At 38.0% G+C, this 144,179-nt stretch overlaps 5 protein-coding genes, 1 long non-coding RNA gene, 2 other non-coding genes and 5 pseudogenes across 8 annotated transcripts; all 13 read right to left on the bottom strand.

Annotated features, from left to right (window-relative positions):
- Positions 1–19,350: 19,350 nt before the first annotated feature.
- Positions 19,351–20,885, bottom strand: LOC113273811 (annotated as a pseudogene).
- Positions 20,886–51,986: 31,101 nt separating this feature from the next.
- Positions 51,987–54,099, bottom strand: LOC113275331 (SEC14 cytosolic factor-like). Its single transcript, XM_026524810.1, has 6 exons — positions 53,853–54,099; positions 53,502–53,766; positions 53,160–53,196; positions 52,888–53,008; positions 52,501–52,611; positions 51,987–52,383 (listed from the first exon to the last, which is right to left on the bottom strand). The coding sequence occupies exons 1-6, from the start codon at positions 53,922–53,924 to the stop codon at positions 52,234–52,236; spliced, it is 756 nt and encodes a 251-aa protein (XP_026380595.1). The 5' UTR covers positions 53,925–54,099; the 3' UTR covers positions 51,987–52,233.
- Positions 54,100–61,573: 7,474 nt separating this feature from the next.
- On the bottom strand, positions 61,574–63,485 carry LOC113275329 (SEC14 cytosolic factor-like). Its single transcript, XM_026524809.1, has 6 exons — positions 63,257–63,485; positions 62,906–63,170; positions 62,564–62,600; positions 62,292–62,412; positions 61,905–62,015; positions 61,574–61,787 (listed from the first exon to the last, which is right to left on the bottom strand). Exons 1-6 carry the CDS (start codon positions 63,326–63,328, stop codon positions 61,638–61,640), a joined length of 756 nt encoding a protein of 251 aa, XP_026380594.1. The 5' UTR covers positions 63,329–63,485; the 3' UTR covers positions 61,574–61,637.
- Positions 63,486–68,412: 4,927 nt separating this feature from the next.
- On the bottom strand, positions 68,413–74,743 carry LOC113275326 (DNA-directed RNA polymerase subunit alpha-like; the record flags this gene model as incomplete). Its single annotated transcript, XM_026524808.1, has 3 exons — positions 74,078–74,743; positions 69,164–69,228; positions 68,413–69,080 (listed from the first exon to the last, which is right to left on the bottom strand). Coding segments are annotated over exons 1-3 (1,077 nt in total), but the record flags the coding sequence as incomplete, so codon positions are not given.
- Positions 70,839–73,478, bottom strand: LOC113275327 (annotated as a pseudogene).
- Positions 74,744–75,688: 945 nt separating the features above from the next.
- On the bottom strand, positions 75,689–80,228 carry LOC113275328 (annotated as a pseudogene).
- Positions 80,229–85,629: 5,401 nt separating this feature from the next.
- Positions 85,630–87,880, bottom strand: LOC113275325 (SEC14 cytosolic factor-like). The gene is made up of 6 exons (XM_026524807.1): positions 87,391–87,880; positions 87,040–87,304; positions 86,699–86,735; positions 86,427–86,547; positions 86,040–86,150; positions 85,630–85,922 (listed from the first exon to the last, which is right to left on the bottom strand). Exons 1-6 carry the CDS (start codon positions 87,460–87,462, stop codon positions 85,773–85,775), a joined length of 756 nt encoding a protein of 251 aa, XP_026380592.1. The 5' UTR covers positions 87,463–87,880; the 3' UTR covers positions 85,630–85,772.
- A 3,422-nt stretch (positions 87,881–91,302) lies between these two features.
- LOC113272437 lies at positions 91,303–92,847 on the bottom strand (annotated as a pseudogene).
- Positions 92,848–99,568: 6,721 nt separating this feature from the next.
- On the bottom strand, positions 99,569–99,642 carry TRNAM-CAU. Its single transcript has one exon. It is a non-coding gene; the product is annotated as a tRNA-Met (tRNA).
- A 2,159-nt stretch (positions 99,643–101,801) lies between these two features.
- Positions 101,802–103,894, bottom strand: LOC113275322 (SEC14 cytosolic factor-like). The gene is made up of 6 exons (XM_026524805.1): positions 103,663–103,894; positions 103,312–103,576; positions 102,971–103,007; positions 102,703–102,823; positions 102,316–102,426; positions 101,802–102,198 (listed from the first exon to the last, which is right to left on the bottom strand). Exons 1-6 carry the CDS (start codon positions 103,732–103,734, stop codon positions 102,049–102,051), a joined length of 756 nt encoding a protein of 251 aa, XP_026380590.1. The 5' UTR covers positions 103,735–103,894; the 3' UTR covers positions 101,802–102,048.
- Positions 103,895–108,796: 4,902 nt separating this feature from the next.
- Positions 108,797–110,668, bottom strand: LOC113275324 (annotated as a pseudogene).
- A 6,100-nt stretch (positions 110,669–116,768) lies between these two features.
- Positions 116,769–116,842, bottom strand: TRNAM-CAU. The gene has a single exon. It is a non-coding gene; the product is annotated as a tRNA-Met (tRNA).
- A 2,735-nt stretch (positions 116,843–119,577) lies between these two features.
- LOC113273810 lies at positions 119,578–120,993 on the bottom strand. Its single transcript, XR_003322622.1, has 4 exons — positions 120,857–120,993; positions 120,507–120,770; positions 119,899–120,019; positions 119,578–119,622 (listed from the first exon to the last, which is right to left on the bottom strand). It is a non-coding gene; the product is annotated as an uncharacterized LOC113273810 (long non-coding RNA).
- Positions 120,994–144,179: the final 23,186 nt, after the last annotated feature.

Here is a 144,179-nt window from a genome sequence, read left to right as displayed (position 1 = left end):
TTGTAATAATTTTAGTTTTATTTTTTTTGTGGGTTTGTAATAATTAGTTTTATTTTTATTTCTTTCTTTATTTGGGCTTGTAATTTAGTTGTTTGTTAGGCTTGTAGTTTCTTAATAGTGGGCTTGCTCTAGACTTAACTTTTTGGATTTTGGGCTTGCCTCTTTTGTGAACCAAACTTAACTAAATTTTGGGCTAAAAAAAAAAAAAATTTGCTCCTTATTTCAAAAACCAAAATTTTTCTCCCTCTTTAAAAACCAAAATTTTATCCCAAGCACAAATTTTCTTTTCAAAACCCTTTCAAACCAAATTTTCAAAACCCATTAAAACCAAATTTTTTTTTTGAAAAAATGGGCGAGTGTGTGAATAAACTCCGTAGTCTCCATGAATACATGTACCCTAACATAATAAGTCAGTTATCATGTATCGTCTTACCCCAGACTGATGGCCCATTTGAACTAAACACAAGCATGATACAAATACTCCTATATTTCGAGGGTTTGATTCTGAGAATCCCTATAACCATGTAAGAGAGTTTGAACAAATTGTCCGGGCTTTACAACCTGACCATATATCCGAAGACTCTTTGAAATTGCGCTTGTTTACATTTTCTTTAAAGGAAAGGGCTAAAACATGGTTTTACAATCTGAGACCGCAGTCCATCACCACTTGGGACCAACTCACAAATCAATTTGTCGGAAAGTTCTTTCCACATCATAGGACCATCTCTATTCGTCGAAGTATTAATTGTTTTGTCCAGTTAGATGGAGAAACACTTTTTCATTATTTTGAACGATTTAATGATTTGTTGTTTGAGTGTCCTCATCATGGCCTCGAGAAGTGGAGACTGGTCGCCATTCTTTATGAGGGACTAGACTTTAAGTCTCGAGCCTTGGTTGAATCTATGTGTAATGGTGAATTCATTGATAAAACTGTGGACGATGCATGGTTATTTCTAGCTGAAGTTGCAGAGAAAACCCATCAGTGGGAAACCTATAGGGAAACTAGGACCATGCCACATGATATGGGTAATCACCATGAGTTAGATGTTGATTTTCCCAATGAGCTTAATTCTGGATATAGTGTTTCATACCCTATTGCTGAAAATGTCAATCCATATTCACCTATTTTAGAGGCAGATGTATGGACGAAAAACACTAATGGTCTTGACAAAGTAGAATCTTCATGTATTTGTGATGATGATGATTATGATGATGTTATATTAGAAGAACATGTCTATGCTGAAAATGTTATGGAACCTTTGGGTTCAAATACATTAGGCTTTTATGCCCCGACCTTCATGAATGATGTTTCTTCTAGTATTCCATATACATGTGATGAGGCTACTGATTTAGATATTGTGCAGTTATCCTGTGAAGAGCATGACTTAGGTAATGTTGAATCTTCTGTTGACACTAATGATCCTATGCATGAAAATATAGTTGATGTGTCTGATTCCATACTTAAGCCACAATATATTGCTTCTTTTGATGTTAATTTGGATATTTCGGATAACCATGATTCTGAATTTGGACTTGTGAAATTGTGTTGTGATGATGAGCATGCTACACAACTTGATTATGATTTAGAAAATGCTGATGTGGCTGATAATATTGGTACTTTTGATCTCATGCATGTGAGAAACTTAGATGTCACCTTCTTGCCTAAGTCACAGATTGAGATCATTCCACCCAACCTAGATTTGGTTTGTAACAAAAATTTTAAACCAACTTTTCTGAAGATTCCCAACCTAGGATTGGAACTGTGTGCCTCTCAAGTCCTCTTGGACTATTTTGCATCTAAATACAATACTTTTAAGGAGCCACAGTTGGAATATGCATGTTTGTCCATCCCAAACAAAGTCCATTTTCAGTTAGACCTTGTGAATCCTGCACCCCTAAAATGGAATTTTGTGCTTAAAAGTAAACCTGCTGAAAATTAGGTTTGGGGTGATTCATCCGGTTTTTCACTCTCGCTCTCATTTCAGTCCAATTTTAGTGTTTTGAAACTGTCTATGTTTCAACACTTTGTCTTTTGGGTTGATCCTCAACTCTTTAGACTTTATGTATATAGTGAATTTTTTGTATATAACTGGTAGGTAGTTTTTAGTGAAATTTTATTTTCTTTATATTTTGCTACTCCATGGTGATCGCGGCTGAAATATGTTGGATTCTAACCATGAACAATGGAGTTCGGTTCTTTCTTTCGTCAAATCGGGTAATCTCTTTCCTTTCTCTCAAAACTCAACATGTTCTTCTGATTTGTCCAAGTTATGAATATGTTTATCATTAGAAACATTGAGGACAATGTTTAGTTTAGGTTTGGGGGTATAGAGTAGATACCACGATAACATGTTATAATTGAAAACAGAACTCCCCTTTTTGAAAAAATTTAAAAAATTCCAAAAAAATTAAAAAATGAAAAAAAAAAAATAAAAATGGAGCTCATTTACCTTGAAATGTTGACTCTTGTGCAAATATGTAATTTTATAGTCTTAGTCTAGATATTTAGGCACCCTGATTCTAGCACAATTCACATGTGATAAGAAACTTGCACGCGCACGATCTACCAATACATGTATAGCCTCGATCTTCAAGGTGTTTGATAGGAAGTTAGATTGCCAATCACTTTAGAATACTGAATGAGACTTGACTAGCTTGTTCTTTGGTTGGCTGGGATAGAAGTTGGAGGATACGTTAAGAAAAGCAACCATAGAATTTGACCGGATGCATTCGATAAGGGCCACCTCTTGCTAAGAGTCATGTAATTATGTTTTTCTTTTTGTTCATGTATCAAAAGTGTCACTATGTTGTAAAGATCAAAGTTATTTCTTACAAAAAAAAAAAAAAAAAAAAAAAATCAAAAAAAAATCAAAAAAAAAAAAAAAAAAAATCAAGTATTTATTTATTCCATGTTTTGTCATGTTAAAGACAATAGTTCTCTCTTGTTCCAAAAATAAAAGAGAGTAATCAATGTAAATAAGAGTCATGTAAAGAGTCATCTTTTTGTTGTAAATAGTCTTGTAATAAGCAAGGAGGGTGCAGCCATCGATGTATAACGCGGGTAAACTGAAATATCACCAACTCATTGGGTGAACATTCACAATTCTCGTAAAGCCGGACAGCTAGCTTGGCTTAGAATTCGGTTCTTAGCCTAAAAACTATCTCTTGGTGATTAGTAGTCATAACTTCAGGTCATTCTAGAAACATGTGTAGATACACTTTACACTCTTATCACGTCTTTTTTGTTATCAGTGCTAGGATTGTGCCTTGATAGCTAGATTGACATCTCCATTTTGCTGTGAGCTTAAACTGACTTGCACATGTCACATTTGATGGAATCTGAGCTTATATTTTGACCTAGAACTTTGTAGGTACGTTCTAAGCAAACCTTCACGAGACTTCACTCGTCCACTAGGGACACTTAGTGGTTTAAAAGGCTTAGTGCATACTAAATGCATTCGAGAGACCAGCGACAGTGGTATAGGTAGGATTTCCTTAGTTTTGTTTTACTTGAGGACAAGTAAAATTCAGGTTTGGGGGTATTTGATGAGTGCTAAAAAGTGCATATTTCTATATATTTTTTGGCATTTAACTCATCTTTTGTGCATTAATTCTACATTTTATCCCATATTCTGTATTTTCTTTGTTTTCAAGAATAAATATTTTTATTAATTAATTTTGCATTTTTAGGTAAATAAAGTTTGGATGAATAGCGGAGCGAAAAGAGCAGAAAAGTGAAAAGCCGGGAGGAATTACACAAGGAAGCCGCGAAGAATGTTGTGCACAAGACCAAAAGGCTAGAAGTGGGCTTGAAGAGGAAGAATTGTTCTTAAAGAAGATATGGGCTTGGCATACCCAAGGCCCAAAACCCTCACCCAAATCCATTTCATATATCCATACCCGTTTCCCTTTCTAGCCGTCAGATTGGATCATCTCAGCATCTACGGTCGCAGCATCGCCAGTCATCAAAGTCTGAAGCTCCTGTCTAACACTACAACACCTAACTCCATCTTGAGCCGTCAGTTTCGTTGTATCAGAAATCCGACGGTCGATACCAGTCTCTTCACTTGTAGCCGTTAGATCAATCTATCATTTCCGCATCCCACGGCTCATCTTTGCGAATCATCGAGACTTGATGAAACCGCTCAACACACTAGTACCCTATACCTATACCCTAACCAAACGCCCCCTCCTTCTTCTCCATCGACTTCTTCTCTTCCCCTCCTCTCTGCAACAGAACCACCTTCTCCATCATCACCACTACCCACTCCACTGCCACCGCCACCAACTCCTCTACCACCACCACACCTCCACCATCATCACCCCTACCTTCCTACAGCTATTACCCATCTTTATAGCCCCCTAATTCGTCAATTTCTCCCCTGCCGAAACCCTAGGTGAGTGGTTGACGAATTAGTGAAGCTAGAAAAGCAATTGAAGGCATGGGAATGGAGCTGGTGAACGAGGAGAGGAATGGGTTGAAGAGGGAAGCGTCAAATCGCAGGTTTGGTAAGAAAAATCCCTAACCCTAATTTTTCTGTCCATTTAGGGTTTGTTTGAGAAAACCCTAATTACTGCTAGGGAGAGCATGAGGAAGAACAGTGGTGATGAGTGCCAAATAATGTATATATTTATCCCTTTTTGTTGGCATTTAACTCATCTTTTGTGCATTAATTCTACATTTTATCCCATATTCTGTATTTTCATTGTTTTCAAGAATAAATATTTTTCTTACTTAATTTTGCATTTTTAGGTAATAAATAAAGTCTGGATGAATTGCGAAGCGGAATAGAGCAGAAAAGTAGTGAAAAGCCGGGAGGAATCACGCAAGGAAGCCGCGAAGAATGGTGCGCACAAGACCAAAAAGCTAGGAATGGGCTCAAGAAGGAAGAATTGTTCTTAAAGAAGATATGGGCTTGGCATACCCAAGGCCCAAAACCCTTACCCAAACCCATTTTCTATATCCAAGCCCGTCTCGGATTTCAGCCGTCAGATCGAAGCATTTCAGCATCCTACGGTCGCTCCATCATCGCACATCAAACTCTGAAGCCCCCGCTTTACATCGCAACGCCCATCTCCATCTTGGATCGTCCGTTTTGCTACATCCCTTCATCCGACGGTCGCTCCACGCTTACCTCCGTATCGCCATTGGATCCACCTACCATCTTCCCATCCATCGGTCCAGCTTCGCGAAACATCAAAATCCTCTACACCTGCTCAACACCCTAGTACCTAATACCTATACCCATTGCCAAACACACCCTTCCTCAAACCCCATCGACACCATCTTTCCCCCCCCCCCCCCTCTCTGCAACAGTACCACCATGTCCGTCTCCATCACCACCATCTTCTCCCCAAATCACTCCACCATCTACGCCACCAAATCACTCTACTCTACCTATAACCAAAAAGCCATCATCACTATCACGTTTTACCTCTTTTTCATCAACTAATCTCCTCAATTTCTCATCTCTCATCACTGAAACCCTAGGTGAGAAATTGAAGATATAAGTTGATGTTAGAGCAGCAATTGGAGCAGGAGATGAACGAGAAGAAGTAATTGGAGAGTGGGTCGACGAGATGGAGTGAGTATCTCATCAAAATTAGGTAAACCAAATTTACCTAATTTTCTGTTTTTGGGGAAAAGGGGCTGTGAACCCTAAACTGATATTTGGGGGGTATCAATTGGTATTATGTGGTGTGTGTGAAGGACACTGTGTATCTCTCTGGACTAGCCAGTAGAGAATTAAACCAAAATATTATGCAATTCCAATTTCAGTCTTCTTATGCAGTTAACAGTTGATTGTTGTGTGTATGTTATGTTTGAATTATTTTGCATGATGAATGTTGATGCTGTTAACATGTTTTTCATGAGCTAAATTACTGCAGCTAAGGCTCAGATGAAGCCTTAGTGCATTGTTGGATGATGAATTGCTAGGTTAGAGTCTTAATGCCCTGTTTTGCTTGAGCATTGGGAAGAAAGCAGTGCTATGATTGCCTGTGATTGATTGTGCTGTCAAAAGACAGTCAATACTAGGGGTATTTCTGTTAGCAAGCTGTTTTTCTTTCCTTTCTATTGTATGCATAGGACTCACTTCAACCTAGGAATATGTTATTTGATTAGGACACAAGATGGAACCTAAGCCTTAGCTTAGCCACAATTCTTTTTTTTTTTTCAGTCACTCAAGTTCAGTTCTGTGTGCTTTCAGTTCAGTTTATTTTCTTGCCTTTTTTCTTGCATTTTGAAGCCTTTTGTGCACTGAAGTCAGTGCACAAACTCACCTCTTCCCTTGGCTTCCAAGCCTTGGTTCTTAGCTGCTTTACCTTGCTGTTTTCTTAGCTGTTTTCTTTGCTTTACCTTGCAGCCTTGGTTCATGCCATTTGCCTTCTTTGTTTCACTGCCACTATAACATTGTGAAATTGTATCTTGTTTTACATCATTTGTTAGCTTAGGAAAACTTCTTGTATGCTCCCACTCCCTGTGGACTTTCCCCTGCTTTCCTTCCATTCTATAACTTGACCTTGTATACTTGCAAGCTTCTGTGTGTTTTCCATTGGCACACCAAGTTTTTGGCGCCGCTGCCGGGGAGTGGTGCTGCCATCTGCTGATTTCCTTTGCTGTCTTTCATCTACCACTGCATACTCTGCTGAAAGTGCATCTTACCTTGCTGTGCTTGAAGCTGTCTCCTGATATCATTGCACTCTTGTTCACTTGCAGGTGCCACTGAGTTGCTGCTGCTGTTGCTGCTGCTGTTGCTGCAGAGCTGTGCTGCTAAGCCAAAGCCTGCTGCTGCTGTTGCTGCTGCTACTGCTGTTGTTGCTGCTGCTGCTGCCAAGCTGTGCTGTGCTGTTGCTGCCAAGCCAAAGCCTGCTGCTGCCAACTGAAGCTGTCAACTGGGCTGCCAACTGAAGCTGTCAACTGGGCTTGTGCACCCTCTGCTGCTGGGCTCTGATCCAACCTTTGCTGCTGGGCTTGAACCAACTGAGCTGGGCTTAGTAACCTCATTCTCTACTGGGCTTCGCTGCAGATTCTGCTGGGCTTGAGCGTGAGCTTAGGACGATCATAAAGCCCAACTGGGCTGTGCAACTAAAAGGGGACTAAAAGCCTATTTTTGGGCTTCCCTCCAAAAAACAAGTAAGCCTAACCCATGAGTTAACCCACTTGGGCCTCATTTAAATTCAAATTCGGGCTTGTAATAATTAATTTAATTATTTATTTGGGATTGTAATAATTTTTATTTTTATTTTCTTTTTCTTTTTTTTTATATTTGGGACTGTAATTATTTTTTTTGTTTTTTTTGTTTTTCTTTATTTTTCTTTTTTCTTTTATGGGTTTGTTTTAATTATTATTATTGTTTTTTGTTTTTTTTATTTTTCTTTTATGAGTTGTGCTAATTTATGCTAGGTTAAGTTCAAAAAAAAATTTCAAAGCCCAATTTTAAACCAAAAAAAAAAAAAAACAAAAACAAAATCCCTTGTTAGTCCAACACCTATTCAAAACCAAAATCTTCATAACCCTTGTGGGCCAAATTGTTTCTGATTGCTCTGTCTGACCAACATGTTAGTTAAGGTACCTACTAGGACATGATTGTGACCTACAGAGACCAGACAAACAGACTTGTTAGAATTAACCCAGACGAACCTATCGAAATTCTAAGTTCTGAGGTAGACAGTCCAGATCAACCAGAAACAATGGGAGAACCCCGTACCCTCAAGGATTATATGTACCCAACTAGAGCCAGTCAACCTTCTTGTATTTTGCTGCCCGAGGCTAATGGCCATTATGAGCTGAAATCAAGCACAATACAGATGCTTCCTATTTTTAGAGGTGTTGAGAATGAAAACCCGTACCACCACGTGAGAGAATTCGAGGAAATTTGTGGAACTCTGCGTTTCACTCAAATGTCCGACGAAACCCTAAAGTTAAGGCTTTTTCCTTTCTCCCTGAAAGATAAGGCAAAGGCCTGGCTTTATGCTTTACAGCCTCAATCCATCATGACATGGGATGACCTCATAAAGGAATTTTTCAAAAAGTTTTTCCCGAACCACAAGACTGCGACAATTCGTCAAAGTCTGAATAGCTTTGTGCAATTAGAAGGTGAGACCTTAGCTAGATACTTGGAGAGATTCAATGAATTATTGCTCCAATGTCCCCATCATGGTTTTGAAAATGGAGACTTGTGCAAATTTTGTATGAAGGTCTAGATGTGTCCACCCGAACAACGGTTGAGTCGATGTGTAATGGTCTATTCGTAGATAAAACTGCTGACGCGTCTTGGGACTTCTTGATTGAAGTAGCTGAAAAGACGCAACAGTGGGAATCCATCCGTGAAACCAGAAAGACTACATCCGAAGCAAAGGCTTTTAGGATTGAAGCGGATTTCGAGGGAAGAGCAAACATGGCATCAATAGTTAGGAGATTAGAAGAGTTAGAACTACATAAAAATTCAAAACCTTCCACCACTACTCTCCGAGAACATGTCGCTTCGTCTGTTTGTGCTGCTTGTAACGACCCCAACCATCAATTCCAAAATTGTCCCGATTTGCTTGCAGTCCAGGAATCTAGGCTTGAACAGGCACATGCCATGTTTCAAAAACCAGAGCATAACCCTTATTCACAGACCTACAATCCAGGATGGAGAAACCACCCTAACTTTTCATGGTCAAAAGGACCCACTCAGGGAGGACCATCTCAACCCAATCAGAGCTATCAAAACAATCAGGGATATCAGAACAATCAAGGTTATCAACACCCGAGAAACCCTCAACAACAATCAAACTCTCAACAACAATCATATCCTCAACACAATACCGACAAGAGATTATCCTCCCTAGAGGAAATGTTTCAGAGTTTGATGCAAAGTCAGAAAAATCTAGATCAAAAGATGGATCAAATGTGTGAGAGAGAAAAGGGTAAACTTCCGAGCCAACCCCAACAAAATCCAAAGAGGATATTTCAAACAGGCACAACATCCTGCACTGAAACCTCACCCGATCAAATCCATGCCATTACCACCCTCCGAAGTGGTAAAGTCATCGAGAACAACGTGGGCGAACCTAATGAATCTGATACAAATTCCACGCTGTCTCCACAACCCCAGAAAACCAAAGAACCTGAGCAAGTTGGAAAATCTGACAATTCTACTGCTGTGAATGTCCCGTTGCCAACTCATTCTCCTGTTGCCCCATTTCCTCAAAGATTGATCTATCAACAGAAAAGTACCCATTACAATGAGATGTTAGATCTGTTCAAGAGAGTCAACATCAACATTCCTTTTCTTGAAGCAATCAAGCAAATCCCTGCTTATGCCAAATTCCTCAAAGACTTGTGTACTCAAAAGCGCAAGCTCAATGTGCAAAAACGTGCTTTCTTAGCTGAGCAGGTGAGTTCCATCATTCTGAACAAAACTCCACCCAAGTTTAGGGATCCAGGATGTCCAACAATTTCTTGCACTATAGGAGAACACACGGTCAATAAAGCGTTATTAGACCTAGGTGCAAGTGTTAACCTACTGCCATATTCTGTTTATGAGCAGTTAGGTCTTGGGGAGTTGAAACCAACATCTATCACTCTACAACTGGCAGACCGATCTGTCAAGATTCCTCGTGGAGTGGTCGAAGACGTTTTGATCAAGGTTGACAAATTCTATTTTCCCGTAGACTTCATTGTCTTAGACACTCAACCTGTACAAAACCCAGACTGTCACATTCCTGTCATCTTAGGACGTCCTTTCTTGGCTACGTCCAACGCGATCATTAATTGTCGAATGGAGTGTTGAAACTGTCTTTTGGTAACATGACGGTAGAATTGAATGTGTTCGATATTAGTCAACAACCTGTGAATCTTGATGATGATGATGTGCATGAAGTTAATATGATTGAAGGATTAATGCAAGATTCGTTGACTAACATTCTATCCGTCGACCCCTTTCAAGCATGTATGGAGAACTTTAACCCAGATTCCTATGATGATGCATACTGTAGTGACGTCCTATCTCTGCTCGAATCTGTACCTCAAATGGACGTCACTGAAAGGAAATATGAAGTGGAACCACCCTACTCTCTGATTCCAAGCTTATTCCATCCATTGTTGAGCCACCCAAGCTTGAATTGAAAACATTGCCTAGTACGTTGAAGTACGCATTCCTAGGTTCTTCTGATACTTTACCTGTCATTATTTCATCATGTTTAGACACGGAACAGGAAAGTAAGCTTTTAGAAGTACTTAAGGAACACAAAGAGGCCTTAGGATGGACCATCTCAGATCTCAAAGGAATTAGTCCCACCATTTGCATGCACCACATTAACCTTGAAGAGAATGCCAAACCATCTAGGGAAATGCAAAGGAGACTTAATCCTAACATGAGAGATGTAGTCAAAGGAGAGATCCTGAAACTACTTGATGCGGGTATCATATACCCAATTCCCGATAGCAAATGGGTTAGTCCCATTCAAGTTGTGCCTAAGAAGTCAGGCATTACTGTAGTTCAGAACGACAAGAATGAATTAGTCCCTACTCGTACAACCACAGGATGGCGAGTATGCATCGACTACAGGAAGTTGAACACAGTAACAAGGAAGGATCACTTCCCGCTCCCTTTCATTGACCAAATGCTAGAACGTGTGTCTGGACACAGTCACTACTGTTTTCTAGATGGCTTTTCCGGTTATAACCAAATTCACATTGCTCCGGAAGATCAGGAAAAAACTACATTCACGTGTCCATTTGGGACGTTTGCTTATAGACGTATGCCCTTCGGGTTGTGTAATGCACCTGCTACTTTTCAGCGTTGCATGATGAGCATTTTTTCTGACATGATAGATAGTTTTCTCGAGATCTTTATGGATGATTTCTCTGTTTTTGGTTCCTCGTTTGACGAATGTTTGAAGCATCTTGCCCTCGTGATATCCAGATGTAAAGAAAAGAACCTTGTTCTAAATTGGGAAAAATGCCATTTTATGGTGAATTCAGGAATAGTTCTAGGACACATCATCTCAGAAAAAGGAATTGAAGTGGATAAAGCTAAAGTTGACCTCATTCAACATCTACCACAACCTTGCTCTGTGAAGGAGATCAGATCATTTCTAGGTCATGCTGGTTTTTACCGGCGATTCATCAAAGATTTCAGCAAAATCTCCAGACCTCTGTGCAGTCTTCTCTCCAAAGATGTTGCCTTCAATTTCGATGCTGCTTGTGTGAAGGCATGGGAGGAATTAAAAACCCTTCTCACCACCGCTCCTATAGTCCGACCACCCGATTGGAAGCTTCCGTTCGAACTTATGTGTGATGCCTCTGATTATGCTGTTGGTGCTGTTTTAGGACAGCGAGTTGATAGACTACCATATGTGATATACTATGCTAGCAAAACCCTTAATGATGCCCAACTCAATTATTCAACTACCGAGAAGGAATTGCTTGCCGTCGTTTTCGCATTAGACAAGTTTAGATCTTATCTGATAGGGTCTAAGATCATCATATACACAGACCATGCGGCTTTGAAGTATCTTCTTTCCAAGAAGGATGCTAAAGCTCGCCTTATTCGATGGATACTCTTATTACAGGAATTCGATCTCGAAATCCGTGATAAGAAAGGTTGTGAGAATGTGGTTGCTGATCATTTGTCTAGATTAACTTTAGAGTCTATTGATGAATGTGAGCTGATTAGAGAATCATTCCCAGAACAGCTGATGTCTATCTCAGACCTTCCTTGGTTTGCTGATATTGTTAACTACCTCGCTACAGGTAGGATGCCCTCACGTTGGTCGAGACAAGACCGCTCTAAATTCCTGGCTGAAGTCAAACATTTCCTTTGGGATGACCCATATTTGTTTAAGTACTGCCCAGACCAAATCATTAGGAGATGTGTCCCCAACACTGAACAGAAAGATGTGATATCTTTCTGTCATGACCAAGCATGTGGAGGCCATTTCAGTGCCAAGAAAACCGCTGCAAAGATCTTGCAGTGTGGATTCTATTGGCCATCATTGTTCAAGGATTGCCATGATTATTGTGTTGCTTGTGAACGCTGTCAAAAGCTAGGAAGCATTTCGAGGAGAAACATGATGCCATTGAACCCCATTTTGATTGTGGAGATTTTTGATGTTTGGGGGATAGACTTCATGGGTCCATTTCCCATGTCTGACAGCAAGTTGTACATCCTAGTCGCAGTTGATTACGTTTCTAAGTGGGTAGAAGCCATAGCAACCAGAACAAATGACCACAAGGTGGTACTTTCATTTCTAAAGGAAAACATATTTGCACGTTTTGGTACCCCTAGAGCTATCATCAGTGACGGCGGTTCACATTTTCGTAACAAGTACTTTGAGTCTTTAGTACGCAAGTATGGCATAACTCACAAGGTTGCTACTCCGTACCACCCTCAGACTAGTGGACAAGTGGAAGTGTCTAATAGGGAAATTAAGCACATTCTGGAGAAGACGGTCAACCCGTCCAGGAAAGATTGGTCATTGAGATTGAATGATGCTTTGTGGGCCTATAGAACAGCTTATAAGACACCAATTGGCATGTCCCCCTATCGTCTAGTGTATGGAAAGCCGTGCCATCTACCTGTGGAATTAGAACATCGTGCCTACTGGGCAATCAAAGAGCTGAACTTTTCTCTGGACGAAGCTGGAATTCAAAGGAAACTTCAACTCAACGAGTTGGAAGAATTGAGAAATGAGGCTTATGACAGTGCCAAGTTATAAGCAGAAGATGAAGATTTCATGACAAGCGTATTCTGCGCAAATCCTTCACTCCTGGTCAGAAAGTCTTGCTGTATGACTCCCGATTACATCTTTTTCCAGGAAAACTGCGTTCCAGATGGAAGGGTCCGTACCTAGTACGCACAGTTTTTCCTCATGGAGCTGTAGAGCTGGAGGATGTCTCCAACAAGAACGTTTTCAAAGTCAACGGGCAGAGATTAAAGCCATTCCTTGAGCCATTTCCACCCGACATTGAAACAACCAACCTGGAGGACCCAGTCTATGTGGACTAAACTGGTCCACTCTTTCCCTAAATAACCAAAAAGTTTTCCAAATCTTTCCCTAAAAACCAAAATTTTTCGTTTTCCCATCAAAACCAAATTTTCCCACAAAACCAAATTTTTTCCAAAAAGTCCAATCCCATTAAAAACCAAATTTTCTTGTAGATAATGTGTTAGTTAAATTTCCTTTTGTATATATTTTGTGCTCATCCATTGTGACTCCTAATATGATGGATTTTTGCCTTGAATAACGGAGTTTTAATCGAGCTTCGCCGTACAATCGGGTATTCTCTCTCCTTTTACTCTACTCAGCATGTTCCTCTTCATATATTGTTTTATAATTCTTTCCATATTTTGAAACATTGAGGACAATGTTTAGTTTAGGTTTGGGGGTAGAGTAGATACCATGATAATGTGCTATAATTGAAAACGAACTCCTTCTTCTTTTGAAAAATCAAAATTAAAAAATTAAAAATCATAAAAAAATGGAGCTCATTTACCTTGAAATGTTGACTCTTGTGCAAATATGTAATTTTAGGAGTCTTAGTCTAGATATTTAGGCACCCTGATTCTAGCACAATTCACATAGTGATAAGAAATTTGCACGCGCACGATCTACCAATACATGTATGGCCTCGATCTTCAAGGTGTTTGATAGGAAGTTACGATTGCCAATCACTTTAGAATACTGAACGAAACTTGACTAGCTTGTTCTTTGGTTGGTTGGGATAGAAGGTGGAGGTTACATTAAGAAAGACAACCATCGAATTTAACTGGGTGCATCAAAAAGGGCTACCTCTTGCAAAGTGTCATGTAATTTTTGTTTCCTTTTTATATGTATCAAAAGTGTTTCCTTGTTCAAAAAAAAAAAAAAAAAAAAAAAAAATGTAATATTCAGAAAAAAAAAAAAAAAAAAAAAAAAATCAGAAAAAACAAAAAATCAAGTATTTATCAATTCCATCTCTCTTGTTCCAAAAATAAAAGAGAGTAGTCAATGTAAATAAGAGTCATGTAAAGAGTCATTTTGTTGTTTCATTGTAATAAGCAAGGAGGGTGTATGCCATTGATGTACAACGCGAGTAATTGTGAAATACCTCCAACTCATTCACAATTCTCGTAAAGTCCGGACAGCTAGCTAGATTTCGACCTTGGTTCTTAGCCTGAGAAACTATCTCTTGGTGATTAGTAGTCATAACTTCAGATCTTTCTTTACACATGTGTAGATACACTTTACACTCTTATCACATGTCTTTTTTTGTTATCAGTGCTAGGATTGTGCCTTGATAGCTAGATTGACATCTCCATTTTGCTGTGAGCTTAAACTGTTTTGCACATGTCACATTTGATGGAATCTGAGCTTATATTTTGACCTAGAACTTTGTAGGTACGTTCTAAGCAAACCTTCACGAGACTTCAACTCGTCCACTAGGGACACTTAGTGGTTTAAAAGGCTTAGTGCATACGCTAAATGCATTCGAGAGACCAGCGACAGTGGTATAGTTAGGATTTCCTTAGTTTTGTTTTACTTGAGGACAAGTAAAATTCAGGTTTGGGGGTATTTGATGAGTGCCAAATATGTATATATTTATCCCTTTTTGTTGGCATTTAACTCATCTTTGTGCATTAATTCTACATTTTATCCCATATTCTGTATTTTCATTGTTTTCAAGAATAAATATTTTTCTTACTTAATTTTGCATTTTTAGGTAATAAATAAAGTCTGGATGAATTGCGGAGCGGAAAGAGCAGAAAAGTAGTGAAAAGCCGGGAGGAATCGCAAGGAAGCCGCGAAGAATGGTGCGCACAAGACCAAAAAGCTAGGAATGGGCTCAAGAAGGAAGAATTGTTCTTAAAGAAGATATGGGCTTGGCATACCCAAGGCCCAAAACCCTTACCCAAACCCATTTTCTATATCCAAGCCCGTCTCGGATTTCAGCCGTCAGATCGAAGCATTTCAGCATCCTACGGTCGCTCGCATCAAACTCCGAAGCCCCCTTTACATCGCAACGCCCATCTCCATCTTGGGTCGTCCGTTTTGCTACATCCCTTCATCCGACGGTCGCTCCACGCTTACCTCCGTATCGCCATTGGATCCACCTACCATCTTCCCATCCATCGGTCCAGCTTCGCGAAACATCAAAATCCTCTACACTGCGCAACCCCTAGTACCTAATACCTATACCCAGCCAAACACACTTCCTCAAACCCCATCGACACCATCTTCCCCCCCCCCCCCCCTCTCTGCAACAGTACCACCATGTCCGTCTCCATCACCACCACTTCTCCCCAAATCACTCCACCATCTACACCACCAAATCACTCTACTCTACCTATAACCAAAACCCATCATCACTATCACGTTTTACCTCTTTTTCATCAACTAATCTCCTCAATTTCTCATCTCTCATCATGAAACCCTAGGTGAGAAATTGAATATAAGTTGATGTTAGAGCAGCAATTGGAGCAGGAGATGAACGAGAAGAAGTAATTGGAGAGTGGGTCGACGAGATGGAGTGAGTATCTCAACAAAATTAGGTAAACCAAATTTACCTAATTTTCTGTTTTTGGGGAAAAGGGGCTGTGAACCCTAAACTGATATTTGGGGGGTATAAATTGGTATTATGTGGTGTGTGTGAAGGACACTGTGTATCTCTCTGGACTAGCCAGTAGAGAATTAAACCAAAATATTATGCAATTCCAATTTCAGTCTTCTTATGCAGTTAACAGTTGATTGTTGTGTGTATGTTATGTTTGAATTATTTTTCATGATGAATGTTGATGCTGTTAACATGTTTTTCATGAGCTAAATTACTGCAGCTAAGGCTCAGATGAAGCCTTAGTGCATTGTTGGATGATGAATTGCTAGGTTAGAGTCTTAATGCCCTGTTTTGCTTGAGCATTGGGAAGAAAGCAGTGCTATGATTGCCTGTGATTGATTGTGCTGTCAAAAGACAGTCAATACTAGGGGTATTTCTGTTAGCAAGCTGTTTTTCTTTCCTTTCTATTGTATGCATAGGACTCACTTCAACCTAGGAATATGTTATTTGATTAGGACACAAGATGGAATCTAAGCCTTAGCTTAGCCACAATTCCTTTTTTTTTTCAGTCACTCAAGTTCAGTTCTGTGTGCTTTCAGTTCAGTTTATTTTCTTGCCTTTTTTCTTGCATTTTGAAGCCTTTTGTGCACTGAAGTCAGTGCACAAACTCACCTCTGCCCTTGGCTTCCAAGCCTTGGTTCTTAGCTGCTTTACCTTGCTGTTTTCTTAGCTGTTTTCTTTGCTTTACCTTGCAGCCTTGGTTCATGCCATTTGCCTTCTTTGTTTCACTGCCACTATAACATTGTGAAATTGTATCTTGTTTTACATCATTTGTTAGCTTAGGAAAACTTCTTGTATGCTCCCACTCCCTGTGGACTTTCCCCTGCTTTCCTTCCATTCTATAACTTGACCTTGTATACTTGCAAGCTTCTGTGTGTTTTCCATTGGCACACCAAGTGGCAACATGGGTATGATTAAATTAGTCGAATTAGGTGAGAAACCCTAATTTTGTCACTGTTCAATTTGGGGATTTGGGGGAATTTTTTTTGTAAACCCTAATTTGGGTGTCTGGGTATAAAAATGGGACTGTGGTGTGTGTAATGGGTATGCCTGGATTAGCCAGAGCACCACCTCAGAGGCCTGGACTAGCCAGTGCCCTCAATTATCCATGTTCTGTGAATTTCAATTATAGTTCTTAATTCAGTTAATTTCAATTTCAAATGTTAATTATGTTCATCATGTTTTTAATTACTGTCAACATGTTCTAGTTCTTCAGTTAGGGCTCAGATGAAGCCTAGTGCACTGTTGAATGATGTATTGCTAGGATAGTTATCTTGATGCCTGTTTTGCTTGTGCAATGGGAAGAAATCAGTGCTCTGGTATGCCTGTGATTGACTGTGCTGTCAAAAGACAGTCAATACTAGGGGCATATCAGTGAGCAAGCTGATTTTCCTCCCATTCTAATGTATGCATAGGATGTTCAACTCAACCTAGAAATATGTTGTTTGATTAGGACTCAAGGTGGATTCTAAGCCTTGTCTTAACCACAAATCCTTTACAATCACTTATAATTTCAGTTCTATTTTGTTCCCTGCTAAATTTACTTTCCTTCACTGTTTTTTGTGTGCAATTTACAGCTTGCTGTGCACTGAAATCAGTGCACAAACTCTCCCCTGCCCTTGGCTTACAGCCTTGGTTCTTAACTGTACTGCCATAGTGCTTTGCACCCATTGATAGCTTAGGATAATTTCTTGTATGCTCCCACTCCCTGTGGACTGATCCCATTCTTACTTTCTATACTAAAACTTGACCTTGTATACTTGCAAGTCTTTTGTGTGTCGTTCCCAACCACACCACCCCGTTTCTGAAACAAACATTGTGAAAATGTTCTGCTAAAAATATGTGTCCGACATGTGTTGATCGCGCATAACATTTGGTACCATATGAAAAACATAGGCTTTGTATATAGCTAAATCCTCTTCTTCAGTAAATTTAGGACTACGAATTTTAGGAGACATTTTTTTGAGAATTTTTTATTCAGAAGTTTGAGAATAAAATATTAAGATAGAGAAGGTGTGGTTTTGGAGTTGAACTCGTTTGAATTTTATAGGGAGTGGAATAAGAGTCGTTGGATTAAACTAGCCGTTGTCGGCTCAACCAAGGCCGATCGGCTAAATGTGAGACGAGATAACTACTTTATTATGACGGTCATATTTTTTTTATATAAATGATACATTATAACTAATATTTTCCAAACAGAACCAAAATTATTATCAACTGAAAATGTTCTCGACCAACAACACCATGTTTTCTAAAAGCAAAGGAAAATAAATACTATGTGTGAAAGCAAAAGAGGTTTGTCCATTATGTTTCGTGGATGATCATAGTCTGATGCAATGTCCTTGGATGTATTCTAAATGTCCACAATTTGGTTATTCAGCTAACAGAATGGTCATTGAATCACAACCAGAAAAGCTCAGGTATTTGCAATGTCAATATCCTAACTATCGTGAAGAACTACAAATGTTAGATGATGTTATGAAGGAGTAAGGAGATAAAAAAGGTAGCAGAATCGTGGGAAAACTAGAAACTTAAAGCCAGGTTGAAAAAGCCATAGTACGACCACTGCGGAGAGGCAACATCATGGAAAAACTTGAAGATTAAATTTAGGTTGAAGAAGACACAACCCGGCCACTGTGGAAAAGTGGAGTTTATAATAAAACAGATGATTAGTGAATGCTTGAGCCCTGATTGTAAAAAATTTATGCATTTGTACACTTCTACAGAAGAAGACACATATGGAAAACACTTCTGGGAATATCCTTCATGTTTTAAGTTGGAGTGGACTGATTAAGTGTTGAACTAATTCCACCATCCTTATATTGTCATTAGTTTAATTAATGAAAATATCTTTGTATTTGCATGACTCTTATGTTTATATCGAACAACATTATATTCCATTAAACGATACATTAGTTTCACACTAAGATTTCATTAAACATTACATTAGACTTAATTAGTACTAAATCATAGAAACAAGATAATAAAACATAGCCGTTCATGGAGCGGCTGGTGGAGCATCTAGAAGGAAGAAGGTATTGAATCTGTGAAGTTATCTAAGAATGTTGAAACAAGCTAAAAATTGAAAAGGTCTCCCGTTATTTTGCTGCTATATCCCTGCAACTCTTTGAATCACTTCAGCTTCAGACTCACCGTTAAATAAATTTCGGTTACTTTGCATTATTATCCAAGAAGTCGGTTGACATCATGATTGATTGATTGAAAACGACGCAACAATCCATGAGCATCACGGTTTCTCAGGTTTACCATTTATGTAACGAACTATACAAAGACTTGTTGCCAGAAAGTCGTTTGCGCAAAATTCGTAACATTGTGGATATTATCTTTTGAAAGGTATAAATTGTGCAAATTGCTAAATCTTCTTCTATAGAACACCTAGGACCACGAACTCTGATAGCTATTTTTTTGAGATTGAAAGATGAAGTTTGAAAAATTTGGAGAAGATGTGAATTTGGAGTTGAAATCAATTCAATTTATAGCGAGGGATTGATAGACTTTGGATGGACTAGTCATTGTCTAATCAGTATGCACCGGCCAGGTGAACATAGGACGATCATCGTCTTTTTTTTATACCGAGCCTCGACTCAATATCAGTCGGCCGTCTCAGGTTGATTTGTTCAACTCAACCGGAGACGGATAAAAGGATTTGTCCATCCATTTTACTTGTTTGTCCGTCCCATTGTAGGTGTATAATGGGCGAATCTGGTTGTTTTCCCATCTCATTGTTGTTGCTCTAAGTATTCGATATTATTGACAATTTACACATGATCTTGCTAGTAGGAGAATTATATAAACATTAATGTATAGCAAATGACTATTTTGGCTCTCATCAGGTAAGTTTGAGAACAAATGTTCGTTAATTATTATCGATTACAGACTTTGACTCATTTCACGCTGGGAAATAATTTACCGTAACGTCTTGAATAGGTACAAGCTTTCCTCGACCACCATAATCCACTGTCAACGTATCCTCCCCGATTTGCTGAACAAAATCTTTACGTTGTTCCTCATTGCTCACAATAATAACCTGCATTCACAAAAACAATAAAACTTCATTTCCGATTTTTTGTCAAAGCTCTTAGTGCCTCCATAAGTTCTGGATTTGCATCCCATAGTGCTTATGTTGCAAAGATACACACATACCTTTTCTAGAGTAGCTTTCTCCAAGAAGTAAGAAATCATCTTCCAAACACGTACGAAGAACCATGGCATGTTTAACATGTATAATTTTGCTAGTCTTTCTGGATAGTATGCCTGCATTGTAAGAAAGATTTCATCATTAAAACCTTGAGACTCTTTTTGTGCATTTTTTTTTTTGTGTTGAAATGAATCAAATGATTAGTCCCATTTTCGGTTGATATTTAGTCAAATATGCAGCTGTTCTGAGCTAGACAAAAATCAACTAACATTGTACCTGGAGAAACTGAAAGCCAATAATCAGGCCACGAGCATCAACATTCTTATAACTTAGTTTCTGCAAGCCATGAACATATAGAAAACATGAGCTACAAAAACTTAATTCGGTCAACTAATTAACTCAAACAGGAAAACAAAAATCAAAAAGATTTGATCATCTTGTAAGGACAAACTATTTGGTTAGATTGTGCGTACCTCGCAATAGTTTTATCTAAAAGATGCACTACAAACTCTGCAAAGTTGAAATTCATGTGAATGCCATAAGAAAGAGTTCCAAAATTATAAGTATGATGATAGCTAACAATGACTTTGCTTGACTTATAGTTGTACCTAAAACAAATGTACAGCAACAGTATGAAAGATTGAGGAAAAGAAAATTACTCTTAAATTGAAGTTGATCCTTGGAAGGGAAATGTTTGTTAGCTTTGATCACCATGACCGGGTGTGGACCAATTCTTGACAAACCTTGCAAATAAATCTTTTCATCACCCAATTCATCTGGTACTTCACTGTCCGGTATGAATCCTAATGGTACAAATTCATCTCTCCAACTTCCACTCAACAAACATTTTTGTTGCTTTTTCGATATCTAATGATCTTGCTATCAAGAATCTTAAAAGTGTAGCATCATTATGATTCTGCCATAACCAAAAATATAAAATAGAATGAGTTTATGATTATAATTAAGCTGCAAATTAACAAGATGTTAGTTGCACCCATACCTGAGTCGATAATCCGAGTTTCTCAAGTGATTTCCTCATCTGGGTTATTGCCATTTCATGATCCTTTTTCCATTGCAGAGGAGAGAATTGGAACTTGGAAGAAGCTGAAGAAGAAAAATGTTGAGTCTGTTGTTAATATGAGCCACTTATTATATAAAGAATTTTCTTTGGTGGGTCTTAATATGCCAAAAGTCTTTCCCAATGAATATTTCAGCTCTTGCACTAGAGCATCATTTTTAAGAAAATTATTTTGTATACAGTGCCCGAGAGATTTGGGAGATTTTTGCACATGCCATGAGTGGTGAGGCTTGAAAGTCAGAATAGGCTTCCAATGGCGTATAGAAACGTGCACTTACTTGCTAGCTGCTTTTTTTTTTTTCTGAAGCATTCTTGCTAGCTGCTGGCAGATCTTAATATAGACATTTCTTAATTTAATGTTCTTTTGGTTAGTACGGAAGTTAGTTGATAGATGCTTTGTTTATTGATGGCACAAAGACATGTACTGTATTATCTTTGAAACTAAGCAATTAAATCTAGGATCATGTTTTTTTTTACGAATCCTATTATTGGGACTTTAAATGGGTGTGGTTTTTTTTTGAGTTGTATAGGGTTATGGAATAGTAATCCATAGAACTTTTTATCCTAATATTTTACGTAATACCTAATCTATCTTTAATTTGATTAGTGTTAATTAAAATTATTAAGCTAATTAATCAGTATTAGTGAATGGATTATACTAGTCAAATGATCAATCTTTTGCAAATCAAAACTTGATTTTCCTTAATTCCGAAGAAGTAAAAAGGGTGATTTTGGTGAAATTTTTTTGAAAAACTTTGAAGAAAAATGATGAAACCCTTCGTCGCAATACTTAGGAAAACCTTATAATCAACTCCCAATAGCAATTTTATCAATTCAAATCCGTTAAAAATCAGAGCAAAATCTGAGTTTTTTAGGAGTTACAGCTGGGATAATGTGTCGAACCAGCCGTAAAAAGGAAAAAGGCAACTAAGGAACTTCCAACTGGGACCTAGTCCAGAACTTGAGCACCACACTGTATTAAGTCGCTACAGACACTAGCATATTATCAGACTTCAGATTGGAATGTGGTTGAGACCAAACTGACCCTACGAGCAATTCTGCTTCAGTTGTGCTCATTTACGTCTCTTGGATCTCGCAAGACCCTGCACAAAATGATTCCCCAATCTAACGTCCTTTACCCTATGAGTTGCTTCAACCTAAGTAAAGACTTTTACGACTATTCTGCCTCTAGCAGAAAGCCTATTTAATTTCTTCCAGAAAGATACTCAATCAAGGTATGAAAATCTGTATGCCATGAGGAATCTTCAAAAAAAGAAGATACCAAGCAAACTCAAGATTGGGTTGAACTTATTCTCAAAGTTACATATGTTGTTAGAGCACTGCTCGGTCGAACTCGCAAGCGTTGCTATCTCAATCTTGTTTGTCAAGTTTAGTTGTCAAAAGTATAAGTCTTCCTAGTCTACTTATAGCTAAGTTTCGGATTATGATAGAATGTGTAGTTGAGCTTTAGACTTCACGGCATTCATAGATTGAAGAAAAAGAACTACTAAGGGGAGCTTGTGGAACTTCATCAAAAAAAGGTATGTGGAGACTTCAACACATCTATCACTCAAAAGTCTATTTCTGCTCCATCTCATATTTGAAACAAAAGTCGTATAGCTATATAGACTTCGATTATACACATTTGATATTTCGAGCTGAGTTTAGCTCGCTTACATATTTCTCGAAATATGTATCGGTAAGATTTCGATTTAACCAAGTTCATCTTATATTCTTCACAAAGTCAAAAGATGATCATGTGAAAATCGTCTGGTAACATCTTATATGATTTGTGTGAGACAGTCATTTGGTGTAGACTCGGAATGTTTCGTATTGATCATTTGATCACTTGAAAATTGCTTTGAAGATAATAGTTTGTGTGAGACAACTATTGCGTCTTCTAAGAATGTTCCAATGATTGAAATAGGAGTTTAGAACAATTAACCATTAATTGGATATATCACAATATGCGTACTTGTATGCTAACTGTTGCAAGTTATTCCAAGTCTAGGAACCATAGTATGCATACTCGTATGCATACTGATTTGATAGTTGAAGTCCAGGAACTTAGTATGCATACTCGTATGCGTACCGACGTAAGTTCAAGTCCGGGAATTGAACTGAGTTTGGTGGTGTACGAAAGTATGCGTACACGTTTGCATACTGGCGAACCCAGACCAAGTCCGGCTACTTAGTATGCGTACTCGTTTGCATACTTGAGTGGGTTATGTTCTAAAATCGGTTTGTTCATGAACTAATACATTTATAAAATAAGGAATGAAATCTTTTGAAAACCGTGGATATAATGGCCATGAATTGATTCGAGTGACTCAAAATCGATTTTGCTTCAATTGTGTCTTGTATACTTCTATGAGAATATAAACAATTGAACAACTTTATAACTAGTTTCATTTGAGTCATTTAAACTAGTTGTGTTAAGATGAACAAAGTTGATATTAAAGTGTTCATATGGCTAACTTCGGTTAACTATTGTTGAACCAACCAAGTGTACACGTTTAGGTACGGTTACCCATATCTAAATGAAGTAACTTTTCATTTGTGTGCAACAAGCTAAGTTCGATCTAACGGTTGAAAGATATTAGCTTGATTCTAATCAGGTTTTCATCTAACAGTGAATATTGAATGCTTTGTTACCAAGGTAACATTGATTGCAAACCCTGAATTGAAGTTATATAATGTAGAACTCTAGCAACTAGGAAACCTAATCCCCACACCTCCTATGTGATACTAGTTACGACTAGAGTCGATTCTCCTTTAACCTAGGTTTTTCCTAAAACCATTATAGGTTAACAACTTAAAGACTTCATTGGGATTGTGAAGCCAAACCCAACTATTTTCTCTGTAGTTCCATGTTCTGATCTTACTTTGTTCTATCGTATTGAGTACTATCTTCTCTAAGATTTGCCCGATATTTAATCTCCAATAGGTAAGATAAAAAGTAGTCACAAACATCTTCGTCTCTTCGTTTGTGATTCCACAATATCTTGTTTCGTTACCATACGATTAAGATTATTGTGAGGTGATTGATATTATTAGGTTGTTCTTCGGGAATATAAGTCCGGTATATAAATTGGTTCCTGTTCACCTTGATTTATCAAAAGATGGAACAAAACTCATAGATATTTCCGTGGGAGACAAATTTATCTATTCAATAGACTTTTCTGTGTGAGACGAATTTGTTTATCGAGTATTCGACTTTGGGTCGTAGCAACTCTTAGTTGTGGGTGAGATCAGCTAAGGGAATCAAGTGCCTAGATTCCTGCTGGGATTCAAAGGCGTAAGGAACGCAACTGTACCTTGATTAGTGTGAGATTGGTTAGGGCTCAACTACATTCCAGTCCGAAGTTAACTTGTTTTAGGCTAGTGTCTGTAGGCTTAATACAGTATGGTGTTCAAATATGAACTAGGTCCCGGGGTTTTTCTGCATTTGCGGTTTCCTCGTTAACAAAAATTCTGGTGTCTAAGTTATTTGTTTTCCGCATTATATTTGTTTATATAATTGAAATATCACAGATTGTGCGTAGTTCAATCAATTAGATAATCCAACCTTTGGTTGTTGATATAAATTGATTGACACTTGAAGATTGGTCTTTGGTACCGTTCAAGTTCTTTCTCATAATAATCAGGCTTACGGATTCTATCTGTCCGATTTTTTGATTACATTGAGATACAGAGATACAACTCTTAGATATATTTCCATTAATTGAGTTTGTATATCTAGTTGATTCTCTTGGAATTATATTGGAGTTTTTCCATACAGATTTTCTAAACGAAATATTGGGTGTGGTTGTTAGACCCTCGCTTTTTCAGACGTGCCTAATGAAATCTACCTCATAAGAACAATCTAAACAAATCAAATAAGAAGTGATTTAGATATCTATCTTATGGAATCACAAAGTCTGAGACAAAGAGTACTTTGTGATTTCTATCAATCAAGTTCTTGATCCAAAGTTTCGAGAACTTAGAAAATAAGAATAAAATCTGGATAACAAGAACTATCAAAAGTAGAAAATAATCTGACCAGGCTTCAAGAATCCCTTAGTGAAGTCTTTCAAAGTAGCAACCTAATTATGTTTCTTAGAGGAAGCCTAGGTTTTTAGGGGAGACTCTAATATGCAATTAGGATACAGAAGTTCCATAATTAAGTTAGTGTGCAGGGAGTCCTTTATTTATATTGATGAAAAACCTTGGTAGCTTACAAACAAGCTAAGTTCGTGAATTATTGCCTTGTATAGAACTCCGAAGTAAGCAAAACTTCTCTATACATATTATTTATGAAAGCAAAGTTTTCTTTGAATTACAAAGAAGATGTATTCCACTAGAATGCACCATATGGTTTGTCGGAGAGCTACTTTTAAGTGGTTCTGAAACCGACAAGCTTAATTTGAATAAGTTCGTGAAAACAATTTGTGAACTAAAAATTCGTCTCGTAACTTTGGAGTTTTTATATTGACAAGTTCATGCACCTGGAAAATTTTTTTGTGTACTTGAGCATAAAAAGTGTACATGAAACATAAAAAATTAACTATAGTTCAAGAACTGAGTAATCATCTCGCTATACTAAAATATATAGTATCCTGTATTATCTAAAAATCGAGTAGTTCACGAGCTGAGCAATTCAGTTCGTGTACGCGAGTTAATTGAGATATTAAAAATCAAATTTTATATTTACAAGTTCAAGTTCGTGAACTTTAAGAACTATAACTTGAATACTTCTTCTATCTTAAAGTAATATGACATGTCTCAGTAGATAACATGGTAGATAATTTGAGTAAATAGGATAGTCAGTCTTCATATACCTTTGTTGATGAAGTTTCTGTTGACGCCGTCTTCAATTCGTCAAGGTCGATTGGTGATTTTTGATGCTCAAGTATCATGATTTAATCCTTGCCCGAGACCGATTTTAGTAGACTATAAATCGATACTTGGTTTTGATTAACTAAAATTGACAACAATCTTGACATACCAAAACTCGTGAGTTTGACCGAGCGATTCTCTAACACCTAAAATCAGTATAACATTGTTACGAGTCAATGCCATCTCTCCAAATGGCAATTGGAAGGAATCGACTTCACCATAAAAACTTTCACAGAATGACAAAATCGTGACCCTATCATATGCAATCACGGAAATATGTACGAAAGGGTACAAACCAGATTTTATATAAACTCTCTAACTCTTGGACATTCTACTTTTAGTTGCCAGTAATCTATTATCACATACGAAAACTGATGTCTAAAAAGAAAAACGTGCGACATTCCTATGATCCCACAAAATAGAGAGAAAAAAAAATATATAATCAAAAACAAGTTTATAACAACTAATCAAAAATTGGGATTATTATGATGGTCTCATATATTGTACGATCCCACGAGTAGGGATATCCAAACAGAACTTTGCCTTCATCTTATGGTGACCCTCTAGGTTTCCCATTTCTAAGACGCTTTAACATCAAGTGGGTTGCTGGAATGTGCGTAGCAGGGAGTTTATTTGGGACTTCTTCGCTTCCCTTGTTCTCTTTGGATTTTTCTTCATTGTTTTCCACCTCCACCTCCTCCTCCTCCTCTTTCACCTGCTCGTCCTCGACCTCCTCCTCATCATCATCGTTATCACTATTACCATCACTTTCGTCACCATCTTCTTATTTTCACCCCCTGAATCCCCTCATTCATTACAACCACCACCTTTTGGTGCGAGATCTTCCTCTTCCGTACTATTTTCATCGTCATCTCAATTCATTAATTAGATGGAATAGAAGAGAAGAACGATATGAATCGGGTGGGTCATTACCTTGTTGTATGGTATCAAAGATAACAAATTCTATCTTTTTCAAATGTTTTCCATGATTTGGACCAGTCGCCAAGAACAGGTTTTGAAGAAGGAGTGGGCATATGTTGTTCTCCTATACAATAAAACATACAAAAAAAAATCAAAAGTAACATTCATAGTCTGGTCCACCAAGAATTTCTGGTTGTGGAGAGGTTTTGAAGGAAGGGTGGGCATATATTGCTTTCCTTGCTTGATCTCTTTAAGCCTATACAATAAAACATACAAAAAAAATAAATCAAACGTAACATTCATAGTCTCAATTAAAGCGGTAGTCATGGTCTAAATTGTTGACCGTAATGACCATCAATTATACCATGAAGACTTTATACGTATACCATGTTCTTGGAAAATTTGGGACATAATAGTTCTTTTTCTTTTTTCTTTTTATTTTGCTTTAGAGTCGTCATGATTTGTTCCAGGGTCATTTCGATTCTACCACAACGACTTTAAATATCCTTGCTAAATTGGGGCGTATGCCACTTAATTGGGGCATATAACTACATGACAAAATAGACTCATTAAGAAGTAATTTATAGAAGCCCCTTATCCAGTATTTATATTAATATCGAATGTGTCCTTATTAAATTAGTGCTGATTAATTAAGTTAATGTTTATTAGATGAATAAGTGTTTGAATGGGATTATAATGTTTGGATTAGAGTAGAAATTCATTTTTCTTTTTAAAGGTTCGGAGTGAAAGAAGTAGAGGGAAAAAAGGAAAAACTAGGGTTTGTGATTTTCTTAGCAAAAATGAAAGAATATACTGATGATGAAGACTCTAGCAGTGATGAAGAGGGGGGTGCATCAGATTATCATGATTTCGGTTCTACCGAATTGGATAATTTGTTGAATGAAGAAGAGAAAGTGAACCAAAGAATGCTTGAGGATATTATTCAAGCACAAGAACAATTTCGTCGGGAGGAAGAAGATGATAATGCTTTTAATAAACATGTATGAGTTGTAACGATCTACAAACATGTATTTGCATGTCCCAATTGCCGAATAAGGGAAAAAAATTCAAAAATTTAACCTAGAATTGGTTTATTCGAAAGCATGCTATAAACCGATTCTGGGTAAAATACCCAAATTGGGTACAAGAATCGGTCTTTGTTCATCACCAAATAAACCGATTGTAGTAAATTTTTGGCGCGATGGGTACGTGACGAGAATCGGTTTTTGTTGGTTATGTGCATAATCCGATTTCTTCCCTTGAAAAATCTCGTAGAATACACAAAGTTGACAATAGGTTTATTTTCGTTCATATGTAATCCGATTTTGGAGTTCCAGGAGAAATGTGAACCAAAATCGGATTATATGACAACAAACGTGAACCAATTGTAGACTCTGATAATTTTCCAACAATTCTTTAATCAGTCTTTATAGTGGCACATATAAACCGATTATTTATAATCGATTTAATCGATTGTAATTATAAACCGATTTTGAATCCTCAAATTTTTGATATTTGCTGTAGATTTTTGTGGCGTTTGAAGAAGATCAACCCGAAGCCGTATCTCTGTTGGGTCCTGATACCTCTGCCCACTATTTCACCGATTTGGAATGGTAAGATAGAGACGATGCAAAGCAATGGTTTATAAACAAGGGAATAGAGATTAAATGCGCGTTAGTTTTAGGCCGTCATTCAAGTAAATATTGTTTGGAATTTGTTTGTGAGAGAGGTGGAAAGAAAGAAAGTCACTGGGCAAAGGACAGACTATACGTGAAGAAGACGACAAGGGAATACATTACTAAATCAAAGAAGTATGATTGCCCGTTTAAGCTTATAGTTAATACACGCAAGAAACCGATGATAGTAAGGTATACAATCTCTCTAAAGTGTTGAATGGTTGTCATAATCATGATGATCCGGAATCTCTTGTTGGACACGCGGCCGTTTGTGGGTTGAAACCACATCAATGGGAAACGGTAAGGTCGATGAAAGTGTGTAAACCAAGTGATATCCTTAGGAATATTAAGGAGGATGATAAGGATAACTTGTCCACTTTGAGGCAAATATACACGGCAAGAGAAGCCTTTAGGAGGAGGTCATGGGATGGTAGAGCGGTCATGGAACAATCTCAATGGTTAGCCGATCAACATGGATACACAATGAGGAAGCAAGTATAGGAAGGCAAAATGACTCGTATTTCTTGGCACATCCGGAGATGATCAAGTTGGCACAATGTTTCTATCAAATTTTGTTAATAGATTGTACATACAAGACCAACAAGTACAATATGCCGTTGTTAAACATTGCTTGTCATACTTCCGACAAGCAAACTTTTACCGTAGCATGGGGGTTTATGGATCGGGAGAATGATGTGAGTTTTACTTGTATGCTAGAGACCTTGAAGGAGATATACCGTGGCAATCAAACTCCGAGGATCATAGTAACGGATAAGGACCAATCACTAATGAATGCCATTCGAGTGTATTTTCCGGATGCTAAGCATTTTCTTTGCACATGGCACATACAATGCAATATTAGAAGTAATTGTAGGGGTCATATCCAAAAGCCAAAGCCACAAAAAGTTACCGCTCGTGAAAAGGCCGAAGATGAGTGTCTTCAAAAACTAACTGCGGAACAAAGAGAGGAGGACAAGAAGAAAAGGAAATCGGAGTATGAAGCGAATGGGATACTATGGAAGGCTTTTCAACATCATTGGGATTTAATTGTACACTCAATGTCCGTGCCCGAGTTTGAATGCCACTTGGAGAGTTTTATTGGGCTATGGAAGAAAGATTACGAGAAATGTGTGGTTTATTGCTTAAAGGAATTGTTGGATCCGTACAAGAAAAATTTGTGTTTGCTTACACGTACCAACACATGCATTAAGTTTGAAAAGCTTGCTCCGAGGGATCCAAAACACCGTGGTTACATTACAAGAATCCATCCATGAATACACCAAGGCCGATATCATCAAGATAACCACTCAAATGGAAGAGAGTAGGATGAAAATCATCACAAGCTACAAGGAACACCATTGGTTGACTAGAAATTTAAATTATAGGGTGTCTCACTGGGAAATATTTTTCATGATGAAGGATTACAAATATTATGTGGAAAGGAGATGGGGAGAAGAAGAATTGAATGTAAATGTATGACGATGACGTCCTTCGGATTTACGTGTCGTTACATGATCGCCAAGTACCAACGAGGAATTCCTTTTGAAATCATTGATCCGTTTTGGAAGCAGCTTACTTTCAAACCACACCCAACCGAGGAACCACTCGAATCCTTTGTGGACACGGATATTGGAAGAGAAATCATCGAGAAATTCGCAAAAAAGGATGGCTTGGGAAGAAAAGTTTTGTTGTGCGACTTAAAACTAGCCGCGAACCCCCATATGGTACCGGTCGGATAACCAACGGTGCTACAACCGACGGGTAGACCACCTTCCAACATGGATATTGGTAGGCTTCTAAAAGGTCCTACAAATTATAACCGCAAGTGCACGGTGTCGAGGTGTAGAACAATGCAAATACGGGTCGATCCACAGAGACAAGGTGTGTGTGAGTTGAAGTTTCCTAGATAGTTCTGAGCTAGTGACAGTGAAGCAAAGGGACAAAGGCAATGAGCCTAAGGCAGTGAAGTAAAGAGCCAAAGAAACAAAGTAAAACAGTTGCAGTGAGGCAGTGAGGGAAAGAAACAGTGACTTTAGGCTTAATCACTAAGGCTTTTGATTCCACCTCTAACCTATGCTAAGTCAATTTTCAATGCTAACTCATGTTCTTGCCCCTTGTTTAGATATTAGTGAGATTCTAGCCTCAGCTAACTATCTAGATAGCAGTGGAGGTTCGAGCCTGCTGCTTATCAAAGAGGTGGTTTTAAGAGAAGGATTTAGGGTCACTAAGTTAAGTCTAGTCCTTGTAGTAATTGGGGCTCTCACACTGCAACTACCCGCAGATAAGCCACTTAGATGATTAAACCTTCCTAAAGGATAATCTAATTACAGCTAAAATGTTCTTCCATAGCACTAACTGTCTGATTAGAGCACAACTAGTCTAAGGTTTGAACAATAAACATTAATCATGAGCTGCAGCACCATCAATCACAGGGTTATCCTAACTACAATGTATGCTTGACATACAATGTGAGAGCAATGTGATGAAATGCTTAAATTATAACTGTCCTACATAGTTTCAGAACACAAGAACATTGTCTACACATTAACCAACTAGCATGAGCATGGAAGCTTCATCTCAACCTTAGCAAGTGATAAATTAAAACATGATGAATATGTGAAAATAAAACTGAATTTGAAAGTGAAACAAAAACAGAACATGAACAATTGAGGAACTGGCTAGTCCAGTCTTCTTGGTGGTGCACTGGCTAGTCCAGGCATCCTTACAACACACCCCCACATCCCATATTTATACCCAAATTAATCAATTAGGGTTTACAGAGAAAATCCCCAAATTAAACAGTTGAAATTAGGGTTTTTACAAAAAGCAAAATTGACATACCTAACTCTCTGAAATCACTCAATCTTCTTCGACCCATGCCTTTATTCCTTCTCCTGCGTCTACCCATGCTCTAATTACAACTCTATTTCAACCTATTCTACCAATTTCACATCTAGGGTTCATGAGATTGGTGAGGCGTGAAATTGGTGGAATAGAAGTCTATAGAGTTGGTGAAAGTGGTAGTGATGATGGGTTTTAGGGTTGGTGTGTTATGATGAAGGATGGTGGTGGTTGAGAGGCTGCAGACGGAGTTGGTGGTATTGGAAGCGACGACATGGGAGGGAATGGGTGAAGAAGATGGAAGAAGAAAGTTTGGATCGATAGTTTTAGGGTTAAGGCATGTTTGGCTAATGGGTATAGAATGGGGTATTAGGGTGTTGAGCGGTTTCATCAAGTCTCGATGATTCGCAAAGCTGAGCCGTGGGATGCGAAAATGATAGATTGATATAACGGCTACAAGTGAAGAGACTGGTATCGACCGTCGGATTTCTGATACAACGAAACTGACGGCTCAAGATGGAGTTAGGTGTTGTAGTGTTAGACAGGAGCTTCAGACTTTGATGTACTGGCGATGTTGCGACCGTAGGATACTGAGATGATCCAATCTGACGGCTAGAAAGGGAAACGGGTATGGATATATGAAATGGACTTGGGTGAGGGTTTTGGGCCTTGGGTATGCCAAGCCCATATCTTTTTTAAGAACAATTCTTCCTCTTCAAGCCCACTTCTAGTTTATCCGGCTCTTGAAAACATAATTCTTCGCTGCCTTCCTGCGGGAGTCTTGACCGTTTCTTTGCTCTTTTCGATCAACAATTCATCCAAGCTTTATTTAGTACCTAAAAATACAAAATTAATTAATAAAAATATTTATTCTTGAAAACAATGAAAATACAGAATATGGGATAAAATGTAGAATTAATGCACAAAAGATGAGTTAAATGCCAAGAAAAATATATAGAAATATGCACTTTTTAGCACTCATCAGATAGGAAGCAATAAAGGTACGAGTTTAAGGTTGCAATGAGTACCGGAAAACACCCGTTGTTGAGTCATAAAAGAATCCTTTGTTGATATGAGAAGGAAAATGCTAAATATGAAGATGCAAAGGTTCCAAAGAAAAGGGGTCGACCGAAGATGGGGGAAAGAGGGACAAGTAGCGCACAAGACAAGAAAAATGCTTCAAACGTGAGGACAAGGGGTCGACCAAAGAAGGGAGAAAGCGGGGAAAGTAGCGCACAAGAGAAGACGAATGTTTCAAACGTTCCTTCACACATTAAGAATGAAGAGGCACCAGCTAAAAGGAAAAGGGGTAGACCAAAGAAGGGAGAAAGCGGGACAAACGCTCCTTCGCAACATGAGGATCCAATCGCTCATTCGCAACACGAATATCCAAACGCTCCTTCTCAAGAGAGTCAAGCGCCAAACAATCTAATCGTTCCTTCTCAAGAGAGTCAAGCGAGTACAACACGACTATCAAGGTTACATGCATGGAAGGGAGAATCAAGACAAAAGCGTTCTATGGTGACTCTAAGGGCCGCTCTTGGTGATGGAAGCACGCCTAGGGATGAATGAGGTAGACCCCATCGAATGTGTTACACCATATTCGAGGAGTATTACTATAAACTTCCTGAAATCATCAAGCCCTATGTGTTATCCACCGACGACGTGGATGCGGATGGGAATTGTGGTTATCACGTTGCGTTAGAACAAATAGGTCATATAAGTTTGGCGGACGATGAGAACCTAACCCAATGTCAATACTTTAGAAAGATGATGGCCTTGCGCCTACAAGAAGACAAGGATTTTTACATATCGATGATGAAAGAAGAATAAACAAGACAAGACAAAGAAGTGATTTTTGAAAAAATGGTTGCTAGAGTACAATGGCCAAAGGGGAATGGACCAATTACCCGAGAGCATTGGATGCAGATGCCTCTATGTGGTCATCTCTTGGAGGAAACGTGGAGTTGCGTTGTTCATCTATTTGGTAAGGTATCATGTTATACATACGCACCAAAATACACCATTTAGGATGAATCGCTTAAGGATCGGAGAATTGTTTTATTCAACCATAACAACATACATTATATCGGTCTTAGAGTACGTGATGATTGTCCATTACTACCGGTAGATAAGTTTAACAAGGTCACTGAGGTCACCAAGGAGTGGCTAAAAAAATACGATGCCAACATGAGGCGATGGTAGGAATTGATCAATACGGATCAATTCGATGGTCTCCATTTGTTGGAATGAGTATTTTCCTTATGTTAAAAACTTGATCTATCGAATGCCTATATTTTGTCGCTTTATTATATTGTATTTTGCAAACTTGAACCAAGCTTAATGAATGAAAGTGGTTTTCTTTTTTGGGTAACTTGGTGTTTGAGGGTGAAAACGGTTTCTGCTGATTTCGGTAATTTCGGGTGTGTGGGTGAGAAACGAGTCTAAACCCTAAACAATGTACTGCAAGGGAGTACTTTAGATTCAAGAGATCAATTTGTACAAATCCGGCCTAAACCAAGAAATGGCCGTTCCAGACTTGCTTCGGTCACAAAAAGGAGGACAAGGGTTGGTTTTGGGGAGGGAAGTGAAGAGAGTGTTGAGACCAGAATATTTGATCCTGGAAGAGTAGTTCTTTTGTGACTTGTATCAGAAAGTGGGAAGCTAACAGATGGGAAAGCTAGCAAACGTTTTCTGAGTGTTGTATGCTCCTGACCAGAACTTGTTGTTCGGTAGAAATAGGTAAGACCTATTTATACAAGTCGAAGTGAAACGTACTATGGTCTCGTAAGAAATGGAAAACGGGTGAGTAAATGGGAGGAGATGGTAACCGGTAGCGCCTGGAATTGATGTTCCATAAAAGAAAACGTTTTACCATTACCCCATGTATTTACTAACCGCCTCATCCTTATGACACTGTCTTGTAGCGGGAGTAGTGTATGTTGCACGATGTAAATTTCTAAACCAATACCTAATGAGCATCCCCCAGTTTGTGACATGTGTTGATGTCTCGAGTGTTTTCGTGGAAAACATGTAGCATGTTGTTGTTGTTTGGAAAGTTGAGATTGGGAGACTTGTCGGCTCGGTGGTGACCTTCGACGGTCGATATTTTGCATCTTGAGAGGAAGGGTAGCCGTTGATTATTGCAACCCTTCGTTTAGTATCCAGTGTCATGAAAGCATGGCCGGCATGGCTTTAATATGAGCTAGTTTAGGCGTGGACAAAAGCTAGGGTTTTGGCATTGTTTGGGAGCGACCAAAACTAGGGCTTGGCGTCGAGCCAAAAGGTTGCCCTACGTTAGCTGGTAACCTTGGACGGCTAAGTTCTGCGTCTTAGATGGAAATGTGGTCGTCGATTGTTGCAAGCCTTCGTTTTGGAAGCCGTGAAGGGAGGGCCGGCATGGTATGGTTTTGGCGCAGCAAGGTGGTTGGCACGGCATGCCATTGGCACATGTGACATGGTCGGCGTGCCTTTGCGAGGTTTAGGTCTGGCCAAAACTAGGGTTTTGGCGTTGGGCCAAAGGTTACCATGCTTTGGTTGGTGACCTTGGACGGCTAAGATTTTCATCTAAGATGGAAGGGTGGTCGTTGATTGTCGCACGCCTTCGTTTTGGCAGTCGTGAGGGGAAGGCCGGTATGGTATGGTTTAGGCGCGGCAAGGTGGCTGGCACGGCATGCCATTGGCACATGTGGCATGGTCGGCATGCCTTGGCGCGGTTTAGGCATTGACAAAACTAGGGTTTTGGCGTTGGGCCAAAGGTTACCATGCGTTGGTTGGTGACCTTGGACGGTTAAGATTTGCATCTAAGATGGAAGGGTGGCCGTTGATTGTCGCACGCCTTCGTTTTGGCAGTCGTGAGGGGAAGGCCGACATGGTATGGTTTAGGCGTGGCAAGGTGTCTGGCACGGCATGCCATTGGAACATGTGGCATGGTTGGAATGCCTTGGCGCGGTTTAGGCGTGGCCAAAACTAGGGTTTTGGAGTTGAGCCAAATTACCATGCGTTGGCTGGCGACCTTGGATGGATAAGATCTGCATCTCAGATGGAAGGGTGGCCGTTGATTGTTGCAATCCTTCGTTTTGGCAGTCAGCGGCATGTAACGGGGCCGGCATGGCTTTGGCATGGAATCGTGGATGGAATGGTTTGCCATTGGCACGGTGGCGCGGGTGGCATGGTTGGCATGCCTTGGCACGGAGGTGTGGCTGGCACGACATGCCATTGGCACATGTGGTACGGATGTCATGGTTGGCATGCCTTGGCGCAGAGACGTGGCTGGCATGGTGGCGCGGCTGGCATGGTTGGCATGCTTTGGCGCGGAGACGTGGCTGGCATGGTTTTCCATTGGCACGGTGGTGCGGCTGGCATGTTTGGCATGCCTTGGCGCGAAGACGTGGCATTCATGGTTTTTCATTGGCACGGTGGTGCGGCTGGCATGGTTGACATGCCTTGGCACGGAGATGTGGCTGGCACGGTGGCGCGCCTGGCATGGTTGGCATGCTTTGGCGCGGAGACGTGGCTGGCATGGTTTTCCATTGGCACGGTGGTGCGGCTGGCATGGTTGGAATGCCTTGGCGCGGTGATGTGGATGGCACGGCATGCCGTTGGCACATGCTTCTGGCATGGTTGGCATGCCTTGGCGCGGAGACGTGGCTGGCATGGTTTTCCATTGGCACGGTGGTGCGGATGGCATGGTTGGCATGCCTTGGTGCGGAGATGTGGCTGGCATGGTTTTCCATTGGCACGGTGGTGTAAGAATTTAGGGTTTGGTGTACGAAGGTGATGTCGGTCAATACTAAGGGTTCTACCGTGGAACATGGCACATATATATGTAAAAAAAATAGGTACCCTGGTAATTCTTACGTAGGCGTGTTGAATGATTCAATAAATGCGCTAGTGGTCCTAGTGACGTCATGTCAGATGTAAGGTTTTACTATTTTAACCGTAATATAAAAACCACCATCAACATTAAGTCCCTTGCTTAGCTCGGAACATGAGCATTGTTGCGAGGTAAGCATAAGATGGTGACAGGCGAGGACAAAATCGAAATGACAAGTCGTGAAAAGATGGTCAAGAAGACCCGACTAACTTTTTCGAGAGGTAAGAAGAGTTCGTGATTCTCTTGTTGGCGGCCTTGCATAGATTCTACTTGCGGTGTTGCTGGCTAGACCGTGAAGTGGTGAGATGTAGATTGTCGGCTTGGAATGGGGGCCGCAGGCGTTGGTCGGCTTGGAATGGGGGCCACAGGCGTTGGTCGGCTTGGAATAGAGGAAACTGGCTTCGGTCAGCGGAATGGTGGAAACTGTCTTCAGTCCGCAGAATGGTGTAAATTGGTTTTAGAACTTAGGCTACCAAACGATGGTGATGACGCTGGAACTTCGGTTATCAAATGGTAGTGATGGCGCCTGGCAACTTTGTCGAAATCAGGGTTTGGGATGCCGAAACCCTAATTAGCGCTCTTTAATAAAATCGTTGTAGAATTCTCGTACGAACTCGGATTTTGATGGTCCGCCCCTCCATATGACCGGAAGAGAATTTACTATCGCTTTACGCGGGAATATTTAGGTTTTGAGCTCGTTTAGGAGGTGAAAACGGCCTGACAGTGAAACTCAGGAAGAATTCATGAGGGATGTTGCGGGCCCGCGGTAGCATAGTCGCGCCGAGTCATCTGTTCCCGTTCATGGAGCAAGAAGGGAACTTTATTTTGTGCAAAAATATAGAAACTTCGTCTGTATGAAAAGAGGTATTGACCTTCTTCTGTTTTTTGTTGCTCGTTTGTATCCGCGCTTTCATCTGCAGTGTCTCTCCAGTGGATTCCAAAATTTACCAAACTCCATTGCATTCTTGGGACGGATGGATGGAATATATGCTCGGCAACGATCTTGCCAGGGTTAATCTTGGAGATTGTGGTTTCGGTGTCGGTCCATCCTCGGCTTTAGGTTGTTCAGTGCCTGGACCTTCTGATCGTGATGATGATGTGATGTGAATGCTTGTATGGTCGAAAACTTCTGGCGCTCCCGGATGAAATAGTGAGAAGTTTCGTTGCCGATGTGATGCTATCAAGTCTTCCAGGACTTTTTTCCAATCGACATCCTTCGAACCATCTTCTGAATCTTGGACTATCGTATGGAATGAGATGTAGTAAGAAGTCCCCATTTATACTTCAGTTTGATCCGATGGCATGGATGAATATGTGAATGTATCTTTGTGGCGTGCTCTTGAAGTCTTCGGTGTACATGTACGGCTTCGTGTTGAGAAATTCTTGCGGCTCGTGAAACTTCGACAGTGATGATGTTGAAATCAGAAATAACCCGGTTGCGGGGAGTGAAAGCGTCTCATGCTGGTAGTCCCCATGTGTATCCTATTTTCATTGCATCGCCTTGAATCCACGTCCACGTGATTTGATACAAGCTTATCGTACTCTTCTGGATGTGACGCTGGGATGCTCAGGATATCGCATGGACGAAATATTCTGGATAGCGAAGATGTAGGAATGAGAGAGTTATGTTGTTTATCATGGATGCCTTTGTTTCTTCAAGAAAAATTTTCAGCCGCGTCTCTGGAGTTATCTCATGAGTCTTTGATGGTCGTCGATGGGTTGTGAAGAGAAGTCCCCAGTCGCATCTTTCTTCAGTTTCTGAAGTTGTTTTCCTCTGAGCAGGATTGGGATCCTCCGCGGCATCGTAAAGTGTTGAAGGCGTCTTCTATACAAAGAGGTGATGATATTCTTGCGCTGCACCCTTTAAGAGTAGATGACCTTGTTGCGGCTATGGCCTTTTGGTTGACTGTGTCTTCTAAGCTTTGACAGTGAAGGGATTCCGTGTATATCCTCAGTCCTCAAGTATGGTTTACATGTTTCCATCTTTGTAGTGATTGCTGCTGTGGTGAAGCTCTGGCTGGTATCAAAAAATGAGCGGCAACAATTCTTGGTAGCATATGTAATCAAAAGAGACTACATTATCGTGGTAACAAAGTAGGTTGGATGGAATTGTATGGGCATCCGTGGAAGTAAAAGGATTGGATGGAGTTGTACGGGCATCCGTGGAAGTAAAAGGATTGGCTGGATGCGTAAGCGAGCAAATTGTCCATGACTACGAAGATTGGTTGGATGTGATCATGATCTTTGATATGGGGAGCGTGGTGGTACGACCCTCTGCAGAAAGAAGCATCGTTGAAGCAGATTCGGTTCTTGGAGAAGATGTTGAAACTTAAGAAGCCAAACGCTGAAGCCTCGTCTTCAGATCCTGGAAAATCTTATGGAGAGAACGCTGAAACGGAGCGGCTGCTGGAACGAGCGTTGAAGCGGAGCGGCTGTCAGAGTGATCGTTGAAGCGGAGTCACTGCTGGAGGATGTTGAAGCGAAGTGGCTGCGTTAATCAGTGTGCTGCAAAACTGGACACCCTTCAAGCGAACAATGGTTAGAAATCCCTAGTTCCATCTATCAATCGTGGTTTCCAGGAGAGGTTGGGGTTTGGGAATGGATTCTCTGGTTGGAAACATCTGCTTCCCTGATGTAGTGCGGTTGAGGGTTGCAAATATTCCTTGACGTTGCGCCTTGGGGAAATATAGAATCTCACATAAATGTTTCATCATAGACTGCACGATATTACGGGAGAAGTCCCCAGAAATCATGCATCTCCTGACAGGGAAAAGAGTCTTTGTGAACCCAGGGGGTTGCTGATTTTCCTTTGCTTCGATATTGGAGAAGTCATTCCTGATCTTTTCGTGTAATGAAATTAGATTGTTGATTCCCTTCTAATGGGCGTTCAAGAGAAACGCTGGAAGGATGCAAGCTGCTGGCGCAGGAAAGATGCAAGCTGCTTGCGCAGGAAAGATGCAAGCTGCTAGCGCTGGAAAGGATGCAAGCTGCTGGCGCTGGAAAGATGCAAGCTGCTGTAAAGATGCAAGTTTTTAGCGTTAGAAGGATGCAAGCTGCTGGCGCTGGAAAGATGCAAGTTGTTATGCTGGATCGGCTTGGAATGAGCGCTGGCTTGGCGTGGACGCTGGCTTGGCATGGACGCTGGATTGGATTTGGTATGGCGCGGACTGTTGGCTTGGCACGGTGCTGGCTTGGCGTGGCGCGGACTTGTTCTTGCGGGCCCATTTGCCTCTTTCCATATGTAGCTCAAATAGGAAATCATTTCCTTATTCAAATTCCAAAAGTGTTATGCGTATGAAAGGGGTTGGCTCTCCTTTTTATCTCGTATCTTTGTTCTCACGTCCTGGTGTTAGCGGTAGCAATAAAGTGGGCAAGCATATTCCAGCTATATACTCCAGTGTTTCTCTTTCAATTTGTTTTCTTGTTTTCTTGTGTTGGTGCAAACCTTAGCCATAGGTATGCCTTCCATAAATTTGTAGAAATATTGTTCTTCTGAACTGGTGTAAACCCTAGCCGTGGGTATGCCTTTCATGAACTTGTAGAAACACTTCGTCATAAACAATTCCTCTTCGAATATCACCGTAGTAACGTCGGCTACCTCATGAATAGTGACGGGTAATCATTATTATGCAAAGTAGGTACGTACGGGTAGGTGACTTTTTTTTTTGAAAGGCAAACCAAGCGCTTGGTTTATGGTTTTGATTTTCTGGATTTTTGGGTTGATAGACAAGTATTACCCCTGAGGGTTTTGGATTATTATTTGGAATGAACTGTTTTAGAATATTGATGTTTTTGGTTATGAATATAAGTGGCATGATTACCCCATGGAAGTCATGGAATTGTGAATGTTGTGCGACAGTAGAAAGCATGAAACACGGAAAAATATGGCTATCGGTTTTTATCTCCCCTGTGAAGATTTGAAGTAGTAGACCGTGTATTTTGTCTAGCAAGACATATTCGGTTTTTCGGATCTCCTGACGAAAAGGAATCTCCCGGGTGTAAGACCGAGTTTTGTGGGAAGAACCGCCGTGACTGTGGAAAGTCCCCAGTCATCCCTTGTCGTGTCATGACTGGTAATCGGGCAGTCTGGTAACTGAGCCGTCGATCCCTGGGCGGGTCGTTTGGATTCTACCGTCCTAACGTCTGGGTCGAAATATGAGATCTAGGATTTAAAGTTGACATTGTAACCGAAAGATCAATCTCCCACTGTGGTCGCCAATTGTTTGAGGGTGAAAACTGTTTCTGCTGATTTCGGTAATTTCGGGTGTGTGGGTGAGAAATGAGTCTAAACCCTAAATAATCTACTGCAAGGGAGTACTTTAGATTCAAGATATCAATCTGTAAAAATCCGGCCTAAACCAAGAAATGGTCGTTCCAGACTTGCTTCAGTCACAAAGAGGAGGAGAAGCATTGGTTTTGGGGAGGGAAGCGAAGAGAGTGTTGAGACCAGAATATTTGATCCTGGAAGAGTAGTTGTTTTGTGACTTGCATCAGAAAGTGGGAAGCTAACATATGGGAAAGCTAACAAACGTTTTCTCAGTGTTGTATGCTTCTGACCATAACTTTTTGTTCGGTGGAAATAGTTAAAACCTATTTATACAAGTCGAAGTGAAACGTACTATGGTCCCGTAAGAAATGGAAAACAGATGAGTAAATGTGAGGAGGTGGTAACCGGTAACGCCTGGAATTGATGTTCCATAAAAGAAAGCGTTTTACCATTACTCCGTGTATTTACTAACCGCCTCATCCTTTTGACACTGTCTTGTAACGGGCGTAGTGTACGCCGCACGCTGTAAACCTCCAAAACAATACCCAATGAGCATCCCCCAGTTTGTGACATGTGTTGATGTATCGAGTGTTTTCGTGGAAAACATGTAGCATGTTGTTGTTGTTTGGCAAGTTGAGCTTGGGAGACTTGCCGGCTCGGTGGTGACCTTCGACGGTCGAGATTTTGCATCTTGAGAGGAAGGGTGGCGGTTGATTATTGCAACCCTTCGTTTGGTAGCAAGTGGCATGAAAGCATGGCCGGCGTGGATTTAATATGACCTAGTTTAGGCGTGCCCAAAATCTAGGGTTTTGGCATTGTTTGGGCGCGACCAAAACTAGGGCTTGGCGTCGAGCCAAAAGGTTGCCCTGCGTTAGCTGGTAACCTTGGACGGCTAAGATCTGCGTCTAAGATGAAAATGTGGTCGTCGATTGTTGCAAGCCTTCGTTTTGGAAGCCGTGAAGGGAGGGACGGCATGGTATGGTTTAGGCGCAACAAGGTGGATGGCACGGCATGCCATTGGCACATGTGGCATGGTCGGCATGCCTTGGCGCGGTTTAGGCGTGGCCAAAACTAGGGTTTTGGCGTTGGGCCAAAGGTTACCATGCGTTGGTTGGTGACCTTGGACAGCTAAGATTTGCATCTAAGATGGAAGGGTGGTCGTTGATTGTCGCACGCCTTCGTTTTGGCAGCCGTGAGGGGAAGGCCGGTATGGTATGGTTTGGGCGCGGAAGGTGGCTGGCACGGCATGCCATTGGCACATGTGGCATGGTCGGCATGCCTTGGCGTGGTTTAGGCGTGGCCAAAACTAGGATTTTGGCGTTGGGACAAAGGTTACCATGTGTTGGTTGGTGACCTTGGACGGTTAAGATTTGCATCTAAGATGGAAGGGTGGCCATTGATTGTCACACGCCTTCGTTTTGGCAGCCGTGAGGGGAAGGCCCGCATTGTATGGTTTAGGCACGGCAAGGTGGATGGCACGGCATGCCATTGGCACATGTGACATGGTCGGCATGCCTTGGCGTGGTTTAGGCGTGGCCAAAACTAGGGTTTTGGCGTTGGGCCAAAGGTTACCATGCGTTGGTTGGTGACCTTGGACGGCTAAGATTTTCATCTAAGATGGAAGGGTGGTCGTTCATTGTCGCACACCTTCGTTTTGGCAGCCGTGAGGGGAAGGCCGGCATGGTAAGGTTTAGGCGCGGCATGGTGGATGGCATGGCATGCCATTGGCACATGTGTCATGGTCGGCATGCCTTGGCGCGGTTTAGGCTTGGCCAAAACTAGGGTTTAGGCGTTGGGTCAAAGGTTACCATGCGTTGGTTGGTGACCTTGGACGGTTAAGATTTGCATCTAAGATGAAGATGGAAGGGTGGTCGTTGATTATCACACGCCTTCGTTTTGGCAGCCGTGAGGAGAAGGCCGGCATGGTATGGTTTAGGCACGACAAGGTGGCTTGCACGGCATGCCATTGGCACATGTGGCATGGTCGGCATGCCTTGGCGTGGTTTAGGCGTGGCCAAAACTAGGGTTTTGGCGTTGGGCCAAATTACCATGCGTTGGCTGGCGACCTTTGACGGATAAGATCTGCATGTCAGATGGAAGGGTGTCCGTTGATTGTTGCAACCCTTCGTTTTGGCATCCAGCGGCATGTAGCGAGGCTGGCATGGCTTTGGCATGAAATCGTGGATAGCATGGTTGGCATGCCTTGGCGCGGAGGTGTGGCTGGCACGGCATGCCATTGGTACATGTGGTGCGGCTGGCACGGTTGGCATGCCTTGGCACGAAGACGTGGCTGGCATGGTTTGCCATTGGCACGGTGCCGCTGCTGGCATGGTTGGCATGCTTTTGGCGCGGAGACGTGGATGGCATGGTGGTGCGGCTGGCATGGTTGGCATGCCTTGGCGCAGAGATGTGGCTGGCACGGCTTGCTATTGGCACGGTGGCGCGGCTGGCATGGTTGGCATGCTTTGGCGCGGAGACATGGCTGGCATGGTTGGCATGCCTTGGCGCAGAGATGTGGCTGGCACGGCATGCCATTGGAACATGCAGCTGGCATGGTTGGCATGCCTTGGCGCGGAGACGTGGCTGGCATGGTTTTCCATTGGCACGGTGGTGCAGCTGGCATGGTTGGCATGCCTTGGCGCGGAGACGTGGCTGGCATGGTTTGCCTTGGAACGGTGATGTAAGAATTCAGGGTTTGGTGTACGAAGGTGATGTCGGTCAATACTAAGGGTTCTACCGTGGAACATGACACATATATATGTAAAACAAAATAAAAGGTACCCTGGTATTACTTACGTAGGCGTGTTGAATGATTCAATAAATGTGCTAGTGGTTCTAGTGACATCATGTCAGATGTAAAGTTTTACGATTTTAACCCTAAGCTAAAAACTACCATCAACACTTGGACTCATGAAATTTGTAACAGAATCGGACTTCTAAAATGATTATAAAGTCTGATTCTGGAGGTAGTTTGCTGCAGCTTTTCTAGATTCGGTTTATATTGACGATAATGTAGTCTGATTGTTGGTATACAGAGATTTTCAACTACACAGTCAGAGTATATATGGTCTAAAATGATCCGAACATATGGTATACAGAGATGAAGTTGCAGAAATTGATATGGGACTGAACTTAGTTACAGCAATGGAAGATTGAGAAGCAGATGGGATAGAAGGAGGAGCAGCAGATGCTGCTGTTGAATCTGAAACGAAATTGTAATGGTTTTGAGGTTGGATCTGTGATGGCTTGCAGTGAGGTTATGAACTTGAAATTCAGGGTTTGACTCAACAGAGGAAACGGGGGTTTGAAGCTGCTTCCGATTGAATGCAATGGTGGTGTTGAGCATTAACAATTTTCTTCCATCAATTTCACTGGTAAGTTTCTTGATCCTATTGGTTTAACTTTTGTCAAATCCATTTTAAAATTCATTGGATTTTGTTTGTATGTAATTAGTTTCATCTGGGTTAAGCTTGTGTAAAATCTGGATTGACCTGAAATTATTTTCATCCATGTTATACTAGGATGAAACCAGTATCATCTTGTTTTGGATTGACCTGAAATTATTTTCATCCATGTTATACTAGGATGAAACCAGTATCATCTTGTTTTGGATTGACCTGAAATTATTTTCATCCATGTTATACTAGGATGAAACCAGTATCATCCTGTTTTGGATTGACCTAAAATTATTTTCATCCATGTTATACTAGGATGAAACTGGTTTCATCTAGTTATAGTCTGTGATATAATTACGTTTTCGTCAAAATACTCAGGATGAAAACTAGTTTCATATAATTTATTCATTGATATACCATTTTCGTCAGAATACTCAACTAGAAACCAATTTCATCTAGTTGTAAACTTTCATATAGCTGTATTTTCGCCAAATGTGCAGGATGAAACCAGTTTCATATAACTTACATATTGATATACCTTAATTTCGTAAGAATACTCAGGATGAAACCAATTTCATTTAGTTGTAAACTATAATATAATTATTTTTTTGTCAAAATATGCAGGATGAAAACTAATTTCATCTAGTTATAGACTATGATATAATTGTATTTTCATCGGAATATGCTGGATGAAATCAGTTTCATCTCGTTTTGAAGGTGCGGCTGCAGGATTGGACCGAGCTTGGTTGCAGTTGAAACTGAGACTAAGAAGATGTTGTTCTTGCTGATAAACAATGAATTCGAGGTTGAGTTGTTGTTGCTGGAAGATTATGATGAAGAATTAAGAACAGGTTTGGTTCAGATTCAATGAAGATGGGTTTCTGAAATTTGTTGTCTTGATGTTGCTATTGAACTACAGGTCTGGATTGTTAAGAATCTGTATTGATGTGGCTGGCTCTTGAACACAGTGAAGATGGTGATGGAGTTGATGCAGGTTGGCTTGGGCTGTAAACTGGTGGTATTGAGGTTCAGGTGGGATTTGAACTGAGTTTGTTGGTAATGATGTCAAGAACAAGGAGTAGTAGTGGCTACAGTTTTGTGAAGTTTCAGTGGTGGTTAAAATGGGTTTTGAGTCTGCAATGGAAATGTGATGTTGCAGGTGAACAAGAAATATTCTGCAGCTAATGGTCTGAACGGAGTTGTAATGGCTGATTATGAAGTTGAGGCTGTAAATGAATGTACCATATAAACAGTATTTTTCTGGTGGAGCAAATGGCAGGGACATCATAGTGGAGAAAATGGATGTAGAATCCTCAAGTCCATCAGGTTTTGTACGTGTTAGGCAGGAAATATCCACTCCTGATGATATAAGGTCTGTCGATGATACTCTTGTTGAAGTAAGGCCATCCCATGATGTCAATGACATTTCCAAAGGGCAAGAAAATCTCCCTATCTCAACAATGAATGAAGTCAGCAGTGCACCTTATCCCCCATTGTTCTACTACATATCAAAAAAAAAAAATATTTAAAAGTGCCCATGTGAATTGCTCACTTTCCAGAATAGTCGATGAAGACTGTTGCATAGACTGTTTTGTTGATTGTGTGTCATCATCTATTCCTTGTGCATGTGCTCGTGTAACCGGGGATGATTGTGCTTATACACTGGATGGCTTACTCAAGGGAAATTTTCTGGAAGAATGCATTTCTGTGAATCGTGATCCTCAAAACCACCTGTTCTATTGTAAGAGTTTCCCCTTGGAAAGGTGCAAGGATGGGGATATGCCTGACCCATGAAAGGGCCACTTGATGAGAAAGTTTATCAAAGAATGCTGGAGCAAATGTGGTTGCATCAAGAAATGTGGAAATCGAGTGGTACAACGTGGAATATCATGCAACTTACAGGTCAGAAACTTCTCCGAGTAGTATGAATTATGAAATATTAAACTTGTGGCGAGATCTTACTGTTATGTTTTTAAGTTCTAATGGATCTGTGTGATTCTCAATTAATAATTTTTCTTACATTTCAGGTATTTTTGATAGCGGAAGGTAAAGGGTGGGGCCTCAGAACACTCACAGACTTGCCTAGAGGGTCTTTTGTTTGTGAATATGTTGGCGAAATATTAACCAGCAAGGAGCTGTTCGAAAGAAACAAAGAAATCACAGATGTTGATGTACAGACTTCCAACGTGCTGCTTGATGCTGCTTGGGGTTCAGATGGTGTCGTGAAGGATAAAGACGCACTCTGTTTAGATGCTACATTTTATGGAAATGTGGCGAGGTTTATCAATCACAGGTACCTCACCAGCATAATTTTGATGCATATACTATATATTGATACTTGATTTGAAATTATTGGTATATCCTATATTCTTGTGTAAATATCAAGGTCGCATCCAATCTTCCATTCCTACAGACTTGTTGTTTAAAACGTTGAATTACTTTCTAGGTGGCTATGAATCTGTACATCTATCACACCTTTCCATCTCTTAACCGCCTTTTAATTGATAAACTCGCACATGAGAGACTACTTGACAACAGAGTACTATATGAATTGATTTCCTTTTTTTGTCAGATTCTCTCATTTTTACTCCCTCAATTTTCCCTTTTTGTGCATTCTTTTTTCTCATGATTATGTTTCGAATGTTTATTTACTTGTATAGATGCTCTGATGCAAATTTGGTAGAAGTCCCAGTTGAAGTTGAGATTGCAGCTGTTGGCCAGAGAAGATGATGGTGTTTACTGTGAAGCTGAACCGAGACAATTGCATGAAATGTGTGAATGAGATGCAGTTGGTAGCTACAATAAAGAAGATGGTGATATTGAGATAGTAGGAAAGAATCTACTATCAGTAATTGGCAGTTGGTGATGACGAAACTCAGATGGTCAGGGAGTATAAAATCTCTTTGAAAAGAAGGGTTTAAAAGAATAAAGGGTATTTTAGGTGATTAATATTTTTTTGTTTTTATTTTCCTGGGTCAAATATCCATTTTACTAAATAAACAGTATTTTTCCAATTTTTGGTTATATGAACAATATCTAAAGCTAACAATATATTTCATCCATGAATTTTGTGTTTTGGTCTTTTTGACCAATTTAGTGTATACCAAACATCTAGAGTAAGACTATGAATGGGTGAGTCAGAGTAGTAATTATGGTTTTGAAGATTAATCGCATTGCTTTGAATGGGCGCGAATTTCTAAGAGACGAGACATTTATCCAACCCTTTAAATGGCAATTAATGACATTAATAGAATGGTTATTAAAAGAAATTAGGGGAATGCATTCTAAAGCACAGAAGATTAAACCAAAAAGAGAAAGAAACAGGAATAAATAGATCATTTGTTGCAATGGCAAACCACAGTGAAAATAATAATGATGATTATCAGTTCTCAGCAACATATGCTTATGCGAAGCGCATTGCCCTCTCTTTAGAAACACGGGATATGGTTTATTTGAAATTTCTTAAAGAGAGAGATGAATCAAAGAAATCACAAGGCTGAATATGAGAGAGGTAGGCAGGAGAATGCGATTGAGTATGCTTTATGGAATGAGAAGAGTATGGTGAGAGATACTCGAAAAAATAGAGAGAGGGGGAAGAGAAGAGAGAAAGGTTGAATTCTTGGACCAAGAGAACAGTGAAACAGGGAGTGATTGCGAAGAAGTTGAGGAAATAGAGATTGTTGAGGATATTGAAAAGCCTAAAAATGATGCTGATACTGAGAAGAAAAGGATGAGAAGGCACAAAGAGATGAGGATGCATGATATGAGCGTTATTTGGCTGAGAAGGTTAATCCTCTGATTTTTGCTTGAACATGCAGGAAAGACTTGATATTGATTCAGATGGTGAGAAAATTGAGGATATAGAGAGACGGAATCTATGAGACAATATGGAGGATGAGAAGGAATATGAGGACAACGAGGATGCTTTTGATGGTTATGGTCCTCATGCTTCAAGTGGTAGTGATGGTGGTGCTGATACTAAGGAAGGAGGCTTTGGTAGTGAGGAGGAGAAATCTGAGTAGGCATCTCCAAATAATCAGAAAGACAATGTTCTTTAGGTATTGAAGCAACCCTAAAAAGATAATTAGCAAATTTCATTTCAACACATCTTTATGATTCTTACTATTAGTCTTCTTGATGTAGTTGTTGTGTTGTATTTGTCTTGTGTTTATGCGGACGGTGTTGGATGCAATTTTTATGAATTTGAATGAAGGTATTGGATAGGGGAAGGTGTAAGGAGTCTGTACAGTTGGTTTTTATCAGGGTTATCTTGGTGATGATGAATTTTTATGTTTTCATTATGAAAATCTCTTGGGACTTAGATAGTGGGGTTTGTGAAAAATGCAAATGTTGATTTCGGTTGTATTAAACTGGATCGTTCCTGTACTAATGGTTTGCTTGTAAGATATTTTGTTATGGAAGTATAATGAAACTAGTTCAGTTGTTCTTATTTGATGGTGTATCTTAAGATTGTGCTTTAAATGAAACAAATGGTTGATGAAATATGTAAGGTGACTAACATAAAGAGATAGAGCATGAATTGAAATTGGTTATAAGTAGGATTACCAGATGAAGGTATTTGAAAAAAATTCTGAAGAAAAAGCTTACATCATGATGATGAAGCAGAACACTAGGCGGAGAGATTTTGAGTTATTTCTCAATTTTGTTACCGTGAGATTAAGTCATTTCTTCTTACACCGACAGGCGGCATAGGAGATTCAGATTGAGTATGCTTCCATTGTGATTCAATTTTGTTACCGTGATTCTGACAACGGGATTCTTCCATTGTGATTCAATTCTGCTACTGTGATTCTATAAACCGATTTAAATCTGTGATTCTAGTAACGGGTATCTGCTATTGTGATTCTGCTTTTGAGGTCCTTAGAAACTTGAGTATGCTTCTGTGATTACTCTCACCATTTTCTTCTGAAACCGATTCCGTGCTCCTAAGTTCCAGCTAATTGGAAGGATTTCTAGTGTAATTCTTTCAGGTTTACATCAACCCGCAGGGAAGGGAATTAGTTTCTACCGGAACTGTGTCATCAGTTTAACGCACATATAGTGTTTGTATAAAATCCTGAACCACCTGGGCACCCTCACATGGCTAATATTCAGCTCAAACTCTTCTCCTTTTGTCATATCTAGGAAGCGACTTCCTTCTTCATCATTCCAAGATTCATCGTCTCCTTCAGCTGCTGTTATTCCCTTAGATGACTCAACTTTCCATTGTCCTTTTAGGATTTTTGATGGTTGCCGAGATGGGGTTAGGGGTAGAGGCTTCACCCGCAGTTCACTCATTAGCCATATTCATGATCGGCATTTTGCTTCAGCTGAGAGCAAGGGTGAATGCAGAGCGCGTATTGGTAATGATGCAGACATTTATGATGTTTGGGAGGTGGGTCCAAGACAGCTGCAGATGTGGTTGTGCAGTGAATGTATGCACCTTCGTGCCTGGAGTCGTCCCTGTCGTGATCACAATGATACTATTGCAGGTCCCCGTGATGGAAACAATGCTGAATGTTTGATTTATTGCATTGTGAAACCTTGTTTAGATTCCCTGGATGCAGGCACTACAGTTATTAAAGAAGAAGTGAATGGCTTGACCTTGGAATTGCTGGATGCAATTTTTAAGAAACAGTTCCCGACAACTGCCAGCATTCCTCCACCGTGTAGGCTCAACTTCTCCCGAACCCTGAAAGCAACTTTAGACAAGATTCTGGCTAAGCCTTCAGATGTAACATTTTGGATCAAATTGTTGCTATTGCCCATATGCACTCTAACTGTGTACACCCCCAAAAGTAGCGATGAACGGAGATCTGGCAATAAAAGGAGATTACAGGCTTCTAGTATAAATAGGGCTTTGATTCAGTGGAGGGAGACAAATGGCTGCCTTAACTTAGCCCAGAAGTTGTTGGTGCCATCGGGACAAGAGCGAAGACAAGCTAGTCAAGGCGCAAAGAGGGAAAAAAACAATCTATAGGCTTGTAAGAGAAAGTTAAGCTCAGGGCACTACGCAGCTGCCATACGCATTCTCTCTTCTAATGGTGTCGCCCCTTCCACACCTGACACACTCCATGAACTGAGGCTTAAGCACCCTCGTGCTTCCCCCCATGCATACCTTCAGAATCCATCAACGGGTCGGCTGTTTATGTGGATGCTAAGGCCGTCTTAGGCACGATTAGGAGTTTCCCCAGAGGGACTTCTTGTGGCAGGGACGGACTGAGAGACCAACACTTGACGGATGTTCTTAGTGGCGCAGCGGCCGCTATTGCAGATGACCTGCTGGCGTTTATAGTAGGCGTGGTTAACTTATGGTTGGCAGGCAAGTGCCCAGCTGTTCTGGGCGAGTTCGTATCCAGTGCCCCATTAACTCCTTTGCTAAAGCCTGGAGGGGCATTGAGGCCAATTTCAGTTGGCACTGTTTGGAGGAGGATGTGCTCAAAGTTGGCAGCATCTTCGGTGGGGTAAGGGAAATGGCCTCCTACTTAGGTAATCATCAATTCGAAGTGGGCATCCCCTGCGGAGGAGAAGCCATTCTACATTCGGCCAATAGGTCACTTGAGTTGAAAGGGAGGCAGGAAATATGACCATGATGTGGTTGATTTCACCAATGCATTAATTTAATTTAGTGGACATGACCACTCTGATCAAGGAAGTGCGGCAAATGCCCCAGTATTGCGAGGTGGGTAGAGTTTTGTTATGCTCAGCCGCAAGACTTTACTACAACGAATTCACTTTATCTTCGGCCGTCGGGTTCAGCAAGGTGACCCTTTAGGCCCCTTATTATTTGCACCCGCGTTGCATACGCTGATATGTATGATTTCTTCAGAATGCAAGCTTGACCTGCAAGCATGATATTTGGATGATGGCACTTTGGTAGGGGATACGCTGGAAGTGTCGAAGGCATTAAGCATTATTCAGTCAGAAGGTGGCAGTAGAGGACTTCATCTTAACATCAAGAAAACTGAGATTTTCTGGCCTGTTGTTGACCCTAGGAGTTTGGCCGATAATGTGTTTCCCTCGGACATCGTTAGGCCCTCTAGAGGGGTCAAACTGCTGGGCGTGCTAGTTAGTTTAGATCTTCAGTTCTGCAGCGATTTAATTCAAGCTAGAGTAGACAAAAAAATTTATCTAATGGACACTGTGAAGAAACTTCAAGATCCTCAAAGCGAGCTTCTACTGTTACGCAGCTGCTCCGGGGTGTCAAGATTATAGTTTTCTATGAGGACCGCCAACCCCCTAGCTTTGCTTCAAGCTAAATCCCTTTCTGATCAACGTTTGTTTCTATTTTTGAGACACATTGTTACAGGAGATAGCGCAGGCTTCAGACCCCTACAACAGCGTCTTTCCACCTTGCCGATGAAAGATGGCGGTCTCGGTGTTTACACTATGGAAGATACTAGCCATTTTTGTTATATCGCATCCTGTTTTCAGACTAGGGATTTACAAGAGACCATGCTTAATGTTTCCTCCACAGATGTGTCAAGCAAATGTTTCCAGCAAGCTTTGAATAATTTCCTAGAAGTATGTGGATTGCCATCTTCTACTGTCAACCTATATAATATTTCCCCCCATTCAATGCGTTCTCTGGCAGTGTTATATTTTGATGTTGTTAAGAAGAATATTCCGTCACACTTCTCAATGTCCAGTCGAGATTCTATTCTATGGCAAAGTAACAGGGTGGCGCATGCTTTGGATTTTCTTAAGGTGATCCCCATCAGTGGTTTAAATCAAATTCTAGGACCTCGGCAATTTAGGTCCGTGTTAAGTTATAGATTGGGCATACCTCTTTTCAGGGAGGATAGTACATGCTCAAGTTGCAACAAAAAGATGGATATTTTCGGAGATCATGCTTTACATTGCGCTAATGATGTTGGTATCAAATTCCGCCACAACCATGCGAGGGATATATTTGCTGACATTTGTTACAAGGTTGATGTACATGTGAGGAAGGAGGTAGAGCTTGGTTTTTTATCAGATAACGACACTTCCTTGAGACCCGCGGATATTCTTGTTCACGGTTGGGAGAATGGTCAGGATGTCTATTTTGATGTTATTGTTGTTTCACCATTCACTGGCGGGGGAGTTCGTACTTTTATACCCTGTCAAGCCATTTGTAGAGCTACTACGCGTAAATGCAATAAATATCTAGACAAGTGCTCTCTTCATGGGTATGGCTTTGTTGTTTTAGCTTTTTCGACTTTAGGAGAGATGGGCGAATAAACTATCATTTTCTTGACGAGTTTGACGAATTTTATCACAAACCATGACGCTAATTATAAGATAGGCGGTACTCTTTTCTATAGAATAGGTTTAGCTATCTAACAGGGTGTTATTGTAATCGACTGCTTTTTGCAGCTTTATATATTAATATTCTTCTTCTTTCTCAGTTTGAAACAATTTTTTTTTATGTTTCTTTTGATGAGGAAATAAGAATATTTGTAGTCTTACATATGCATGCATTCCAAGGATTCCCTTGATTGACAACCGCACAATTAGGTTATCTGATAGTACTATTGAACATTGAAGCACGTATAGACTTTCAAGATACATTAATATTTAACTCATGGGATCGTTGATCTGGGAATGAATAATGACATCTTGAACAACGATGAGCTTTGATTGGCCACCATTTTCTTCTGGTAGTATCTCCCCACCAATTTCCTTAATAAAACTCTCTTTCTCTTTCTCACTGCTCACAAATATGATCTGCATATGCACAACATACACACAGTAACTTAACAAAGACATGATGATCATTTCTACAAAAAGAAAAATATTGGCATATCCATAGAATTACTGGAAGTTAGAAAGACGAACACTTACTCTTTCTTGGATATCTTTATCTAGAAAGACAGAAAACATCCTCCAGAAACTAACAAAGAACCCTGGGGCATTTAACATATACATTTTTCCTAGTCTCCCGGGATAGTAAGCCTGCATCAGTAAAAATGATAAATGTGAGGACTGTATCCACTTTGAATTGATCGAGGTCAATTCTTTTGATAGAGCACTTAAACGGTCTGTTGCTCTGGGTGATATCAGCAATGGAACTTGTCTGCCAAATTTACATTCTCAGTTGATATATGACCCATCTACTTGAGTGTTGCAATTTATGGTCATGGTGTTGTAACTATGAAGCTCGGTTGTAAAGTAGTAGTGTACAAAATAAAATCCGAATTACCGTGAAAAATAATTTTAGAAGTTACATACCTTCAGAAGGTTGCAGGTAATAGTGAAACCACGGGCGTCAATACTCTTATAAGGGAAACTTTTTAAATCCACGGCTGCCATTATCTTTTCATTCCCTATTTCTTTTCCCTCATTGAAAGAACTAAATATATACCAAGGAAAAGATTAGCCTTTTCGATATTGTCCGACTCTCAACAACTTAACCATTTTATTGGAGGTATATGGAAAACGAATCTTTTTAGCAGAAACACTTTCAGTGATACAAAATATCAAAAAAATTGCACATAATGTACCTGGATATTGCTTTGTCAAATAGATAGACTATGAACTCTGCAAAATGAAAAAACACAATGAAACCAAAGTAAACTAGAGGATCAAAAATTCTAGATTTCTCAAATCTTGAAAGAGAGAAATCGAGCGTAGATCTATACTTCTGAAAGTCTATCTGTCCTGCGTAATGAGTGGCGTTTTAGAATAAGAGACTCAAGACAGGACCTAAAAAAAGTCAAAAATAGACTACTGTGTAATGAGTGGCATTTTACTATGTTTCTCAAGGATTTCTTGGTATTGTCAAATACGCTGACATTGTAAAATTGATATTTTGATTATTTGGTAAAGTGTGACAAATATCTTACTCTTAAATTGAAGTGGATCCTTGGATGCTGAAGTGAAGTGTCTGCTACTTATACAGATCAGAAATGGATGTTGTCCGATTTTAGTCAGGCCTTGTAAGTAAATCTTTTTATCACCCAATTGATCTGCTATTTCGCTCTCAGGTATGAAACCTAATGGAACGAATTCTTCCCTCCATTTTTCCCGTTCAACAAACATCATTGCAGCCTTTTCTGGGTTCATTGATTTTGCTTTCAGAAATCTTAAAAAGGTTTGATCCAAACACTTCTGAAATAAATGAAAATGCAATACATCAAGAACAATATAGTATATCTGTTTGCAAGAAAATTGTTTAGTTTGTTTGCTAAAGTTACCTGAGTTGGAATTCCTTGGGTCTCCACTAGTTCCCGCATCTTGCTTACTGCCATTTCATGTTTTTGGTCCATGTTTGATTAGTTGTAGAATGATATCGAGGATTTCAAGAATCACTTCAATTTATACAGATAGGAGGGGAGAGTAGGTGGTTGAAATATAAAAGCGGGTGGGGTAGAATTATACCAAGATCCATATATTTATATAAGCAAACTGTTACAGGAGTTTCCAAAGTTAACAACCTTGGATACAAAGACATACTCCCTCCGTCTCCTATATATATATATATATAAGGCGGAACAGTGGAATTCTGTTAGAAAAATTTTGGTTTTTATAAATTTTTCTAATGTTCCCTGATTTATCCTCATTAATTCCAATACATTTGTCTAGGAAATATGAAAAATTTCAATTTATTAAGAGTTTATATCCCACTAAAATATTGAAAAGTGGAATTGTTCTTGGGAATTACTAAAAGCATTAACTAAATTTGTTAACATCATGCTCTTTAATAAGGATAAATATGGAAGAAATCATATTGGAATTGTTTTTAAGCTTATCTATAGGGACTAAAGAATTTTACTTCTCCGCCTTTACATTGGAGACAGAGGGAGTACTAAACAACGAGAGTCTAAATAGAGAAATACTTGGACTTGAAGCTAAAGTTATCAAAACGTGTGAGCATTGCCATGCTCATCACGTATCCTTAACAACAAATTGCCAGTTAAACTGCTGAAGGATGGGCATGCATGGGCATGTTGCATTGGTAGGTAACGGGGTTGTATAACTACGTAAGCTCAAGAACAATGCGGTGAAAAAAAAACAAATTCTTTCCTGCAGTGCTCTATATCAATGAATGGACGTGGTGGGTAGCAAGCTGTTTACCTGCAAAAAGTACTTGCACAAAATGAGAACAAAAAGAAAAAAATCCACTGTCAAACAGATCGGTTAGATAGCATTCATACTTCCCTAAATAGTTGATTTTCGATGTTCTGTCGCAGCCTTGACATGACGGAGCTTTTTACAGTCGATCAAAGAGGTGGAATGCATTGCAGAAACAGGTGAAAAGGGACAAACACATGTTACACGCCCAACCTCGCATACTTATCTACAACACAATCTCCATCACATTTATATCATGAGCGTTGAGCATCTATTACCAGATAGAATCATAGAGATATGCTATCAGATGTACACGACGTGCATTTCTCCACCACATGAAGATTTCTACACCAAAATCGATGATTATATCCTTTTCGAAAATTCATTATATATTGGCGAACTTATAAGCAATCATATCACATCTCGTACCCGCTCAGGAAATATTCCAAATAATTGGGTAATTTCTATTTAATATTATCTTTATCTAGTGATGCCTATAAGAGCAAGGGTAATGGGTAGTGTCATCATTTCAAATGAAAGAGTGCACTACCAATTTGAGCAAATTAGGCTCTCATATGGGTAGGTTTCAACCCATTTTTCCTCCAAATCCTTCCACACACTCGTTCAGGCGAACGAGTAGTTGGGAGTTTCACACTAGACGGGGGACTATCCCCTGTCAGGAAAAAGAAACTTTTAGTACAAAATGGGGGACAGTCCCCCGTTAAAAACTTTTTTTTTTCGTTTTTTTTTTTTGACGGGGGACTATCCCTCGTGTATGCAGCCTTTTTTGTAGGTTTTTTTGTTTGACGGGGGATTGTCCCTCTTCTAAGAAGAATTTTTATTTTTATTTTTTTGGACGGGGGACAGTCCCCCGTCTGGTCCAAAATCCGATTTTTTTTTTTTTGACTAAACGGGAGACTGTCTCCCATGTTGTGTTTTTTCTTTTTTATTTGCCCATAGTAGCTTCACTCGCTCATATGGACGAGTAGTCTTTCATATGAAAGAGTTAGTCTCTATTTGGAGACTACCCATAGCCTTTGCTCTAAGCATCGACGCCATATATAGTTCAGCGGATATATTAAAGAAAAAAAAAGGGATAATTTGTTTAAATCTCGGTTCTTCAGTTATAAATAAAAATAAGAATTAAATTTGTACAAGTTTAATAAAATAATTTTGTTAATCAAATCAACTGTCTAGAATAATAACTTTGCACTCTTAAAGACTGTAACTGAACTCATAGATCAGGTTAACTATCGGGTTGTTTTGTGGTCTTGTGACTCAAATACCTTTAGATTTGTTGACTCTAATCTTATTTGGAGCCATTGGGAGAATCTGATGCATATGTAAAATGTAATGGATTCCTTGTTTTCTTTTGTTTTTCTTTACCTTGTGTAAAGTTTTTTTCTTTTTTCCTTTTAATATAACCTTTTCTTCGAAAAAAATAGATTTGGGAAAAAATCCTAATTTTTGCAATAAGAAAGGATGAAATCAACTCAAAAACTGATTCAAACCGTAATTGGATATTTTTGGAAAATTTTAGGTTATATAAAATAATGAAAGTACTTGCAAAATAAAACTATATGCCACAAACGACGACCCAAACGGACTCCTAATGAAGAAGTTATTAAGGAAACAAAAACTTTCATAAAATGGCAAAAATCACCTTTTGAAACCCTAAACGATAGAATTTGACTAAAATCACGTCTTGATCATTGGCCTGTTTTCAATCAATTTAGACTCGAATTGAGCTAAATTACAGTATTCGGGTTTTTAGCCTCTAGATACGCTATAGCTGCCTCATCGACATCAATATAAAATCTAATTGTTTAGGAGATAATCCAGATTACTAGATATTTTCCAAGAATGGATATTGTTGGAACAATTGCTGAAAATAGCCTGCAAAACAATCATAAACCAAACAAATAAAAAATATTATGGCTGAGTCACGACCAGGTCGCTCTCTTTAAGACGTTTCGCGGCTCTACCCAAGATTGTGCAAGAATTTCTTCCATGTCGCGTCGTTCACAGGATAAAACAGCCGAGTAAATATCTTTCACAATCACTCTTGCATTTTGAGAGTATGTGATACTTGTACACTTCTATTCTTGCTCAAAATCAAACTTGTAGAAAACAAGTGATGATCACACACTAGTTTCCTTTCTCTCAAAAATCTTATTTTTTCTTTAAAACTCCAAAATAATTAAAGAAAAACTCTCTTTTGTTTTCCAACCAAAAATCTGTTTTATAATCAAGGGATCTTAATAATGTTTTAATGAAAACATTAATCTGGTTTAATGTAAATCATTACTCTAGTAAGATGAAACGGTAAAGGAATTTATGAAATGAATAAATTTGTTTTATGAGTATCATTAAGATTACCAAAAATAACTTTAATAAAAAATATTAAATGGAAATAAATTTTGTTTTAAAAATATATATTTCCAACAATCCCCCACTTATATTTTTTAAAACATTGAGAAAGATTTATATAGTGATGTGCATATGTAAATGTATCTTTCGATTTTGAACCTTTACGTAGTGCTAGATTCTCTCAAAATCTAACCATAGAGTGAACGTAAGTCTTTAAACTCTAGGAGATAAGAAAATTGTCTAACACACACAAAACTATACTAGTATAAAGTCTAAAGCCAGCACATTACGGCCCTATGCTTGAATGTCGGTTTAATGAATGATCTAGAGAACTGCCCATATCCTCATAGAAAGCGGCCACACTTTCACATCCATATAGGTGAGTCTATCAAGAGTACTCTTGTAGCTAAGTGTCCCACTCTAAATAGAGATATAAACATCATTAAGAGTTTTAGAAACAAAAACTCAACCTTAACTCGCTTCAGGATATCATGCGTAGGATGAATTCTCGAAAGCATGATTCTGTGTCTCTACATATTACTCGTGACTTAGCCTCATTTGAACCTACATTTTGGGATCTCCATTCATAGGTAGGGATTACCTTTTGAACCTACTTCTGGAATCTTGAGTTATTGGTTGAGTTATAGGTTGAGTGTCCATCACGAACAACTATGTCCATATCATTTTGGGATCTCCATTCATACGTAATAGATTGTTGCTGTGATGGTCAAGTTCATGTTCAGGAGGGGCGAAATTGATACGAGAATAAGTTTGTTTTTTACTACCTGCGCTTTCATTGAAGACTGATCGATCAATTTTAGGGATGATAATGTCATCACAACGAGTAAGATCAAAAGTATTGTTTGAAGTACAAAGAGATAACGAGTTTAATTCTGATTGTGATAATGATCTTAAATCTATTATAGATAATGACTCTAGATGTAAGGGTTTTGATACTGAGGATATAGAATCAACAATCGCCATTACTGGATTTCGGGAAGAGAGTTTTCGGTTTCTTTTCTCAGACTTTGTTTATGTGAGAATAAAATCCCACACACCACACCACCACTCCACAACACTCTGTTGTTGAAGTAAGACCGCGTGTTGCTGTGAGAAGAAGGATTTTATAGACCCGTAGTACACGAGACAACTTTTGTTCTATAAATAATTAGGTTGCTCCGAGATAATCCATTGAAAAGGAGAAGTCCATAGCATAAGCAGAGTCTTTTCCAATGCGATAAAGTAACATAATATCTATTTTTCTTTGATAAAGGGGTATTTCCATGGGTTTGCCTTGGTATCGTGTTCATACCGTTGTGTTGAATGATCCCGGCCGGTTACTTTCTGTCCATATAATGCATACAGCTCTAGTTTCTGGTTGGGCTGGTTCGATGGCTCTATACGAATTAGCCGTTTTTGATCCCTCTGACCCAGTTCTTGATCCAATGTGGAGACAAGGTATGTCCGTCATACCTTTCATGACTCGTTTAGGAATAACGAATTCCTGGGGTGGTTGGAGTATCACAGGAGGGACTATAACGAATCCGGGTATTTGGTGTTACGAAGGTGTGGCCAGGGCACATATTCTGTTTTCTGGCTTGTGCTTCTTGGCAGCTATCTGGCATTGGGTATATTGGGATCTACAAATTTTCTGTGATGAACGTACAGGAAAACCTTCTTTGGATTTTCCCAAGATCTTTGGAATTCATTTATTCCTCTCAGGGGTCGCTTGCTTTGGGTTTGGCGCATTTCATGTAACAGGCTTGTATGGTCCTGGAATATGGGTGTCCGATCCTTATGGACTGACTGGAAAAGTACAATTTGTAAATGCCGCGTGGGGTGTAGAAGGTTTTGATCCTTTTGTTCCGGGAGGAATAGCCTCTCATCATATTGCAGCAGGTACCTTAGGTATAAGACAAGCTAGTCAAGGCGCAAAGAGGGAAAAAAACAATCTATAGGCTTGTAAGAGAAAGTTAAGCTCAGGGCACTACGCAGCTGCCATACGCATTCTCTCTTCTAATGGTGTCGCCCCTTCCACACCTGACACACTCCATGAACTGAGGCTTAAGCACCCTCGTGCTTCCCCCCATGCATACCTTCAGAATCCATCAACGGGTCGGCTGTTTATGTGGATGCTAAGGCCGTCTTAGGCACGATTAGGAGTTTCCCCAGAGGGACTTCTTGTGGCAGGGACGGACTGAGAGACCAACACTTGACGGATGTTCTTAGTGGCGCAGCGGCCGCTATTGCAGATGACCTGCTGGCGTTTATAGTAGGCGTGGTTAACTTATGGTTGGCAGGCAAGTGCCCAGCTGTTCTGGGCGAGTTCGTATCCAGTGCCCCATTAACTCCTTTGCTAAAGCCTGGAGGGGCATTGAGGCCAATTTCAGTTGGCACTGTTTGGAGGAGGATGTGCTCAAAGTTGGCAGCATCTTCGGTGGGTAAGGAAATGGCCTCCTACTTAGGTAATCATCAATTCGAAGTGGGCATCCCCTGCGGAGGAGAAGCCATTCTACATTCGGCCAATAGGTCACTTGAGTTGAAAGGGAGGCAGGAAATATGACCATGATGTTGGTTGATTTCACCAATGCATTAATTTAATTTAGTGGACATGACCACTCTGATCAAGGAAGTGCGGAGCAAATGCCCCAGTATTGCGAGGTGGGTAGAGTTTTGTTATGCTCAGGCCGCAAGACTTTACTACAACGAATTCACTTTATCTTCGGCCGTGGGGGTCACAGGTGACCCTTTAGGCCCCTTATTATTTGCACCCGCGTTGCATCCGCTGATATGTATGATTTCTTCAGAATGCAAGCTTGACCTGCAAGCATGATATTTGGATGCTGGCACTTTGGTAGGGGATACGCTGGAAGTGTCGAAGGCATTAAGCATTATTCAGTCAGAAGGTGGCAGCAGAGGACTTCATCTTAACATCAAGAAAACTGAGATTTTCTGGCCTGTTGTTGACCCTAGGAGTTTGGCCGATAATGTGTTTCCCTCGGACATCGTTAGGCCCTCTAGAGGGGTCAAACTGCTGGGCGTGCTAGTTAGTTTAGATCTTCAGTTCTGCAGCGATTTAATTCAAGCTAGAGTAGACAAAATAATTTATCTAATGGACACTGTGAAGAAACTTCAAGATCCTCAAAGCGAGCTTCTACTGTTACGCAGCTGCTCCGGGGTGTCAAGATTATATTTTTCTATGAGGGCCGCCAACCCCCTAGCTTTACTTCAAGCTAAATCCCTTTCTGATCAACGTTTGTTTCTATTTTTGAGACACATTGTTACAGGAGATAGCGCAGGCTTCAGACCCCTACAACAGCGTCTTTCCACCTTGCCGATGAAAGATGGCGGTCTCGGTGTTTACACTATGGAAGATACTAGCCATTTTTGTTATATCGCATCCTGTTTTCAGACTAGGGGTTTACAAGAGACCATGCTTAATGTTTCCTCCACAGATGTGTCTAGCAAGTGTTTCCAGCAAGCTTTGAATAATTTCCTAGAAGTATGTGGATTGGCATCTTCTACTGTCAACCTATATAATATTTCCCCCCATTCAATGCGTTCTCTGGCAGTGTTATATTTTGATGTTGTTAAGAAGAATATTCCGTCACACTTCTCAATGTCCAGTCGAGATTCTGTTCTATGGCAAAGTAACAGGGTGGCGCATGCTTTGGATTTTCTTAAGGTGATCCCCATCAGTGGTTTAAATCAAAGTCTAGGACCTCGGCAATTTAGGTCCGTGTTAAGTTATAGATTGGGCATACCTCTTTTCAGGGAGGATAGTACATGCTCAAGTTGCAACAAAAAGATGGATATTTTCGGAGATCATGCTTTACATTGCGCTAATGATGTTGGTATCAAATTCCGCCACAACCATGCGAGGGATATATTTGCTGACATTTGTTACAAGGTTGATGTACATGTGAGGAAGGAGGTAGATCTTGGTTTTTTATCAGATAACGACACTTCCTTGAGACCCGCGGATATTCTTGTTCACGGTTGGGAGAATGGTCAGGATGTCTATTTTGATGTTATTGTTGTTTCACCATTCACTGGCGGGGGAGTTCGTACTTTTATACCCTGTCAAGCCATTTGTAGAGCTACTACGCGTAAATGCAATAAATATCTAGACAAGTGCTCTCTTCATGGGTATGGCTTTGTTGTTTTAGCTTTTTCGACTTTAGGAGAGATGGGAGAATAAACTATCATTTTCTTGACGAGATTGACGAATTGTATCACAAACCATGACGCTAATTATAAGATAGGCGGTACTCTTTTCTATAGAATAGGTTTAGCTATCTAACAGGGTGTTATTGTAATCGACTGCTTTTTGCAGCTTTATATATTAATATTCTTCTTCTTTCTCAGTTTGAAACAATTTTTTTTTTATGTTTCTTTTGATGAGGAAATACGAATATTTGTAGTCTTACATATGCATGCATTCCAAGGATTCCCTTGATTGACAACCGCACAATTAGGTTATCTGATAGTAATATTGAACATTGAAGCACGTATAGACTTTCAAGATACATTAATATTTAACTCATGGGATCGTTGATCTGGGAATGAATAATGACATCTTGAACAGCGATGAGCTTTGATTGGCCACCATTTTCTTCTGGTAGTATCTCCCCACCAATTTCCTTAATAAAACTCTCTTTCTCTTTCTCACTGCTCACAAATATGATCTGCATATGCACAACATACACACAGTAACTTAACAAAGACATGATGATCATTTCTACAAAAAGAAAAATATTGGCATATCCATAGAATTACTGGAAGTTAGAAAGACGAACACTTACTCTTTCTTGGATATCTTTATCTAGAAAGACAGAAAACATCCTCCAGAAACTAACAAAGAACCCCGGGGCATTTAACATATACATTTTTCCTAGTCTCCCGGGATAGTAAGCCTGCATCAGTAAAAATGATAAATGTGAGGACTGTATCCACTTTGAATTGATCGAGGTCAATTCTTTTGATAGAGCACTTAAACGGTCTGTTGCTCTGGGTGATATCAGCAATGGAACTTGTCTGCCAAATTTACATTCTCAGTTGATATATGACCCATCTACTTGAGTGTTGCAATTTATGGTCATGGTGTTGTAACTATGAAGCTCGGTTGTAAAGTAGTAGTGTACAAAATAAAATCCGAATTACCGTGAAAAATAATTTTAGAAGTTACATACCTTCAGAAGGTTGAAGGTAATAGTGAAACCACGGGCGTCAATACTCTTATAAGGGAAACTTTTTAAATCCACGGCTGCCATTATCTTTTCATTCCCTATTTCTTTTCCCTCATTGAAAGAACTAAATATAAACCAAGGAAAAGATTAGCCTTTTCGATATTGTCCGACTCTCAACAACTTAACCATTTTATTGGAGGTATATGGAAAACGAATCTTTTTAGCAGAAACACTTTCAGTGATACAAAAGATCAAAAAAATTGCACATAATGTACCTGGCTATTGCTTTGTCAAATAGATAGACTATGAACTCTGCAAAATGAAAAAACACAATGAAACCAAAGTAAACTAGAGGATCAAAAATTCTAGATTTCTCAAATCTTGAAAGAGAGAAATCGAGCGTAGATCTATACTTCTGAAAGTCTATCTGTCCTGCGTAATGAGTGGCGTTTTAGAATAAGAAACTCAAGACAGGACCTAAAAAAAGTCAAAAATAGACTACTGTGTAATGAGTGGCATTTTACTATGTTTCTCAAGGATTTCTTGGTATTGTCAAATACGCTGACATTGTAAAATTGATATTTTGATTATTTGGTAAAGTGTGACAAATATCTTACTCTTAAATTGAAGTGGATCTTTGGATGCTGAAGTGAAGTGTCTGCTACTTATACAGATCAGAAATGGATGTTGTCCGATTTTAGTCAGTCCTTGTAAGTAAATCTTTTTATCACCCAATTGATCTGCTATTTCGCTCTCAGGTATGAAACCTAATGGAACGAATTCTTCCCTCCATTTTTCCCGTTCAACAAACATCTTTGCAGCCTTTTCTGGGTTCATTGATTTTGCTTTCAGAAATCTTAAAAAGGTTTGATCCAAACACTTCTGAAATAAACGAAAATGCAATACATCAAGGACAATATAGTATATCTGTTTGCAAGAAAATTGTTTAGTTTGTTTGCTAAAGTTACCTGAGTTGGAATTCCTTGGGTCTCCACTAGTTCCCGCATCTTGCTTACTGCCATTTCATGTTTTTGGTCCATGTTTGATTAGTTGTAGAATGATATCGAGGATTTCAAGAATCACTTCAATTTATACAGATAGGAGGGGAGAGTAGGTGGTTGAAATATAAAAGCGGGTGGGGTAGAATTATACCAAGATCCATATATTTATATAAGCAAACTGTTACAGGAGTTTCCAAAGTTAACAACCTTGTACAAAGACATACTCCCTCCGTCTCCTATATATATATATATATATATATAAGGCGGAACAGTGGAATTCTGTTAGAAAAATTTTGGTTTTTATAAATTTTTCTAATGTTCCCTGATTTATCCTCATTAATTCCAATACATTTGTCTAGGAAATATGAAAAATTTCAATTTATTAAGAGTTTATATCCCACTAAAATATTGAAAAGTGGAATTGTTCTTGGGAATTACTAAAAGCATTAACTAAGTTTGTTAACATCATGCTCTTTAATAAGGATAAATATGGAAGAAATCATATTGGAATTGTTTTTAAGCTTATCTATAGGGACTAAAGAATTTTACTTCTCCGCCTTTACATTGGAGACAGAGGGAGTACTAAACAACGAGAGTCTAAATAGAGAAATACTTGGACTTGAAGCTAAAGTTATCAAAACGTGTGAGCATTGCCATGCTCATCACGTATCCTTAACAACAAATTGCCAGTTAAACTGCTGAAGGATGGGCATGCATGGGCATGTTGCATTGGTAGGTAACGGGGTTGTATAACTACGTAAGCTCAAGAACAATGCGGTGAAAAAGAACAAATTCTTTCCTGCAGTGCTCTATATCAATGAATGGACGTGGTGGGTAGCAAGCTGTTTACCTGCAAAAAGTACTTGCACAAAATGAGAACAAAAAGAAAAAAATCCACTGTCAAACAGATCGGTTAGATAGCATTCATACTTCCCTAAATAGTTGATTTTCGATGTTCTGTCGCAGCCTTGACATGACGGAGCTTTTTACAGTCGATCAAAGAGGTGGAATGCATTGCAGAAACAGGTGAAAAGGGACAAACACATGTTACACGCCCAACCTCGCGTACTTATCTACAACACAATCTCCATCACATTTATATCATGAGCGTTGAGCATCTATTACCAGATAGAATCATAGAGATATGCTATCAGATGTACACGACGTGCATTTCTCCACCACATGAAGATTTCTACACCAAAATCGATGATTATATCCTTTTCGAAAATTCATTATATATTGGCGAACTTATAAGCAATGATATCACATCTCGTACCCGCTCAGGAAATATTCCAAATAATTGGGTAATTTCTATTTAATGTTATCTTTATCTAGTGATGCCTATAAGAGCAAGGGTTATGGGTAGTGTCATCCTTTCAAATGAAAGAGTGCACTACCAATTTGAGCAAATTAGGCTCTCATATGGGTAGGTTTCAACCCACTTTTCCTCCAAATCCTTCCACACACTCGTTCAGGCGAACGAGTAGTTGGGAGTTTCACACTAGACGGGGGACTATCCCCTGTCAGGAAAAAGAAACTTTTAGTACAAAATGGGGGACAGTCCCCCGTTAAAAACTTTTTTTTTTCGTTTTTTTTTTTTGACGGGGGACTATCCCTCGTGTATGCAGCCTTTTTTGTAGGTTTTTTTGTTTGACGGGGGATTGTCCCTCTTCTAAGAAGAATTTTTATTTTTATTTTTTTGGACGGGGGACAGTCCCCCGTCTGGTCCAAAATCCAATTTTTTTTTTACTAAACGGGAGACTGTCTCCCATGTTGTGTTTTTTCTTTTTTATTTGCCCATAGTAGCTTCACTCGTTCATATGGACGAGTAGTCTTTCATATGAAAGAGTTAGTCTCTATTTGGAGACTACCCATAGCCTTTGCTCTAAGCATCGACGCCATATATAGTTCAGCGGATATATTAAAAAAAAAAAAGCGATAATTTGTTTAAATCTCGGTTCTTCAGTTATAAATAAAAATAAGAATTAAATTTGTACAAGTTTAATAAAATAATTTTGTTAATCAAATCAACTGTCTAGAATAATAACTTTGCACTCTTAAAAACTGTAACTGAACTCATAGATCAGGTTAACTATCAGGTTGTTTTGTGGTCTTGTGACTCAAATACCTTTAGATTTGTTGACTCTAATCTTATTTAGAGCCATTGGGAGAATCTGATGCATATGTAAAATGTAATGGATTCTTTGTTTTCTTTTGTTTTTCTTTACCTTGTGTAAAGTTTTTTTCTTTTTTCCTTTTAATATAATATTTTCTTCGAAAAAATAGATTTGGGAAAAAATCCTAATTTTTGCAATAAGAAAGGATGAAATGAACTCAAAAACTGATCAAACCGTAATTGGATATTTTTGGAAAATTTTAGGTTATATAAAATAATGAAAGTACTTGCAAAATAAAACTATATGCCACAAACGACGACCCAAACGGACTCCTAATGAAGAAGTTATTAAGGAAACAAAAACTTTCATAAAATGGCAAAAATCACCTTTTGAAACCCTAAACGATAGAATTTGACTAAAATCACGTCTTGATCATTGGACTGCTTTCAATCAATTTAGACTCGAATTGAGCTAAATTACAGTATTCGGGTTTTTAGCCTCTAGATACGCTATAGCTGCCTCATCTGCATCAATATAAAATCTAATTGTTTAGGAGATAATCCAGATTACTAGATATTTTCCAAGAGTGGATATTGTTGGAACAATTGCTGAAAATAGCCTGCAAAACAATCATAAACCAAACAAATAAAAAATATTATGGCTGAGTCACGACCAGGTCGCTCTCTTTAAGACGTTTCGCGGCTCTACCCAAGATTGTGCAAGAATTTCTTCCATGTCGCGTCGTCCCCAGGATAAAACAGCCGAGTAAATATCTTTCACAATCACTCTTGCATTTTGAGAGTATGTGATACTTGTACACTTCTATTCTTGCTCAAAATCAAACTTGTAGAAAACAAGTGATGATCACACACTAGTTTCCTTTCTCTCAAAAATCTTATTTTTTCTTTAAAAATCCAAAATAATTAAAGAAAAACTCTCTTTTGTTTTCCAACCAAAAATCTGTTTTATAATCAAGGGATCTTAATAATGTTTTAATGAAAACATTAATCTGGTTTAATGTAAATCATTACTCTAGTAAGATGAAACGGTAAAGGAATTTATGAAATGAATAAATTTGTTTTATGAGTATCATTAAGATTACCAAAAATAACTTTAATAAAAAATATTAAATGGAAATAAATTTTGTTTTAAAAATATATATTTCCAACAATCCCCCACTTATATTTTTTAAAACATTGAGAAAGATTTATATAGTGATGTGCATATGTAAATGTATCTTTCGATTTTGAACCTTTACGTAGTGCTAGATTCTCTCAAAATCTAACCATAGAGTGAACGTAAGTCTTTAAACTCTAGGAGATAAGAAAATTGTCTAACACACACAAAACTATACTAGTATAAAGTCTAAAGCCAGCACATTACGGCCCTATGCTTGAATCCCGGTTTAATGAATGATCTAGAGAACTGCCCATATCCTCATAGAAAGCGGCCACACTTTCACATCCATATAGGTGAGTCTATCAAGAGTACTCTTGTATCTAAGTACCCCACTCTAAATAGAGATATAAACATCATTAAGAGTTTTAGAAACAAAAACTCAACCTTAACTCGCTTCAGGATATCATGCGTAGGATGAATTCTCGAAAGCATGATTCTGTGTCTCTACATATTACTCGTGACTTAGCCTCATTTGAACCTACATTTTGGGATCTCCATTCATAGGTAGGGATTACCTTTTGAACCTACTTCTGGAATCTTGAGTTATTGGTTGAGTTATAGGTTGAGTGTCCATCACGAACAACTATGTCCATATCATTTTGGGATCTCCATTCATACGTAATAGATTGTTGCTGTGATGGTCAAGTTCATGTTCAGGAGGGGCGAAATTGATACGAGAATAAGTTTGTTTTTTACTACCTGCGCTTTCATTGAAGACTGATCGATCAATTTTAGGGATGATAATGTCATCACAACGAGTAAGATCAAAAGTATTGTTTGAAGTACAAAGAGATAACGAGTTTAATTCTGATTGTGATAATGATCTTAAATCTATTATAGATAATGACTCTAGATGTAAGGGTTTTGATACTGAGGATATAGAATCAACAATCGCCATTACTGGATTTCGGGAAGAGAGTTTTCGGTTTCTTTTCTCAGACTTTGTTTTATGTGAGAATAAAATCCCACACACCACACCACCACTCCACAACACTCTGTTGTTGAAGTGAGACCGCGTGTTGCTGTGAGAAGAAGGATTTTATAGACCCGTAGTACACGAGACAACTTTTGTTCTATAAATAATTAGGTTTCTCCGAGATAATCCATTAAAAAGGAGAAGTCCATAGCATAAGCAGAGTCTTTTCCAATGCGATAAAGTAACATAGTATCTATTTTTCTTTGATAAAGGGGTATTTCCATGGGTTTGCCTTGGTATCGTGTTCATACCGTTGTATTGAATGATCCCGGCCGGTTACTTTCTGTCCATATAATGCATACAGCTCTAGTTTCTGGTTGGGCTGGTTCGATGGCTCTATACGAATTAGCCGTTTTTGATCCCTCTGACCCAGTTCTTGATCCAATGTGGAGACAAGGTATGTTCGTCATACCTTTCATGACTCGTTTAGGAATAACGAATTCCTGGGGTGGTTGGAGTATCACAGGAGGGACTATAACGAATCCGGGTATTTGGTGTTACGAAGGTGTGGCCGGGGCACATATTCTGTTTTCTGGCTTGTGCTTCTTGGCAGCTATCTGGCATTGGGTATATTGGGATCTACAAATTTTCTGTGATGAACGTACAGAAAAACCTTCTTTGGATTTGCCCAAGATCTTTGGAATTCATTTATTCCTCTCAGGGGTCGCTTGCTTTGGGTTTGGCGCATTTCATGTAACAGGCTTGTATGGTCCTGGAATATGGGTGTCCGATCCTTATGGACTGACTGGAAAAGTACAATCTGTAAATGCCGCGTGGGGTGTAGAAGGTTTTGATCCTTTTGTTCCGGGAGGAATAGCCTCTCATCATATTGCAGCAGGTACCTTAGGTATAAATAAATCGATCAAATTACGGGAAGCCTCGTGAAGTGCTTCTTTAGGAGTTAAACTTCCATTCGTCCATATATCTAGAAAAAGTATTTCTTGTTTTTCATTTCCATTCCCATAAGAATGAATACTATGATTTGCATTTCGAACAGGCATGAATACTGCATCTATAGTAAAACTTCCATCTTGTGCATTATTTGGTGTTTTCATACGATATCCACGATTTCTCTCAATTTGTAGTCCAATACACAAATCCATGGGTTCCGTTAAGCTAGCTATATGTTGTGTAGTATCAACAATTTCCACAGAAGGCGGTGAGATGATGTCTTGAGCAGTTACGTATCCAGGACCCCTGACGCAAATGGATGCGTCGCGAGTTCCATATAGATTACTTCTTAATAAAATTTCTTTCAAATTCATTAAAATTTCATGTACGGATTCTTCAATACCTACTATAGTAGAATACTCATGTGGTATTTTATCAGATTTTGCACGTGTGATACATGTTCCTTCTATTTCTCCAAGCAAAGCCCTTTGCATCGCGATGCCTATTGTATCGTCTTGACCCTTCAGAAGCGGAGACAAAATAAAACGGCCATAATAAAGACGCTTACTGTCTGCTCTAGATTCAACACACTTCCATTGTAGTGTCCGAGTAGATACTGCTACTTCCTCTCGAAGCATAGTAATTTTTTTTGATCAGATTATTGAATCATTTTTTTCTCTTGAAATCAGTTCGATTCTTTTTTCTACACACGTCTTTTTTTAGGAGGTCTACATCCATTATGTGGCATAGGGGTTACATCCCGTATGAACTTAATAGTATACCACTTCTACGAATGGCTCGTAATGCTGCATCTCTTCCGAGACCAAGACCTTTTATCATGACTTCTGCTCGTTGCATACCCTGATGGACTACTGTACGAATAGCGTTTCCTGCTGCGGTTTGGGCAGCAAACGGTGTCCCTCTTCTTGTGCCCCTGAATCCATAAGTACCGGCGGAGGACCAAGAAACCACCCGACCCCGTACATCTGTAACCGTTACAATGGTATTGTTGAAACTTGCTTGAACATGAATAACTCCTTTTGGTATTCTACGTCCAGTCTTACGTGAACTAATACGTCCATTCCTACGTGAACCAACTCTTGGTATAGGTTTTGCCATCTTTTATCATCTCATAAATATGAGTCAGAGATATACGGATATATCCATTTCAGGTTAAAACAGATCCTTCATTTTATTTGTACATTGGGTCCTTTTTTCGAAGGATTATCCTTGTCTCTGTTTATGTCTCGGGTTGGAACAAATTACTATAATTCGTCCCCGTCGGCGAATCAGTCGATATTTTTCACAAATTTTACGAACAGAGGCTCTTATTTTCATATTTGTAATTCCTTATCTTAATTCCGAATCTACTCCTTGGAAGAAAATAAGTCTCTTGGAATTTTTAACCTCGAGTTGTATCCCCACAAAAATAATGTCAAAAAAAAACACCTAATCATTCGAATCTTTATTGCGGAGTCTATAAATTATACGTCCCCTTGTTGAATCATAACGACTTACTTCGATTTTGACTTTATCTCCTGGTATTATCCGTATAAAACTATGTCGGATCCTTCCTGAAACATAACCTAGAATCAGATCTTCATTATCTAAGCGAACCCGGAACATGCCATTGGGAAGTGATTCAGTAATTAAACCTTCATGAATCCATTTTTGTTCTTTCATTTCAGGTAACCCCATTGAAGTATCAACTAATGGAGGAGGAGTGATATTAGGCAACCAGTCCTTCCTCTTTTTCTTTTTTTCACAATATAGGAAGTTACCAATTCAATTCAGATATCACAAAGATCACCATATATAACACAAAATTTCTTCTCCGATTCCTTTTAGCCGAGCTTCTCGGTCTGTCATTATACCTCGAGAAGTAGAAAGAATAACAATACCCATTCCTCCTAAAATCCTAGGAATTCGTTGAGAGTTGGAATAGATTCGTAGACCAGGCCGGCTGATACGTTTTAAAATAGTTCTATATGGCCCTTTCCTATTCCTTCTATGTCGAAGGGTTAAAACCAAGAAATTTTTGTTGCTTTCTCGATGTTTTCTCACGTTTTCGATAAAGCCTTTTCGTAGAAGTATTTTCACAATGTTTTCGGTAATATTAGTAGATGCTATTCGAACCGTTCTTTTTTTATCCATGTCAGCATTTCGTATAGAAGTTATTATGTCAGCAATTGTGTCCCTACCCATGATAAACTATAATTATTGGTGCCTCTGAGTTTTAATATAATCAACATGCTCGTTTTTTTTATTAATTATAAAGTTAAGAGATATACGTGATACATAATCTACTAAATTAATTTAATCCATTCCCAAGACCCTACTCTATCATATCTCGGGCTTGTCTATTAGTCTTTATTCTATATAGTATTTATAATACCTCGGGAGATAATGAGATTATTTTAGTAAAATTCAACTGTCTCAATTCCCGAGCGATCGCACCATAAACCCGAGTTCCTTTTGGATTTCCTTCTTGATCAATGACAACTGCGGCATTGTCATCATATCGTATTATCATACCGTTGTCACGTTTAAGTTCTTTATATGTACGTACAATGACAGCTCTAATCACCTCTGATCTTTCTAGAGGCATATTGGGCACTGCTTCTTTGATTACAGCAATAATAACGTCACCAATATGAGCATATCGACGATTACTCGCTCCTATGATTCGAATACACATCAATTTTCGATCCCCACTGTTGTCCGCTACATTTAAAAGGGTTTGAGGTTGAATCATATCATTATTTTTTATCGTTTATTTCAATGCAAAGAAAGGGAAAAAGAAGAAAGAAATATTTTTTTGTCCAGAAAAAAAGGCCTGCTGTTTTTTGTTTTTTTATCACAAAGTCTCCTTTCCTTTGGTTGGACATCCCTATTCTGCAATAAGGAATTGAGTTCGTATAGGCATTTTGGACACAGCGATTGAAATAGCTTCTCTGGCTACAATTTCTGATACTCCACCCATTTCATAAAGTATTCGACCCGGTTTAACGACAGATACCCAATATTCGGGAGATCCCTTCCCCGAGCCCATACGCGTTTCCGTAGGTCTTAATATAACAGGTTTGTCTGGAAATATACGTACCCATATTTTTGCACCACGACGCGCATATCGTGTCATTGCTTGTCGCCCTGCTTCTATTTGTCTAGATGTGATCCAGGCGGGTTCAAGTGCCTGAAGAGCATATCTACCGAAACTAATATGATTGCCTCGGTAGGATATTCCCTTCATTCTTCCTCTATGTTGTTTACGGAATTTGGTTCTTTTGGGGTTATAGTTGATGGTTGTTTGTTATTCTTAATTCCATCTCTACTACAGAACCGGACATGAGAGTTTCTCCTCATCCAGCTCCTCTCGAATGAAATGATTCCATAATATTACGAATATGTATTGAATTTATAATAGACTGAATCATAGGATTTTTTGAGGTCTAATTTGTCACGTAAAAATTTATATATCTTGGGTTTTATCTACAACTGGAAATATACCTCTAGAATATAGAATTTTTTTACGAATCTTTATTTTGACCTTTATTGAATCCAGAAAACTTAGCAATTCAATAAGGCCTTCGCGGGCGAATATTGACTCTTTCAATATCTGTTTAATTCGTAGGGTCTGTCCTTGACCTCTCAGAAAAAAAATGAATAGGTTCCTGGTTCTTTCCGCCATCCCACCTAATGAATCATTAGGATCCGTTTTCAATGGAATCTTCTGCAGTCATAGGTTCCATCGTTCCCATCACTTCTTGGTTAATGGCTAGGCCTGAACTCTGCAACGGAACTCCAAATTCAATTTGTTGTTTCTGAGTCAATCTACTCAGTCTTTATTGACTCGAAGCTCTCTTTTATTTGTATTTATTTTTCCTATGAACCGGATTCATTTAATGATTAATTATGATTATGGCCGAATCCATATTGATGCTTTATTACACTGCCTTTGTATGAGATTATTCATAGACCATACATATTGGAATCATATATCGTTGATATTCTCCTTCTCTCTTTCTCTCCCCCTTCCATTTATCCACATCCTTTTTTTATTTCATATCACAATCCATGATCAGATTGGTTTTTCTTTTATGTATATGTAATATTAAAAAGATTTCAGTTGCTACAACGATATGATCAATAGATCGTATAATGACTGTTTTTTTGGATCCCGATAATACGAAGCAATGAGCTGGTTATTAGTTACATAGTTCTTAGTTCAGACTAGGGGACCGTCCTTTCCTTTTTTAATCTAATCTAAACTAAAAATACCAACGAGTCACACACTAAGCATAGAAATTATACCAAAGGGTCAATCTAATTTTTATTTAACCCTATACAATTAAAAGATTTGAAATTGATCATTTTAGATTAAAGGAAAAAATAATGAAAGGTTTTTTTTTTTTTGGTCATGTGCTAGATAGAAAAGTCAAAGAAGAAATCTTTGATTATTTCTCGTCTGCAAATATCCAAATTTTTATGCCTAATACCCCATAAATAGTCCGAACTGTATACGAACAATAATCAATTTTAGCTCGAATGGTTTGTAGGGGAACCCTACCTTCTCTGATCCATTCGACACGTGCTATTTCTTTTCCTTCAATACGTCCTGCAATTTGTACTTGAATTCCTTTGTATCTGCTTGCTCAGTTAATTCAATAGCTTTTTTCATTGCCTTTCGAAATGAAACTCTATTTTTTAATTGTCCAGCTATAAATTCCGCAAGAATATTAGGGTCTCCATAGGGTTTTGCAATTCGTGTAATAGCAATGTTGAGTTTTCGCTTCACAGAATTAAAACCTTTTTGTACATTGATCTGTAATTCTTCAATTCCTCTCGGTTTACCCTCTATTAACCATTTTGGAAATCCCATATAGATTATGACTTGGACCAGGTCAATTTTTTTTTAATCTCTATACGCGCAATTCCCTCTACACCCGAAGATATTCTCATATTTTTTTGTACATAATTCTTGATACAATCCCGTATTTTTTGATCTTCCTGTAGACCCTCGGAATAACTTTTTGGTTGTGCAAACCAAAGGGAATGGTGCTTTTGGGTTGTACCAAGTCTAAAACCAAGTGGATTTATTTTTTGTCCCATACACCCTCGCTCTTCATTATCCCATTTTAGTCTTTCGTGCTCTACCATACATAGATACCTCTCTCTAACATCCGTATATTTATCTATATATACATATCCAGTTTTTCTTAACCATATGAAATAGTCTTGATCTTTAGATATATCTTTCAATACAATAGTTATATGACAGGTGGGTCTTTTGATCGGATAACTACGTCCTCGAGCTCGAGGCTTTAACTTTTTCACGGTAGTACCCTCGTTGACTTCGGCTTGACTAATGATTAAATCTGTTTCCTTGAAACCCATATTGTGACTAGCATTGACGCTTACTGTCTGCTCTAGATTCAACACACTTCCATTGTAGTGTCCGAGTAGATACTGCTACTTCCTCTCGAAGCATAGTAATTTTTTTTGATCAGATTATTGAATCATTTTTTTCTCTTGAAATCAGTTCGATTCTTTTTTCTACACACGTCTTTTTTTAGGAGGTCTACATCCATTATGTGGCATAGGGGTTACATCCCGTATGAACTTAATAGTATACCACTTCTACGAATGGCTCGTAATGCTGCATCTCTTCCGAGACCAAGACCTTTTATCATGACTTCTGCTCGTTGCATACCCTGATGGACTACTGTACGAATAGCGTTTCCTGCTGCGGTTTGGGCAGCAAACGGTGTCCCTCTTCTTGTGCCCCTGAATCCATAAGTACCGGCGGAGGACCAAGAAACCACCCGACCCCGTACATCTGTAACCGTTACAATGGTATTGTTGAAACTTGCTTGAACATGAATAACTCCTTTTGGTATTCTACGTCCAGTCTTACGTGAACTAATACGTCCATTCCTACGTGAACCAACTCTTGGTATAGGTTTTGCCATCTTTTATCATCTCATAAATATGAGTCAGAGATATACGGATATATCCATTTCAGGTTAAAACAGATCCTTCATTTTATTTGTACATTGGGTCCTTTTTTCGAAGGATTATCCTTGTCTCTGTTTATGTCTCGGGTTGGAACAAATTACTATAATTCGTCCCCGTCGGCGAATCAGTCGATATTTTTCACAAATTTTACGAACAGAGGCTCTTATTTTCATATTTGTAATTCCTTATCTTAATTCCGAATCTACTCCTTGGAAGAAAATAAGTCTCTTGGAATTTTTAACCTCGAGTTGTATCCCCACAAAAATAATGTCAAAAAAAAACACCTAATCATTCGAATCTTTATTGCGGAGTCTATAAATTATACGTCCCCTTGTTGAATCATAACGACTTACTTCGATTTTGACTTTATCTCCTGGTATTATCCGTATAAAACTATGTCGGATCCTTCCTGAAACATAACCTAGAATCAGATCTTCATTATCTAAGCGAACCCGGAACATGCCATTGGGAAGTGATTCAGTAATTAAACCTTCATGAATCCATTTTTGTTCTTTCATTTCAGGTAACCCCATTGAAGTATCAACTAATGGAGGAGGAGTGATATTAGGCAACCAGTCCTTCCTCTTTTTCTTTTTTTCACAATATAGGAAGTTACCAATTCAATTCAGATATCACAAAGATCACCATATATAACACAAAATTTCTTCTCCGATTCCTTTTAGCCGAGCTTCTCGGTCTGTCATTATACCTCGAGAAGTAGAAAGAATAACAATACCCATTCCTCCTAAAATCCTAGGAATTCGTTGAGAGTTGGAATAGATTCGTAGACCAGGCCGGCTGATACGTTTTAAAATAGTTCTATATGGCCCTTTCCTATTCCTTCTATGTCGAAGGGTTAAAACCAAGAAATTTTTGTTGCTTTCTCGATGTTTTCTCACGTTTTCGATAAAGCCTTCTCGTAGAAATATTTTCACAATGTTTTCGGTAATATTAGTAGATGCTATTCGAACCGTTCTTTTTTTATCCATGTCAGCATTTCGTATAGAAGTTATTATGTCAGCAATTGTGTCCCTACCCATGATGAACTATAATTATTGGTGCCTCCGAGTTTTAATATAATCAACATGCTCGTTTTTTTTATTAATTATAAAGTTAAGGGATATACGTGATACATAATCTACTAAATTAATTTAATCCATTCCCAAGACCCTACTCTATCATATCTCGGGCTTGTCTATTAGTCTTTATTCTATATAGTATTTATAATACCTCGGGAGCTAATGAGATTATTTTAGTAAAATTCAACTGTCTCAATTCCCGAGCGATCGCACCATAAACCCGAGTTCCTTTTGGATTTCCTTCTTGATCAATGACAACTGCGGCACTGTCATCATATCGTATTATCATACCGTTGTCACGTTTAAGTTCTTTACATGTACGTACAATGACAGCTCTAATCACCTCTGATCTTTCTAGAGGCATATTGGGCACTGCTTCTTTGATTACAGCAATAATAACGTCACCAATATGAGCATATCAACGATTACTCGCTCCTATGATTCGAATACACATCAATTTTCGAGCCCCAATGTTGTCCGCTACATTTAAAAGGGTTTGAGGTTGAATCATATCATTATTTTTTATCGTTTATTTCAATGCAAAGAAAGGGCAAAAGAAGAAAGAAATATTTTTTTGTCCAGAAAAAAAGGCCTGCGGTTTTTTGTTTTTTTATCACAAAGACTCCTTTCCTTTGGTTGCACATCCCTATTCTGCAATAAGGAATTGAGTTCGTATAGGCATTTTGGACACAGCGATTGAAATAGCTTCTCTGGCTACAATTTCTGATACTCCACCCATTTCATAAAGTATTCGACCCGGTTTAACAACAGATACCCAATATTCGGGAGATCCCTTCCCCGAGCCCATACGCGTTTCCGTAGGTCTTAATATAACAGGTTTATCTGGAAATATACGTACCCATATTTTTGCACCACGACGCGCATATCGTGTCATTGCTCGTCGCCCTGCTTCTATTTGTCTAGATGTGATCCAGGCGGTTTCAAGTGCCTGAAGAGCATATCTACCGAAACTAATATGATTGCCTCGGTAGGATATTCCCTTCATTCTTCCTCTATGTTGTTTACGGAATTTGGTTCTTTTTTGGGGTTATAGTTGATGGTTGTTTGTTATTCTCAATTCCATCTCTACTACAGAACCGTACATGAGAGTTTCTCCTCATCCAGCTCCTCGCGAATGAAATGATTCCATAATATTACGAATATGTATTGAATTTATAATAGACTGAATCATAGGATTTTTTGAGATCTAATTTGTCACGTAAAAATTTATATATCTTGGGTTTTATCTACAACTGGAAATATACCTCTAGAATATAGAATTTTTTTACGAATCTTTATTTTGACCTTTATTGAATCCAAAAAACTTAGCAATTCAATAAGGCCTTCGCGGGCGAATATTGACTCTTTCAATATCTGTTTAATTCGTAGGGTCTGTCCTTGACCTCTCAGAAAAAAAATGAATAGGTTCCTGGTTCTTTCCGCCATCCCACCTAATGAATCATTAGGATCCATTTTCAATGGAATCTTCTGCAGTCATAGGTTCCATCGTTCCCATCACTTCTTGGTTAATGGCTAGGCCTGAACTCTGCAACGGAACTCCAAATTCAATTTGTTATTTCTGAGTCAATCTACTCAGTCTTTATTGACTCGAAGCTCTCTTTTATTTGTATTTATTTTTCCTATGAACCGGATTCATTTAATGATTAATTATGATTATGGCCGAATCCATATTGATGCTTTATTACACTGCCTTTGTATGAGATTATTCATAGACCATACATATTGGAATCATATATCGTTGATATTCTCCTTCTCTCTTTCTCTCCCCCTTCCATTTATCCACATCCTTTTTTTATTTCATATCACAATCCATGATCAGATTGGTTTTTCTTTTATGTATATGTAATATTAAAAAGATTTCAGTTGCTACAACGATATGATCAATAGATCGTATAGTGACTGTTTCTTTGGATCCCGATAATACGAAGCAATGAGCTGGTTATTAGTTACATAGTTCTTAGTTCAGACTAGGGGACCGTCCTTTCCTTTTTTAATCTAATCTAAACTAAAAATACCAACGAGTCACACACTAAGCATAGAAATGATACCAAAGGGTCAATCTAATTTTTATTTAACCCTATACAATTAAAAGATTTGAAATTGATCATTTTAGATTAAAGGAAAAAATAATGAAAGGTTTTGTTTTTTTTGGTCATGTGCTAGATAGAAAAGTCAAAGAAGAAATCTTTGATTATTTCTCGTCTGCAAATATCCAAATTTTTATGCCTAATACTCCATAAATAGTCCGAACTGTATACGAACAATAATCAATTTTAGCTCGAATGGTTTGTAGGGGAACCCTACCTTCTCTGATCCATTCGACACGTGCTATTTCTTTTCCGTCAATACGTCCTGCAATTTGTACTTGAATTCCTTTGTATTTGCTTGCTCAGTTAATTCAATAGCTTTCTTCATTTCCTTTCGAAATGAAACTCTATTTTTTAATTGTCCAGCTATAAATTCCGCAAGAATATTAGGGTCTCCATAGGGTTTTGCAATTCGTGTAATAGCAATGTTGAGTTTTCGCTTCACAGAATTAAAACCTTTTTGTACATTGATCTGTAATTCTTCAATTCCTCTCGGTTTACCCTCTATTAACCATTTTGGAAATCCCATATAGATTGTGACTTGGACCATGTCAATTTTTTTTTAATCTCTATACGCGCAATTCCCTCTACACCCGAAGATATTCTCATATTTTTTTGTACATAATTCTTGATACAATCCCGTATTTTTTGATCTTCCTGTAGACCCTCAGAATAACTTTTTGGTTGTGCAAACCAAAGGGAATGGTGCTTTTGGGTTGTACCAAGTCTAAAACCAAGTGGATTTATTTTTTGTCCCATACACCCTCGCTCTTCATTATCCCATTTTAGTCTTTCGTGCTCTACCATACATAGATACCTCTCTCTAACATCCGTATATTTATCTATATATACATATCCAGTTTTTCTTAACCATATGAAATAGTCTTGATCTTTAGATATATCTTTCAATACAATAGTTATATGACAGGTGGGTCTTTTGATCGGATAACTACGTCCTTGAGCTCGAGGCTTTAACTTTTTCACGGTAGTACCCTCGTTGACTTCGGCTTGACTAATGATTAAATCTGTTTCCTTGAAACCCATATTGTGACTAGCATTTTATGTTGCCGAATAAACCAATTTAAAAATGGGATAACATGCTCGATAAGTAATGATTTCTAGTATCATAAGTGTTTCCTCGTAGGAACGCCCACGAATCTGATCGATCACGCTTCGTGCTTTGTGAGCAGACATACATACATGTTGTAGAATTTTTTTACGAATCTTTATTTTGACCTTTATTGAATCCAAAAAATTTAGCAATTCAATAAGGCCTTCGCGAGCGAATATTGACTCTTTCAATATTTGTTTAATTCGTAGGGTATGTCCTTGACCTCTCAGAAAAAAAATGAATAGGTTCCTGGTTCTTTCCGCCATCCCACCTAATGAATCATTAGGATTCGTTTTCAATGGAATCTTCTGCAGTCATAGGTTCCATCGTTCCCATCACTTCTTGGTTAATGGCTAGGCCTGAACTCTGCAACGGAACTCCAAATTCAATTTGTTGTTTCTGAGTCAATCTACTCAGTCTTTATTGACTCGAAGCTCTCTTTTATTTGTATTTATTTTTCCTATGAACCGGATTCATTTAATGATTAATTATGATTATGGCCGAATCCATATTGATGCTTTATTACACTGCCTTTGTATGAGATTATTCATAGACCATACATATTGGAATCATATATCGTTGATATTCTCCTTCTCTCTTTCTCTCCCCCTTCCATTTATCCACATCCTTTTTTTATTTCATATCACAATCCATGATCAGATTGGTTTTTCTTTTATGTATATGTAATATTAAAAAGATTTCAGTTGCTACAACGATATGATCAATAGATCATATAGTGACTGTTTCTTTGGATCCCGATAATACGAAGCAATTAGCTGGTTATTAGTTACATAGTTCTTAGTTCAGACTAGGGGACCGTCCTTTCCTTTTTTAATCTAATCTAAACTAAAAATACCAACGAGTCACACACTAAGCATAGAAATTATACCAAAGGGTCAATCTAATTTTTATTTAACCCTATACAATTAAAAGATTTGAAATTGATCATTTTAGATTAAAGGAAAAAATAATGAAAGGTTTTGTTTTTTTTGGTCCTGTGCTAGATAGAAAAGTCAAAGAAGAAATCTTTGATTATTTCTCGTCTGCAAATATCCAAATTTTTATGCCTAATACCCCATAAATAGTCCGAACTGTATACGAACAATAATCAATTTTAGCTCGAATGGTTTGTAGGGGAACCCTACCTTCTCTGATCCATTCGACACGTGCTATTTCTTTTCCGTCAATACGTCCTGCAATTTGTACTTGAATTCCTTTGTATCTGCTTGCTCAGTTAATTCAATAGCTTTTTTCATTGCCTTTCGAAATGAAACTCTATTTTTTAACTGTCCAGCTATAAATTCCGCAAGAATATTAGGGTCTCCATAGGGTTTTGCAATTCGTGTAATAGCAATGTTGAGTTTTCGCTTCACAGAATTAAAACCTTTTTGTACATTGATCTGTAATTCTTCAATTCCTCTCGGTTTACCCTCTATTAACCATTTTGGAAATCCCATATAGATTGTGACTTGGACCAGGTCAATTTTTTTTTAATCTCTATACGCGCAATTCCCTCTACACCCGAAGATATTCTCATATTTTTTTGTACATAATTCTTGATACAATTCCGTATTTTTTGATCTTCCTGTAGACCCTCAGAATAACTTTTTGGTTGTGCAAACCAAAGGGAATGGTGCTTTTGGGTTGTACCAAGTCTAAAACCAAGTGGATTTATTTTTTGTCCCATACACCCTCGCTCTTCATTATCCCATTTTAGTCTTTCGTGCTCTACCATACATAGATACCTCTCTCTAACATCCGTATATTTATCTATATATACATATCCAGTTTTTCTTAACCATATGAAATAGTCTTGATCTTTAGATATATCTTTCAATACAATAGTTATATGACAGGTGGGTCTTTTGATCGGATAACTACGTCCTCGAGCTCGAGGCTTTAACTTTTTCACGGTAGTACCCTCGTTGACTTCGGCTTGACTAATGATTAAATCTGTTTCCTTGAAACCCATATTGTGACTAGCATTTGCTGTTGCCGAATAAACCAATTTAAAAATGGGATAACATGCTCGATAAGGCATGATTTCTAGTATCATAAGTGTTTCCTCGTAGGAACGCCCACGAATTTGATCGATCACGCTTCGTGCTTTGTGAGCAGACATACATACATGTTGACCTAAAGCGGATACTTACACATTTGGGTCCCTCTTTATCATAAGGTTAACCTCCCACCAATGAACGACGAGCACCCATATTCACTTTATTATTATTAACATTAACGAAGAGATTTATTATTACTTCTCGCATGTCCCCGGAAATTTAGAGTAGGTGCAAATTCTCCCAATTTGTGACCCACCATACGATCTGTTATATAAATAGGCAGATGGTCTTTTCCATTATGAATAGCAATTGTATGGCCGATCATTGTGGGGATAATGGTAGATGCCCGGGACCAAGTTACTATTATTTCTTTTTCTCCTCTTATGTTGAGCTTTTCAATTTTTCCTAATAAATGATTAGCAACAAAAGGATTTATTTTAGTGAACGTGTCACAGCTAATTACTCCTATCTTTTTTTCTTTTGTAAAGACGAAGAAACATATTCTCGATTTTCTCTCCTATTTAGTACGTCGATGAAGAATCAAACTATCATTATATTTATTCCTTTTTCTACTTCTTCTTCCAAGCGCAGGATAACCCCAAGGGGTTGTGGGTTGTTTTCTACCAATTGGGGCCCTTCCTTCACCACCCCCATGGGGATGGTCTACATGGTTCATAACTACCCCTCTTACTACAGGACGCTTACCTAGCCAACGCTTAGATCCGGCTCTACCCAAACTTTTCTGGTTCACCCCAACATTACCCACTTGCCCGACTGTTGCTGAGCAGTTTTTGGATATCAAACGGACCTCCCCAGACGGTAATTTTAATGTGGCCGATTTACCCTCTTTTGCAATCAGTTTCGCTACAGCACCTGCTGCTCTATCTAATTGTCCACCGTTTCTAAGTGTGATTTCTATGTTATGTATGGCCGTGCCTAAGGGAATATCGGTTGAAGTAGATTCTTCTTTTCGATCAATCAAAACCCCTTCCCAAACTGTACAAGCTTCTTCCAAAGCATACGGCTTTCTGGATGTATATAATGATATCTAGACAGATGGATCTTATATGAATCGTATGATGAAGTACCACATGAGTGGATATATAGGAATCCAAATCTGCCGAATCACTCATGTTATGATCTTCTACATCCTAGGTCTCCCCGTTCCATCATCTGGCTTATGTTCTTCATGTAGCATTCAGACCGAATGACTATATGAAATTACGTCGATACTTCCACATATTACGGGTAACGTAGGAGACATCTCTATTTTTCCCCGGGGGTAGAATTACCACTACTTAGCTTTCAATTCGCCTCTGACCATCAAATGAAATGTAAATAACCCGTCCTCCTCTCTTTGAAACAAGGGGCGCTTCCGGTTCTGTCGGTGCTTCAAACAATTTTGTCTTCTCCATATTACCATATCTCTAGAGTCAATAATTTTATATGAGGAACTACTGAACTCAATCACTTGTTGCCGTTACTCTTCAGTGTTCTGTTGAGGTCTATCCCGTAGAGGTACTCAAATTGGATCAGTGATTGATTTCTAGGTTTCGTCGTAAACCTAATTGGTTACTTCCAGTTACGTAAATCAATGGTTCAAACCTCACTCAAAGGTAGGGAATTTCCCATTGAGATAGGAACTTTTGTACCAGAAACAATGGTATCTCCAATTATAGCCCCTCTGGGATGTAAAATATATCTCTTCTCACCATCCCTATAGTGTATGAGACAAATGTATGCATTTCGGTTGGGGTCGTATTCTATGGTTACGATTCTACCAGATATGTCTTTTTCATTTCGTCGAAAATCTATTTTACGGTATAGACGCTTATGACCTCCCCCTCTATGCCTTGCGGTAATGATGCCTCTGGCATTACGACCTTTACCACAATGACGCTGCTGTCCAGAGATCAAATTATTTCGTGAATTGGATTTCACTTGACTGTCTACGGCCCCATTGCGTGTGCTCAGAGTAGAAGTTTGTATAAATGTATCGCCGTGTTACTAAGTATTTTTTTTAATTTCTTATCTTTCTAAGAGGTGGAATAGAATAACCGGTTGAAGCGTAATGATCATACGTTTGTAATGCATTGTATGTCCCATAGGTCCCATTCTTCTACCCTTTCCCGGGAATCGATGACTATTCATAGCTATTACCTTGACACCAAAGAAGAGTTCGACCCAATGCTTTATTTCTGTCCTAGTTGATCCTGATTCGATATTAGAAGTATATTGATTGTTCCCCAATAACCGAATACTTTTGTCTGTAAATACTACATATTTGATTCCATCCATAAATCCATTTTCTTCCCTATGAGTTCCAGTATTGATAAGAATTCTAGTTCTTACTGTTCATATGTTATGGTATAAATATACCATACCAATTCGTTATGTATGGATGATGAGATTACATTGATACAGAGCCAATTCCAATAGACTTATTGAACGTTACCATTGGCATGTATCCAGAAGGAATTGAACCTACGAATTTTCCAATTATGAGTTGGGCGCTTTAACCATTCAGCCATGGATGCTTAACAGGGATCATCGTACATCGTAAATAACCAAATTCCAATTGAAATGAAATTTTTAGGAGGAATCAATGAAACGACATCAATTCAAATCCTGGATCTTCGAATTGAGAGAGATATTGAGAGAGATCAAGAATTCTCACTATTTCTTAGATTCATGGACCAAATTCGATTCAGTGGGATCTTTCACTCACATTTTTTTCCACCAAGAACGTTTTATGAAACTCTTTGACCCCCGAATTTGGAGTATCCTCCTTTCACGCGATTCACATGGTTCAACAAGCAATCGATATTTCACGATCAAAGGTGTAGTACTGCTTGTAGTAGCGGTCCTTATATATCGTATTAACAATCGAAATAAATCCATTATGCGGAGGAGAAGCCATTCTACATTCGGCCAATAGGTCACTTGAGTTGAAAGGGAGGCAGGAAATATGACCATGATGTTGGTTGATTTCACCAATGCATTAATTTAATTTAGTGGACATGACCACTCTGATCAAGGAAGTGCGGATCAAATGCCCCAGTATTGCGAGGTGGGTAGAGTTTTGTTATGCTCAGCCCGCAAGACTTTGCTACAACGAATTCACTTTATCTTCGGTCGTGCGGGTTCAGCAAGGTGACCCTTTAGGCCCCTTATTATTTGCACCAGCGTTGCATACGCTGATATGTATGATTTCTTCAGAATGCAAGCTTGACCTGCAAGCATGATATTTGGATGATGGCACTTTGGTAGGGGATACGCTGGAAGTGTCGAAGGCATTAAGCATTATTCAGTCAGAAGGTGGCAGCAGAGGACTTCATCTTAACATCAAGAAAACTGAGATTTTATGGCTTGTTGTTGACCCTAGGAGTTTGGTTGATAATGTGTTTCCCTCGGACATCGTTAGGCCCTCTAGAGGGGTCAAACTGCTGGGCGTGCTAGTTAGTTTATATCTTCAGTTCTGCAACGATTTAATTCAATCTAGAGTAGACAAAACAATTTATCTAATGGACACTGTGACGAAACTTCAAGATCCTCAAAGCGAGCTTCTACTGTTACGCAGCTGCTCCGGGGTGTCAAGATTATATTTTTCTATGAGGACCGCCAACCCCCTAGCTTTGCTTCAAGCTAAATCCCTTTTTTATCAACGTTTGTTTCTATTTTTGAGACACATTGTTACAGGAGATAGCGCAGGCTTCAGACCCCTACAACAACGTCTTTCCACCTTGCCGATGAAAGATGGCGGTCTCGGTGTTTACACTATGAAAGATACTAGCCATTTTTGTTATATCGCATCCTGTTTTCAGACTAGGGGTTTACAAGAGACCATGCTTAATGTTTCCTCCACAGATGTGTCTAGCAAGTGTTTCCAGCAAGCTTTGAATAATTTCCTAGAAGTATGTGGATTGCCATCTTCTACTGTCAACCTATATAATATTTCCCCCCATTCAATGCGTTCTCTGGCAGTGTTATATTTTGATGTTGTTAAGAAGAATATTCCGTCACACTTCTCAATGTCCAGTCGAGATTCTGTTCTATGGCAAAGTAACAGGGTGGCGCATGCTTTGGATTTTCTTAAGGTGATCCCCATCAGTGGTTTAAATCAAAGTCTAGGACCTCGGCAATTTAGGTCCTGTTAAGTTATAGATTGGGCATACCTCTTTTCAGGGAGGATAGTACATGCTCAAGTTGCAACAAAAAGATGGATATTTTCGGAGATCATGCTTTACATTGCGCTAATGATGTTGGTATCAAATTCCGCCACAACCATGCGAGGGATATATTTGCTGACATTTGTTACAAGGTTGATGTACATGTGAGGAAGGAGGTAGAGCTTGGTTTTTTATCAGATAACGACACTTCCTTGAGACCCGCGGATATTCTTGTTCACGGTTGGGAGAATGGTCAGGATGTCTATTTTGATGTTATTGTTGTTTCACCATTCACTGGCGGGGGAGTTCGTACTTTTATACCCTGTCAAGCCATTTGTAGAGCTACTACGCGTAAATGCAATAAATATCTAGACAAGTGCTCTCTTCATGGGTATGGCTTTGTTGTTTTAGCTTTTTCGACTTTAGGAGAGATGGGCGAATAAACTATCATTTTCTTGACGAGATTGACGAATTGTATCACAAACCATGACGCTAATTATAAGATAGGCGGTACTCTTTTCTATAGAATAGGTTTAGCTATCTAACAGGGTGTTATTGTAATCGACTGCTTTTTGCAGCTTTATATATTAATATTCTTCTTCTTTCTCAGTTTGAAACAATTTTTTTTATGTTTCTTTTGATGAGGAAATAAGAATATTTGTAGTCTTACATATGCATGCATTCCAAGGATTCCCTTGATTGACAACCGCACAATTAGGTTATCTGATAGTAATATTGAACATTGAAGCACGTATAGACTTTCAAGATACATTAATATTTAACTCATGGGATCGTTGATCTGGGAATGAATAATGACATCTTGAACAGCGATGAGCTTTGATTGGCCACCATTTTCTTCTGGTAGTATCTCCCCACCAATTTCCTTAATAAAACTCTCTTTCTCTTTCTCACTGCTCACAAATATGATCTGCATATGCACAACATACACACAGTAACTTAACAAAGACATGATGATCATTTCTACAAAAAGAAAAATATTGGCATATCCATAGAATTACTGGAAGTTAGAAAGACGAACACTTACTCTTTCTTGGATATCTTTATCTAGAAAGACAGAAAACATCCTCCAGAAACTAACAAAGAACCCTGGGGCATTTAACATATACATTTTTCCTAGTCTCCCGGGATAGTAAGCCTGCATCAGTAAAAATGATAAATGTGAGGACTGTATCCACTTTGAATTGATCGAGGTCAATTCTTTTGATAGAGCACTTAACGGTCTGTTGCTCTGGGTGATATCAGCAATGGAACTTGTCTGCCAAATTTACATTCTCAGTTGATATATGACCCATCTACTTGAGTGTTGCAATTTATGGTCATGGTGTTGTAACTATGAAGCTCGGTTGTAAAGTAGTAGTGTACACAAAATAAAATCCGAATTACCGTGAAAAATAATTTTAGAAGTACATACCTTCAGAAGGTTGAAGGTAATAGTGAAACCACGGGCGTCAATACTCTTATAAGGGAAACTTTTTAAATCCACGGCTGCCATTATCTTTTCATTCCCTATTTCTTTTCCCTCATTGAAAGAACTAAATATAGACCAAGGAAAAGATTAGCCTTTTCGATATTGTCCGACTCTCAACAACTTAACCACTTTATTGGAGGTATATGGAAAACGAATCTTTTTAGCAGAAACACTTTCAGTGATACAAAAGATCAAAAAAATTGCACATAATGTACCTGGCTATTGCTTTGTCAAATAGATAGACTATGAACTCTGCAAAATGAAAAACACAATGAAACCAAAGTAAACTAGAGGATCAAAAATTCTAGATTTCTCAAATCTTGAAACAGAGAAATCGAGCGTAGATCTATACTTCTGAAAGTCTATCTGTCCTGCGTAATGAGTGGCGTTTTAGAATAAGAGACTCAAGACAGGACCTAAAAAAAGTCAAAAATAGACTACTGTGTAATGAGTGGCATTTTACTATGTTTCTCAAGGATTTCTTGGTATTGTCAAATACGCTGACATTGTAAAATTGATATTTTGATTATTTGGTAAAGTGTGACAAATATCTTACTCTTAAATTGAAGTGGATCCTTGGATGCTGAAGTGAAGTGTCTGCTACTTATACAGATCAGAAATGGATGTTGTCCGATTTTAGTCAGGCCTTGTAAGTAAATCTTTTTATCACCCAATTGATCTGCTATTTCGCTCTCAGGTATGAAACCTAATGGAACAAATTCTTCCCTCCATTTTTCCCGTTCAACAAACATCTTTGCAGCCTTTTCTGGGTTCATTGATTTTGCTTTCAGAAATCTTAAAAAGGTTTGATCCAAACACTTCTGAAATAAACGAAAATGCAATACATCAAGGACAATATAGTATATCTGTTTGCAAGAAAATTGTTTAGTTTGTTTGCTAAAGTTACCTGAGTTGGAATTCCTTGGGTCTCCACTAGTTCCCGCATCTTGCTTACTGCCATTTCATGTTTTTGGTCCATGTTTGATTAGTTGTAGAATGAACAAAAACAAATTCTTTCCTGCAGTGCTCTATATCAATGAATGGACGTGGTGGGTAGCAAGCTGTTTACCTGCAAAAAGTACTTGCACAAAAAGAAAAAAATCCACTGTCAAACAGATCGGTTAGATAGCATTCATACTTCCCTAAATAGTTGATTTTCGATGTTCTGTCGCAGCCTTGACATGACGGAGCTTTTTACAGTCGATCAAAGAGGTGGAATGCATTGCAGAAACAGGTGAAAAGGGACAAACACATGTTACACGCCCAACCTCGCATACTTATCTACAACACAATCTCCATCACATTTATATCATGAGCGTTGAGCATCTATTACCAGATAGAATCATAGAGATATGCTATCAGATGTACACGACGTGCATTTCTCCACCACATGAAGATTTCTACACCAAAATCGATGATTATATCCTTTTCGAAAATTCATTATATATTGGCGAACTTATAAGCAATCATATCACATCTCGTACCCGCTCAGGAAATATTCCAAATAATTGGGTAATTTCTATTTAATATTATCTTTATCTAGTGATGCCTATAAGAGCAAGGGTTATGGGTAGTGTCATCCTTTCAAATGAAAGAGTGCACTACAATTTGAGCAAATTAGGCTCTCATATGGGTAGGTTTCAACCCACTTTTCCTCCAAATCCTTCCACACACTCGTTCAGGCGAACGAGTAGTTGGGAGTTTCACACTAGAGGGGGACTATCCCCTGTCAGGAAAAAGAAACTTTTAGTTCAAAATGGGGGACAGTCCCCCGTTAAAAACCTTTTTTTTTTTTTTTTTTTTTGACGGGGGACTATCCCTCGTGTATGCAGCCTTTTTTGTAGGTTTTTTTGTTTGACGGGGGATTGTCCCTCTTCTAAGAAGAATTTTTATTTTTATTTTTTTGGACGGGGGACAGTCCCCCGTCTGGTCCAAAATCCGATTTTTTTTTGACTAAACGGGAGACTGTCTCCCATGTTGTGTTTTTTCTTTTTTATTTGCCCATAGTAGCTTCACTCGTTCATATGGACGAGTAGTCTTTCATATGAAAGAGTTAGTCTCTATTTGGAGACTACCCATAGCCTTTGCTCTAAGCATCGACGCCATATATAGTTCATCGGATATATTAAAGAAAAAAAAAGGGATAATTTGTTTAAATCTCGGTTCTTCAGTTATAAATAAAAATAAGAATTAAATTTGTACAAGTTTAATAAAATAATTTTGTTAATCAAATCAACTGTCTAGAATAATAACTTTGCACTCTTAAAAACTGTAACTGAACTCATAGATCAGGTTAACTATCGTGTTGTTTAGTGGTCTTGTGACTCAAATACCTTTAGATTTGTTGACTCTAATCTTATTTAGAGCTATTGGGAGAATCTGATGCATTTGTAAAATGTAATGGATTCTTTGTTTTCTTTTGTTTTTCTTTACCTTGTGTAAAGTTTTTTTCTTTTTTCCTTTTAATATAATCTTTTCTTCGAAAAAAATAGATTTGGGAAAAAATCCTAATTTTTGCAATAAGAAAGGATGAAATCAACTCAAAAACTGATTCAAACCGTAATTGGATATTTTTGGAAAATTTTAGGTTATATAAAATAATGAAAGTACTTGCAAAATAAAACTATATGCCACAAACGACGACCCAAACGGACTCCTAATGAAGAAGTTATTAAGGAAACAAAAACTTTCATAAAATGGCAAAAATCACCTTTTGAAACCCTAAACGATAGAATTTGACTAAAATCACGTCTTGATCATTGGACTGCTTTCAATCAATTTAGACTCGAATTGAGCTAAATTACAGTATTCGGGTTTTTAGCCTCTAGATACGCTATAGCTTCCTCATCGGCATCAATATAAAATCTAATTGTTTAGGAGATAATCCAGATTACTAGATATTTTCCAAGAATGGATATTGTTGGAACAATTGATGAAAATAGCCTGCAAAACAATCATAAACCAAACAAATAAAAAATATTATGGCTGAGTCACGACCAGGTCGCTCTCTTTAAGACGTTTCGCGGCTCTACCCAAGATTGTGCAAGAATTTCTTCCATGTCGCGTCGTCCCCAGGATAAAACAGCCGAGTAAATATCTTTCACAATCACTCTTGCATTTTGAGAGTATGTGATACTTGTACACTTCTATTCTTGCTCAAAATCAAACTTGTAGAAAACAAGTGATGATCACACACTAGTTTCCTTTCTCTCAAAAATCTTATTTTTTCTTTAAAACTCCAAAATAATTAAAGAAAAACTCTCTTTTGTTTTCCAACCAAAAATTTGTTTTATAATCAAGGGATCTTAATAATGTTTTAATGAAAACATTAATCTGGTTTAATGTAAATCATTACTCTAGTAAGATGAAACGGTAAAGGAATTTATGAAATGAATAAATTTGTTTTATGAGTATCATTAAGATTACCAAAAATAACTTTAATAAAAAATATTAAATGGAAATAAATTTTGTTTTAAAAATATATATTTCCAACAATCCCCCACTTATATTTTTAAAACATTGAGAAAGATTTATATAGTGATGTGCATATGTAAATGTATCTTTCGATTTTGAACCTTTACGTAGTGCTAGATTCTCTCAAAATCTAACCATAGAGTGAACGTAAGTCTTTAAACTCTAGGAGATAAGAAAATTGTCTAACACACACAAAACTATACTAGTATAAAGTCTAAAGCCAGCACATTACGACCCTATGCTTGAATCCCGGTTTAATGAATGATCTAGAGAACTGCCCATATCCTCATAGAAAGCGGCCACACTTTCACATCCATATAGGTGAGTCTATCAAGAGTACTCTTGTAGCTAAGTACCCCACTCTAAATAGAGATATAAACATCATTAAGAGTTTTAGAAACAAAAACTCAACCTTAACTCGCTTCAGGATATCATGCGTAGGATGAATTCTCGAAAGCATGATTCTGTGTCTCTACATATTACTCGTGACTTAGCCTCATTTGAACCTACATTTTGGGATCTCCATTCATAGGTAGGGATTACCTTTTGAACCTACTTCTGGAATCTTGAGTTATTGGTTGAGTTATAGGTTGAGTGTCCATCACGAACAACTATGTCCATATCATTTTGGGATCTCCATTCATACGTAATAGATTGTTGCTGTGATGGTCAAGTTCATGTTCAGGAGGGGCGAAATTGATACGAGAATAAGTTTGTTTTTTACTACCTGCGCTTTCATTGAAGACTGATCGATCAATTTTAGGGATGATAATGTCATCACAACGAGTAAGATCAAAAGTATTGTTTGAAGTACAAAGAGATAACGAGTTTAATTCTGATTGTGATAATGATCTTAAATCTATTATAGATAATGACTCTAGATGTAAGGGTTTTGATACTGAGGATATAGAATCAACAATCGCCATTACTGGATTTCGGGAAGAGAGTTTTCGGTTTCTTTTCTCAGACTTTGTTTTATGTGAGAATAAAATCCCACACACCACACCACCACTCCACAACACTCTGTTGTTGAAGTGAGACCGCGTGTTGCTGTGAGAAGAAGGATTTTATAGACCCGTAGTACACGAGACAACTTTTGTTCTATAAATAATTAGGTTGCTCCGAGATAATCCATTGAAAAGGAGAAGTCCATAGCATAAGCAGAGTCTTTTCCAATGCGATAAAGTAACATAGTATCTATTTTTCTTTGATAAAGGGGTATTTCCATGGTTTTGCCTTGGTATCGTGTTCATACCGTTGTATTGAATGATCCCGGACGGTTACTTTCTGTCCATATAATGCATACAGCTCTAGTTTATATTTTCTGGCTTGTGCTTCTTGGCAGCTATCTGGCATTGGGTATATTGGGATCTACAAATTTTATGTGATGAACGTACAGGAAAACCTTCTTTGGATTTGCCCAAGATCTTTGGAATTCATTTATTCCTCTCAGGGGTCGCTTGCTTTGGGTTTGGCGCATTTCATGTAACAGGCTTGTATGGTCCTGGAATATGGGTGTCCGATCCTTATGGACTGACTGGAAAAGTACAATCTGTAAATGCCGCGTGGGGTGTAGAAGGTTTTGATCCTTTTGTTCCGGGAGGAATAGCCTCTCATCATATGCAGCAGGTACCTTAGGTATAAATAAATCGATCAAATTACGGGAAGCCTCGTGAAGTGCTTCTTTAGGAGTTAAACTTCCATTCGTCCATATTTCTAGAAAAAGTATTTCTTGTTTTTCATTTCCATTCCCATAAGAATGAATACTATGATTTGCATTTCGAACAGGCATGAATACTGCATCTATAGTAAAACTTCCATCTTGTGCATTATTTGGTGTTTTCATACGATATCCACGATTTCTCTCAATTTGTAGTCCAATACACAAATCCATGGGTTCCGTTAAGCTAGCTATTGTTGTGTAGTATCAACAATTTCCACAGAAGGCGTGAGCTGATGATGTCTTGAAGCAGTTACGTATCCAGGACCCCTGACGCAAATGGATGCGTCGCGAGTTCCATATAGATTACTTTTAATAAAATTTCTTTCAAATTCATTAAAATTTCATGTACGGATTCTTCAATACCTACTATAGTAGAATACTCATGTGGTATTTTATCAGATTTTGCACGTGTGATAATGTTCCTTTATTTTCCAAGCAAAGCCCTTCGCATCGCGATGCCTATTGTATCGGCTTGACCCTTCAGAAGCGGAGACAAAATAAAACGGCCATAATAAAGACGCTTACTGTCTGCTCTAGATTCAACACACTTCCATTGTAGTGTCCGAGTAGATACTGCTACTTCCTCTCGAAGCATAGTAATTTTTTTTGATCAGATTATTAAATCATTTTTTTCTCTTGAAATCAGTTCCATTCTTTTTTCTACACACGTCTTTTTTTAGGAGGTCTACATCCATTATGTGGCATAGGGGTTACATCCCGTATGAACTTAATAGTATACCACTTCTACGAATGGCTCGTAATGCTGCATCTCTTCCGAGACCAAGACCTTTTATCATGACTTCTGCTTGTTGCATACCCTGATGGACTACTGTACGAATAGCGTTTCCTGCTGCGGTTTGGGCAGCAAACGGTGTCCCTCTTCTTGTGCCCCTGAATCCACAAGTACCGGCGGAGGACCAAGAAACCACCCGACCCCGTACATCTGTAACTGTTACAATGGTATTGTTGAAACTTGCTTGAACATGAATAACTCCTTTTGGTATTCTACGTCCAGTCTTACGTGAACTAATACGTCCATTCCTACGTGAACCAACTCTTGGTATAGGTTTTGCCATCTTTTATCATCTCATCAATATGAGTCAGAGATATACGGATATATCCATTTCAGGTTAAAACAGATCCTTCATTTTATTTGTACATTGGGTCCTTTTTCGAAGGATTATCCTTGTCTCTGTTTATGTCTCGGTTGGAACAATTACTAAATTCGTCCCGTCGGCGAATCAGTCGACATTTTTCACAAATTTTACGAACAGAGGCTCTTATTTTCATATTTGTAATTCCTTATCTTAATTCCGAATCTACTATTTGGAAGAAAATAAGTCTCTTGGAATTTTTAACCTCGAGTTGTATCCCCACAAAATAATGTCAAAAAAACACCTAATCATTCGAATTTTATTGCGGAGTCTATAAATTATACGTCCCCTTGTTGAATCATAACGACTTACTTCGATTTTGACTTTATCTCCTGGTATTATCCGTATAAAAACTATGTCGGATCCTTCCTGAACATAACCTAGAACAGATCTTCATTATCTAAGCGAACCCGGAACATAGCCATTGGGAAGTGAATTCAGTAATAAACTTCATGAATCCATTTTGTTCTTTCATTTCTGGTAACCCCATTGAAGTATCAACTAATGGAGGAGGAGTGATATTAGGCAACCAGTCCTTCCTCTTTTTCTTTTTTTCACAATATAGGAAGTTACCAATTCAATTCAGATATCAGAAAGATCACCATATATAACACAAAATTTCTCCTCCGATTCCTTCTAGCCGAGCTTCTCGGTCTGTCATTATACCTCGAGAAGTAGAAAGAATAACAATACCCATTCCTCCTAAAATCCTAGGAATTCGTTGAGAGTTGGAATAGATTCGTAGACCAGGCCGGCTGATACGTTTTAAAATAGTTCTATATGGCCCTTTCCTATTCCTTCTATGTCGAAGGGTTAAAACCAAGAAATTTTTGTTGCTTTCTCGATGTTTTCTCACGTTTTCGATAAAGCCTTCTCGTAGAAGTATTTTCACAATGTTTTCGGTAATATTAGTAGATGCTATTCGAACCGTTCCTTTTTTATCCATGTCAGCATTTCGTATAGAAGTTATTATGTCAGCAATTGTGTCCCTACCCATGATGAACTATAATTATTGGTGCCTCCGAGTTTTAATATAATCAACATGCTCGTTTTTTTTATTAATTATAAAGTTAAGGGATATACGTGATACATAATCTACTAAATTAATTTAATCCATTCCCAAGACCCTACTCTATCATATCACGGGCTTGTCTATTAGTCTTTATTCTATATAGTATTTATAATACCTCAGGAGCTAATGAGACTATTTTAGTAAAATTCAACTGTCTCAATTCCCGAGCGATCACACCAAAACCCGAGTTCCTTTTGGATTTCCTTCTTGATCAATGACAACTGCGGCATTGTCATCATATCGTATTATCATACCGTTGTCACGTTTAAGTTCTTTACATGTACGTACAATTACAGCTCTGATCACCTCTGATCTTTCTAGAGGCATATTGGGCACTGCTTCTTTGATTACAGCAACAATAACGTCACCAATATGAGCATATCGACGATTACTCGCTCCTATGATTCGAATACACATCAATTTTCGAGCCCCACTGTTGTCCGCTACATTTAAAAGGGTTTGAGGTTGAATCATATCATTATTTTTTATCGTTTTTTCAATGCAAAGAAAGGGCAAAAGAAGAAAGAAATATTTTTTGTCCAAAAAAAGGCCTGCGGTTTTTTGTTTTTTTATCACAAAGACTCCTTTCCTTTGGTTGCACATCCCTATTCTGCAATAAGGAATTGAGTTCGTATAGGCATTTTGGACGCAGCGATTGAAATAGCTTCTCTGGCTACAATTTCTGATACTCCACCCATTTCATAAAGTATTCGACCCGGTTTAACGACAGATACCCAATATTCGGGAGATCCCTTTCCCGAGCCCATACGCGTTTCCGTAGGTCTTAATGTAACAGGTTTGTCTGGAAATATACGTACCCATATTTTTGCACCACGACGCGCATATCGTGTCATTGCTCGTCGCCCTGCTTCTATTTGTCTAGATGTGATCCAGGCGGGTTCAAGTGCCTGAAGAGCATATCTACCGAAACTAATATGATTGCCTCGGTAGGATATTCCCTTCATTCTTCCTCTATGTTGTTTACGGAATTTGGTTCTTTTGGGGTTATAGTTGATGGTTGTTTGTTATTCTCAATTCCATCTCTACTGCAGAACCGGACATGAGAGTTTCTTCTCATCCAGCTCCTCGCGAATGAAATGATTCCATAATATTACGAATATGTATTGAATTTATAATAGACTGAATCATAGGATTTTTTGAGATCTAATCTGTCACGTAAAAATTTATATATCTTGGGTTTTATCTACAACTGGAAATATACCTCTAGAATATAGAATTTTTTTACGAATCTTTATTTTGACCTTTATTGAATCCAAAAACTTAGCAATTCAATAAGGCCTTCGCGGGCGAATATTGACTCTTTCAATATCTGTTTAATTCGTAGGGTCAGTCCTTGACCTCTCAGAAAAAAATGAATAGGTTCCTGGTTCTTTCCGCCATCCCACCTAATGAATCATTAGGATTCGTTTTCAATGGAATCTTCTGCAGTCATAGGTTCCGTCGTTCCCATCACTTCTTGGTTAATGGCTAGGCCTGAACTCTGCAACGGAGCTCCAAATTCAATTTGTTGTTTCTGAGTCAATCTACTCAGTCTTTATTGACTCGAAGCTCTCTTTTATTTGTATTTATTTTTCCTATGAACCGGATTCATTTAATGATTAATTATGATTATGGCCGAATCCATATTGATGCTTTATTACACTGCCTTTGTATGAGATTATTCATAGACCATACATATTGGAATCATATATCGTTGATATTCTCCTTCTCTCTTTCTCTCTCCCCCTTCCATTTATCCACATCCTTTTTTTATTTCATATCACAATCCATGATCAGATTGGTTTTTCTTTTATGTATATGTAATATTAAAAAGATTTCAGTTGCTACAACGATATGATCAATAGATCATAGTGACTGTTTCTTTGGATCCCGATAATACGAAGCAATGAGCTGGTTATTAGTTACATAGTTCTTAGTTCAGACTAGGGGACCGTCCTTTCCTTTTTTAATCTAATCTAAACTAAAAAACCAACGAGTCACACACTAAGCATAGCAATTATACCAAAGGGTCAATCTAATTTTTATTTAACCCTATAGAATTAAAAGATTTGAAATTGATCATTTTAGATTAAGGGAAAATTTTTTTTAGGTTTTGTTTTTTTTTGGTCCTGTGCTAGATAGAAAAGTCAAAGAAGAAATCTTTGATTATTTCTCGTCTGCAAATATCCAAATTTTTATGCCTAATACCCCATAAATAGTCCGAACTGTATACGAACAATAATCAATTTTAGCTCGAATGGTTTGTAGGGGAACCCTACCTTCTCTGATCCATTCGACACGTGCTATTTCTTTTCCGTCAATACGTCCTGCAATTTGTACTTGAATTCCTTTTGTATCTGCTTGCTCAGTTAATTCAATAGCTTTTTTCATTGCCTTTCGAAATGAAACTCTATTTTTTAATTGCCCAGCTATAAATTCCGCAAGAATATTAGGGTCTCCATAGGGTTTTGCAATTCGTGTAATAGCAATGTTGAGTTTTCGGTTCACAGAATTAAAACCTTTTTGTACATTGATCTGTAATTCTTCAATTCCTCTCGGTTTACCCTCTATTAACCATTTTGGAAATCCCATATAGATTATGACTTGGACCAGGTCGATTCTTTTTTTAATCTCTATACGCGCAATTCCCTCTACACCCGAAGATATTCTCATATTTTTTTGTACATAATTCTTGATACAATCCCGTATTTTTTGATCTTCCTGTAGACCCTCAGAATAACTTTTTGGTTGTGCAAACCAAAGGGAATGGTGCTTTTGGGTTGTACCAAGTCTAAAACCAAGTGGATTTATTTTTTGTCCCATACACCCTCGCTTTCTTCATTAGCCCATTTTAGTCTTTCGTGCTCTACCATACATAGATACCTCTCTCTAACATCCGTATATTTATCTATATATACATATCCAGTTTTTCTTAACCATATGAAATAGTCTTGATCTTTAGATATATCTTTCAATACAATAGTTATATGACAGGTGGGTCTTTTGATCGGATAACTACGTCCTCGAGCTCGAGGCTTTAACTTTTTCACGATAGTACCCTCGTTGACTTCGGCTTGACTAATGATTAAATCTGTTTCCTTGAAACCCATATTGTGACTAGCATTTGCTGCTGCCGAATAAACCAATTTAAAAATGGGATAACATGCTCGATAAGGCATGAGTTCTAGTATCATAAGTGTTTCCTCGTAGGAACGCCCACGAATTGATCGATCACTCTTCGTGCTTTGTGAGCAGACATACATATGTTGACCTAAAGCGGATACTTCCACATCTGGGTCCCTCTTTATCATAAGGTTAACCTCCCACCAATGAACGACGAGCACCCATATTCACTTTATTATTATTAACATTAACGACGAGATTTATTATCGCTTCTCGCATGTCCCCGGAAATTTAGAGTAGGTGCAAATTCTCCCAATTTGTGACCCACCATACGATCTGTTATATAAATAGGCAGATGGTCTTTTCCATTATGAATAGCAATTGTATGGCCGATCATTGTGGGTATAATGGTAGATGCCCGGGACCAAGTTACTATTATTTCTTTTTCTCCTCTTATGTTGAGCTTTTCAATTTTTCCTAATAAATGATTAGCAACAAAAGGATTTTTTTTTAGTGAACGTGTCACAGCTAATTACTCCTATCTTTTTTTCTTTTGTAAAGACGAAGAAACATATTCTCGATTTTCTCTCCTATTTAGTACGTCGACGAAGAATCAAACTATCACTATATTTATTCCTTTTTCTACTTCTTCTTCCAAGCGCAGGATAACCCCAAGGGGTTGTGGGTTGTTTTCTACCAATTGGGGCCCTTCCTTCACCACCCCCATGGGGATGGTCTACAGGGTTCATAACTACCCCTCTTACTACAGGACGCTTACCTAGCCAACGCTTAGATCCGGCTCTACCCAAACTTTTCTGGTTCACCCCAACATTACCCACTTGCCCGACTGTTGCTGAGCAGTTTTTGGATATCAAACGGACCTCCCCAGACGGTAATTTTAATGTGGCCGATTTACCCTCTTTTGCAATCAGTTTCGCTACAGCACCTGCTGCTCTAGCTAATTGTCCACCCTTTCCAAGTGTGATTTCTATGTTATGTATGGCCGTGCCTAAGGGCATATCGGTTGAAGTAGATTCTTCTTTTTGATCAATCAAAACCCCTTCCCAAACTGTACAAGCTTCTTCCAAAGCATACGGCTTTCTGGATGTATATAATGATATCTAGACAGATGGATCTTATATGAATCGTATGATGAAGTACCACATGAGTGGATATATAGGAATCCAAATCTGCCGAATCACTCATGTTATGATCTTCTACATCCTAGGTCTCCCCGTTCCATCATCTGGCTTATGTTCTTCATGTAGCATTCAGACCGAATGACTCTATGAAATTACGTCGATACTTCCACATATTACGGGTAACGTAGGAGACATCTCTATTTTTCCCCGGGGGTAGAATTACCACTGCTTAGCTTTCAATTCGCCTCTGACCATCAAATGAAATGTGAATAACCCGTCCTCCTCTCTTTGAAACAAGGGGCGCTTCCGGTTCTGTCGGTGCTTCAAACAATTTTGTCTTCTCCATATTACCATATCTCTAGAGTCAATAATTTTATATGAGGAACTACTGAACTCAATCACTTGCTGCCGTTACTCTTCAGTTTTCTGTTGAGGTCTATCCCGTAGAGGTACTCAAATTGGATCAGTGATTGATTTCTAGGTTTCGTCGTAAACCTAATTGGTTACTTCCAATTACGTAAATCAATGGTTCAAACCGCACTCAAAGGTAGGGCATTTCCCATTGAGATAGGAACTTCTGTACCAGAAACAATGGTATCTCCAATTATAGCCCCTCTGGGATGTAAAATATATCTCTTCTCACCATCCCCATAGTGTATGAGACAAATGTATGCATTTCGGTTGGGGTCGTATTCTATGGTTACGATTCTACCAGATATGTCTTTTTCATTTCGTCGAAAATCTATTTTACGGTATAGACGCTTATGACCTCCCCCTCTATGCCTTGCGGTAATGATGCCTCTGGCATTACGACCTTTACCACAATGACGCTGCTGTCCAGAGATCAAATTATTTCGTGAATTGGATTTCACTTGACTGTCTACGGCCCCATTGCGTGTGCTCGGAGTAGAAGTTTTGTATAAATGTATCGCCGTGTTATTAAGTATTTTTTTTTAAGTTCTTTTCTTTCTAAGAGGTGGAATAGAATAACCCGGTTGAAGCGTAATGATCATACGTTTGTAATGCATTGTATGTCCCATAGGTCCCATTCTTCTACCCTTTCCCGGGAGTCGATGACTATTCATAGCTATTACCTTGACACCAAAGAAGAGTTCGACCCAATGCTTTATTTCTGTCCTAGTTGATCCTGATTCGACATTAGAAGTATATTGATTGTTCCCCAATAACCGAATACTTTTGTCTGTAAATACTGCATATTTGATTCCATCCATAAATCCATTTTCTTCCCTATGAGTTCCAGTATTGATAAGAATTCTAGTTCTTACTGTTCATATGTTATGGTATGAATATACCATACCAATTCGTTATGTATGGATGATGAGATTCCATTGATACAGAGCCAATTCCAATAGACTTATTGAACGTTCCCATTGGCGTGCATCCAGCAGGAATTGAACCTACGAATTTGCCAATTATGAGTTGGGCGCTTTAACCATTCAGCCATGGATGCTTAACAGGGATCATCGTACATCGTGAATAACCAAATTCCAATTGAAATGAAATCTTTAGGAGGAATCAATGAAACGACAATCAATTCAAATCCTGGATCTTCGAATTGAGAGAGATATTGAGAGAGATCAAGAATTCTCACTATTTCTTAGATTCATGGACCAAATTCGATTCAGTGGGATCTTTCACTCACATTTTTTTCCACCAAGAACGTTTTATGAAACTCTTTGACCCCCGAATTTGGAGTATCCTCCTTTCACGCGATTCACAGGGTTCAACAAGCAATCGATATTTCACGATCAAAGGTGTAGTACTGCTTGTAGTAGCGGTCCTTATATATCGTATTAACAATCGAAATAAATCCATTCTGCGGAGGAGAAGCCATTCTACATTCGGCCAATAGGTCACTTGAGTTGAAAGGGAGGAGGAAATATGACCATGATGTTGGTTGATTTCACCAATGCATTAATTTAGTGGACATGACCACTCTGATCAAGGAAGTGCGGATCAAATGCCCCAGTATTGCGAGGTGGGTAGAGTTTTGTTATGCTCAGCCCGCAAGACTTTACTACAACGAATTCACTTTATCTTCGGCGTGCGGGTTCAGCAAGGTGACCCTTTAGGCCCCTTATTATTTGCACCCGCGTTGCATACGCTGATATGTATGATTTCTTCAGAATGCAAGCTTGACCTGCAAGCATGATATTTGGATGATGGCACTTTGGTAGGGGATACGCTGGAAGTGTCGAAGGCATTAAGCATTATTCAGTCAGAAGGTGGCAGCAGAGGACTTCATCTTAACATCAAGAAAACTGAGATTTTCTGGCCTGTTGTTGACCCTAGGAGTTTGGCCGATAATGTGTTTCCCTCGGACATCGTTAGGCCCTCTAGAGGGGTCAAACTGCTGGGCGTGCTAGTTAGTTTAGATCTTCAGTTCTGCAGCGATTTAATTCAAGCTAGAGTAGACAAAACAATTTATCTAATGGACACTGTGAAGAAACTTCAAGATCCTCAAAGCGAGCTTCTACTGTTACGCAGCTGCTCCGGGGTGTCAAGATTATATTTTGCTATGAGGACCGCCAACCCCCTAGCTTTGCTTCAAGCTAAATCCCTTTTTGATCAACGTTTGTTTCTATTTTTGAGACACATTGTTACAGGAGATAGCGCAGGCTTCAGACCCCTACAACAGCGTCTTTCCACCTTGCCGATGAAAGATGGCGGTCTCGGTGTTTACACTATGGAAGATACTAGCCATTTTTGTTATATCGCATCCTGTTTTCAGACTAGGGGTTTACAAGAGACCATGCTTAATGTTTCCTCCACAGATGTGTCTAGCAAGTGTTTCCAGCAAGCTTTGAATAATTTCCTAGAAGTATGTGGATTGCCATCTTCTACTGTCAACCTATATAATATTTCCCCCCATTCAATGCGTTCTCTGGCAGTGTTATATTTTGATGTTGTTAAGAAGAATATTCCGTCACACTTCTCAATGTCCAGTCGAGATTCTGTTCTATGGCAAAGTAACAGGGTGGCGCATGCTTTGGATTTTCTTAAGGTGATCCCCATCAGTGGTTTAAATCAAAGTCTAGGACCTCGGCAATTTAGGTCCATGTTAAGTTATAGATTGGGCATACCTCTTTTCAGGGAGGATAGTACATGCTCAAGTTGCAACAAAAAGATGGATATTTTCGGAGATCATGCTTTACATTGCGCTAATGATGTTGGTATCAAATTCCGCCACAACCATGCGAGGGATATATTTGCTGACATTTGTTACAAGGTTGATGTACATGTGAGGAAGGAGGTAGAGCTTGGTTTTTTATCAGATAACGACACTTCCTTGAGACCCGCGGATATTCTTGTTCACGGTTGGGAGAATGGTCAGGATGTCTATTTTGATGTTATTGTTGTTTCACCATTCACTGGCGGGGGAGTTCGTACTTTTATACCCTGTCAAGCCATTTGTAGAGCTACTACGCGTAAATGCAATAAATATCTAGACAAGTGCTCTCTTCATGGGTATGGCTTTGTTGTTTTAGCTTTTTCGACTTTAGGAGAGATGGGCGAATAAACTATCATTTTCTTGACGAGATTGACGAATTGTATCACAAACCATGACGCTAATTATAAGATAGGCGGTACTCTTTTCTATAGAATAGGTTTAGCTATCTAACAGGGTGTTATTGTAATCGACTGCTTTTTGCAGCTTTATATATTAATATTCTTCTTCTTTCTCAGTTTGAAACAATTTTTTTTTATGTTTCTTTTGATGAGGAAATAAGAATATTTGTAGTCTTACATATGCATGCATTCCAAGGATTCCCTTGATTGACAACCGCACAATTAGGTTATCTGATAGTAATATTGAACATTGAAGCACGTATAGACTTTCAAGATACATTAATATTTAACTCATGGGATCGTTGATCTGGGAATGAATAATGACATCTTGAACAGCGATGAGCTTTGATTGGCCACCATTTTCTTCTGGTAGTATCTCCCCACCAATTTCCTTAATAAAACTCTCTTTCTCTTTCTCACTGCTCACAAATATGATCTGCATATGCACAACATACACACAGTAACTTAACAAAGACATGATGATCATTTCTACAAAAAGAAAAATATTGGCATATCCATAGAATTACTGGAAGTTAGAAAGACGAACACTTACTCTTTCTTGGATATCTTTATCTAGAAAGACAGAAAACATCCTCCAGAAACTAACAAAGAACCCTGGGGCATTTAACATATACATTTTTCCTAGTCTCCCGGGATAGTAAGCCTGCATCAGTAAAAATGATAAATGTGAGGACTGTATCCACTTTGAATTGATCGAGGTCAATTCTTTTGATAGAGCACTTAAACGGTCTGTTGCTCTGGGTGATATCAGCAATGGAACTTGTCTGCCAAATTTACATTCTCAGTTGATATATGACCCATCTACTTGAGTGTTGCAATTTATGGTCATGGTGTTGTAACTATGAAGCTCGGTTGTAAAGTAGTAGTGTACAAAATAAAATCCGAATTACCGTGAAAAATAATTTTAGAAGTTACATACCTTCAGAAGGTTGAAGGTAATAGTGAAACCACGGGCGTCAATACTCTTATAAGGGAAACTTTTTAAATCCACGGCTGCCATTATCTTTTCATTCCCTATTTCTTTTCCCTCATTGAAAGAACTAAATATACCAAGGAAAAGATTAGCCTTTTCGATATTGTCCGACTCTCAACAACTTAACCATTTTATTGGAGGTATATGGAAAACGAATCTTTTTAGCAGAAACACTTTCAGTGATACAAAATCAAAAAAATTGCACATAATGTACCTGGATATTGCTTTGTCAAATAGATAGACTATGAACTCTGCAAAATGAAAAACACAATGAAACCAAAGTAAACTAGAGGATCAAAAATTCTAGATTTCTCAAATCTTGAAAGAGAGAAATCGAGCGTAGATCTATACTTCTGAAAGTCTATCTGTCCTGCGTAATGAGTGGCGTTTTAGAATAAGAGACTCAAGACAGGACCTAAAAAAAGTCAAAAATAGACTACTGTGTAATGAGTGGCATTTTACTATGTTTCTCAAGGATTTCTTGGTATTGTCAAATACGCTGACATTGTAAAATTGATATTTTGATTATTTGGTAAAGTGTGACAAATATCTTACTCTTAAATTGAAGTGGATCCTTGGATGCTGAAGTGAAGTGTCTGCTACTTATACAGATCAGAAATGGATGTTGTCCGATTTTAGTCAGGCCTTGTAAGTAAATCTTTTTATCACCCAATTGATCTGCTATTTCGCTCTCAGGTATGAAACCTAATGGAACGAATTCTTCCCTCCATTTTTCCCGTTCAACAAACATCTTTGCAGCCTTTTCTGGGTTCATTGATTTTGCTTTCAGAAATCTTAAAAAGGTTTGATCCAAACACTTCTGAAATAAACGAAAATGCAATACATCAAGGACAATATAGTATATCTGTTTGCAAGAAAATTGTTTAGTTTGTTTGCTAAAGTTACCTGAGTTGGAATTCCTTGGGTCTCCACTAGTTCCCGCATCTTGCTTACTGCCATTTCATGTTTTTGGTCCATGTTTGATTAGTTGTAGAATGATATCGAGGATTTCAAGAATCACTTCAATTTATACAGATAGGAGGGGAGAGTAGGTGGTTGAAATATAAAAGCGGGTGGGGTAGAATTATACCAAGATCCATATATTTATATAAGCAAACTGTTACAGGAGTTTCCAAAGTTAACAACCTTGGATACAAAGACATACTCCCTCCGTCTCCTATATATATATATAAGGCGGAACAGTGGAATTCTGTTAGAAAAATTTTGGTTTTTATAAATTTTTCTAATGTTCCCTGATTTATCCTCATTAATTCCAATACATTTGTCTAGGAAATATGAAAAATTTCAATTTATTAAGAGTTTATATCCCACTAAAATATTGAAAAGTGGAATTGTTCTTGGGAATTACTAAAAGCATTAACTAAGTTTGTTAACATCATGCTCTTTAATAAGGATAAATATGGAAGAAATCATATTGGAATTGTTTTTAAGCTTATCTATAGGGACTAAAGAATTTTACTTCTCCGCCTTTACATTGGAGACAGAGGGAGTACTAAACAACGAAGTCTAAATAGAGAAATACTTGGACTTGAAGCTAAAGTTATCAAAACGTGTGAGCATTGCCATGCTCATCACGTATCCTTAACAACAAATTGCCAGTTAAACTGCTGAAGGATGGGCATGCATGGGCATGTTGCATTGGTAGGTAACGGGGTTGTATAACTACGTAAGCTCAAGAACAATGCGGTGAAAAAAAACAAATTCTTTCCTGCAGTGCTCTATATCAATGAATGGACGTGGTGGGTAGCAAGCTGTTTACCTGCAAAAAGTACTTGCACAAAATGAGAACAAAAAGAAAAAATCCACTGTCAAACAGATCGGTTAGATAGCATTCATACTTCCCTAAATAGTTGATTTTCGATGTTCTGTCGCAGCCTTGACATGACGGAGCTTTTTACAGTCGATCAAAGAGGTGGAATGCATTGCAGAAACAGGTGAAAAGGGACAAACACATGTTACACACCCCAACCTCGCGTACTTATCTACAACACAATCTCCATCACATTTATATCATGAGCGTTGAGCATCTATTACCAGATAGAATCATAGAGATATGCTATCAGATGTACACGACGTGCATTTCTCCACCACATGAAGATTTCTACACCAAAATCGATGATTATATCCTTTTCGAAAATTCATTATATATTGGCGAACTTATAAGCAATCATATCACATCTCGTACCCGCTCAGGAAATATTCCAAATAATTGGGTAATTTCTATTTAATATTATCTTTATCTAGTGATGCCTATAAGAGCAAGGGTTATGGGTAGTGTCATCCTTTCAAATGAAAGAGTGCACTACCAATTTGAGCAAATTAGGCTCTCATATGGGTAGGTTTCAACCCACTTTTCCTCCAAATCCTTCCACACACTCGTTCAGGCGAACGAGTAGTTGGGAGTTTCACACTAGACGGGGGACTATCCCCTGTCAGGAAAAAGAAACTTTTAGTACAAAATGGGGGACAGTCCCCCGTTAAAAACTTTTTTTTTTCGTTTTTTTTTTTTTTGACGGGGGACTATCCCTCGTGTATGCAGCCTTTTTTGTAGGTTTTTTTGTTTGACGGGGGATTGTCCCTCTTCTAAGAAGAATTTTTATTTTTATTTTTTTGGACGGGGGACAGTCCCCCGTCTGGTCCAAAATCCGATTTTTTTTTTACTAAACGGGAGACTGTCTCCCATGTTGTGTTTTTTCTTTTTTATTTGCCCATAGTAGCTTCACTCGTTCATATGGACGAGTAGTCTTTCATATGAAAGAGTTAGTCTCTATTTGGAGACTACCCATAGCCTTTGCTCTAAGCATCGACGCCATATATAGTTCAGCGGATATATTAAAGAAAAAAAAGAGATAATTTGTTTAAATCTCGGTTCTTCAGTTATAAATAAAAATAAGAATTAAATTTGTACAAGTTTAATAAAATAATTTTGTTAATCAAATCAACTGTCTAGAATAATAACTTTGCACTCTTAAAGACTGTAACTGAACTCATAGATCAGGTTAACTATCGGGTTGTTTTGTGGTCTTGTGACTCAAATACCTTTAGATTTGTTGACTCTAATCTTATTTAGAGTCATTGGGAGAATCTGATGCATATGTAAAATGTAATGGATTCTTTGTTTTCTTTTGTTTTTCTTTACCTTGTGTAAAGTTTTTTTCTTTTTTCCTTTTAATATAATCTTTTCTTCGAAAAAAATAGATTTGGGAAAAAATCCTAATTTTTGCAATAAGAAAGGATGAAATCAACTCAAAAACTGATTCAAACCGTAATTGGATATTTTTGGAAAATTTTAGGTTATATAAAATAATGAAAGTACTTGCAAAATAAAACTATATGCCACAAACGACGACCCAAACGGACTCCTAATGAAGAAGTTATTAAGGAAACAAAAACTTTCATAAAATGGCAAAAATCACCTTTTGAAACCCTAAACGATAGAATTTGACTAAAATCACGTCTTGATCATTGGACTGCTTTCAATCAATTTAGACTCGAATTGAGCTAAATTACAGTATTCGGGTTTTTAGCCTCTAGATACGCTATAGCTGCCTCATCGGCATCAATATAAAATCTAATTGTGTAGGAGATAATCCAGATTACTAGATATTTTCCAAGAATGGATATTGTTGGAACAATTGCTGAAAATAGCCTGCAAAACAATCATAAACCAAACAAATAAAAAATATTATGGCTGAGTCACGACCAGGTCGCTCTCTTTAAGACGTTTCGCGGCTCTACCCAAGATTGTGCAAGAATTTCTTCCATGTCGCGTCGTCCCCAGGATAAAACAGCCGAGTAAATATCTTTCACAATCACTCTTGCATTTTGAGAGTATGTGATACTTGTACACTTCTATTCTTGCTCAAAATCAAACTTGTAGAAAACAAGTGATGATCACACACTAGTTTCCTTTCTCTCAAAAATCTTATTTTTTCTTTAAAACTCCAAAATAATTAAAGAAAAACTCTCTTTTGTTTTCCAACCAAAAATCTGTTTTATAATCAAGGGATCTTAATAATGTTTTAATGAAAACATTAATCTGGTTTAATGTAAATCATTACTCTAGTAAGATGAAACGGTAAAGGAATTTATGAAATGAATAAATTTGTTTTATGAGTATATTAAGATTACCAAAAATATCTTTAATAAAAAATATTAAATGGAAATAAATTTTGTTTTAAAAATATATATTTCCAACAATCCCCCACTTATATTTTTTAAAACATTGAGAAAGATTTATATAGTGATGTGCATATGTAAATGTATCTTTCGATTTTGAACCTTTACGTAGTGCTAGATTCTCTCAAAATCTAACCATAGAGTGAACGTAAGTCTTTAAACTCTAGGAGATAAGAAAATTGTCTAACACACACAAAATTATACTAGTCTAAAGTCTAAAGCCAGCACATTACGGCCCTGTGCTTGAATCCCGGTTTAATGAATGATCTAGAGAACTTCCCATATCCTCATAGAAAGCGGCCACACTTTCACATCCATATAGGTGAGTCTATCAAGAGTACTCTTGTAGCTAAGTACCCCACTCTAAATAGAGATATAAACATCATTAAGAGTTTTAGAAACAAAAACTCAACCTTAACTCGCTTCAGGATATCATGCGTAGGATGAATTCTCGAAAGCATGATTCTGTGTCTCTACATATTACCCGTGACTTAGCCTCATTTGAACCTACATTTTGGGATCTCCATTCATAGGTAGGGATTACCTTTTGAACCTACTTCTGGAATCTTGAGTTATAGGTTGAGTGTCCATCACGAACAACTATGTCCATATCATTTTGGGATCTCCATTCATACGTAATAGATTGTTGCTGTGATGGTCAAGTTCATGTTCAGGAGGGGCGAAATTGATACGAGAATAAGTTTGTTTTTTACTACCTGCGCTTTCATTGAAGACTGATCGATTAATTTTAGGGATGATAATGTCATCACAACGAGTAAGATCAAAAGTATTGTTTGAAGTACAAAGAGATAACGATTTTAATTCTGATTGTGATAATGATCTTAAATCTATTATAGATAATGACTCTAGATGTAAGGGTTTTGATACTGAGGATATAGAATCAACAATCGCCATTACTGGATTTCGGGAAGAGAGTTTTCGGTTTCTTTTCTCAGACTTTGTTTATGTGAGAATAAAATCCCACACACCACACCACCACTCCACAACACTCTGTTGTTGAAGTGAGACCGCGTGTTGCTGTGAGAAGAAGGATTTTATAGACCCGTAGTACACGAGACAACTTTTGTTCTATAAATAATTAGGTTGCTCCGAGATAATCCATTGAAAAGGAGAAGTCCATAGCATAAGCAGAGTCTTTTCCAATGCGATAAAGTAACATAGTATCTATTTTTCTTTGATAAAGGGGTATTTCCATGGGTTTGCCTTGGTATCGTGTTCATACCGTTGTATTGAATGATCCCGGCCGGTTACTTTCTGTCCATATAATGCATACAGCTCTAGTTTCTGGTTGGGCTGGTTCGATGGCTCTATACGAATTAGCCGTTTTTGATCCCTCTGACCCAGTTCTTGATCCAATGTGGAGACAAGGTATGTTCGTACCTTTCATGACTCGTTTAGGAATAACGAATTCCTGGGGTGGTTGGAGTATCACAGGAGGGACTATAACGAATCCGGGTATTTGGTGTTACGAAGGTGTGGCCGGGGCACATATCTGTTTTCTGGCTTGTGCTTCTTGGCAGCTATCTGGCATTGGGTATATTGGGATCTACAAATTTTCTGTGATGAACGTACAGGAAAAACCTTCTTTGGATTTGCCCAAGATCTTTGGAATTCATTTATTCCTCTCAGGGGTCGCTTGCTTTGGGTTTGGCGCATTTCATGTAACAGGCTTGTATGGTCCTGGAATATGGGTGTCCGATCCTTATGGACTGACTGGAAAAGTACAATCTGTAAATGCCGCGTGGGGTGTAGAAGGTTTTGATCCTTTTGTTCCGGGAGGAATAGCCTCTCATCATATTGCAGCAGGTACCTTAGGTATAAATAAATCGATCAAATTACGGGAAGCCTCGTGAAGTGCTTCTTTAGGAGTTAAACTTCCATTCGTCCATATTTCTAGAAAAAGTATTTCTTGTTTTTCATTTCCATTCCCATAAGAATGAATACTATGATTCGCATTTCGAACAGGCATGAATACTGCATCTATAGTAAAACTTCCATCTTGTGCATTATTTGGTGTTTTCATACGATATCCACGATTCCTCTCGATTTGTAGTCCAATACACAAATCCATGGGTTCCGTTAGGCTAGCTATATGCTGTGTAGTATCAACAATTTCCACAGAAGGCGGTGAGATGATGTCTTGAGCAGTTACGTATCCAGGACCCCTGACGCAAATGGATGCGTCGCGAGTTCCATATAGATTACTTCTTAATACAATTTCTTTCAAATTCATTAAAATTTCATGTACGGATTCTTCAATACCTACTATAGTAGAATACTCATGTGGTATTTTCAGATTTTGCACGTGTGATACATGTTCCTTCTATTTCTCCAAGCAAAGCCCTTCGCATCGCGATGCCTATTGTATCGGCTTGACCCTTCAGAAGCGGAGACAAAATAAAACGGCCATAATAAAGACGCTTACTGTCTGCTCTAGATTCAACACACTTCCATTGTAGTGTCCGAGTAGATACTGCTACTTCCTCTCGAAGCATAGTAATTTTTTTTGATCAGATTATTGAATCATTTTTTTCTCTTGAAATCAGTTCCATTCTTTTTTCTACACACGTCTTTTTTTAGGAGGTCTACATCCATTATGTGGCATAGGGGTTACATCCCGTACGAAACTTAATAGTATACCACTTCTACGAATGGCTCGTAATGCTGCATCTCTTCCGAGACCAGGACCTTTTATCATGACTTCTGCTCGTTGCATACCCTGATCGACTACTGTACGAATAGCGTTTCCTGCTGCGGTTTGGGCAGCAAACGGTGTCCCTCTTCTTGTGCCCCTGAATCCACAAGTACCGGCGGAGGACCAAGAAACCACCCGACCCCGTACATCTGTAACCGTTACAATGGTATTGTTGAAACTTGCTTGAACATGAATAACTCCTTTTGGTATTCTACGTCCAGTCTTACGTGAACTAATACGTCCATTCCTACGTGAACCAACTCTTGGTATAGGTTTTGCCATCTTTTATCATCTCATCAATATGAGTCAGAGATATACGGATATATCCATTTCAGGTTAAAACAGATCCTTCATTTTATTTGTACATTGGGTCCTTTTTTCGAAGGATTATCCTTGTCTCTGTTTATGTCTCGGGTTGGAACAAATTACTATAATTCGTCCCCGTCGGCGAATCAGTCGACATTTTTCACAAATTTTACGAACAGAGGCTCTTATTTTCATATTTGTAATTCCTTATCTTAATTCCGAATCTACTCCTTGGAAGAAAATAAGTCTCTTGGAATTTTTAACCTCGAGTTGTATCCCCACAAAAATAATGTCGAAAAAAAACACCTAATCGTTCGAATCTTTATTGCGGAGTCTATAAATTATACGTCCCCTTGTTGAATCATAACGACTTACTTCGATTTTGACTTTATCTCCTGGTAGTATCCGTATAAAACTACGTCGGATCCTTCCTGAAACATAACCTAGAATCAGATCTTCATTATCTAAGCGAACCCGGAACATGCCATTGGGAAGTGATTCAGTAATTAAACCTTCATGAATCCATTTTTGTTCTTTCATTTCAGGTAACCCCCTTGAAGTATCAACTAATGGAGGAGGAGTGATATTAGGCAACCAGTCCTTCCTCTTTTTCTTTTTTTCACAATATAGGAAGTTACCAATTCAATTCAGATATCAGAAAGATCACCATATATAACACAAAATTTCTCCTCCGATTCCTTCTAGCCGAGCTTCTCGGTCTGTCATTATACCTCGAGAAGTAGAAAGAATAACAATACCCATTCCTCCTAAAATCCTAGGAATTCGTTGAGAGTTGGAATAGATTCGTAGACCAGGCCGGCTGATACGTTTTAAAATAGTTCTATATGGCCCTTTCCTATTCCTTCTATGTCGAAGGGTTAAAACCAAGAAATTTTTGTTGCTTTCTCGATGTTTTCTCACGTTTTCGATAAAGCCTTCTCGTAGAAGTATTTTCACAATGTTTTCGGTAATATTAGTAGATGCTATTCGAACCGTTCCTTTTTTTCCATGTCAGCATTTCGTATAGAAGTTATTATGTCAGCAATTGTGTCCCTACCCATGATGAACTATAATTATTGGTGCCTCCGAGTTTTAATATAATCAACATGCTCGTTTTTTTTATTAATTATAAAGTTAAGGGATATACGTGATACATAATCTACTAAATTAATTTAATCCATTCCCAAGACCCTACTCTATCATATCACGGGCTTGTCTATTAGTCTTTATTCTATATAGTATTTATAATACCTCAGGAGCTAATGAGACTATTTTAGTAAAATTCAACTGTCTCAATTCCCGAGCGATCGCACCAAAAACCCGAGTTCCTTTTGGATTTCCTTCTTGATCAATGACAACTGCGGCATTGTCATCATATCGTATTATCATACCGTTGTCACGTTTAAGTTCTTTACATGTACGTACAATTACAGCTCTGATCACCTCTGATCTTTCTAGAGGCATATTGGGCACTGCTTCTTTGATTACAGCAATAACGTCACCAATATGAGCATATCGACGATTACTCGCTCCTATGATTCGAATACACATCAATTTTCGAGCCCCACTGTTGTCCGCTACATTTAAAAGGGTTTGAGGTTGAATCATATCATTATTTTTTATCGTTTTTTCAATGCAAAGAAAGGGCAAAAGAAGAAAGAAATATTTTTTGTCCAGAAAAAAAGGCCTGCGGTTTTTTGTTTTTTTATCACAAAGACTCCTTTCCTTTGGTTGCACATCCCTATTCTGCAATAAGGAATTGAGTTCGTATAGGCATTTTGGACGCAGCGATTGAAATAGCTTCTCTGGCTACAATTTCTGATACCCACCACATTTCATAAAGTATTCGACCCGGTTTAACGACAGATACCCAATATTCGGGAGATCCCTTTCCCGAGCCCATACGCGTTTCCGTAGGTCTTAATGTAACAGGTTTGTCTGGAAATATACGTACCCATATTTTTCCACCACGACGCGCATATCGTGTCATTGCTCGTCGCCCTGCTTCTATTTGTCTAGATGTGATCCAGGCGGGTTCAAGTGCCTGAAGAGCATATCTACCGAAACTAATATGATTGCCTCGGTAGGATATTCCCTTCATTCTTCCTCTATGTTGTTTACGGAATTTGGTTCTTTTGGGGTTATAGTTGATGGTTGTTTGTTATTCTCAATTCCATCTCTACTGCAGAACCGGACATGAGAGTTTCTCTCATCCAGCTCCTCGCGAATGAAATGATTCCATAATATTACGAATATGTATTGAATTTATAATAGACTGAATCATAGGATTTTTTGAGATCTAATCTGTCACGTAAAAATTTATATATCTTGGGTTTTATCTACAACTGGAAATATACCTCTAGAATATAGAATTTTTTTACGAATCTTTATTTTGACCTTTATTGAATCCAAAAAACTTAGCAATTCAATAAGGCCTTCGCGGGCGAATATTGACTCTTTCAATATCTGTTTAATTCGTAGGGTCAGTCCTTGACCTCTCAGAAAAAAATGAATAGGTTCCTGGTTCTTTCCGCCATCCCACCTAATGAATCATTAGGATTCGTTTTCAATGGAATCTTCTGCAGTCATAGGTTCCGTCGTTCCCATCACTTCTTGGTTAATGGCTAGGCCTGAACTCTGCAACGGAGCTCCAAATTCAATTTGTTGTTTCTGAGTCAATCTACTCAGTCTTTATTGACTCGAAGCTCTCTTTTATTTGTATTTATTTTTCCTATGAACCGGATTCATTTAATGATTAATTATGATTATGGCCGAATCCATATTGATGCTTTATTACACTGCCTTTGTATGAGATTATTCATAGACCATACATATTGGAATCATATATCGTTGATATTCTCCTTCTCTCTTTCTCTCCCCCTTCCATTTATCCACATCCTTTTTTTATTTCATATCACAATCCATGATCAGATTGGTTTTTCTTTTATGTATATGTAATATTAAAAAGATTTCAGTTGCTACAACGATATGATCAATAGATCATATAGTGACTGTTTCTTTGGATCCCGATAATACGAAGCAATGAGCTGGTTATTAGTTACATAGTTCTTAGTTCAGACTAGGGGACCGTCCTTTCCTTTTTTAATCTAATCTAAACTAAAAAACCAACGAGTCACACACTAAGCATAGCAATTATACCAAAGGGTCAATCTAATTTTTATTTAACCCTATAGAATTAAAAGATTTGAAATTGATCATTTTAGATTAAAGGGAAAAATAATGAAAGGTTTTGTTTTTTTTTGGTCCTGTGCTAGATAGAAAAGTCAAAGAAGAAATCTTTGATTATTTCTCGTCTGCAAATATCCAAATTTTTATGCCTAATACCCCATAAATAGTCCGAACTGTATACGAACAATAATCAATTTTAGCTCGAATGGTTTGTAGGGGAACCCTACCTTCTCTGATCCATTCGACACGTGCTATTTCTTTTCCGTCAATACGTCCTGCAATTTGTACTTGAATTCCTTTTATCTGCTTGCTCAGTTAATTCAATAGCTTTTTTCATTGCCTTTCGAAATGAAACTCTATTTTTTAATTGCCCAGCTATAAATTCCGCAAGAATATTAGGGTCTCCATAGGGTTTTGCAATTCGTGTAATAGCAATGTTGAGTTTTCGGTTCACAGAATTAAAACCTTTTTGTACATTGATCTGTAATTCTTCAATTCCTCTCGGTTTACCCTCTAAATTAAATCCCATATAGATTATGACTTGGACCAGGTCGATTCTTTTTTTAATCTCTATACGCGCAATTCCCTCTACACCCGAAGATATTCTCATATTTTTTTGTACATAATTCTTGATACAATCCCGTATTTTTTGATCTTCCTGTAGACCCTCAGAATAACTTTTTGGTTGTGCAAACCAAAGGGAATGGTGCTTTTGGGTTGTACCAAGTCTAAAACCAAGTGGATTTATTTTTTGTCCCATACACCCTCGCTTTCTTCTTTCTATCCCATTTTAGTCTTTCGTGCTCTACCATACATAGATACCTCTCTCTAACATCCGTATATTTATCTATATATACATATCCAGTTTTTCTTAACCATATGAAATAGTCTTGATCTTTAGATATATCTTTCAATACAATAGTTATATGACAGGTGGGTCTTTTGATCGGATAACTACGTCCTCGAGCTCGAGGCTTTAACTTTTTCACGATAGTACCCTCGTTGACTTCGGCTTGACTAATGATTAAATCTGTTTCCTTGAAACCCATATTGTGACTAGCATTTGCTGCTGCCGAATAAACCAATTTAAAAATGGGATAACATGCTCGATAAGGCATGAGTTCTAGTATCATAAGTGTTTCCTCGTAGGAACGCCCACGAATCTGATCGATCACTCTTCGTGCTTTGTGAGCAGACATACATATATGTTGACCTAAAGCGGATACTTCCACATCTGGGTCCCTCTTTATCATAAGGTTAACCTCCCACCAATGAACGACGAGCACCCATATTCACTTTATTATTATTAACATTAACGACGAGATTTATTATCGCTTCTCGCATGTCCCCGGAAATTTAGAGTAGGTGCAAATTCTCCCAATTTGTGACCCACCATACGATCTGTTATATAAATAGGCAGATGGTCTTTTCCATTATGAATAGCAATTGTATGGCCGATCATTGTGGGTATAATGGTAGATGCCCGGGACCAAGTTACTATTATTTCTTTTTCTCCTCTTATGTTGAGCTTTTCAATTTTTCCTAATAAATGATTAGCAACAAAAGGATTTTTTTTTAGTGAACGTGTCACAGCTAATTACTCCTATCTTTTTTTTTTTGTAAAGACGAAGAAACATATTCTCGATTTTCTCTCCTATTTAGTACGTCGACGAAGAATCAAACTATCACTATATTTATTCCTTTTTCTACTTCTTCTTCCAAGCGCAGGATAACCCCAAGGGGTTGTGGGTTGTTTTCTACCAATTGGGGCCCTTCCTTCACCACCCCCATGGGGATGGTCTACAGGGTTCATAACTACCCCTCTTACTACAGGACGCTTACCTAGCCAACGCTTAGATCCGGCTCTACCCAAACTTTTCTGGTTCACCCCAACATTACCCACTTGCCCGACTGTTGCTGAGCAGTTTTTGGATATCAAACGGACCTCCCCAGACGGTAATTTTAATGTGGCCGATTTACCCTCTTTTGCAATCAGTTTCGCTACAGCACCTGCTGCTCTAGCTAATTGTCCACCCTTTCCAAGTGTGATTTCTATGTTATGTATGGCCGTGCCTAAGGGCATATCGGTTGAAGTAGATTCTTCTTTTTGATCAATCAAAACCCCTTCCCAAACTGTACAAGCTTCTTCCAAAGCATACGGCTTTCTGGATGTATATAATGATATCTAGACAGATGGATCTTATATGAATCGTATGATGAAGTACCACATGAGTGGATATATAGGAATCCAAATCTGCCGAATCACTCATGTTATGATCTTCTACATCCTAGGTCTCCCCGTTCCATCATCTGGCTTATGTTCTTCATGTAGCATTCAGACCGAATGACTCTATGAAATTACGTCGATACTTCCACATATTACGGGTAACGTAGGAGACATCTCTATTTTTCCCCGGGGTAGAATTACCACTGCTTAGCTTTCAATTCGCCTCTGACCATCAAATGAAATGTGAATAACCCGTCCCCTCTCTTTGAAACAAGGGGCGCTTCCGGTTCTGTCGGTGCTTCAAACAATTTTGTCTTCTCCATATTACCATATCTCTAGAGTCAATAATTTTATATGAGGAACTACTGAACTCAATCACTTGCTGCCGTTACTCTTCAGTTTTCTGTTGAGGTCTATCCCGTAGAGGTACTCAAATTGGATCAGTGATTGATTTCTAGGTTTCGTCGTAAACCTAATTGGTTACTTCCAATTACGTAAATCAATGGTTCAAACCGCACTCAAAGGTAGGGCATTTCCCATTGAGATAGGAACTTCTGTACCAGAAACAATGGTATCTCCAATTATAGCCCCTCTGGGATGTAAAATATATCTCTTCTCACCATCCCCATAGTGTATGAGACAAATGTATGCATTTCGGTTGGGGTCGTATTCTATGGTTACGATTCTACCAGATATGTCTTTTTCATTTCGTCGAAAATCTATTTTACGGTATAGACGCTTATGACCTCCCCCTCTATGCCTTGCGGTAATGATGCCTCTGGCATTACGACCTTTACCACAATGACGCTGCTGTCCAGAGATCAAATTATTTCGTGAATTGGATTTCACTTGACTGTCTACGGCCCCATTGCGTGTGCTCGGAGTAGAAGTTTTGTATAAATGTATCGCCGTGTTATTAAGTATTTTTTTTTTAAGTTTTTTCTTTCTAAGAGGTGGAATAGAATAACCCGGTTGAAGCGTAATGATCATACGTTTGTAATGCATTGTATGTCCCATAGGTCCCATTCTTCTACCCTTTCCCGGGAGTCGATGACTATTCATAGCTATTACCTTGACACCAAAGAAGAGTTCGACCCAATGCTTTATTTCTGTCCTAGTTGATCCTGATTCGACATTAGAAGTATATTGATTGTTCCCCAATAACCGAATACTTTTGTCTGTAAATACTGCATATTTGATTCCATCCATAAATCCATTTTCTTCCCTATGAGTTCCAGTATTGATAAGAATTCTAGTTCTTACTGTTCATATGTTATGGTATGAATATACCATACCAATTCGTTATGTATGGATGATGAGATTCCATTGATACAGAGCCAATTCCAATAGACTTATTGAACGTTCCCATTGGCGTGCATCCAGCAGGAATTGAACCTACGAATTTGCCAATTATGAGTTGGGCGCTTTAACCATTCAGCCATGGATGCTTAACAGGGATCATCGTACATCGTGAATAACCAAATTCCAATTGAAATGAAATCTTTAGGAGGAATCAATGAAACACATCAATTCAAATCCTGGATCTTCGAATTGAGAGAGATATTGAGAGAGATCAAGAATTCTCACTATTTCTTAGATTCATGGACCAAATTCGATTCAGTGGGATCTTTCACTCACATTTTTTTCCACCAAGAACGTTTTATGAAACTCTTTGACCCCCGAATTTGGAGTATCCTCCTTTCACGCGATTCACAGGGTTCAACAAGCAATCGATATTTCACGATCAAAGGTGTAGTACTGCTTGTAGTAGCGGTCCTTATATATCGTATTAACAATCGAAATAAATCCATTCTGCGGAGGAGAAGCCATTCTACATTCGGCCAATAGGTCACTTGAGTTGAAAGGGAGGCAGGAAATATGACCATGATGTTGGTTGATTTCACCAATGCATTAATTTAATTTAGTGGACATGACCACTCTGATCAAGGAAGTGCGGATCAAATGCCCCAGTATTGCGAGGTGGGTAGAGTTTTGTTATGCTCAGCCCGCAAGACTTTACTACAACGAATTCACTTTATCTTCGGTCGTGCGGGTTCAGCAAGGTGACCCTTTAGGCCCCTTATTATTTGCACCCGCGTTGCATACGCTGATATGTATGATTTCTTCAGAATGCAAGCTTGACCTGCAAGCATGATATTTGGATGATGGCACTTTGGTAGGGGATACGCTGGAAGTGTCGAAGGCATTAAGCATTATTCAGTCAGAAGGTGGCAGCAGAGGACTTCATCTTAACATCAAGAAAACTGAGATTTTCTGGCCTGTTGTTGACCCTAGGAGTTTGGCCGATAATGTGTTTCCCTCGGACATCGTTAGGCCCTCTAGAGGGGTCAAACTGCTGGGCGTGCTAGTTAGTTTAGATCTTCAGTTCTGCACGATTTAATTCAAGCTAGAGTAGACAAAACAATTTATCTAATGGACACTGTGACGAAACTTTCAAGATCCTCAAAGCGAGCTTCTACTGTTACGCAGCTGCTCCGGGGTGTCAAGATTATATTTTCTATGAGGACCGCCAACCCCCTAGCTTTGCTTCAAGCTAAATCCCTTTTGATCAACGTTTGTTTCTATTTTTGAGACACATTGTTACAGGAGATAGCGCAGGCTTCAGACCCCTACAACAGCGTCTTTCCACCTTGCCGATGAAAGATGGCGGTCTCGGTGTTTACACTATGGAAGATACTAGCCATTTTTGTTATATCGCATCCTGTTTTCAGACTAGGGGTTTACAAGAGACCATGCTTAATGTTTCCTCCACAGATGTGTCTAGCAAGTGTTTCCAGCAAGCTTTGAATAATTTCCTAGAAGTATGTGGATTGCCATCTTCTACTGTCAACCTATATAATATTTCCCCCCATTCAATGCGTTCTCTGGCAGTGTTATATTTTGATGTTGTTAAGAAGAATATTCCGTCACACTTCTCAATGTCCAGTCGAGATTCTGTTCTATGGCAAAGTAACAGGGTGGCGCATGCTTTGGATTTTCTTAAGGTGATCCCCATCAGTGGTTTAAATCAAAGTCTAGGACCTCGGCAATTTAGGTCCATGTTTAAGTTATAGATTGGGCATACCTCTTTTCAGGGAGGATAGTACATGCTCAAGTTGCAACAAAAAGATGGATATTTTCGGAGATCATGCTTTACATTGCGCTAATGATGTTGGTATCAAATTCCGCCACAAACCATGCGAGGGATATATTTGCTGACATTTGTTACAAGGTTGATGTACATGTGAGGAAGGAGGTAGAGCTTGGTTTTTTATCAGATAACGACACTTCCTTGAGACCCGCGGATATTCTTGTTCACGGTTGGGAGAATGGTCAGGATGTCTATTTTGATGTTATTGTTGTTTCACCATTCACTGGCGGGGGAGTTCGTACTTTTATACCCTGTCAAGCCATTTGTAGAGCTACTACGCGTAAATGCAATAAATATCTAGACAAGTGCTCTCTTCATGGGTATGGCTTTGTTGTTTAGCTTTTTCGACTTTAGGAGAGATGGGCGAATAAACTATCATTTTCTTGACGAGTTGACGAATTGTATCACAAACCATGACGCTAATTATAAGATAGGCGGTACTCTTTTCTATAGAATAGGTTTAGATCTAACAGGGTGTTATTGTAATCGACTGCTTTTTGCAGCTTTATATATTAATATTCTTCTTCTTTCTCAGTTTGAAACAATTTTTTTTTTATGTTTCTTTTGATGAGGAAATAAGAATATTTGTAGTCTTACATATGCATGCATTCCAAGGATTCCCTTGATTGACAACCGCACAATTAGGTTATCTGATAGTAATATTGAACATTGAAGCACGTATAGACTTTCAAGATACATTAATATTTAACTCATGGGATCGTTGATCTGGGAATGAATAATGACATCTTGAACAGCGATGAGCTTTGATTGGCCACCATTTTCTTCTGGTAGTATCTCCCCACCAATTTCCTTAATAAAACTCTCTTTCTCTTCTCACTGCTCACAAATATGATCTGCATATGCACAACATACACACAGTAACTTAACAAAGACATGATGATCATTTCTACAAAAAGAAAATATTGGCATATCCATAGAATTACTGGAAGTTAGAAAGACGAACACTTACTCTTTCTTGGATATCTTTATCTAGAAACAGAAAACATCCTCCAGAAACTAACAAAGAACCCTGGGGCATTTAACATACATTTTTCCTAGTCTCGCGGGATAGTAAGCCTGCATCAGTAAAAATGATAAATGTGAGGACTGTATCCACTTTGAATTGATCGAGGTCAATTCTTTTGATAGAGCACTTAAACGGTCTGTTGCTCTGGGTGATATCAGCAATGGAACTTGTCTGCCAAATTTACATTCTCAGTTGATATATGACCCATCTACTTGAGTGTTGCAATTTATGGTCATGGTGTTGTAACTATGAAGCTCGGTTGTAAAGTAGTAGTGTACAAAATAAAATCCGAATTACCGTGAAAAATAATTTTAGAAGTTACATACCTTCAGAAGGTTGAAGGTAATAGTGAAACCACGGGCGTCAATACTCTTATAAGGGAAACTTTTTAAATCCACGGCTGCCATTATCTTTTCATTCCCTATTTCTTTTCCCTCATTGAAAGAACTAAATATATACCAAGGAAAAGATTAGCCTTTTCGATATTGTCCGACTCTCAACAACTTAACCATTTTTTGGAGGTATATGGAAAACGAATCTTTTTAGCAGAAACACTTTCAGTGATACAAAATATCAAAAAAATTGCACATAATGTACCTGGATATTGCTTTGTCAAAGATAGACTATGAACTCTGCAAAATGAAAAACACAATGAAACCAAAGTAAACTAGAGGATCAAAAATTCTAGATTTCTCAAATCTTGAAAGAGAGAAATCGAGCGTAGATCTATACTTCTGAAAGTCTATCTGTCCTGCGTAATGAGTGGCGTTTTAGAATAAGACTCAAGACAGGACCTAAAAAAAGTCAAAAATAGACTACTGTGTAATGAGTGGCATTTTACTATGTTTCTCAAGGATTTCTTGGTATTGTCAAATACGCTGACATTGTAAAATTGATATTTTGATTATTTGGTAAAGTGTGACAAATATCTTACTCTTAAATTGAAGTGGATCCTTGGATGCTGAAGTGAAGTGTCTGCTACTTATACAGATCAGAAATGGATGTTGTCCGATTTTAGTCAGGCCTTGTAAGTAAATCTTTTTATCACCCAATTGATCTGCTATTTCGCTCTCAGGTATGAAACCTAATGGAACGAATTCTTCCCTCCATTTTTCCCGTTCAACAAACATCTTGCAGCCTTTTCTGGGTTCATTGATTTTGCTTTCAGAAATCTTAAAAAGGTTTGATCCAAACACTTCTGAAATAAACGAAAATGCAATACATCAAGGACAATATAGTATATCTGTTTGCAAGAAAATTGTTTAGTTTGTTTGCTAAAGTTACCTGAGTTGGAATTCCTTGGGTCTCCACTAGTTCCCGCATCTTGCTTACTGCCATTTCATGTTTTTGGTCCATGTTTGATTAGTTGTAGAATGATATCGAGGATTTCAAGAATCACTTCAATTTATACAGATAGGAGGGAGAGTAGGTGGTTGAAATATAAAAGCGGGTGGGGTAGAATTATACCAAGATCCATATATTTATATAAGCAAACTGTTACAGGAGTTTCCAAAGTTAACAACCTTGGATACAAAGACATACTCCCTCCGTCTCCTATATATATATATAAGGCGGAACAGTGGAATTCTGTTAGAAAAATTTTGGTTTTTATAAATTTTTCTAATGTTCCCTGATTTATCCTCATTAATTCCAATACATTTGTCTAGGAAATATGAAAATTTTCAATTTATTAAGAGTTTATATCCCACTAAAATATTGAAAAGTAGAATTGTTCTTGGGAATTACTAAAAGCATTAACTAAGTTTGTTAACATCATGCTCTTTAATAAGGATAAATATGGAAGAAATCATATTGGAATTGTTTTTAAGCTTATCTATAGGGACTAAAGAATTTTACTTCTCCGCCTTTACATTGGAGACAGAGGGAGTACTAAACAACGAGAGTCTAAATAGAGAAATACTTGGACTTGAAGCTAAAGTTATCAAAACGTGTGAGCATTGCCATGCTCATCACGTATCCTTAACAACAAATTGCCAGTTAAACTGCTGAAGGATGGGCATGCATGGGCATGTTGCATTGGTAGGTAACGGGGTTGTATAACTACGTAAGCTCAAGAACAATGCGGTGAAAAAAAACAAATTCTTTCCTGCAGTGCTCTATATCAATGAATGGACGTGGTGGGTAGCAAGCTGTTTACCTGCAAAAAGTACTTGCACAAAATGAGAACAAAAAGAAAAAAAATCCACTATCAAACAGATCGGTTAGATAGCATTCATACTTCCCTAAATAGTTGATTTTCGATGTTCTGTCGCAGCCTTGACATGACGGAGCTTTTTACAGTCGATCAAAGAGGTGGAATGCATTGCAGAAACAGGTGAAAAGGGACAAACACATTTTGCTGTGACAAATGCATCTATTATAAATTTGAGAATGATGTGTGTGTGATTGTTTGCTTGTATGTGGATGATTTGCTGATATTTGGTTCCAATTTATCTGTTGTCAATGAAACTAAAGGTATGCTTAGTTCGAATTTTGACATGAAAGATTTGGGTGAAGCTAGTGTAATCTTGGGAATCAAAATAACTAGAACCAGTAGTGGTATTTGTTTGGATCAATCTCACTACATTGAAAAAATTCTGAGAAAGTATGAATATTTTGATTGTAAGCCTGCTTGTACTCCGTTTGATCCTAATGTGAAATTGTTTAAGAACACTGGAGAAAGTGTTAGACAATCTGAATATGCTAGTATAATTGGAAGTCTGCGTTATGCAACTGATTGTACAAGACCAGACATTGCATATGCAGTGGGAGTTCTGTGCAGGTTTACCAGTAATCCTAATTTGGAACACTGGGATGCTATTGAGAGGGTTATGCGGTATCTGAAAAGAACCACAAACCTAGGATTACACTATAAGAGGCATCCCGCAGTCCTTGAAGGATTTAGCGATGCTAATTGGAATACTCTTTCAGATGATTCCAAGGCCACCAGTGGATATGTTTTTACTATTGCTGGGGGCGCTGTATCTTGGAGATCAAAGAAACAGACAATTATAGCCCAATCTACGATGGAGGCTGAATTGATGGCACTAGCAGCAGCTAGTGAAGAAGCAGGATGGCTGAAGAGTCTGTTATCAGACATTCCAGTATGGGAAAAACCGATACCAGCCACTTTGATCCACTGCGATAGTACCGCGGCTATCGGAGTAGTAGAGAACTGTTATAATAACAGTAAGAATCGACAGATACGTCGAAAGCACGACACAGTTAGAGAATTTCTCACAACTGGTGTTGTTAGAGTAGATCATGTAAGGTCTGAAGGAAATATAGCTGATACTTTGACGAAAGGATTAGCAAGAGAAAAGGTATGGAATATCTCTAAAAGTATGGGACTTTTGCCCGTGAGAAGTTGAGTCATTTGTAATGGATACCCAACCTAGAAATAGGTTCAAAGGGACTAGACGAAGTTACAAATAATATGATAGAGTCATGCATTCCCATAGCATGATATCCTGAAGTGGGAAACAGGTTGAGTGTTTAAACTCTTAATGATGTCTATAGCTCTTAAGTTAAGAGTGGGATATACAGGAGTATCCTTGATAGACTCACCTATACGAATGTGAAGGTGTGGCCGCCTTCTATGAGAACTTGGGCATTTCTCTAGATCGTTCGTTAAGAAAGGGATAAGCACATGGCCCTAATGTGCAAAATTAAGAACTTTACTCTAAGATATAGTTGTGTGTGTTGTATAATCTATTATTAGTTAGAGTTCAAGACGAGAGTCACTCTAGTTACCTGATACTTAGAAAGTTCAACACTATGTAGAGGTTCAAGTCGAAAGGCACCTTTGCTTATGCACAACTGTATAGCACTTGCTCAATGTTTTAAAATATAAGTGGGGGATTGTTGGGGTATATATTTAAAAACATAGTTTTGTAATAATATGCCAAAGTTAGAGAGATAGTATGGTGGCATTGTTTTGAGCTCCCACACTATAGGCATGGGTTCAATTCCCACCCCACAATTTCACTAGGGTATATACTATTTATACTATATATTATATTACATTAGTCCGGGAGCGGGGCCTTGGGGGTCTTGGGAGGTCTGCTGATCCAGAAACAATTTTTTTGCTGTTTTTAACTTAAATTTTCAAAACGTATTAAGATATTATATCATGATTAATTACAGTTAATGTTGAAATTTTAATACGGCCGTTTTTTTGCTGTTACAAAGAAATTTAATTGGCATTTAATCGAAAATTAATTTTCCATTAATTCCATTGATTCTTTTTGATTATAAAAAAAAAAAAACTGGTTTCTGGAAAAAAAGATATAGAACGTTATTTTTATTTCGTCAAGAGGTATATCATGACGTTCATTGATGATTGTTCTAATTATACTTATGTTTATTTGTTGAGCCATAAGAACGAAGCTATTGAAAAGTTTAAGATTTTTATTGCTGAAATTGAAAATCAATTTGGTAGGAAAATTAAGAGATTTCGTAGTGATAGAGGCACTGAATATGATTCTTCTCCTTTTACTGAAATTTATCAAACTAATGGCATTATACATGAAAGAACTGCACCATATAATCCTCAAATGAATGGGAAAGCTGAAAGAAAGAATCGTACTCTTACTGAATTGACTGTTGCTTGTTTGCTTAGCTCTGGTGCTGCTTCTCATTGGTGGGGTGAATGTTTGCTGACTGTTTGCCATGTTTTGAACCGCATTCCTAATAATAAAACCATGATATCTCCTTATGAACTTTGGAGAAATAGAAAACCTAATGTCTCTTATTTTAGAGTTTGGGGTTGCTTAGCTTTTGTTAGAAAACCTGATCCTAAAAGACATAAGTTAGAAAGTAGAGCTTATGAATGTGTTTTTATTGGTTATGCTCAAAACAGTAAAGCTTATAGGTTCTTGATATTAATAATAAGGTTATTATTGAATCTATTGATGTTGATTTCTTTGAAGAGATTTCCTTTTAAATCTAGAAATAGTGGGGGTAATAGTGGGGGTTCTTTAGGCAACGAGAGAACGTAGACTTCTTTGATACTTATTCTCCTGTTACTAGATTAACATCTATACGTGTTTTGATTGCTGCTGCCGCTGCTCATAATCTTGTTATTCACCAAATGGATGTTAAAACTGCCTTTTTGAATGGTGAACTAGAAGAGGAAATTTATATGGAACAACCTGAAGGTTTTGTAATTCCTGGACAAGAACGAAAGTATGTAAGCTAGAAAAATCCCTTTATGGTTTAAAACAAGCTCCTAAACAGTGGCATGAGAAATTTGATAATTTAATGATTTCACATAACTTCAGAATAAACGAGGGTGACAAATGCATCTATTATAAATTTGAGAATGATGTGTGTGTGATTGTTTGCTTGTATGTGGATGATTTGCTGATATTTGGTTCCAATTTATCTGTTGTCAATGAAACTAAAGGTATGCTTAGTTCGAATTTTGACATGAAAGATTTGGGTGAAGCTAGTGTAATCTTGGGAATCAAAATAACTAGAACTAGTAGTGGTATTTGTTTGGATCAATCTCACTACATTGAAAAAATTCTGAGAAAGTATGAATATTTTGATTGTAAGCCTGCTTGTACTCCGTTTGATCCTAATGTGAAATTGTTTAAGAACACTGGAGAAAGTGTTAGACAATCTGAATATGCTAGTATAATTGGAAGTCTGCGTTATGCAACTGATTGTACAAGACCAGACATTGCATATGCAGTGGGAGTTCTGTGCAGGTTTACCAGTAATCCTAATTTGGAACACTGGGATGCTATTGAGAGGGTTATGCGGTATCTGAAAAGAACCACAAACCTAGGATTACACTATAAGAGGCATCCCGCAGTCCTTGAAGGATTTAGCGATGCTAATTGGAATACTCTTTCAGATGATTCCAAGGCCACCAGTGGATATGTTTTTACTATTGCTGGGGGCGCTGTATCTTGGAGATCAAAGAAACAGACAATTATAGCCCAATCTACGATTGAGGCTGAATTGATGGCACTAGCAGCAGCTAGTGAAGAAGCAGGATGGCTGAAGAGTCTGTTATCAGACATTCCAGTATGGGAAAAACCGATACCAGCCACTTTGATCCACTGCGATAGTACCGCGGCTATCGGAGTAGTAGAGAACTGTTATAATAACAGTAAGAATCGACAGATACGTCGAAAGCACGACACAGTTAGAGAATTTCTCACAACTGGTGTTGTTAGAGTAGATCATGTAAGGTCTGAAGGAAATATAGCTGATACTTTGACGAAAGGATTAGCAAGAGAAAAGGTATGGAATATCTCTAAAAGTATGGGACTTTTGCCCGTGAGAAGTTGAGTCATTTGTAATGGATACCCAACCTAGAAATAGGTTCAAAGGGACTAGACGAAGTTACAAATAATATGATAGAGTCATGCATTCCCATAGCATGATATCCTGAAGTGGGAAACAGGTTGAGTGTTTAAACTCTTAATGATGTCTATAGCTCTTAAGTTAAGAGTGGGATATACAGGAGTATCCTTGATAGACTCACCTATACGAATGTGAAGGTGTGGCCGCCTTCTATGAGAACTTGGGCATTTCTCTAGATCGTTCGTTAAGAAAGGGATAAGCACATGGCCCTAATGTGCAAAATTAAGAACTTTACTCTAAGATATAATTGTGTGTGTTGTATAATCTATTATTAGTTAGAGTTCAAGACGAGAGTCACTCTAGTTACCTGATACTTAGAAAGTTCAACACTATGTAGAGGTTCAAGTCGAAAGGCACCTTTGCTTATGCACAACTGTATAGCACTTGCTCAATGTTTTAAAATATAAGTGGGGGATTGTTGGGGTATATATTTAAAAACATAGTTTTGTAATAATATGCCAAAGTTAGAGAGATAGTATGGTGGCATTGTTTTGAGCTCCCACACTATAGGCATGGGTTCAATTCCCACCCCACACAATTTCACTAGGGTATATACTATTTATACATATATATATTACATTAGTCCGGGAGCGGGGCCTTGGGGGTCTTGGGAGGTCTGCTGATCCAGAAACAATTTTTTTGCTGTTTTTAACTTAAATTTTCAAAACGTATTAAGATAATTATATCATGATTAATTACAGTTAATGTTGAAATTTTAATACGGCCGTTTTTTTGCTGTTACAAAGAAATTTAATTGGCATTTAATCGAAAATTAATTTTCCATTAATTCCATTGATTCTTTTTGATTATAAAAAAAAAAAAAACTGGTTTCTGGAAAAAAAGATATAGAACGTTATTTTTATTTCGTCAAGAGGTATATCATGACGTTCATTGATGATTGTTCTAATTATACTTATGTTTATTTGTTGAGCCATAAGAACGAAGCTATTGAAAAGTTTAAGATTTTTATTGCTGAAATTGAAAATCAATTTGGTAGGAAAATTAAGAGATTTCGTAGTGATAGAGGCACTGAATATGATTCTTCTCCTTTTACTGAAATTTATCAAACTAATGGCATTATACATGAAAGAACTGCACCATATAATCCTCAAATGAATGGGAAAGCTGAAAGAAAGAATCGTACTCTTACTGAATTGACTGTTGCTTGTTTGCTTAGCTCTGGTGCTGCTTCTCATTGGTGGGGTGAATGTTTGCTGACTGTTTGCCATGTTTTGAACCGCATTCCTAATAATAAAACCATGATATCTCCTTATGAACTTTGGAGAAATAGAAAACCTAATGTCTCTTATTTTAGAGTTTGGGGTTGCTTAGCTTTTGTTAGAAAACCTGATCCTAAAAGACATAAGTTAGAAAGTAGAGCTTATGAATGTGTTTTTATTGGTTATGCTCAAAACAGTAAAGCTTATAGGTTCTTTGATATTAATAATAAGGTTATTATTGAATCTATTGATGTTGATTTCTTTGAATAGAGATTTCCTTTTAAATCTAGAAATAGTGGGGGTAATAGTGGGGTTCTTTAGGCAACGAGAGAACGTAGACTTCTTTGATACTTATTCTCCTGTTACTAGATTAACATCTATACGTGTTTTGATTGCTGCTGCCGCTGCTCATAATCTTGTTATTCACCAAATGGATGTTAAAACTGCCTTTTTGAATGGTGAACTAGAAGAGGAAATTTATATGGAACAACCTGAAGGTTTTGTAATTCCTGGACAAGAACAGAAAGTATGTAAGCTAGAAAAATCCCTTTATGGTTTAAAACAAGCTCCTAAACAGTGGCATGAGAAATTTGATAATTTAATGATTTCACATAACTTCAGAATAAACGAGGGTGACAAATGCATCTATTATAAATTTGAGAATGATGTGTGTGTGATTGTTTGTTGCTTGTATGTGGATGATTTGCTGATATTTGGTTCCAATTTATCTGTTGTCAATGAAACTAAAGGTATGCTTAGTTCGAATTTTGACATGAAAGATTTGGGTGAAGCTAGTGTAATCTTGGGAATCAAAATAACTAGAACTAGTAGTGGTATTTGTTTGGATCAATCTCACTACATTGAAAAAATTCTGAGAAAGTATGAATATTTTGATTGTAAGCCTGCTTGTACTCCGTTTGATCCTAATGTGAAATTGTTTAAGAACACTGGAGAAAGTGTTAGACAATCTGAATATGCTAGTATAATTGGAAGTCTGCGTTATGCAACTGATTGTACAAGACCAGACATTGCATATGCAGTGGGAGTTCTGTGCAGGTTTACCAGTAATCCTAATTTGGAACACTGGGATGCTATTGAGAGGGTTATGCGGTATCTGAAAAGAACCACAAACCTAGGATTACACTATAAGAGGCATCCCGCAGTCCTTGAAGGATTTAGCGATGCTAATTGGAATACTCTTTCAGATGATTCCAAGGCCACCAGTGGATATGTTTTTACTATTGCTGGGGGCGCTGTATCTTGGAGATCAAAGAAACAGACAATTATAGCCCAATCTACGATTGAGGCTGAATTGATGGCACTAGCAGCTAGTGAAGAAGCAGGATGGCTGAAGAGTCTGTTATCAGACATTCCAGTATGGGAAAAACCGATACCAGCCACTTTGATCCACTGCGATAGTACCGCGGCTATCGGAGTAGTAGAGAACTGTTATAATAACAGTAAGAATCGACAGATACGTCGAAAGCACGACACAGTTAGAGAATTTCTCACAACTGGTGTTGTTAGAGTAGATCATGTAAGGTCTGAAGGAAATATAGCTGATACTTTGACGAAAGGATTAGCAAGAGAAAAGGTATGGAATATCTCTAAAAGTATGGGACTTTTGCCCGTGAGAAGTTGAGTCATTTGTAATGGATACCCAACCTAGAAATAGGTTCAAAGGGACTAGACGAAGTTACAAATAATATGATAGAGTCATGCATTCCCATAGCATGATATCCTGAAGTGGGAAACAGGTTGAGTGTTTAAACTCTTAATGATGTCTATAGCTCTTAAGTTAAGAGTGGGATATACAGGAGTATCCTTGATAGACTCACCTATACGAATGTGAAGGTGTGGCCGCCTTCTATGAGAACTTGGGCATTTCTCTAGATCGTTCGTTAAGAAAGGGATAAGCACATGGCCCTAATGTGCAAAATTAAGAACTTTACTCTAAGATATAATTGTGTGTGTTGTATAATCTATTATTAGTTAGAGTTCAAGACGAGAGTCACTCTAGTTACCTGATACTTAGAAAGTTCAACACTATGTAGAGGTTCAAGTCGAAAGGCACCTTTGCTTATGCACAACTGTATAGCACTTGCTCAATGTTTTAAAATATAAGTGGGGGATTGTTGGGGTATATATTTAAAAACATAGTTTTGTAATAATATGCCAAAGTTAGAGAGATAGTATGGTGGCATTGTTTTGAGCTCCCACACTATAGGCATGGGTTCAATTCCCACCCCACACAATTTCACTAGGGTATATACTATTTATACTATATATTATATTACATTAGTCCGGGAGCGGGGCCTTGGGGGTCTTGGGAGGTCTGCTGATCCAGAAACAATTTTTTTGCTGTTTTTAACTTAAATTTTCAAAACGTATTAAGATAATTATATCATGATTAATTACAGTTAATGTTGAAATTTTAATACGGCCGTTTTTTTGCTGTTACAAAGAAATTTAATTGGCATTTAATCGAAAATTAATTTTCCATTAATTCCATTGATTCTTTTTGATTATAAAAAAAAAAAAAACTGGTTTCTGGAAAAAAAGATATAGAACGTTATTTTTATTTCGTCAAGAGGTATATCATGACGTTCATTGATGATTGTTCTAATTATACTTATGTTTATTTGTTGAGCCATAAGAACGAAGCTATTGAAAAGTTTAAGATTTTTATTGCTGAAATTGAAAATCAATTTGGTAGGAAAATTAAGAGATTTCGTAGTGATAGAGGCACTGAATATGATTCTTCTCCTTTTACTGAAATTTATCAAACTAATGGCATTATACATGAAAGAACTGCACCATATAATCCTCAAATGAATGGGAAAGCTGAAAGAAAGAATCGTACTCTTACTGAATTGACTGTTGCTTGTTTGCTTAGATCTGGTGCTGCTTCTCATTGGTGGGGTGAATGTTTGCTGACTGTTTGCCATGTTTTGAACCGCATTCCTAATAATAAAACCATGATATCTCCTTATGAACTTTGGAGAAATAGAAAACCTAATGTCTCTTATTTTAGAGTTTGGGGTTGCTTAGCTTTTGTTAGAAAACCTGATCCTAAAAGACATAAGTTAGAAAGTAGAGCTTATGAATGTGTTTTTATTGGTTATGCTCAAAACAGTAAAGCTTATAGGTTCTTTGATATTAATAATAAGGTTATTATTGAATCTATTGATGTTGATTTCTTTGAATAGAGATTTCCTTTTAAATCTAGAAATAGTGGGGTAATAGTGGGGGTTCTTTAGGCAACGAGAGAACGTAGACTTCTTTGATACTTATTCTCCTGTTACTAGATTAACATCTATACGTGTTTTGATTGCTGCTGCCGCTGCTCATAATCTTGTTATTCACCAAATGGATGTTAAAACTGCCTTTTTGAATGGTGAACTAGAAGAGGAAATTTATATGGAACAACCTGAAGGTTTTGTAATTCCTGGACAAGAACAGAAAGTATGTAAGCTAGAAAAATCCCTTTATGGTTTAAAACAAGCTCCTAAACAGTGGCATGAGAAATTTGATAATTTAATGATTTCACATAACTTCAGAATAAACGAGGGTGACAAATGCATCTATTATAAATTTGAGAATGATGTGGTGTGATTGTTTGCTTGTATGTGGATGATTTGCTGATATTTGGTTCCAATTTATCTGTTGTCAATGAAACTAAAGGTATGCTTAGTTCGAATTTTGACATGAAAGATTTGGGTGAAGCTAGTGTAATCTTGGGAATCAAAATAACTAGAACTAGTAGTGGTATTTGTTTGGATCAATCTCACTACATTGAAAAAATTCTGAGAAAGTATGAATATTTTGATTGTAAGCCTGCTTGTACTCCGTTTGATCCTAATGTGAAATTGTTTAAGAACACTGGAGAAAGTGTTAGACAATCTGAATATGCTAGTATAATTGGAAGTCTGCGTTATGCAACTGATTGTACAAGACCAGACATTGCATATGCAGTGGGAGTTCTGTGCAGGTTTACCAGTAATCCTAATTTGGAACACTGGGATGCTATTGAGAGGGTTATGCGGTATCTGAAAAGAACCACAAACCTAGGATTACACTATAAGAGGCATCCCGCAGTCCTTGAAGGATTTAGCGATGCTAATTGGAATACTCTCTTCAGATGATTCCAAGGCCACCAGTGGATATGTTTTTACTATTGCTGGGGGCGCTGTATCTTGGAGATCAAAGAAACAGACAATTATAGCCCAATCTACGATGGAGGCTGAATTGATGGCACTAGCAGCAGCTAGTGAAGAAGCAGGATGGCTGAAGAGTCTGTTATCAGACATTCCAGTATGGGAAAAACCGATACCAGCCACTTTGATCCACTGCGATAGTACCGCGGCTATCGGAGTAGTAGAGAACTGTTATAATAACAGTAAGAATCGACAGATACGTCGAAAGCACGACACAGTTAGAGAATTTCTCACAACTGGTGTTGTTAGAGTAGATCATGTAAGGTCTGAAGGAAATAGCTGATACTTTGACGAAAGGATTAGCAAGAGAAAAGGTATGGAATATCTCTAAAAGTATGGGACTTTTGCCCGTGAGAAGTTGAGTCATTTGTAATGGATACCCAACCTAGAAATAGGTTCAAAGGGACTAGACGAAGTTACAAATAATATGATAGAGTCATGCATTCCCATAGCATGATATCCTGAAGTGGGAAACAGGTTGAGTGTTTAAACTCTTAATGATGTCTATAGCTCTTAAGTTAAGAGTGGGATATACAGGAGTATCCTTGATAGACTCACCTATACGAATGTGAAGGTGTGGCCGCCTTCTATGAGAACTTGGGCATTTCTCTAGATCGTTCGTTAAGAAAGGGATAAGCACATGGCCCTAATGTGCAAAATTAAGAACTTTACTCTAAATATATTGTGTGTGTTGTATAATCTATTATTAGTTAGAGTTCAAGACGAGAGTCACTCTAGTTACCTGATACTTAGAAAGTTCAACACTATGTAGAGGTTCAAGTCGAAAGGCACCTTGCTTATGCACAACTGTATAGCACTTGCTCAATGTTTTAAAATATAAGTGGGGGATTGTTGGGGTATATATTTAAAAACATAGTTTTGTAATAATATGCCAAAGTTAGAGAGATAGTATGGTGGCATTGTTTTGAGCTCCCACACTATAGGCATGGGTTCAATTCCCACCCCACACAATTTCACTAGGGTATATACTATTTATACTATATATTATATTACATTAGTCCGGGAGCGGGGCCTTGGGGGTCTTGGGAGGTCTGCTGATCCAGAAACAATTTTTTGCTGTTTTTAACTTAAATTTTCAAAACGTATTAAGATAATTATATCATGATTAATTACAGTTAATGTTGAAATTTTAATACGGCCGTTTTTTTGCTGTTACAAAGAAATTTAATTGGCATTTAATCGAAAATTAATTTTCCATTAATTCCATTGATTCTTTTGATTATAAAAAAAAAAAAAACTGGTTTCTGGAAAAAAGATATAGAACGTTATTTTATTTCGTCAAGAGGTATATCATGACGTTCATTGATGATTGTTCTAATTATACTTATGTTTATTTGTTGAGCCATAAGAACGAAGCTATTGAAAAGTTTAAGATTTTTATTGCTGAAATTGAAAATCAATTTGGTAGGAAAATTAAGAGATTTCGTAGTGATAGAGGCACTGAATATGATTCTTCTCCTTTTACTGAAATTTATCAAACTAATGGCATTATACATGAAAGAACTGCACCATATAATCCTCAAATGAATGGGAAAGCTGAAAGAAAGAATCGTACTCTTACTGAATTGACTGTTGCTTGTTTGCTTAGCTCTGGTGCTGCTTCTCATTGGTGGGGTGAATGTTTGCTGACTGTTTGCCATGTTTTGAACCGCATTCCTAATATAAAACCATGATATCTCCTTATGAACTTTGGGAAATAGAAAACCTAATGTCTCTTATTTAGAGTTTGGGGTGCTTAGCTTTGTTAGAAAACCTGATCCTAAAAGACATAAGTTAGAAAGTAGAGCTTATGAATGTGTTTTTATTGGTTATGCTCAAAACAGTAAAGCTTATAGGTTCTTTGATATTAATAATAAGGTTATTATTGAATCTATTGATGTTGATTTCTTTGAAGAGAGATTTCCTTTTAAATCTAGAAAATAGTGGGGGTTCTTTAGGCAACGAGAGAACGTAGACTTCTTTGATACTTATTCTCCTGTTACTAGATTAACATCTATACGTGTTTTGATTGCTGCTGCCGCTGCTCATAATCTTGTTATTCACCAAATGGATGTTAAAACTGCCTTTTTGAATGGTGAACTAGAAGAGGAAATTTATATGGAACAACCTGAAGGTTTTGTAATTCCTGGACAAGAACAGAAAGTATGTAAGCTAGAAAAATCCCTTTATGGTTTAAAACAAGCTCCTAAACAGTGGCATGAGAAATTTGATAATTTAATGATTTCACATAACTTCAGAATAAACGAGGGTGACAAATGCATCTATTATAAATTTGAGAATGATGTGTGTGTGATTGTTTGCTTGTATGTGGATGATTTGCTGATATTTGGTTCCAATTTATCTGTTGTCAATGAAACTAAAGGTATGCTTAGTTCGAATTTTGACATGAAAGATTTGGGTGAAGCTAGTGTAATCTTGGGAATCAAAATAACTAGAACTAGTAGTGGTATTTGTTTGGATCAATCTCACTACATTGAAAAAATTCTGAGAAAGTATGAATATTTTGATTGTAAGCCTGCTTGTACTCCGTTTGATCCTAATGTGAAATTGTTTAAGAACACTGGAGAAAGTGTTAGACAATCTGAATATGCTAGTATAATTGGAAGTCTGCGTTATGCAACTGATTGTACAAGACCAGACATTGCATATGCAGTGGGAGTTCTGTGCAGGTTTACCAGTAATCCTAATTTGGAACACTGGGATGCTATTGAGAGGGTTATGCGGTATCTGAAAAGAACCACAAACCTAGGATTACACTATAAGAGGCATCCCGCAGTCCTTGAAGGATTTAGCGATGCTAATTGGAATATCTTTCAGATGATTCCAAGGCCACCAGTGGATATGTTTTTACTATTGCTGGGGGCGCTGTATCTTGGAGATCAAAGAAACAGACAATTATAGCCCAATCTGATGGAGGCTGAATTGATGGCACTAGCAGCAGCTAGTGAAGAAGCAGGATGGCTGAAGAGTCTGTTATCAGACATTCCAGTATGGGAAAAACCGATACCAGCCACTTTGATCCACTGCGATAGTACCGCGGCTATCGGAGTAGTAGAGAACTGTTATAATAACAGTAAGAATCGACAGATACGTCGAAAGCACGACACAGTTAGAGAATTTCTCACAACTGGTGTTGTTAGAGTAGATCATGTAAGGTCTGAAGGAAATATAGCTGATACTTTGACGAAAGGATTAGCAAGAGAAAAGGTATGGAATATCTCTAAAAGTATGGGACTTTTGCCCGTGAGAAGTTGAGTCATTTGTAATGGATACCCAACCTAGAAATAGGTTCAAAGGGACTAGACGAAGTTACAAATAATATGATAGAGTCATGCATTCCCATAGCATGATATCCTGAAGTGGGAAACAGGTTGAGTGTTTAAACTCTTAATGATGTCTATAGCTCTTAAGTTAAGAGTGGGATATACAGGAGTATCCTTGATAGACTCACCTATACGAATGTGAAGGTGTGGCCGCCTTCTATGAGAACTTGGGCATTTCTCTAGATCGTTCGTTAAGAAAGGGATAAGCACATGGCCCTAATGTGCAAAATTAAGAACTTTACTCTAAAATATAGTTGTGTGTGTTGTATAATCTATTATTAGTTAGAGTTCAAGACGAGAGTCACTCTAGTTACCTGATACTTAGAAAGTTCAACACTATGTAGAGGTTCAAGTCGAAAGGCACCTTTGCTTATGCACAACTGTATAGCACTTGCTCAATGTTTTAAAATATAAGTGGGGGATTGTTGGGGTATATTTAAAAACATAGTTTTGTAATAATATGCCAAAGTTAGAGAGATAGTATGGTGGCATTGTTTTGAGCTCCCACACTATAGGCATGGGTTCAATTCCCACCCCACACAATTTCACTAGGGTATATACTATTTATACTATATATTATATTACATTAGTCCGGGAGCGGGGCCTTGGGGGTCTTGGGAGGTCTGCTGATCCAGAAACAATTTTTTTGCTGTTTTTAACTTAAATTTTCAAAATGTATTAAGATAATTATATCATGATTAATTACAGTTAATGTTGAAATTTTAATACGGCCGTTTTTTTGCTGTTACAAAGAAATTTAATTGGCATTTAATCGAAAATTAATTTTCCATTAATTCCATTGATTCTTTTTGATTATAAAAAAAAAAAAAACTGGTTTCTGGAAAAAAAGATATAGAACGTTATTTTTATTTCGTCAAGAGGTATATCATGACGTTCATTGATGATTGTTCTAATTATACTTATGTTTATTTGTTGAGCCATAAGAACGAAGCTATTGAAAAGTTTAAGATTTTTATTGCTGAAATTGAAAATCAATTTGGTAGGAAAATTAAGAGATTTCGTAGTGATAGAGGCACTGAATATGATTCTTCTCCTTTTACTGAAATTTATCAAACTAATGGCATTATACATGAAAGAACTGCACCATATAATCCTCAAATGAATGGGAAAGCTGAAAGAAAGAATCGTACTCTTACTGAATTGACTGTTGCTTGTTTGCTTAGCTCTGGTGCTGCTTCTCATTGGTGGGGTGAATGTTTGCTGACTGTTTGCCATGTTTTGAACCGCATTCCTAATAAAAAACCATGATATCTCCTTATGAACTTTGGAGAAATAGAAAACCTAATGTCTCTTATTTTAGAGTTTGGGGTTGCTTAGCTTTTGTTAGAAAACCTGATCCTAAAAGACATAAGTTAGAAAGTAGAGCTTATGAATGTGTTTTTATTGGTTATGCTCAAAACAGTAAAGCTTATAGGTTCTTTGATATTAATAATAAGGTTATTATTGAATCTATTGATGTTGATTTCTTTGAAGAGATTTCCTTTTAAATCTAGAAATAGGGGGTTCTTTAGGCAACGAGAGAACGTAGACTTCTTTGATACTTATTCTCCTGTTACTAGATTAACATCTATACGTGTTTTGATTGCTGCTGCCGCTGCTCATAATCTTGTTATTCACCAAATGGATGTTAAAACTGCCTTTTTGAATGGTGAACTAGAAGAGGAAATTTATATGGAACAACCTGAAGGTTTTGTAATTCCTGGACAAGAACAGAAAGTATGTAAGCTAGAAAAATCCCTTTATGGTTTAAAACAAGCTCCTAAACAGTGGCATGAGAAATTTGATAATTTAATGATTTCACATAACTTCAGAATAAACGAGGGTGACAAATGCATCTATTATAAATTTGAGAATGATGTGTGTGTGATTGTTTGCTTGTATGTGGATGATTTGCTGATATTTGGTTCCAATTTATCTGTTGTCAATGAAACTAAAGGTATGCTTAGTTCGAATTTTGACATGAAAGATTTGGGTGAAGCTAGTGTAATCTTGGGAATCAAAATAACTAGAACTAGTAGTGGTATTTGTTTGGATCAATCTCACTACATTGAAAAAATTCTGAGAAAGTATGAATATTTTGATTGTAAGCCTGCTTGTACTCCGTTTGATCCTAATGTGAAATTGTTTAAGAACACTGGAGAAAGTGTTAGACAATCTGAATATGCTAGTATAATTGGAAGTCTGCGTTATGCAACTGATTGTACAAGACCAGACATTGCATATGCAGTGGGAGTTCTGTGCAGGTTTACCAGTAATCCTAATTTGGAACACTGGGATGCTATTGAGAGGGTTATGCGGTATCTGAAAAGAACCACAAACCTAGGATTACACTATAAGAGGCATCCCGCAGTCCTTGAAGGATTTAGCGATGCTAATTGGAATATCTTTCAGATGATTCCAAGGCCACCAGTGGATATGTTTTTACTATGCTGGGGGCGCTGTATCTTGGAGATCAAAGAAACAGACAATTATAGCCCAATCTACGATGGAGGCTGAATTGATGGCACTAGCAGCAGCTAGTGAAGAAGCAGGATGGCTGAAGAGTCTGTTATCAGACATTCCAGTATGGGAAAAACCGATACCAGCCACTTTGATCCACTGCGATAGTACCGCGGCTATCGGAGTAGTAGAGAACTGTTATAATAACAGTAAGAATCGACAGATACGTCGAAAGCACGACACAGTTAGAGAATTTCTCACAACTGGTGTTGTTAGAGTAGATCATGTAAGGTCTGAAGGAAATATAGCTGATACTTTGACGAAAGGATTAGCAAGAGAAAAGGTATGGAATATCTCTAAAAGTATGGGACTTTTGCCCGTGAGAAGTTGAGTCATTTGTAATGGATACCCAACCTAGAAATAGGTTCAAAGGGACTAGACGAAGTTACAAATAATATGATAGAGTCATGCATTCCCATAGCATGATATCCTGAAGTGGGAAACAGGTTGAGTGTTTAAACTCTTAATGATGTCTATAGCTCTTAAGTTAAGAGTGGGATATACAGGAGTATCCTTGATAGACTCACCTATACGAATGTGAAGGTGTGGCCGCCTTCTATGAGAACTTGGGCATTTCTCTAGATCGTTCGTTAAGAAAGGGATAAGCACATGGCCCTAATGTGCAAAATTAAGAACTTTACTCTAAATATAGTTGTGTGTGTTGTATAATCTATTATTAGTTAGAGTTCAAGACGAGAGTCACTCTAGTTACCTGATACTTAGAAAGTTCAACACTATGTAGAGGTTCAAGTCGAAAGGCACCTTTGCTTATGCACAACTGTATAGCACTTGCTCAATGTTTTAAAATATAAGTGGGGGATTGTTGGGGTATATATTTAAAAACATAGTTTTGTAATAATATGCCAAAGTTAGAGAGATAGTATGGTGGCATTGTTTTGAGCTCCCACACTATAGGCATGGGTTCAATTCCCACCCCACACAATTTCACTAGGGTATATACTATTTATACTATATATTATATTACATTAGTCCGGGAGCGGGGCCTTGGGGGTCTTGGGAGGTCTGCTGATCCAGAAACAATTTTTTTGCTGTTTTTAACTTAAATTTTCAAAACGTATTAAGATAATTATATCATGATTAATTACAGTTAATGTTGAAATTTTAATACGGCCGTTTTTTTGCTGTTACAAAGAAATTTAATTGGCATTTAATCGAAAATTAATTTTCCATTAATTCCATTGATTCTTTTTGATTATAAAAAAAAAAAAACTGGTTTCTGGAAAAAAAGATATAGAACGTTATTTTATTTCGTCAAGAGGTATATCATGACGTTCATTGATGATTGTTCTAATTATACTTATGTTTATTTGTTGAGCCATAAGAACGAAGCTATTGAAAAGTTTAAGATTTTTATTGCTGAAATTGAAAATCAATTTGGTAGGAAAATTAAGAGATTTCGTAGTGATAGAGGCACTGAATATGATTCTTCTCCTTTTACTGAAATTTATCAAACTAATGGCATTATACATGAAAGAACTGCACCATATAATCCTCAAATGAATGGGAAAGCTGAAAGAAAGAATCGTACTCTTACTGAATTGACTGTTGCTTGTTTGCTTAGCTCTGGTGCTGCTTCTCATTGGTGGGGTGAATGTTTGCTGACTGTTTGCCATGTTTTGAACCGCATTCCTAATAATAAAACCATGATATCTCCTTATGAACTTTGGAGAAATAGAAAACCTAATGTCTCTTATTTTAGAGTTTGGGGTTGCTTAGCTTTTGTTAGAAAACCTGATCCTAAAAGACATAAGTTAGAAAGTAGAGCTTATGAATGTGTTTTTATTGGTTATGCTCAAAACAGTAAAGCTTATAGGTTCTTTGATATTAATAATAAGGTTATTATTGAATCTATTGATGTTGATTTCTTTGAAGAGAGATTTCCTTTTAAATCTAGAAATAGTGGGGGTAATAGTGGGGTTAGGAGCAAACGAGAGAACGTAGACTTCTTTGATACTTATTCTCCTGTTACTAGATTAACATCTATACGTGTTTTGATTGCTGCTGCCGCTGCTCATAATCTTGTTATTCACCAAATGGATGTTAAAACTGCCTTTTTGAATGGTGAACTAGAAGAGGAAATTTATATGGAACAACCTGAAGGTTTTGTAATTCCTGGACAAGAACAGAAAGTATGTAAGCTAGAAAAATCCCTTTATGGTTTAAAACAAGCTCCTAAACAGTGGCATGAGAAATTTGATAATTTAATGATTTCACATAACTTCAGAATAAACGAGGGTGACAAATGCATCTATTATAAATTTGAGAATGATGTGTGTGTGATTGTTTGCTTGTATGTGGATGATTTGCTGATATTTGGTTCCAATTTATCTGTTGTCAATGAAACTAAAGGTATGCTTAGTTCGAATTTTGACATGAAAGATTTGGGTGAAGCTAGTGTAATCTTGGGAATCAAAATAACTAGAACTAGTAGTGGTATTTGTTTGGATCAATCTCACTACATTGAAAAAATTCTGAGAAAGTATGAATATTTTGATTGTAAGCCTGCTTGTACTCCGTTTGATCCTAATGTGAAATTGTTTAAGAACACTGGAGAAAGTGTTAGACAATCTGAATATGCTAGTATAATTGGAAGTCTGCGTTATGCAACTGATTGTACAAGACCAGACATTGCATATGCAGTGGGAGTTCTGTGCAGGTTTACCAGTAATCCTAATTTGGAACACTGGGATGCTATTGAGAGGGTTATGCGGTATCTGAAAAGAACCACAAACCTAGGATTACACTATAAGAGGCATCCCGCAGTCCTTGAAGGATTTAGCGATGCTAATTGGAATATCTTTCAGATGATTCCAAGGCCACCAGTGGATATGTTTTTACTATTGCTGGGGGCGCTGTATCTTGGAGATCAAAGAAACAGACAATTATAGCCCAATCTACGATGGAGGCTGAATTGATGGCACTAGCAGCAGCTAGTGAAGAAGCAGGATGGCTGAAGAGTCTGTTATCAGACATTCCAGTATGGGAAAAACCGATACCAGCCACTTTGATCCACTGCGATAGTACCGCGGCTATCGGAGTAGTAGAGAACTGTTATAATAACAGTAAGAATCGACAGATACGTCGAAAGCACGACACAGTTAGAGAATTTCTCACAACTGGTGTTGTTAGAGTAGATCATGTAAGGTCTGAAGGAAATATAGCTGATACTTTGACGAAAGGATTAGCAAGAGAAAAGGTATGGAATATCTCTAAAAGTATGGGACTTTTGCCCGTGAGAAGTTGAGTCATTTGTAATGGATACCCAACCTAGAAATAGGTTCAAAGGGACTAGACGAAGTTACAAATAATATGATAGAGTCATGCATTCCCATAGCATGATATCCTGAAGTGGGAAACAGGTTGAGTGTTTAAACTCTTAATGATGTCTATAGCTCTTAAGTTAAGAGTGGGATATACAGGAGTATCCTTGATAGACTCACCTATACGAATGTGAAGGTGTGGCCGCCTTCTATGAGAACTTGGGCATTTCTCTAGATCGTTCGTTAAGAAAGGGATAAGCACATGGCCCTAATGTGCAAAATTAAGAACTTTACTCTAAATATAGTTGTGTGTGTTGTATAATCTATTATTAGTTAGAGTTCAAGACGAGAGTCACTCTAGTTACCTGATACTTAGAAAGTTCAACACTATGTAGAGGTTCAAGTCGAAAGGCACCTTTGCTTATGCACAACTGTATAGCACTTGCTCAATGTTTTAAAATATAAGTGGGGGATTGTTGGGGTATATATTTAAAAACATAGTTTTGTAATAATATGCCAAAGTTAGAGAGATAGTATGGTGGCATTGTTTTGAGCTCCCACACTATAGGCATGGGTTCAATTCCCACCCCACACAATTTCACTAGGGTATATACTATTTATACTATATATTATATTACATTAGTCCGGGAGCGGGGCCTTGGGGGTCTTGGGAGGTCTGCTGATCCAGAAACAATTTTTTTGCTGTTTTTAACTTAAATTTTCAAAACGTATTAAGATAATTATATCATGATTAATTACAGTTAATGTTGAAATTTTAATACGGCCGTTTTTTTGCTGTTACAAAGAAATTTAATTGGCATTTAATCGAAAATTAATTTTCCATTAATTCCATTGATTCTTTTTGATTATAAAAAAAAAAAAAACTGGTTTCTGGAAAAAAAGATATAGAACGTTATTTTTATTTCGTCAAGAGGTATATCATGACGTTCATTGATGATTGTTCTAATTATACTTATGTTTATTTGTTGAGCCATAAGAACGAAGCTATTGAAAAGTTTAAGATTTTTATTGCTGAAATTGAAAATCAATTTGGTAGGAAAATTAAGAGATTTCGTAGTGATAGAGGCACTGAATATGATTCTTCTCCTTTTACTGAAATTTATCAAACTAATGGCATTATACATGAAAGAACTGCACCATATAATCCTCAAATGAATGGGAAAGCTGAAAGAAAGAATCGTACTCTTACTGAATTGACTGTTGCTTGTTTGCTTAGCTCTGGTGCTGCTTCTCATTGGTGGGGTGAATGTTTGCTGACTGTTTGCCATGTTTTGAACCGCATTCCTAATAATAAAACCATGATATCTCCTTATGAACTTTGGAGAAATAGAAAACCTAATGTCTCTTATTTTAGAGTTTGGGGTTGCTTAGCTTTTGTTAGAAAACCTGATCCTAAAAGACATAAGTTAGAAAGTAGAGCTTTGAATGTGTTTTTATTGGTTATGCTCAAAACAGTAAAGCTTATAGGTTCTTTGATATTAATAATAAGGTTATTATTGAATCTATTGATGTTGATTTCTTTGAAGAGAGATTTCCTTTTAAATCTAGAAATAGTAATAGTGGGGGTAATAGTGGGGGTTCTTTAGGCAACGAGAGAACGTAGACTTCTTTGATACTTCTCCTGTTACTAGATTAACATCTATACGTGTTTTGATTGCTGCTGCCGCTGCTCATAATCTTGTTATTCACCAAATGGATGTTAAAACTGCCTTTTTGAATGGTGAACTAGAAGAGGAAATTTATATGGAACAACCTGAAGGTTTTGTAATTCCTGGACAAGAACAGAAAGTATGTAAGCTAGAAAAATCCCTTTATGGTTTAAAACAAGCTCCTAAACAGTGGCATGAGAAATTTGATAATTTAATGATTTCACATAACTTCAGAATAAACGAGGGTGACAAATGCATCTATTATAAATTTGAGAATGATGTGTGTGTGATTGTTTGCTTGTATGTGGATGATTTGCTGATATTGGTTCCAATTTATCTGTTGTCAATGAAACTAAAGGTATGCTTAGTTCGAATTTTGACATGAAAGATTTGGGTGAAGCTAGTGTAATCTTGGGAATCAAAATAACTAGAACTAGTAGTGGTATTTGTTTGGATCAATCTCACTACATTGAAAAAATTCTGAGAAAGTATGAATATTTTGATTGTAAGCCTGCTTGTACTCCGTTTGATCCTAATGTGAAATTGTTTAAGAACACTGGAGAAAGTGTTAGACAATCTGAATATGCTAGTATAATTGGAAGTCTGCGTTATGCAACTGATTGTACAAGACCAGACATTGCATATGCAGTGGGAGTTCTGTGCAGGTTTACCAGTAATCCTAATTTGGAACACTGGGATGCTATTGAGAGGGTTATGCGGTATCTGAAAAGAACCACAAACCTAGGATTACACTATAAGAGGCATCCCGCAGTCCTTGAAGGATTTAGCGATGCTAATTGGAATACTCTTTCAGATGATTCCAAGGCCACCAGTGGATATGTTTTTACTATTGCTGGGGGCGCTGTATCTTGGAGATCAAAGAAACAGACAATTATAGCCCAATCTACGATGGAGGCTGAATTGATGGCACTAGCAGCAGCTAGTGAAGAAGCAGGATGGCTGAAGAGTCTGTTATCAGACATTCCAGTATGGGAAAAACCGAACCAGCCACTTTGATCCACTGCGATAGTACCGCGGCTATCGGAGTAGTAGAGAACTGTTATAATAACAGTAAGAATCGACAGATACGTCGAAAGCACGACACAGTTAGAGAATTTCTCACAACTGGTGTTGTTAGAGTAGATCATGTAAGGTCTGAAGGAAATATAGCTGATACTTTGACGAAAGGATTAGCAAGAGAAAAGGTATGGAATATCTCTAAAAGTATGGGACTTTTGCCCGTGAGAAGTTGAGTCATTTGTAATGGATACCCAACCTAGAAATAGGTTCAAAGGGACTAGACGAAGTTACAAATAATATGATAGAGTCATGCATTCCCATAGCATGATATCCTGAAGTGGGAAACAGGTTGAGTGTTTAAACTCTTAATGATGTCTATAGCTCTTAAGTTAAGAGTGGGATATACAGGAGTATCCTTGATAGACTCACCTATACGAATGTGAAGGTGTGGCCGCCTTCTATGAGAACTTGGGCATTTCTCTAGATCGTTCGTTAAGAAAGGGATAAGCACATGGCCCTAATGTGCAAAATTAAGAACTTTACTCTAAATATAGTTGTGTGTGTTGTATAATCTATTAGTTTAGAGTTCAAGACGAGAGTCACTCTAGTTACCTGATACTTAGAAAGTTCAACACTATGTAGAGGTTCAAGTCGAAAGGCACCTTTGCTTATGCACAACTGTATAGCACTTGCTCAATGTTTTAAAATATAAGTGGGGGATTGTTGGGGTATATATTTAAAAACATAGTTTTGTAATAATATGCCAAAGTTAGAGAGATAGTATGGTGGCATTGTTTTGAGCTCCCACACTATAGGCATGGGTTCAATTCCCACCCCACACAATTTCACTAGGGTATATACTATTTATACTATATATTATATTACATTAGTCCGGGAGCGGGGCCTTGGGGGTCTTGGGAGGTCTGCTGATCCAGAAACAATTTTTTTGCTGTTTTT

This window comes from Papaver somniferum, chromosome 4 (genome assembly GCF_003573695.1).
Source record: "Papaver somniferum cultivar HN1 chromosome 4, ASM357369v1, whole genome shotgun sequence".
In the NCBI taxonomy this organism is placed as follows: Eukaryota; Viridiplantae; Streptophyta; class Magnoliopsida; order Ranunculales; family Papaveraceae; genus Papaver; species Papaver somniferum.
This window is presented reverse-complemented; position numbering and strand designations above follow the sequence as displayed.

Coding starts and splice junctions, on each gene's coding strand:
- LOC113275331 (XM_026524810.1), bottom strand. CDS start 53,924: ATGGACCAAAAACATGAAATGGCAGTAAGCAAGATGCGGGAACTAGTG. Junction 53,197..53,501: donor GGATCCACTTCAATTTAAGA/GTAAGATATTTG, acceptor TTCATTTTGCAG/AGTTCATAGTCTATCTATTT. Junction 53,009..53,159: donor TTTGACAAAGCAATATCCAG/GTACATTATGTG, acceptor GTATATATTTAG/TTCTTTCAATGAGGGAAAAG.
- LOC113275329 (XM_026524809.1), bottom strand. CDS start 63,328: ATGGACCAAAAACATGAAATGGCAGTAAGCAAGATGCGGGAACTAGTG. Junction 63,171..63,256: donor CCCAAGGAATTCCAACTCAG/GTAACTTTAGCA, acceptor CGTTTATTTCAG/AAGTGTTTGGATCAAACCTT. Junction 62,413..62,563: donor TTTGACAAAGCAATAGCCAG/GTACATTATGTG, acceptor GTTTATATTTAG/TTCTTTCAATGAGGGAAAAG.
- LOC113275325 (XM_026524807.1), bottom strand. CDS start 87,462: ATGGACCAAAAACATGAAATGGCAGTAAGCAAGATGCGGGAACTAGTG. Junction 86,548..86,698: donor TTTGACAAAGCAATAGCCAG/GTACATTATGTG, acceptor GTCTATATTTAG/TTCTTTCAATGAGGGAAAAG. Junction 86,151..86,426: donor TTACCTTCAACCTTCTGAAG/GTATGTACTTCT, acceptor TTACTGATGCAG/GCTTACTATCCCGGGAGACT.
- LOC113275322 (XM_026524805.1), bottom strand. CDS start 103,734: ATGGACCAAAAACATGAAATGGCAGTAAGCAAGATGCGGGAACTAGTG. Junction 103,008..103,311: donor GGATCCACTTCAATTTAAGA/GTAAGATATTTG, acceptor TTCATTTTGCAG/AGTTCATAGTCTATCTATTT. Junction 102,199..102,315: donor ATAAAGATATCCAAGAAAGA/GTAAGTGTTCGT, acceptor GTGCATATGCAG/ATCATATTTGTGAGCAGTGA.